At 38.0% G+C, this 144,179-nt stretch overlaps 2 protein-coding genes and 4 non-coding genes across 6 annotated transcripts; 2 read left to right on the top strand and 4 right to left on the bottom strand.

Moving 5' to 3' along the window:
* Nucleotides 1-17,287: 17,287 nt before the first annotated feature.
* LOC121993372 lies at nt 17,288-17,393 on the bottom strand. Its single transcript, XR_006115231.1, has one exon. It is a non-coding gene; the product is annotated as a small nucleolar RNA R71 (small nucleolar RNA).
* A 65,478-nt stretch (nt 17,394-82,871) lies between these two features.
* On the top strand, nt 82,872-84,521 carry LOC121990240 (anthranilate O-methyltransferase 2-like). Its single transcript, XM_042544414.1, has 5 exons — nt 82,872-83,006; nt 83,096-83,233; nt 83,327-83,599; nt 83,745-84,014; nt 84,115-84,521. The coding sequence occupies exons 1-5, from the start codon at nt 82,926-82,928 to the stop codon at nt 84,490-84,492; spliced, it is 1,140 nt and encodes a 379-aa protein (XP_042400348.1). The 5' UTR covers nt 82,872-82,925; the 3' UTR covers nt 84,493-84,521.
* Nucleotides 84,522-85,358: 837 nt separating this feature from the next.
* On the bottom strand, nt 85,359-85,514 carry LOC121993288. Its single transcript, XR_006115154.1, has one exon. It is a non-coding gene; the product is annotated as a U4 spliceosomal RNA (small nuclear RNA).
* An 8,517-nt stretch (nt 85,515-94,031) lies between these two features.
* On the top strand, nt 94,032-102,089 carry LOC121991056 (anthranilate O-methyltransferase 3-like). The gene is made up of 6 exons (XM_042545085.1): nt 94,032-94,243; nt 100,483-100,543; nt 100,633-100,770; nt 100,859-101,131; nt 101,340-101,367; nt 101,851-102,089. The coding sequence occupies exons 1-6, from the start codon at nt 94,032-94,034 to the stop codon at nt 102,087-102,089; spliced, it is 951 nt and encodes a 316-aa protein (XP_042401019.1).
* A 12,209-nt stretch (nt 102,090-114,298) lies between these two features.
* LOC121993290 lies at nt 114,299-114,455 on the bottom strand. Its single transcript, XR_006115156.1, has one exon. It is a non-coding gene; the product is annotated as a U4 spliceosomal RNA (small nuclear RNA).
* A 22,538-nt stretch (nt 114,456-136,993) lies between these two features.
* Nucleotides 136,994-137,149, bottom strand: LOC121993289. Its single transcript, XR_006115155.1, has one exon. It is a non-coding gene; the product is annotated as a U4 spliceosomal RNA (small nuclear RNA).
* Between the last annotated feature and the right edge of the window lie 7,030 nt (nt 137,150-144,179).

Here is a 144,179-nt window from a genome sequence, read left to right as displayed (position 1 = left end):
CATTTGGTATGATATCTTATTTGCTATAAACATGGTGAGTAAGAAATTACAATCAAAATCTATGTGCATGGACTCTGCCATGAAATAATTAGAAGGTGTAATATTATTTTTTGAAAAGTATAGGAATGATGGTTATGCTGCAAGTTTGACTATTGCTAAGAGTCTTGCATTAGATATGAATATAGAGCCAATATTTACAACAAAACGCCGTATTTTTAGAAAAAGACAATTTAATGAAAGAGAAGATGATGAAGTTTCACTATCATTAGAAGAGTCTTTTAGAATTGATTATTTTATTGTTATTGTGGACATGACAATTGCTTCTTTAAAATGTAGATTCGAGCAAATGAAAACTTTTGAAAATATATTTGGCTTTTTATTTGATTCAAAAACATTAAGAACTTTGAATGATGATGAATTAAGAAAATATTGTGTCAATTTAAAATCTACTCTAACTCATGACAACTCATCAGATGTTGAGTTAGATGATTTATTTACTGAATTAAAAATATTACAAACGACTTTACCAAATATGATAATGTCTGCAATTGATATTCTTGAATTTGTTCAAAGTGTAGATTGTTATCCAAATGTTGCAATTGCTTATAGAATTTTATTAACTATGCCTGTTACAGTAGCATCGACTGAAAGGAGTTTTTCAAAATTAAAATTATTAAAAACATATATGAGATCATCAATGTCTCAAGAAAGATTAAATGGATTGGCAATTTTATGTATTGAGAAAGATATCTTAGAAATTCTTGAAACTGATAATATTATAGAAGATTTTGCAAATAAAAATGCTAGAAGAAATTATTGTAGATAAATTATGTATTATTGGAAATTTAATTGGGGTCTCATTTTATTATTTCGCCCAGGGCCTCTTCAGTCGAAGGACCGGGGCTGCTTTTAGCAAGTAATTAGCTATCAACGGATTTGATATGTTTTTACCATGAGCCATTTACTGTGGACTAGAGATATCTTTTTGATGGATCTATTCACCTTCTTTAGGTTCTCTGGCAAAGCCTCAGCTATAAATGAATTTGGAACATCGTTACCATGAGTCATTTGCTACAAGCTAGATAGGGTGGATCTGTTCACCAAAACTATATATCCTCACTAAAAGTGCATACGCTCTCTTCACACACCTCACAATGTACTCTCTCTCTAACAAAATGTATGTTCTGACTCCTCATCTGCTCATGAGATAGACACTCATAGTAGATGTCTGCACAACTCCAAAGGATGGTCCATCCAAAGCTGGTGAAGCTCCATCCAAGCTAACGAGATGCTCCCCGAGAACACTCCATCCAAACCAACTCTCTCCCTTAGATGCCCATATATATATCCACTACAACATCCAGTGTCAACTCCATAGTCTCTATCTCCTCTACTTGAAGTGGTCTGCATGTATCTAAAGAATTCGAGTTTGCATGTGGTTGAAGAGGTATATCTCACTGGTCGCATCGCAATCCACCTCAGCGAAGTATAGTAGAGTGCCTCATATGAAGTTGGTGGTCCGTTCCTCATATGAATTCCTCCATATATAATTCCTTGTCTCTAATGACTCCGTCTTAGGTACCAAGCAAAGGATGTATTTTTTTTTAAATTTTTTTTTACCCGAGGGCAATTACTTGAGGCTAACGAAGTGCCAGCATAGAGTAATGTCTATAATTATATACAATGTATAATAAATAGATGTATGTTCTTTAGACACCTCTGTGAAGTACCAAAATGTCTAATCTGAAATAGGCTACTACCACCTAGGGAAACTACTTATGCCTATCCACATGATTGAACCGAGTAGGTGACCGAGGCATAGTAGATCGCTAAGACATGACAAAACTCCATGCATGTGCAAGATGCAAGCTCCCAATATCATCTAGGCTATGTTTGGTAGTCTGTAATCTACCTTGTAATGTAATCTAGATTACATTACAAAGTCGATTATTTTGTTTGGTTTGATTTAAAACTTGTAATGTAATGTAATCTGGATTACAAAAGGTAGTGAAGATTTGTAATCTGGATTACAAAGCAAATCCTATGTAATCCGATTACATTACGAGGTCATTGTTTCACCAAAGTTTAAATGCCGAATATACCCCTAGTCTGTTGTCGACCGCCGCCCGCCACCGGTCGCCGGTTGCCGCCGCCACCGGTCGCCGCCGCCGCCGGTCGCCGCCGCCGCCGGTCGCCGCCGGTTGCCGCATCCGCCGGCAGCCGGTAATCGGTCACCACCGCTGCTGCCAATTGCCGGTCGTCGATCGCCGGCCGCCGATCGCCGTCCGCCTCCGCCACCGTTGCCCGCTGGTTGTCGCCCGCCGTTGCTCGCCTGCCATCGCCCATCGCCGCCAATTGGCGAAGACGGTGGCCTGGTGCGGTGACCGACGGTGGCGGCGGCAGCTGGTTACCGATGGCTACCGCAAACTCCGGCAGAGGTGTGGCGACCGCCGATAGAGGTCACAGAATATTTTTGTCATTTTATAATAATATGAATTACATTCCTTATAAAAAATAATGGACACTAAACAAAAGAATATAATCACCTTTGTAATCAAAGATTACATACATTACATTACCAAACGTAGTAATGTAATCAAGATTACATTACATTACATTACAAATTTAATTACATTACAAGCTAGATTATATTACACCCAACCAAACATAGCCCTAGGGTTTTCTAAAGGTCTATCTATATGCATGCTCTCTATCAACTCAAAAATGCATGCTCTCTGTATGTGTTTGCTACCACTACCAAAATGTACACCCTCGCTCTCACTCATGGCACTACCAAAAATGCATGCCCTCACAATCCTAATTAGCCTATATATGTACAAAAATTCATCCTCCCAAAGGGATCTATGATGATGAGTGTGTAATAGGGCATTATAAAAAAAATGCAGACTGTCAAAATTCATCATTGCAGAAGTATCTGATTCAAATATACAACAAGCGTCTTGTAGACATGAATTTGCATCTTCCTGAAGACCAACTCCATATTAAATCATATCCCCTCTAACATAGTATAGCTCCTTACCTTGCAAACATGATGTACTAATACTAACATGGCAAGGTGACATGCCCTAGTCAAGGTAGAGGTCTCCTGGTATCGAAGTCTGAATATCCACAACATGTGCCGATATGTTGTCATCTCAAGTCACATCTACAGTCATGCTCTGACCCTCCACCAAAGTTGGCTGATTGGTTGAAGAACACATGATCTAGTGTCTCCTCCTCCCATTGGTAGAAATGCTCATCATCTATTCTCTATGTAATCCAGTACAACTCGTTCAGGAAGTCTCCCTTATGCTAATAGACATAAAGTGAAAGCATAGCTCGACTGAAGGTATTTCTACCACACTATCTTTACCCATGGTATCCTGGGCCTAGAATCTCTGAAATGGTCATGAGCCCTCTGGATACCTCCCTTCCTTTGACTAAACCATGCAACTAGGGTTTGTCTTGCGGCCTCTGAACTACCTGCCATGGCCAAAATACTATCTCTAATGCGTAGCACCATTTGAATGAGAGAGGAATTCGTGTGTCTGACTTTCCACTCCCATATTCCCACCTATTGTAAATATGCATGGTGTACCCATTGTATCCATAATGTGTCTTACTTGTCCTGTATATGCCATAGAACCTTAGTCAATAAAGTAAGGTTCCATCCAATAGCATTTCACACCCTGAATAACTGAGGCTATGAGATAAGCTTTCCCAGCATAAGATAGGGTGGTCTTTGGCCATGAAGTGATCCTATTAGTGAGAGAATCCATCAGTGTGTTGTATTCTAAGATCTTTAGTTTTTGAGAGGCTATAGGGATCCAAGGTATCTAAAAGGAATATCCCCTTCTTGAAACCTCATGATGGTAAAAATCCACTCTCGAATATGAGTGTCTATCCATACCATATAAATACTAGATTTAGCTAGGTTGACTATGAGTCCAACCATCTAAGAAAACTGTGATAGGAAGCCAACTTGCTCAGTAACTGAAGGCATATCTCCACAAGATAGGACATGTGCTATCCTTAGATGCTTGCATTTAGGGTGGAAATGAAAATATGATCTAATGTGCACCTTGCTAGTGAATGGGAAAGATACTCCATGCATATGCCAAATAAATATAGGGAGAGTGGATCCCCTATCCGAGTCCTCTATCACCTTTGAATAAGTTATGGATAATTCCATTTATCACTACAGAAAAATAGGTGGTGGTAATGCATTCTTTGATCCATGTGATGAAAATGGTAGGAAATTGTAATGCTATGAGGACATCTTGATGAAAACCCCAATGAACTAAATCAAAAGCCTTTTGTAGATCCACTTTCAGAATGCATCTCAGTGAAATTCGCTTTCTAGTATACTTTCACATCAATTCTTGAGCTAAGTGGATATTATCTATGATGATGCGGCCTTTAACAAAAGTTGTGTAAGTAGGATGCAGTAGGTGGCCTGTAACATCAACCAATCTACTACCAAGGAGTTTTGATAAAACCTTATAGAACATTGTGCAACAGAAGATAGGTATGCAATCTTGTACTTTGCTTGCATGAGCTATTTTTGGTACCAGAGCAATCAGTGTATGATTGCATGATTTGAGTAATTAACTATTTGAGAAGAAGCCCATGATGGCTATGGTGAAAACATGTTTGCCTGTATCCTATGCTTATTTGTAGAATTTTGAATTGTAGCATTTGGTCTAAGAGCCTTAAGGTCTCCTATGCCAAATAGGGTTCTCTTGATTTCCTCTTTAGTTGGAATTCTAGTTAGTTGGGCTTGTTGATCAGTTGAGAGTACTCTCCCAAATTGCATACATTCGGCTAGGAATGGGGCATGATCCACTTGTATCCCAAGTTGTGATTGAAAGTATCGCATGAATTCATGCACCACTTCCTCAGGTTTGGTGGTTGTTTCCCCATTGCTATTTTCTACAGCCATTATATCCCTTCTTTTGTTGTGTCTCTTCACTAAGGAGTGAAAGAAGAGGGTGTTTCTATCAACTTCCTTGAAATATGTTTGCATGGCACGTTGTTGGTAGAAGAGGAATTCAACCTGGGCAAGCAAATCAATTTCTTTCCTTGTTTCCTAATATTCCTCATCCGTACTTCCTTGAGCTAAGCCTCTTTTGTTGTATTTCCTCTAGGTGTAGCTGTGCTCTTTCTACTTTTTCTTGGATGTGTTTGTTGTTTTGGTGGTTGAGTTGCTGAAGTGGCCTCTTAAGCAAAGGAAGTTTCTACTTGAGCTTGTATTGGGATATGCTAGTTGTAATCCATGTGCTTGTATATTCCTAGTTATCCTGCACAAGTTGATTGAAATCTAGATGTGCCATCCTCATGTTGTAGAACTTGAAAGGCTTTGCTTGATGTTTTTGAATTTCGAAAAGGGAGACCATGTATGAGGCATGATCTGAGAAAACCATGGGAGCTCTGAATTCTGCAAACCTACTCCTGTCTTGCTCCAACTATAACTTATTTACCATGGCCCGATCAAGTTTGGATACTATGTGCCTGTTGGTCTAGGTAAATTGACACTCGGTAGAGTGTAGGTCTTCAACCCCAGCCATGAGTGCAAATTCTTAGAAATTAGCTATAGCATATGATGTGACATCCCTCCCTGCTTGTTTATCAACATAGGAAAGTAGGGATTTGAAATTTCCTATGATAAGCCAGGGTAGATCAATAGTTTCAACAATTTGATGTAGCCCTTTCCACATGGATTTCCTGCTTGTGATTGAGAGTTACCCATATACAAATGTCACTACATATGAGGCCCCTGTAACCTTCCAATTGTGTATGGTATGGATGCTATTCTTTCCGGTGTTCAATTTCTAGTGTGATGGTTTGGGAATCCACAATAATAACATTCTGCTTCTGGGGGTGTTATCTAACTATTGTTCTGAGTCCTATTGCTGAAATCTTGTGGTTTTCAATTTTTGATAATATTGTGTTGTTAGTTTAGTTTCCATGATACATAATACACTCAACCTTTGGTTCAAGAGGAGGTTATATAGTTACCTCTATTGGTACCCCAAGGTAGGTTTGATGTGATCAAACAAGTTAAGTTAGGCCCTGTCGTATTTAACCTTGTGTCTAAGTGTGCAAGAGTTTAGGAGCACAAGAAGTCAAGCAAAAGACACAGCTAGCGAGAAGGATGGCATGGGAGAGAGCCGACGGACTCGGTGCATTTGAAGGACGAGGTGCTGCAGAAGAGTACACAGGCGGACGAGAAGGAGGCGTGCAACATTTATGAGGGACGAGAAGCCGGAGCGGAAGGTTGCTCGAGAAGGCCGGAAGTTGAGTTCGGGTGAGCCCTATTTCGGATGGCCAAAATCACCCAAGCGAGCGGAACCGGAGCGGAAGACCCAGACCAAGGCGCGCAGCACCGGAGTGGAGGGCCCAAATCCGAAAAAGTCAACCCTATTTACTTTTAGGGTCCAGACGCCCGGAACCTCATTTTTATCCACTTCGACGTGGATATTGACCGTTGCATCAAGGATAGAATTCTATCCCACTTCAAGCGCCTGTAATGCTTCCAGGTGCCCCGACCAAGGCTATAAATACAGCCTTGGTCCAGAAGCTAGATAACAACAAAAATTACTGAGCAATACTTGTACACGCTTTCCTTTTTGTTTAGCTTCTTCATTTTTGTGCGTAAATTGCTGTAAAGAGGCTTCTTCGCCTGAAGAAGAATTTAATGTGTTTCACTTCCTTAGACTAACAACCACCCCGGTTGTAACCAAGTAAATTCCGGAGCCTCTTTCTTTTTAGTTCATTATTTGTTCTATGTTTATGCAAGTGTTTAATTAAGTTATAAGTCTAAGAAGGGTTCGTTTGTTTTGATCGGGCTATTCAACCCCCTTCTAGCCGGCCAATGGTCCTATCAAGTGGTATCAGAGCTAGGACGCTTCAGGAGGACTAACCGCCGATCGAATTACCAAATTAATGGTCGGACCAAGCATATACCCACCGAAGTTCAAGGGAGAGTTCACTAGCTGGAAAAAGAGAATACATGTATTCTTTAAAATCAACTTTAAATTACTTTTAATAATGAAGTTCGATTTTGTAGCACCCGAGGGTAGGGAAGAATACCAGTGGACAAAGAAGGTGTAGGCCGACTGCGTGGCAAACGACAAAGCAGAGCTCTATCTGCTGAGCATCCTTCCACCACAAGAAGTCAACCGGATCGGCACCTACAACTTAGCAAAGGAGCTTTGGGAGAAGTTCCTTGAGCTACACGAAGGGGCGTCCAAAGCCAAGCTCACGAGAAGGGACTTACTTCGCAACCAGCTCACCAACCTATGATTTGAAGAAGATGAAATGATTGCACACCTTCACTTGAGGATTACGGAGCTCATCACCAGACTTTCGAATCTCGGAGAAAAGGTAAGCAACTAAGATTCGCTAAGGTACGCTCTTAATACATTCCCTAGAAATACAAAATGGGCATCACCAGTAGAAGTCTGCTATATCTCTAAGGACTTAGAATTTATTATCTTAGATGAATTATTTTCAACTTTTGAAGTGCATGAATCGAGATGTGCAGGTACGAAGGAGTCGAAGCACAACATCACCTTCACGACAACAAGAGACGAACATGAGTTAGAATCCTCTCGACGACGATGAAATGATAATGATGGTAAGACGTTTTAGAAAGTTATTTAAATCAAGAAAAACTAACCATCCACAAGGTAGAAAGAAAAGGACAATCAGATGTTATCACTAGAATGAAGAAGGGCACGTTAAGGATAACTGCCCTAAGTTAAGGAACAAGGATAAGGACAAAGGAAAGAAGCATGTCCAAATGAACAAGTACAAGACTTTAAAGGTGATGTGGGATGACAGGTCATCCGAATCGGAAGTTAAGGCTTTCTCCGGACTTGCATTAATGGCAAGTCATCAAGAAGATGAACATGAAGCAAGCTTGTCCGAAATGAGCATCAAGAGCATCGATGAAGGGGAGCTACATTGAAAGAAAGAAGCAGTTCAGGGGGAGCTACGGATAACGAGATCGACAAGGAAAGTCAGGTACGATCTCTACCTCCCGATAAATTATTTAAATTTGTGAAATTATTAACCAAAGATTATTACAAACTTGAAAAAGAAATTAAGAAATTAAAGTTAATTCTAGCAAAATCTTATCCATTAGAAGATCTTGACAGAATAAAACTAGAAAATGATAATTTGCAACTAGAAATAAATAACTTGAGAAATAATACATGCACATATAGTACAAGTGTTAGAAAATATAACTTGAACTGGTATTTTAAATATCATAAAGGACAAATTAGAAACATTTCAAAAAAAAATGTCCCTAAGAAATTCCTAATTAACCCAGTTGGAAGGAACCTGTACTGGGTTCCAAAGTCTTGTCTTAATTAAAAGTTTAATTGGACTTAGGGCTTTCAGAGAGTACATTAGACGTTTAATTTCCTTACGAGACTTTGTCTAGAAAGTGGTTGTTACTCTAATAACCAAGAAGGCCTAGTGCTTCACCACAACCTGAAAGTCAAATATTGAAATAAAATGTTTAATTGACTAACTAATAGAGCATTAAAATTGAAATTAGATAATGCTTTAAATAGTTACTCAATTTTTTTTTGGAAAATTCACAAATTTTTCTCTACAAATTGGTTTAACTTAGAAAAATTTTTCATTTTTTTTAATCTGTTTAACTTAAAGTTTCTAAGTTATTTTATAAACTTTGCTTTACCAAAATTTATTTTACACGTTGTACAAAATTTTTTATCTTTAAACTTAGAAAATTTTCTGCTTGAAATTTTCTTACTTAGAAATTTTTTTTACTTAAAGTTTCTAAAATTATTGCAAAATCTTTTATATATCAAAATACTTGTCAGAATTTTTAAAAAGTTGATTAGTTTTTTCAAAATTATTTGAAAATCAGAATTACCATTAAAATTTTCTTGGTACCCTATTTTTTATGTGATCAAAGGGGGAGAAGAAAAAGATTAAGTCTAGGAGGAGGTAGATTGATAGATTAAAAAAAATTTCACTTTAATTGCCTTTATGTTTATGTTAGTTTACCCTAATTTAACTTGGTTTGCTCACATCAAAAAGGAGGAGATTATTGGTACCCCAAGATAGTTTTGATGTGATCAAACAAGTTAAGTTAGGTCTTGTTGTATTTAACATTGTGTCTAAGTGTACAGGAGTTTAGGAGCACAGGAAATCAAGCAAAAGATGCAGCTAGTGAGAATGATAGCATGGAAGAGAGCCAACGGGCTTGGTGCATCTGAGGGATGAAGTGTTGCGGAAGAGTACGCGGGCGGACGAGAAGGAGGTGCGCGGCGTTTCCAAGGGACGAGAAACCGGAGCTGAAGGTTGCTCGAGAAGGCCGAAAGTTGGGTTCGGGTGAGCCCTATTCTAGATGGCCGAAATCACCCAAGTGAGCGAAGCCGAAGCGGAAGACCCAGACCAAGGCGAGCATCACCGAAGCAGAGGGTCCGGACGGAAAAAAGTCAACCCTATTGACTTTTAGGGTTCGGGCACCCGAAACCTCATTTTTATCCACTTCGATGTGGATGTTGACCGTTGCGTCAATGATAGAATTCTATCCCACTTCAGGCGCCCGGAACACTTCTAGGCATCCTGACCAAGGCTATAAATACAACATTGGTCCAGAAGCTAGATAACAACAAGAATTACTGAGCAACACTTGTACATGCTTTTCTCTTTGTTTAGCTTCTTCATTTTTGTGCGTAAATTGCTATAAAGAGGCTTCTCTACCTGAAGGAGAATTTAATGCGTTTCACTTTCTTGGATTAACAACCTTCTTAGTTGTAATCAAGTAAATTCTGGAGCCTCTTCCTTTTTAGTTAATTGTTTGTTCTATGTTTATGCAAGTGTTTAATTAAGTTATAAGTCCGAGAAGGGTTCGTTTGTTTTGATTTTGTGCAGGACTATTCAACCTCCCTTCTAGTCAGCCAACGATCCTATCAAACTCTTTCTGTTAAGGCCTTTATTTAGGACTATGATTTTCCAAGGCCCTATCTTCATGTGGGCTTAGGCAGCAATTGTCGTCTAACTATGGTTTTGCCCACCCTCCTTTCTTGTTGCCTTTTATCCTCCAGAAACTATTCTTGTCCTTATTTCATTTTTTGTTTCACTATTTCATTATCTGTTCTAGTGTCTTCTTCATGCATTTCTGTGTCACTAGCTTGATTTATCTCTTGATCATTTTGAGAAGTTTCTCACCTATTTGATCTCAAGCCTTGAAACCACTCGGTGGCTGCTAGGCCCACAATAATTTGTCTGGGTTTTCTACTTCTTGAAACTCCTGATCTTCCTAGTTTTCAGGCTAATTATGTTCTTCAGTACTGTGAAATGGTATTTGCTTCCCTTTGCTTGCCTTAGACCTATTTTGAATCTTCGAGATTTCTCCTTCCTCTTTTCCTTCCTTCGTAATGACACAATCTGTAATTTTTGCTCCTTTCATGGTTGTGAGATTATTGTTATGATTAGTTTGAGCTCCAAATAACAACATAGCCAACCTCTCCTTAGCCCGGGGGATATATGAGAGGGATGTAGCTGAGGGTTCAAAATCAGCTTCCTTTTCTAGTGCCAGTTGAATCTGGTCTATAGCAATTTCTCCGTCTTCCTGATCATGCAGAGCAATTTGTTGGTTGCTGAATTGATCTGAATTGATCTGGGCTCTTGCTGCCATTGCTACTTTCTTCCTTTGGACTCTAGACCTAATTTGTATTTTACCTAGACTGCTATCCTAAATTCGATGACCTACATTTGTCGCTTTTGTGATATTTCTATCCTACCTGATACTATCTGTAGATTTAATTAGTAAATTAATTAGTATCAATTAAAATCAATTGGTATCAATCTATTTGATTTGATAGGATTTTAATTGATTGACAAAATATTTTAGTTTTGTATATTTAGTAGGAGGATATTTCTTTCATGATTTGTTGGGAATGATAGACCCATTGTATCTATTAAAGGGTATTATACTCTTTATTGAAATCAAGAGAGTGATTATTGGTCTCCAACTTTTTACATGGTATCAGAGCAAGGTTGATTCCTCCAATTTCTTCTGTCGGCTTCATCTTCCCTAACATGTAGGTCATTTCATTGAAGCCCAATTAATATGTCGAAGGATTCAAACACATCGTCAGGTTCATCCAGCAACACTGCGGTAGAAAAATCTTTTACATCAGTCACTTCTCTTTCAGGTAGTGATATTTCTTCTCTACAAATTACAACTCACAAGCTAAATGACCACAATTATCTACTATGGGCTCAATCTATAAAAATTATGATCGATATGCGACCAAGGCAAACTGGGCTACCTCACTAGTGATCCTCTTGCACCAAGCCACAAAGATGCATCATATAAAGTTTGGGTGGCTGAAAACTCAATAGTTCTTGCATGGCTCATAAACTCCATGGAGCTGAATATTAGCAAATGATATCTCTGATTCCAAATGACCAAAGAAGTGTGGGATGTCATTCGTCAGATGTACTCAGATATTGGAAATGCCTCTCAAATATTCAAACTCCGCTCCAAACTGAAGGATATAAAATAGGGAAGTAGTTTTGTGACTCAATACTTCTCGGAACTTCAGGATATTTGGCAAGAATTGGATCTATTCCTTGAAGATTCCTTAGTGTGTGCAGAATGAAATATCAAAAACAAGATAAATCTTGACAAAGTCTTCGATTTATTGACAGGCCTCAGTCGCAATCTTGATGATGTTTGTGGCTGTCTGGTTGCTCAGGAACCATTTCCTTCTATCGACAATGCCTTTGCTAAAGACAGATGTGAAGAGATGCGTAGGAAGGTCATGCTCTCTGATGTTTCACTTTCTCAACAATCTGCCCATGATGTTTCTGCTTTGGTTACTCATAGGATGCTATCTCAAGTTCCATGCACTAGCAAAAGGCCTTGGTGTAAACATTGTAAGCATCCAAGTCATACCAAAGAAAAGTGTTAGGAAATCCATGGTAAATTAGCAAATTCGCCTTGGTGTGAACATTGTAAGCATCCAGGTCATACAAAATAAAAGTGTTGGGAAATCCACGGCAAACCAGCAAATTGGCAATCCCAAAAGAAAATAGAGTCACATGGTTATCAAACCAAAATCACCCAAGAACAACCTAAAAATTCTGGCATTTCAGCTCCATTCACAAAGGAGCAAATTCAACAGATTGAACAATATTGTTGTCTTCTCTGGCAAGCCGCTCTCAACCCCTCCGCCAGCTCCATGAGCCAATCTAGAACATTCTATTCAGCACTTAGCTCAGCTTATATAGGTTCTTGGATTATTGATTCCGGAGCCTCCGACCATATGACAGGGAATTCTAGTTTATTTTCTTCCTATGCTCCCTATCCTAGTCACATATTTGCAAAAGTTACTAATGGGTTGATGAGTCCAGTTGTCAGTATCGATAATATTCGTCTATCTAAGGATATTATCCTCAAATCTGTCTTTCTTGTCCCTTCTCTCACATGCAACCTCATCTTTGTTAATAAATTCACTAATAACAATAATTGTGTTGCTAACTTTGTTTCTTTATCATGTCAATTTTAGGACCTACTATTAGGAAAGATGATTAGCAGTGCTAAAAGTCATAATGGATTATATTATCTTGAGGTTGCCACGTTTGAAGGTCTTTCACCTCAAGTGTCTAACATTGCTTCTATTTTTGTTTCAAGTCCTAGGGAAATAATGTTGTGGCATCATAGGTTAAGCTACCCTAGTTTTTCATATTTGAAAAGATTGATTCCTTCTCTATAGCATAATAAAAATCTTGGTGTTCTTGATTGTGAAATGTGTCACTTGGCTAAGCAACCTCGTACTATTTTTCTCTCTGAAACCGTATACACCTTCCACACCATTTTCACTAATCCATAGAGATATTTGGGGTCCTTCACCAATCGCCGCATCTCAAGGGAAAATATGGTTTCTAACCTTTATTAACGATCATATGCGGGTCACTTGGGTTTATCTCCTCCATAACAAATCTGATACAAGTCAAATATTCAAAAACTTCCACCAGATGATTCAAACCCAATTTCACACCAAAATTCAAACTCTTCACATGGACAATGATAAAGAATAATTCAATACCATTTTAGGTAGCTATCTTTCTAAAAATGGGATTCTCCACCAAAGCATTTGTGTCGATACCCCACAACCAATTGAAGTATCAGAAAGAAGAAATCGCCATTTATTGGAAGTAGCCCACGCTCTAATCTTCAACATGAATGCCCCAAAATACTTATGGAGGGATGTCATTCTCACCGCTACATACCTAATCAATCGCCTACCAAGTCGCACTCTCAGTTTTAAAACTCCACTATATGTCCTCATTCAAAGATACCCTCATGTGCCTACATCCAATAACCTTCCCTTAAAAACCTTTGGTTGTACAACATTTGTTCTTGTACATGACCATAACCAAAGTAAACTTGATCCAAAAGCTATCAAGGTTGTCTTTATTGGGTATTCACCAACACAAAAAGGTTATCGATGCTATTGTCCTCAAACTTGAAAAACATATACTTCTCATGATGTGCAATGCCTACAAGATACACCTTACTTCTCCTCAACTCCACTTCAGTGGGAGAATCGAGATGAAGCCTATCAAGATAATTCCCTTCTTCCAACACGCATACCTAATCCAATCCAGTCTAGCAATCACATTCTAGAACATCTTCTAGTACTGAAACAAGGGGAGAAGTGATACCAAAACAAGAATTATAGGTTTGCTCAAGATGAAAACATCAGGCTACTAAAGACATTGTGAACTCTAAACACGGTCAAGAAAATGAATTGGTAGAGGATCCTTAATCATGTACTATCTCCAATCTCAATATTCTAATAGCAATTAGGAAATCAACATCCCATTTCAAAATGTGTTTCATATTCCAATTTATATTCGTCATTTCATATATTTACCTTGAGTTTGTCCAGCATGAAAATTTCTAGGTCTGTTCAAGAGTCTTTGGCTATTCCTGAATGGAGAAAGGCTATTCTTGAGGAAATGCATGCTTTAAAGCTAAATAATACTTGTAGTTTGGTCGAATTACCACAAGGGAAAAATAAAGTTAGTTGCAAATGAATATTTATAGTGAAATATAAGTCAGATGGTTCAATTAAAAGATATAAAGCTCAACTTGTATCCAAGAGATTTACTCAAACCTATGGCATTGACTATATTGAGACATTTGCTCCTGTTGCCAAACTTCATACAGTTCGGATACTTCTATCATTGGCAACAAATCTTGATTGGCCACTACATCAACTTGACATAAAAAAATACATTCTTAAATGGTGAACTTGAAGAGGAAGTCCATATGAGTCAACCCCCATAATTTGAAGAAAGACTGGGAAATCAAACTATTTGCAAACTCAACAAGTCTATCTATGGTTTGAAACAGTCTCCACGTTCTTGGTTTGACAGATTCTCTAATGTTATCAAGAAACTTGGATATATGCAGGGACAAGCTGATCATACACTCTTTTTTAAACATTCTTACGAAGGAAAAATTACTGTTCTTATAGTGTATGATGATGATATCATAATTACTGGAAATGACAACAAGGAAATGAAGAATATTAAGATCATGAAGACAAAGGATTTTGAAGTTAAAGATCTCGGAGAACTGAAATACTTTTTGGGAATGGAAATTGGTAGGAGCAAAAATGGTATACCTGTTTCTCAAAGAAAGTACATTTTAGATCTATTGGAAGAAACCGGGACACTGGGGTGCAAGCCAAGCAATACACCACTAATATGCGTAGATTATATATACTTTTATGCATATATATTTTAACGTACATCTACTTATATTTCATTATCATAATCTATGTTTATTGCACCCTATTTTATTATAATGTCATATTTCTACTCCTTTTGATCAGAGATCTATTCTTTGCTTGTTTTGATTGATAGGACGCGATTTGGAGCAAAAACGATGCTTAAATGGAGTCTAGAGCTTCCAAAGTCTCTGGGTTGTGCAGAACTCACACGGGAATGCGAAAATTAAGTTTTTCCATCTTCTGGTCATGTGGAATCCACACGGCCATTTGGAGGCCATGTGGGTGTTGTGTGGAGGCCGTGTGGAATCTACATGGCTGTGTGAAGGCCATGTAGAATTTTTAGTACTGCAGACTGAAATTAAAATTGCCATAACGTTATGCTCGGTTGGAGTTATGGGCTGTTCTTTATATCAAAATGTAGATAACTTCAAGATCTAAAACTTTTCTAAAGACTTCAACCAGAAAAACCCCATCTTGATGGTCTAAAAGATGTTGCAATGAGACATAGCTATGTAGAGGTATGTTAGGGGTCATGCAAGGGTCAAGTCATGGTTGTGTGGACCACACGACCATGTCATATTCCCAGAGAAGAAGAATCCTTTGACCGTGTGGACCACATGAGCGTGTCACATTCCCAGAGAGTCTTTGGCCATGTGGACCACACGGCCGTGTCACATTCCCAGAGAAGAAGAAGGCTTGGGGCGTGTGAACCACACGACCGTGCCATCAGACCAGAGCCAAGGCAGCACATGGCCTTGTGGATTCACACAGCCGTGTCACGACTTGTTCAAGGGCTATGCAAAGTGCTATAAAAGAAGTTTTTCTCCCCTTTTCATGGATCTTTGGCTTGGGGCTCACCCGCATTCCTCGGAGAAGGGTTCTCCCTCTTGGGGGAACCCTAGTTCTTCTATCTTCACTGATCCGTCTACCTTTGGAGTGAGGATTGAATCCAAGAAGACCGGTGCTACATGGATAAGCTTTCTCTTCTCTTCTCTTTATATTTTGAATTGTAGATTGCTTTACTTCTTGTTTCTTGGTTGTATTCTCTTGTAATGGAGTATCTCTAGATCTAGGATGTAGGAAGTAACTATGATGTGATTATGGATGTATGAACTATGTATTTGGATATTTCCTTATTCAATGAAGTGTTATGTCATATTTTATTTGTGTTGTGCCTTCTATGTGTTTGATGAAGTGTGTGAATGGTGCAAGCCTCTAGATGTGGCTTGATTGTGGATCCCGTAGAAAGATACCATAGATCGTATGACCGAGGGACGCTAGTGATAGGCAGATCCCGCTAACGAACATCTGGGGTATCAACTTGAAAGGAGAAGCAATTCTCTACAAGAAGTAGGTAGTCATAGTCAATTGTAATCCTCATATCTATGTTTATTAAGTAGTGCATGTGTTCCTATGTTGTATGACCAAGGGACACTAGTGACAAGCAGATCCCGCTAACGGACATCATAGGAATCATTCCTATTTAATTGCAAGGGATGTTGATCTAACTACCCTGCCGATTGTCCACTACAGGGGATAGCTGGTAACTTTCTACATGTGCATAAGAATGGAGGTAAGGAGATGAATAATGCATAGGGTCATTAACTAGCATCATAGTGAATTCGAAATCCTAGTATCTATCCATCCCCAAATCCAACTCTCCCTCTTTCTCTATTCTTTACATTCTCTCTTTTCTTCTTTCTCTCTTTTCCAATTAACCTTCGATTGTCTAAATAGCTCACCGTGCAAAGTTAACTAGTGCTTAATCAACAATCCTTGTGGATTCGATATCTTTTGTATTATTGATGACATAACCGTGCACTTGCGGTGACGTAACAAGTTTTTGGCACAGTTATCAGGGACTATTTTCAATTAACATTAGCTGATTAACATATGAGTTATTCTATACTTGTTAATAGGTTTTTTTATTTATTTGCCTGTTTTTATTTCTACATTTACTTTTCTTGTTATTAGCTTTTAGTTCAATTTATTTTTTTTCTTCCCTTAATTTTTGCACTTTTCGTTCCTGCAATTTAAATTCTATATTTTTTTCTTGCCTTTAATTCTTCATTTTTATTTTTTCTCATAATATTTTTTAGATACCATGAGCACTAACATGTCATATAGGTCTTTAAGAGACTTTTCTATACCCATTTCTGCTAGATTTATGTCTCCCATTGTGCAACCTTATATTGAAGCAGAAAGTTTCCAATTAGACCCAGAGTTAATTGCTATGATACAAGGTCATAAATTTAGAGAAGAAGTATCATAAAGCCCTTATCTACACCGTGAGACATTTCTAAAGCTTTGTGATACGGTGAACTGTGAAGGAGTGTTAGTGGATGCAATTCAATTGATGGTATTTCCTTTCAGTATTAAGGATAAAGCAATGACTTGGTTATATTCGCTCTGCCCTCAAAGAATTACAAGTTGGGAATAATTGGAGCAACAATTTCTAAATCATTTTTTCCCTCCAAGCAGAACAGTGTATATGAGGAATTGCATTACAAATTTTGCTCAGGCAGATAGAGAGTCATTATTTGAAGCATGGGATAGATTCAAGAGTCTACAAAGATAGTGCCCTTATCATGGCTTGAAAAAATGGCTGACTCTGCATATATTCAATAGGAGAATTTCTTTCTCAAATAAGTATTTATTGGATTCATCAACTGGAGTTTCTTTTATGAACAAAAGTGTGGATGAAGCATATACATTAATTGATCAAATAACATTGAATCTCCAAGAATGGTCAAATAGAAGTTGGATGGAATTTTCCCCGAGAACTTCAGAAGTGCAAGCCATAAAAGCAAAAGAGCCTCCCAAACAAAATGCAGTTTAACCATTTAAAATTTAAGAAAATCACAAGTCGCACAATGAGGGGTTTAAACAGTTGGAGGCAAGGATTGATAGAATAGTTATAAAATGGTTCAAGCATGACCTCCCTCCTACACAGACAAGGTCTAGTGAATAGTGTAATGATATTAGGTTGAGAAGTGGCATGAATCATGAAGAACTTCTGGAAAAGGAATTGTATTGAATTGAGGAGAAGAATAATAGAAAACCACATAAACTCAGTTCCATTACTCCAGAAAGTGTCTACATGCCACAAGTACCTTTTCCTCAACGGTTGATCACACCATCACTAGACAAGCAAGTTGAACCTCAGCCACAAGCTCAACCTTTCCCAAAACCTCCACTAAGGGTTCTTTTTCCACAAAGGTTAGTGGGGGCCAACAAAGATAAAGATTTTGGTAAATTATATGATTCCAATACGGTTGAGTGCAGGTTTCTTGATGTGTATAAAGATGAGGAATCTTCATATGAGGAATGTAATGTTAATGCAGTGGTTAGCATGTTTTCAGATCCACCTCCTGGTTTTACAAGGCATTGTAATGATATTGAATTTTCAATTGATGAATGTGATGAGGTAGATCCACTTAAAACTGCAAGTGAAGTATTGATCCTCCTGTAATTGATTCTCCTGCTGAAGATTTTGATGTTGGAATGTTCTTCACAATATGTGATGATTTTATTGACATGAAAGGAAGTGTAGGGAGCTGTGTTGTGGAAGCAGCATCTCAAGAATCACCTCCTTTGTTCACACAAACCTTAGAGACTATGGAGCCATAAGAATTGAGCATGTTGTGGATCAATGTGTAGGGACTTATGTAGATATGGCAGAGCCCCAAGAATCCCCACCTTTAGTTGCACTTCCACCTGAGCCAAAGCCAGAACCAGTACTCAATTATGAAGAAGTCACATCCACATGTTTAGAACTTTCAGGTATCTCTCAGCAAAGCAAAGTATCACTAGTGATCTTTTAGAAAACTTCATAGAGGTTTCTGTCTTTGATTCTGTTGAATGTGATTTAATTTTTGATACATACTCAGTTCATTCTAATATGGTTCTAGTTCTATCTTATATAACATGCTTGTGGGAGGTATGTTTTTCTTTTGCATGTGCAGATTTCTCTTTGGCTAAAAATTGGAAACTTAGTCTGAACCGTCTTCGACCACCTGAAAGAACTTTAATGAAGACGAAGATGGAGAAAGCAATACTTTACTTTATATTTCCTCTAATGAAAGCTCCCTCCATAATAAGAGCTCTTGGTAAGAGGGTGTTGAAATATCTTACCCCTCCAAGAGCGAGATTTCGATAAGCCTAATAAGGGGTAGAGCAAATGACCTTAAACAAGCGTTTCTTGAGAGGCAACGCAAGTTCAATCTTATTTTCATTTTAGTTCTAGTTTCCTTCTAGTTCCTTTTTAGTTTCTTTATTAATAATAAATCATATCCTCTACTTAATTTTTCTTGTCTATCTTATTTTTGTAGAATTCAAAGTTGTGGAGGAATATGAGAATTTGATAGAGGAGTATCTTTGGAACGTCGACGTCTCAACCATTTGGAGCTTATCACTTGGTAACTTCTTTAACTTCAAATATCTCCTCTATATTTTATTTCTTGTTTTCATTGGGACAATGAAAAGTTTAAGTTGGGGAGATGGCTGGGTTTAGTTTAGTGTTTGTCATATTTCTTAGTTTTTGCACATTTCTTTTTGCATAATAAAATTTTACTAGTTGCATCATTCATCATATCATTATTGCTTGTTCCTTAATGCAAAATACTAGCACGTTTATTCTAGATTTTATGTGGTTTATGGGTTACTTATGGTGCTAGTATGTTTAGTAATCTATCCTTTTCTATCTATGATAGCATGAAGTGAGCAATGTTTTTACTATAAGAGTTTAAGTATTGGCCTTGTTTTAGGATCCCTTACACCTTACCTAGTTTTGATTGTAGATAACTCTGAAAATAGTCATAATTCATAGAACTTGATTAGTACTAGTGTTTCTATGGTGACTTCTCAAACTACATTTTGGTTACTGGATGAGGCTCGAATCATGTCAACTCATTTGAAAAAATCAAAATATCCAAACATTTGTATTTATTTGCATTTGTGTTAAAGTATTGCATCTTACAATCACTTAGGAAAAAATGATGATGAAAAAAATGAATGAATAAGGGATATAAAAAATAGTTAGCGCGAGTTGAAACTAGCAAGTTATCCCTTTGAGATCGAGTTAGGTTACTGGGGAAATAACTGTTATATTTCTCTTGATATCGAGCACACCTTTGAGACCATGGGTAGATTGTGGAGGATGAACCAAGTGTGTGGCAGGTAAGTGCTTATCGCCAGAAGCATAAGGAACATAGTTTTATGACGACTTGACAAGGCTTAGGGATTGATACTTGACAAATTTAGGTCATTATTGCACTGAGCAGGGAGAATTACTACTTAGGTCATACTCAAACAACTTTTGTATCTTGTTCACCAATGAAATCATTTGATAGGATTAGATTGACTTGCTAGATATTATGATGCACTATTTAACCACATGAGTTTAGATGCAGGTTTTGCTTGAGGACAAGCAAAGGTTTAAGTCTGGGGTGTGATGTGCGTAGATTATATACACTTTAATTTTATGTATACTTTAACGTACATCTACTTATATTTCATTAGCATAATCTATGTTTATTGCACCATATTTTATTATAATGTCATATTTCTACTCCTTTTGTTCGGAGATCTAGTATTTGCTTGTTTTGATTGATAGGACGCAATTTAGAGCAAAAAAGATGCTTAAATAGAGTCTAGAGCTTACAAAGTGCTTGGGCCGTGTGGAACTCACACGGGCATGCGAAAATCAAGTTTTTCTATGTTCTGGCCGTATGGAATCCACACGGCCGTGTGGGGGTCGTGTGGAGGCTGTGTGGAATCCACACGACCGTGTGAAGGTCGTGTGAAATTTTCAGCACTGCAGATTGAAACTAAAACGGCCATAACTTTGTGCTCAGTTAGAGTTACGGGCTATTCTTTATATCGAAATATAGAAAACTTCAAGATCTACAACTTTGCTAACTTCAACCAAAGAAAAACCCATCTTAATGGTCTAAAAGGTATTGCAATGAGACATAGCTATGCAAAGCCATGTCAAGGGTCATGAAAGGGTCAAGTCATGGTCGTTTGGACCACACGGCTGTGTCACATTCCTAGAGAAGAAGAAGCCTTTGGCCGTGTGGACTACATGGCCGTGTCACATTCCCAAAGAAAAAGCCTTTGGTCGTGTAGACAACACGATCGTGTCACATTCCCGGATAAGAAGAAGCCTTTGGCCTTGTGGACCACACGACCATGCCATCAGACCAGAGCTAAGGTAGCACATGGCCGTGTGGATTCACACGACCGTGTCATTGCCCGTGCAAGGTCTGTGCCAAGTGCTATAAAAGGGATTTTTCGCCACTTTTCATGGATCTTTGGCTTGGGGCTCGCCCCCATTCCTCGGAGAAGGGTTCTTCCTCTTGGGGGAACCCTAGTTCTTCCATCTTCGCCGATCCGTCCACCTCCGAAGCGAGGATTGCATCCATGAAGACCGGTGCTACGTGGATAAACTTTCTCTTCTCTTCTCCTTATATTTTGAGTTGTAGATTGTTTTACTTCTTGTTTCTTGGTTGTATTCTCTTATAATGGAGTAGATCTCTAGATCTAGGATGTAGGAAGTAGCTATGATGTGATTGTGGATGTATGAACTATGTATTTGGATATTTCCTTATTCAATGAAGTGTTATTTCATGTTCTATTTGTATTGTGCCTTCTATGTGTTTGATGAAGTGTGTGAATGGTGCAAACATGTAGATGTGGATTGATTGTGGATCCCGTAGAGGGATACCCTAGATTGTATGACCGAGGGATCCTAGTGACAAGCAGATCCCGCTAACGGACGTCTAGGGTATCAACTTGAAAAGAGAAGCAATTCTCTACAAGGAAGTAGGTAGTCATAGTCAATTGTAATCCTCATCTCTATGTTCATTAAGTAGTGCATGTGTTCCTATATTGTATGACCGAGTGACGCTAGAGACAGGCAGATCCTGCTAACAGACTTCATTTAATTGCAAGGGATGTTGATCTAACTACCCTGCCGGTTGTCCACTATAGGGCATAGCCGGTAACTTTCTACATGTGCATAAGAATAGAGGTAAGGAGATGAATGATGCATAGGGTCATTAACTAGCATCATAGTGAAACCAAAATCCTAGTATCTCTCCATCCCCAAATCCAACTCTCCCTCTTTCTCTACTCTTTACATTCTCTCTTTTCTTCTCTCTCTCTTTTCCAATTAACCTTCGATTGTCTAGATAACTCGTCGTGCAAAGTTAACTAGTGCTTAATCAACAGTCCCTGTGGGTTCGATATCTTTTGTATTACTAACGACGTAATCGTGCACTTACGGTGATGTAACAACCACTTGAGCAAGGAAATAAAGAAAGAATGTTTGAGGGAGATTTAGTGGACAAAGAAAGATATCAATGCCTTGTTGGGAAACTCATTTATCTCTCACACATTCGCCCTGATATTGCTTTTTCAATGAGTCTAGTAAGACAATATATGCATTCACCATGTCAAGGTCATCTCAACGCAGTCTATAGAATTCTCAAATATTTGAAACAAACTCCTGGGAGAGGGTTACTTTTTGCAAAGAGGGATGATCGAAGCGTGAGTGCTTACACTGATGTTGATTGGGCTGGATCAATGAAAGATCGAAAGTCTACCTCCGGATATTGTACGTTAGTTTGGGGGAATTTAATAACATAGCAAAGCAAAAAACAATCAGTTGTGGCAAGAAGCAGTGCAGAAGTAGAATATCAAGCTATGGCTCATGGAGTGTGTGAACTAATTTGGATTAATAGAGTTATGAAAGAGCTAAAAATAAATCTTGAAAACACTATGTAGTTGTTTTGTGACAATAAATCAACCATTAGCATAGCTCGTAATCCTGTTCATCATGATAGAACCAAATGTTGATGTTGATAGACATTTCATTAAGGAAAATTTTGAAGAAGGTAGTCTCAATGTTGAATACATCCCTACTTCTCATCAGCTGGCTGACTTACTCACAAAAGGACTATCAGAACGAACCCATGAATTTCTTATCAGCAAGCTTGGCCATATTAACATTTACAGTCAAGTTCGAGGGGGAGTGTAGATTTATTTAGTAAATGAATTAGTATCAATTAAAATCAATTGGTATCAATCTATTTAATCTGATAGGATTTTAATTGATTGATAGAATATTTTAGTTTTGTATATTTGATAGGATAATATTTCTTCCATGATTTGTTGGGATTGATAGACCCATTATATCTATAAAAGTGTATTCTACTCTTTATTGAAATTAAGAGAGTGATTATTGGTCTCCACCTTTCTACACTATCTTGCTGCAAGTCCTCTGGTTGCTGATAATGAATTCCTGAAGTATCCAGCAAGCCTATATTTGCAGAATTTTCTCAGGATGGGACTGCTTGACAATCCATAAATCTGAGCTCGGATCTTTGAAATCCAATCTGGTGGCCATTTGTTGCAACAAGGTCAGCTATCAGTGGCTGTTCAGAATCCTCAGAAGCAGCAACAGTGAGATCAAAAATTTCAGAGACTGCAGCTACATCATGGTTGCTATCTGATGCTCTATTTTCCTTGATGTTGGATAGCTTATAAGCTCTTGATCTAGTCTTAATGCCTACTCCTACTTGCTGATTAGCCTTTGGAGGTCCCCTGGTTGATACATCTGCCATCCCAATTTCTGGTTCTGAGCTTGATACAAATCCTGTGCTAGCCTTCAGTGATGACCCTGCAGCAGTAGTACCCTTCACTGGAGAAAGCAGTAGCTGGCTGTCTGTAACTATGGATACCAGAATGTAAGTGTTTCTGGTCCGTACTGTGCTCAGTTAGTTCAGTTTGTGATTTGATATCAGCACCATTATTTCCTTTGCAGCTGGTGAGGGAATGTAGATGTTTTTACTAGGTGTTGCATGATCCATAGCCCTGGTTGATGTAGTTGCCTACACATCCCCTGATACTAAGGATACCACAGAATCTGTAACTGTCTACAGTGCTGATTCATAGTGTTGCTGCAGGGACTGTTCATCAGTGATCAGGACTGGATATTGTAGTTCCCTAGCAATACTGATGTACTTCTGGGGGTAAGCACTGTCCACCTTTGCTAGGCCATCTAATTTGATCTTCTGTTTTTGACCTGCTGTCGTTGCCATTACTCATAGTGTATCTGAAATTGTGATTGCATCAGATTCCTTCTGCTGTGGATTATCTGCATCTGAGTTTCCTCCAGTTTGTGCTACGTTATTTGTTTCACCAAGCCCTGTGGTTTGCTGCTGGAGATCAATAGTGACTTGCCCTTGTGCTGACAGTGTTACTGAATTTGAAACTGGCCCAACTAGAACATTTCCTCAAACTGAAACGGAACTTGACTGCACTGAATTGGTTGTCTGGTCATGGGCTTTGATATGGCTTTGTTTGGTTGCCTGGTCAGGGGGTTTGGCCCTTGTTCGGCTATCTGATTTAGTCATCTGTCTTGGTGATGGAACTGGCTCAGGAAGCAACTGGGATAGTGTAATTGCCATTTCTGATAATTTGCCTGGAACAATGCTTGCGTCTGAAAACTTCTGTTTAGGAACTGCAACAGTGTTCTCCCTATCTGACAGTTTGCTATTAGTTTGAGGAAGCCAAGATATGTGCCCAGAAGGTGCATATACTTGTATTTCCTTTGTCTTTGAAGTGGAGATTGAACCTGCTAGAACAGTTTTCAGAAACCGAGTCTGTTACTGAAATCTGATTTTTACTTTCTTGCCAGTTTGTGTTAATTTGTGATTGGCCAGCTGGTTGTTGAGTCCATGTAGATGTACTAGGTTGCATTTCTTTTGGCTCTGAATTGGAATTTAAAGCAACTGTAACCGTGTTATTGTCTGAAGCTCAGACTGGTTGGTCTGGTTCTGGTGATTCTGTGCTGCATGTTTTTGAGGGTATATTTTTAGACTGATTTCTTCTCTCCTGACAGGTAGCTCGGGTTTCTGCTTGCCCAACTGACTTCTGAGAACTTTGCTGCTGTCCATTAGCGGCATTCCTTTTCTCTGAGATTGAAACAGGAACTAGAGTTTAGATCTGATAGTGCAGAAGCTGTACTACTTTATGAAACCGTTCCAGTTTGTGAGATTGTTTGAGCTGATACAGTGTTTCTTTGTTTTGCGTACAGGATGGCCCCCTTCCTGTGAGGATAGATTTGACTTCTTTGTTTTCCTTGCAACTGAGTCAAAAAGAAATAGTTGTATATGTAAATTCTAAGGTGTGTTTGGTTGAGAGTTTTTCTTGATAATTTTGATTATCGTTATCAATGAAAATTCTATTTGATTTAGATAATTAATAATTTTTGAGTAATATTTCATACTCAACACGTCAAAAAAAAGGACATATAATTCGGAATCGAAAAATCTCGAAAATCTGAGGTTTTTCTCGATTTCGAGGTTAACGAAATTTTTTTATCCAAAATACTCTCGAATAAGAGAATAATGTTATAAAAATGGGAAATGTAAAGTAAAAAATAAAAAAATAAAATTTTTTAAAAAAATTTAAAAATAAAAAAATATAAAAAAATTAAAAAAATAATTAAAAATGGAAAAAATAAAAAACATAAAAAAATAGAAAAATGTGAAAAAATTTAAAAAATTTTAAAACGTAAAAAAAAATAAAAAATATATATAAAAAAATAAAAAATAGAAAATAAACATAAAAAAATAAAAAATAGAAAATAAAATAAAAAATAAAAAAGGGCAAAAAATAAAAAAACGTAATTTTTTTTTAAAAAACTTTAAAAAATAAAAAACAAAAGAAATACAAAAATAAAAAACATATAAAAATAAAGAAAAATTTGAAAAAGAAAAAATTTAAAAATCGTAGAGTTTAAAATTATAATAATAATAATAATAATAATAATAATAGTTGGTTTTGTAACTAAAGGTAATATAGTAAAATATTAAATTAAGTTATTCATTAAAATCTTCAAACAAATAAATTTTTATTATATTATTTACGTTAAATCAAACAATATTTGGTTATATTTTATTCCTCATAATTAGTTATGTGATTACTTAGTAATCACATAATCAAAATTATATATGATAATTTGAGTCAAACACACTCTAAACACACTCTAAAAGTACTGATTTAGGGGCTAATTATCAGATTCAGGTCCTGAAACTGTCTCATGCAGGTTCATTAATTGAGTGTTGGCATTTTGTGAACTAGTTTGGTTCTGCTGCTGTACATTAGACATGTTAATTTGCATTGAGTGATTTGGCACAGTTGCCATTTCTGAAACTGTTGGTGCCAAAGTCGAAATGCACTGCCTTGAGAACTGATTGCTCCTCTTCCTGCTGCTCTTCCCTATTTGCCTGAGCTGAATGCTTTTTCAGTTGTGTGCTGCTGTCCAACAGAAGCAAGTGTCTTCTTTAATCCTGAATCTGAGATTGGATCTGCAATTGAGACCGAGACAGTTTGAACAGTGCAGCCCTTTGCATTCCACTTCTTTTTGTTTGCCTGACCAGGGGTTTTGAAATTTTGTTGCTGATCATTAGTATTGACCTCTACCTTCTTCATGATGCTAATCTGGTTATCCACGAGGGGGATATCAGGTTTCCAGCTGTTTTAGTATTTGATACCTTATACATTGCTGTTGATTGTTTCTTTTTTCCTTTTCTACTAGTGTGCAGTGATCGGTAACTAGTTCCCTGCACTGTCAGAATATCAGATTCCTGGTTGAGTTTCTGAAAATTCGATGGTTCAGTGATGGCTATCTCCTGATGAACTGCTTGATTTTCTACTGAGTATCCGTCAGGTTCTGTCAATCAGACAGAAGTGTTCAGTGCCAGTAATTTCCTTTACAGAAACAATTTTGTTGGCCATCTGCGACTTATCTCTCCCAACTGCATTATCATTTCCATTGGCGCAATTTGACGGGTAATGACCTAATTGCCGACATGATGAGCATAATTTCATAATGGACTCAAATCTTAACCTAAAATCAACATCTAGGCCATCAGGAAGGGTGATAGCAACGGTTGTAGACAATTGGTTTGTGATATCTATCTCCACTAACACTTATGCATGCAAAGTTAACCCGCTCTCTTGCCTTGGTGTATCTGTCCGTGAATAAGGGTGTGCCAACTTGAGAGGTCACCTCACTCAGCCCAGAGGTGGACTAGCAATCAATGGGGAGGTCATAAATTTGCATCCACAAGGGGATTTGGTTCTGTGCTTCATGTTGGAAAGTGAAAGGGGGGCATGACTTTGAGATACAATTGACAACCATAGGAAAAAGTTAAAATGGTGAGCGAGAATCTTGTGTGGTGTCTTAAATCTCGTGGTGAGCTCCTTGTGTTGCTTATTTGTCAGCATGGATAAAACATAGGAAAAAGTTGTAACCGCTCACAGTGATCTTCCGAAGAAATCGAAGAAGAACTGTCGGATGTTGCTGCTGTCAGAAGCACGATCATGGGTAACCGGAAAGTGCTTCAAGGTTCACGAGCCAAATCTTCAGCCTCTCGGACGTTCTCCTTTGCTCGACCAACACTGATCACCGTCGCCTCACCCCTTATGCTCTTGCCCATTTCTTCTCATGGTTTGGACGCACCATTTATAAGAAGATTGAGGAAGACGAAAGGGAAAGGACGCTCCTTCGTCTCCTTGGCGTTTGCAGCAAAGAGAGAAATGAAGGGGAAACGGTGCCCCTTTGTCTCATGCAATGCCCAACATCTCCCACTCGTCCAAGTCAATCCATAAGGTTATATGGTCATATAGACCATGTCAGTCACATAGACTACGAGGTGATCATGTTATAATGTCAAAGTCAAATATTAAGTGGTCACAAAGACCGATTAAGTCATATAGACTATTTGGCGATCAGGTCACGAAGACCAGAGCAAAATTAGTTAGTCACAAAGACCAAATAAGTCACATAGACTTTATGATGATCAAGTCATGAAGACCAGAGCATTAATTAGTCACAAAGATCATATAAGAACATTCATTCCATGCATTAGGGAAAATGGTTCGTGCAACAACAAATATACAGAACATTTATTGCTAAGAAGATTATTATACCTTACATAGTTGCTCTTTAGAACGAATCAGAGACATCAATGACTTGCCTTTACCCCAGATTAAATTATTTACTTCATTATTAATATCTCTAATCGCTCATATTGACTATATGTCAAGAGCATGTTCAACATCTCCAATTAAATAAATTATTCACAATTATATTTTATATACTGGACTAAAAATGTAACTGATACCAGTGAATAAATGTCACAGATATAAATCAATCTTAATCTTCCTTTTTAGCTAGAATCTATTCATTCTAATCAGTCGCTTTCCTAGTTACACTCCATAGACCGAATCATCTATAGTCAATAGGATACATAATAAAATAGCAGACACTGATTAGAACTTCAAGTAGACAGCTAAATAGTCACTTAGGGTAAGATTGAGATTAACTTATAATCTCAAGGGTCTCACATAGTAGAGAAGCAGGGATCTATTCTCCTACTACTCTTCCTGTCGCCAAAGCACATGTGGTATGAATCACATGCTATGATGTTATTCTCTTTACTAAAAAGAACGCATGTTTTTCTCAAAATTTAACATCGTACAGATTTTGATCTAGACATACCTAATGTCTAATCATGAATTCAACACATGAATTACAATCTGGCCTTAAGCAGATTCAGTAAATGGTGGGTGCATTTACTCTGATCATTACATAAATGATCTCATTTTAACACAATTATCAATGCGACCTTAACTTACGAGTATGTCTCTATTCATAGCTACCTAAGCTATCACATAAGCAACGGTCTTACCTCTATTCGTACTTAACAAATAGAGATGATTGTTCATGTGAGTGGACCAATCTCAATCTGCCAACATGCTTATCGAGACTTTTTATTCGAATATAACAAAGACATATACACTAATTAGATCATGACATTTTTCATTTATCAAAATGTCTTCACAATAAGTTACATTCTTCGAAGTCCCAAAGACTTCACATATCCATGAAATGACTCTTTAGTCAATGACTTAGTAAAAGGATCAGCAAGCATATTTCATGTAGGGATATACTCAAGAATTATCTTTTTATTGTCAACAATATCCCTTACAAAATTATACTTAATTTCTATATGTTTGCTTTTGCTGTGATATTTGGGATCCTTGGAAAAAGCTATTGCAGCTTGACTGTCACAGTACACTGTAACAGAACTCCCACTGTCCTCAACAATCTTCAGATGCTTCAGAAACCTTCTTAGCTAGACAGCCTCTTGCACAGCCACTACACAAGCCACATACTCAGCTTCCATTGTCGACAAGGCTACACAAGCCTGATTCTTGTTGTTCCATGAGATGGCACCACCATTCAGTAAGAAAACATAACCAGATGTGGATTTTCTGTCATCAAGGTCCCCTGCCCAATCTGTATCTGTGTAGCCACTTAGGCTCATATCTGATCCTTGGAAACAAAGGCAATGATTTGTTGTTCCTTTGAGATATTTGAATATCCTCTTCACCGCTTTCCAGTGTCTCGATCCTAGATTTGACTGGAAACGAGTAACTAAGCCAACAACATAGCTTATATCAGAATGAGTACATAACATAGTGTACATTAAACTACCAATAGTACTGGCATATGATTTTTTTTCTTCATTTCAGCCATTTCCTCAGGAGTCTTGGGATATATATTTTTGCTCAAAATATTACCTCTCGCTATAGGCGTCTGTTCAATGTTGCAATCTAACATATTGAAGTGTTGTATCATCTTAGTGATATAAGTTTCTTGAGATAGAACCAAAAGCCTTTTTGATCAATATATAATGATCTTCACTCCTAAGATGTACTCTGCTTCTCTCATATCTATTATATCAAATTGCAATGAAAGTCAAGATTTGACTATTAACATATCATCAACATATAATGATAAAATGATAAACTTTCCTTTTTTCTTTCTAAGGTAAACACAATGATCCTCTTTGATCATTTCGAAACCATAAGATAAAATGACTCCATTAATTCTCATGTTAAATTGTCTTAACGCTTGCTTTAGCCCATATATAGACTTCCTAAGTCTACATACTCTATTCTTTTGGCCTTCAGCAACATAATCTTCTGGTTGTACCATATAGATTTTTCGTCAAGATTACCATTAAGGGAAGCAGTTTTTACATCCATCTGATGTAATTTCATGTCAAATTGTACTACTATAGCTAGGATGACGCGTATTGACACAAACTTCACAACTGGAGAGAATGTCTCTTCAAAGTCAATACCCTCCATTTGGGTGTATCCTTTTGCAACTAATCGAGCTTTGTATCGATTAATCGATCCATTTTCTTTCCTCTTTATTTTGAGAATCCACTTATTCCCAATAGCCCTTCGGCCAAGAGAAAGATTGACTAAATCCTAAACTTGATTCTTTCTCATTAACTCCATTTCCTCATTCATTGCAATTTTTCATTTTTCTCTTACTGAGCTTCTCAATGTTTTCTCAACTGTTCGAGGTTCCTCATCATCAACTGGGAGAATCATCAATGCATCATTCTCAATATCAAACATTCTCTGAGGAATAATTTAATGACTAATTCTTCTTAGGTTAGACTGTTGAGAAACTGACTCATTCAGTGGCAAATTACTCCCACTAGGTTGACTAGATTCAGGCATCTCCTGATTTGTTGATAAAGAAACACTATCCTCCTCCTCTATCTCATATAGAGGAATTGTCTTATCAACTTCACCTCGTGTTGGGAACTCAGTTTCAAGAAATGTAGCATCTCTTGACTCTATTTCAGAGTTGGTTCCATCTTGTCGCTCACCAATAAAAACATAACCCTTAGAAGTCTCAGAATACCTTATAAAGATACACTTCTTACCTCTGGGTCCTAATTTTTCATGTTCGTGAGTCTTATCATGAACGTAGGCAGCTGACCCCCAAGATCTTAGATTACTCAAATTCGGCTTTCTACCTATCTAACGTTCATGTGGGTAGATGGAACTGATTTTGAAGGCACTTTATTAAGTATATAGGCCGCAACTAATAATGTATCTCCCCAATAGGAGATTGACAAATTAGTCTGTTTCATCATAGACCTAACCATTTCAAGAAGAGTCCTATTTCTTCTTTCAGCAACCTCATTTTGCTATGGAGTTCCAGGGATAATTAGCTGTCTAATAATCTCTTTCTCATTACATATTGTCTTGAATTGATCAGACAAATATTCACCTCCACGGTCAGTGCGCAAGGTTTTAACCTTACATTCCAATTGATTCTCAACTTCGTTCAAGTAACTAATAAAGCAATCTAATGCTTTAGATTTGTGAGAAATCAAATACACATGACCAAAACGTGTGTAGTCATCAATAAATGTAATAAAATAAGAACTCTCATTTCTAGCCTTCATATTCATTGGACCACAAATATCCAAATGAATTAAGTGTAATCGTGATTCAGCCCTAATAGCCTTATCAAATGGTTTCCTAGTCATCTTTCCAGCAAAACAATGCTCACATATGGACAAGTTATTCTTAGCATAAGTGCTTAAAAGGCCCTCCTTAGCTAATTTATTCATTCGTTCTTGTCCTATATGTCCTAATCTATCATGCCAAATTTTATCATTAACATCAGCATTACTAGTAAGAGCAATGTTTGAAAAACAACCATCATTATTATTTGGTTCCACATCAAGAATCATAAAATCATTTATTACATAATTATGCCCAATTAACACAGAGTTAATTCGAAGTTCCACACAATGGCTATAAAAATTTACACAATAACCTAAAGCAAGAAGACAAATAACGGAAACCATATTCCATTGAATCTCAGGAGCATACAGAACATCATGTAGAAACAAGGTGCGCCCACCACATAGGTTGAGCTTACAAGTGACAATTCCTTTAACTTCAATTCTTGCATTATTTCCTATATGTATCCATTTGTTGCCAGCTGGTATCCGACGGTACTCGCATATGTAGCTCGATCACGTGCTATGTGGTTTGTTGCTCCTGAATCTACAATCCACAAAGGATAAGAATTAGTTAACAACACTGTATTTGCAACATGATGCTCATGGAAAGAAGATAGAGATGGATCTAACTTTTTAGGCTCAGTACAATCCCAAGCAAAATGACCCTTCTTGCCACAGTTGAAGCAAGTCAACTTGCTCCTAAGTTTTTGTCCATATTTCTTTCCTTTCTTCTTGATTTGGTTTTTAACAGCAATAGCACTAGCCTCCTTTCATTTTCCCTTTCCTTTCTTAAACCATCTTTTCTTATTCTTGGAACCAGAACCTTTAGCTACAAAAGCTTGACTAAAAATCCTTGCGGATTCAATCCTCTCTGCCTCAAGTTCAACATGGCATGAGACATCGGTGAAAGTCTTGATACTTTCACTATGAGTCAGATTCTGTTTCATCATTTCCCAAGAATCAGGAAGGGAACGGATAACTACCTAAACCTGTTGTTCATCGGTCAGCACATGACCAGCAGTATTAAGCTCTCGAATCATATTACCCATCTCCCTAAGATGTTGAGCCATGGTAACATTCGAGTATTTTTTATAGATATGAAACTTAATTGTTAGCTGATGGAGCTTACTGAGACTTACTCCACTGTACTTTTCTCTAAGGGCTACCTAGATAGAATGAGCCGATGGTAATGGCTCATACTCAAATACCAGGTCATCTACCATTGAACTAATCAATATTCCCTTAGCAATAGAGTCCTTCCTTTTCCATGCCTTATAGGCATCAAGGTCACATCTGTGCTGTGCTGGAGAACCATTAGCTGGTTCTTCCATGAATTGATTTACAGTTATGATGTTGTCCTTCCTTTTCCATGAATTGATTTACACCTCAAAATCTAAAACCTTTTGTTCCTCAAGAACATATTGTATCTTGAGGTGCCAAATTTTGTAATTATCCCCATATAATTTTTCTCCCTTATTGAGTTCAATTATGATGTTTTTAGTTGTCATGATCTATATAAATAAACACATTATTTATTATTTCAGTGTAATTCATATATGTGCAATTAATTATTGACTCAGTGTAAATTAGAATTAGTTTACAAAATCAAGTGATAACTTTGTTTTCACTCATCATTTGTATGTTCTAATCTAATCAATATTGATCAATTATATTACACACATCTCATCTAATGAATGAATCATTATTAAAATGAACTAATCATTTTCATATGAACTAATCATATTCACATGAACTAATCATGAGCAAGTTAATTAATGCATAACATAACTTTTTATTTATCATAATTCTGTTCGTATATAACGATAGAAATTATTGCATTCCTCAAAAAACTAAATGAGATAATATTTTTCGTATATAACGACAGTAAACAGAACACTAATAAATTAGATAGACCAACACTGCTCCCACTAGGACAAATACTAGTGCAGCGACCAACATTATCCCTATTAACCTGGACTCATTTAGGATAATATAAGATGGGGCAACTTCAAGATTCTTCATCAGATCTATTTCTGGATCTTGCTCGAACATTTCCTGGTCCTCTTCAGACTCTTCAGGCTCTTCTTCACCCATATAGTGATGTAGTTCGTCACACAGTTCTGAATATATGACGCGTCCTTCATGACGTCCCCATACATAGTCTGTTATTACCCTAGGATACTTTGGCAATGAATGCATCAATGCACAGATCCTATAACTATCGAGGACTAGAAACTCTTCTTGCTCAAGTTTCCAGAATAGTCTATCAAGCCTTCTAACATGTCCATCGACTCCATAAGCAGACTTATACTCTATCTCCTGAATCTCCTCCCCAAGCTGGTTGCGCCGCACTTTGCGACGAGTCAATGTGGTAATCGTCCGAGTCATCTGAAAAATTGAATTTAAATAAGACAGTACAAAACTGACTAACCAGTATAAAACTAGTTTAATTCAATTTATACAGATATAGAACCATCATTATAAATCAAGAAAAACAAATCTTCATGATTTTTAGGAGTTTAAGTCGACTGACTGATTGGACCGATCGATCAGGAATTTGGATCTTAAGCTTAGTCTATTGTCCTCATTAGAACTAATCTAATTGGACAGGGATTTCTGACCTATATTCTATTATTGTTTAAGCTCATTTAAGTCAATCACAGACTCATTGATCAAATTCAGGTCCATTTGATCAATCCAATGTCCATTGGATTAAGTTTGATCCATTAGAACATATCTAATCTTTTTTATCAATTCTGACATAATAGAACTAATCCGGTCATATTTGATCAGTCCAACTTGTGTAATCAAAACAACTTTAATTAATTCAATAATAAACCGAACTAGTTTAAACCAACAAATAATTTGAACTAGATCTAGGTACGTATTATTGAATCAATCTAGTCTGCTTAAATCAACTAATAATTTAAGCCATACCTATATTTGATTGGACAAATTGGTCTCGTTCAATTTTTGACTAATTGAACCTCAAATTAATTAAATATGTATTTATTAATTAATAATACATTTTTCTATGTATTTAATTAATTAATAAATATATTCAATTAAATCTTAAACTACTGTTTATGCATGCAACGAATAGGATTTTCTTTTTATTGTGCTTCGTCAAAACGAAGCACTATTCATCGTGTTTTTGAATTGATTAAAAACTTTATTAAATCGATTAAATTGAATCGAATTGATTGATTTAATCAATTCAGAATTCAATTGATAAAAATATAGCTTCGTCATTTCAATCGATTGAGCTATTATTTGAATCAATTCAAGTTATCTTAATCGATTAGTTAATCGATTAAACTACTTCTTCTCATTTCTGTCACCGACCATGACATTCTTTTCTTCTGCCACGATGAACGAGGTTGTCATGATTGTCGGCCTCCCGACGTGGTCGCCGACACTCTCCGGCCATGGAAGCCGATAGCCAACAACGTCTCAGGGCTCGACAACTACGGCAGATAACGATCCAGTCGCAATCTTGCCTAGCGAAGGCGATCGAGAGATTTTCATTTCGACGAAGAGACCAGTTTCATGCTTAGGCATGACTCTAATACCATTGTTGCCTATTTGTCAACATGGATCAAATATAGGAAAAAATTGTAACTACTCACAGTGATCTCCCCAAGAAATCGAAGAAGAATCGCCGGACGTCGCTGTTGTCGGAAGCACGATCACGGGTAATCAGAAAGTGCTTCAAGGTTCATGAGCCAAATCCCCAGCCTCTCAGGCATTCTCCTTTACTCGACCAACACTGATCACTGTCGCCTCACCCCTTATGCTCTTGCCCATTTCTTCTCATGGCTTGGACGCACCATTTATAAGAAGATTGAGGAAGACGAAGGGGAAAGGACACCTCTTCATCTCCTTGGCGTTTGCAGCAAAGAGAGAAATGAAGCGGAAACGGTGCCCCTTCATCTCCTGCAACGCCCAACACCTTGGCCACCTTCCATCCATGGAATCTTAATAGGAAACCCCCAACCAAGCAGAAACCGACCATTTCTTCAATCGATTCTACGTCAGTTGTTGCCAGTACAGCTCTCCCATCCTATTTTTGTAGGGGTTTCAGGGCAGTTCCTTTAGCATATGTCCTATTCCTTTTGAATAGATCAGCCCATAGATGAGGTTGTACATTTGACTCTAATTGCGCCACTCTGCTACCTCCTTCCAATTGTGCCAGATCTCTGTGAGTGATTCAAATTTGGTAATCCTCCTGGTTGAGTTGCCCTTCCTACTTCCTGCACAGGTAGGATGCATCCAGCCCCACAAGGGGTGGCGGCTTGGTGACAAGCTATTTCTCCATCTGTATAATACTGCTTCCCTCTATCCAATGCTTGCTCGACATTAGTTTGCTTTGGCGCTGATGATGACGGGTCCAAAGTTACTATGACTTGTTGGCTTTGATGCTTTGTGTTACTGGGATCTCCAACCTTATCAAGATGGAGCATTTTTCATCCCCAACAGGGAGTAACCAGCCGCCTATGCAAGACCCCACGGGTCATCCGAGATAGTAAGTGGTGGCATGCTTACCACATGAGGTCGCAGGGTCGAACCGTAGGGCTATCGAGCCGTAAATCTCCGGATTTTGTGCAACTCACCCCACCACTACTTTCCTTCTCAACTGCCGTGATTTACCTCCCTCGTGATGGCCCGGGATCGGTGCGAACTTGTATCAGATGGAATTTTACACTCCATTGATTTTGCAGACCTAAACATTTGTGTTGAATGCATTAAGGGCAAACAGACCAAGAGAAAAAAAAAGAGGGTGCATATAGAGCTATAGAAGCCTTGGATTTGATACATACAGATGCTTGTGGACCATTTCCAACACTTTCTTGGAATGGTCAATAATATTTTATATCATTTATTGATGATTATTCTATATATGCATACATGTTTCTTATTTATGAAAAGGCTCAAACATTGAATGTTTACAAATTATTTACGATTAAAGTCGAGAATCAACTCGACAAAAGAATCAAGAAAGTTAGATCTGATCGTGATGATGAATACTATGGTAGATATGACGGTTCAGATGAACAACGTTCAATTCCTTTTACTCAATACCGAGAGGAGTGTGGAATCATCCCACAGTACACCATTTGAAGCTCACCAAGCATGAATGGTATAGTTGAATGATGAAATCAAACTCTTAAGGATATGGTAAGGAGTATGGTTAGTCATTCAACCTGACCAGATTCACTCTTGGGAGAAGCATTAAAGACATCAGCTTACATTCTAAATCGAGTACCCACTAAAGCAGTTACTAAAACACCTTTTGAGCTTTAGACAAGGCGAAAGCCAAGTCTCAAACATTTTCATATTTAGGAATGTCTAACTGAGGCTTGACCATATCAGCCACTTGAATAGAAACTAGACTCAAGAATAATAAGTAACTACTTTATTGGATATTTTGAGCGATCACGGAGCTATAAGTCTTATAATTCCAAAGTAAAGATCATCTTTGAGATGGGAACTGCAATGTTTTTTGAGGATATTGAGTTTAGGGGAAAGAATAAAGTAACAGACCTTGTCTTTGAGAAGGAATGTATTCCCATTGCTCTTCAAGAGGAAACAATTTATCTTCCTATGATTGCTTTTGATAATGATCAGGATTTTATTCCTGTCAGTAATCAGGATGCAATACAAGAATAACAAGATATTGTTAATCAACTCTCAGGAAAACAACCTCAAGTGTCTTTACGTAGATCCACTAGAGAAAGGTTGAGTATTATTTCGGATGATTACATAGTACTACTCCAAGAGCATGAGGAAAATGATGGTATGGCAAAGGATGATCTGATCAACTTTCATCAAGTCATGCAAGATTCAAATTCTCAAGAGTGGATCAAGGCAATGAATGAAAAGTATAAGTCAATGCAAGATAATAAGTTTTGGGAACTTGTCATATTACCAAAAGGAGTGAACCCCATTGGTTGTAAGTGGATTTTTTAAAACAAAATGTGATTCAAATGATAATGTGGAAAGGTATAAAGCATGTCTTGTAGCTAAAGGTTATATTCAAAAATATGGGATTGACTTTAAGGAGATGTTTTCTCCAGTTTCAACGAAGGACTCTTTAAGGACGATCATGGCACTTGTCACACACTTCGATATGGAACTCTATTAAATGGATGTCAAGACAGCTTTTTTCAATGGAGACATTGAGGAAACAATCTATATGGTGTAACCAAAATACTTTTCACCAGGAGATCCAAAGAGTATGGTTTGTAAACTTAAGAAGTCTATCTATGGGTTAAAATAAGCTTCTCGTCAATGGTACCACAAATTTCATCAAATAATCATCTCATTTGTTTTTAAGATAAACATGGTAGATGATTGTGTGCATTATAAGTTTAGTGGAAGTAAGTATATCTTCTTGGTTTTATATGTTGATGACATTTTGCTTACCACAAACGATATAGGTATGCTAAACAATGTCAAGAGAGTTCTATCTAGATATTTTAAAATGAAAGATCTTGATAATGCATTTTTGTACTAGGAATCTAAATACACCGAGATCATTCTCAAGGTATTCTTGGATTATTACAAAGGAATTATATCGATAAGGTGCTTAAAAGATTTAGCATGCAAGATTATAAATTAAACCAGGTAACACCCCAGTCACTAAAGAAGACAAATTTAGTCTTAAACAATGCTCTAAAGGAAGTCTTGAGACTCAAGAAACGCAAAAGATTCCCTATGCTTTAGCTATAGAAAGTATTATGTATGCTCAAGTTTGTACACATCTAGATATTACATACATTATTGGAGTGTTGAACAGATATTTAAGCAACACAGGATAGATCATTGGAAAGCAGTAAAGAGGTCAATGAGACAATTAAAGAGAATTAGTGATTGCATGCTCACATATAAGAGGTCGATACTCTTGTGATCATGGGATATACTACTCTGATTTTGTGGGATGCCAAGATAGTATGAAATCCACTTCAAGCTATGTTTTTCTATTGGTCGACGGAGCTATCTCTTAGAGAAGTGCCAAATAGGCATTGACAGCTTCTTCCACCATGGTAGCAAAGTTTATAGCATGTTATAAGGCATCTAATATGGAATGTGGCTGAAAAATTTATCTCTGGGTTGTGTATTTTGGGAAAGATTGAGAAACCACTGAAGTTATTTTGTGATAATAGATCAGTTGTCTTGCATTTTAATAATAATAGGAGTTCGACAAAATCGAAGCACATCGATATCAAGTTCCTTGTTGTGAAAAAAGAGAGTACAAAGTGGATAGATTTCGTTAGAACATATAGGCACAAACTCCATGATAGTATATCCTTTTATGAAGGGTTACCACCCAAAATCTTCTATGATCATACCACTTCTATGGATGTTATCAAATTTGGTGAAGTCTAGATCTAGTAGGAGTTTGTACTATATATGTTTGGTTATGTTATTGAAACTTATGTATTTAGAGATTTTCTAATCAGATATAAAATTCAATATTTACTTCATTACATTTTGTATAACTTAAGTTAAAGTTTTGATCTCACTTTGGTTAAGGAGGACTAGTTAAAAAATTGACAAGAATAGATCACCTTACATGTAATTTTCATGCCACACATTCATAATTAATTTATGTCATTTGATTATATTGATGTATGTAATCATTGATGGTTTAGTTGTGATAGATACAACAAACACTACATTGATCCTATGTCTATATAATTAATGGACGAGATTGTTAAGGAAGCACTATAACTGTGATGACAAAAGTTATGAGCGCACTAAAATTAATAATTTATAAGTTTGCACATATCGCTCAGTGGGAGATTATTAGAATTTTGGGGCTATAATTGTAATTGTAAATTTCTAATGTCATCATCTAAATAAGTCATAAATTAATGTGGTCAAATTTAGAATTAAAGATTGACTTAAGGGCTTAATTGTTATGAATATAATAATATGACTATCATATGCAATTTCTGATTTATAGAGGGGCCAAATTAGAAATAAGTAAACTTAGGCTTCTATAAATAAGGGTTATGGTCTCAATTTGTAAATAGATGATTTTATATTTTGTATCTCATCAGCAAAATTCTTTAGAGATTCATAAATCTACAAATTGAAGATCGTTCCCTAAATTTGACTGTAAAATATAGATTCTGGTACGCTTCTGTAATTCTAATTATTATGTTTATGATTTATTAAGAATTGAATAGAGTTCAGTATTTTGTGTTGAGACTTCTCAACCTATTTTTCCATCAGTCACCTCTAGGACTTAGTTGGTTCAAAGAATTGAATACTTAGATTATCACAAAAAAATAAATCCAACTAGAGGTCAAGAAAGTACAAGAACTTTTGAAGCACTGAAAGAGATTGCAAGGCAAAGAGATTGCTAAAGCACATGTTTTAAAGGAGTTTGATTGTTAATTGCAAGGGAATTTTTGGAGGAACTAAACCTTCATTTGGAACGAGAAGCAACGCTTGAGAAGCAAGCAAAGCAGGACTGCGAGCTCACTGACATGAGGCTACAAGAAGTGGAGTAAGGTATGGTTGGAAATGTGAATATAAATTGGAAAGATGGATGGAAATGGACTCTCATTTGCATGGAAGTTTAGTCCCACATTGAAGGATGAATAGTTGTGAGGTGGGTTTATATTGGATCAACACTTGAAGGTGTGAACATATATAATGAGAGGCTCTCTCTTATGCGTGTGTCCATAGGGATATAAATGCAAGGTTATTATTGCATTGAACCTAGATGACTTGTATTTGAGCATGACCTTAGTGTGTCAAATATTGTCACCCTAGTGAGGGACAAACTTTTGCCCAAGTAGACCAACCTATGTTTTGCCACCGAAATCCATTTTTGCTACATGTTCAAGTGCGTAATGGATACATTAATGATCAAATTTGAAATGGTTAACATTAATAGTGGATATATAACCACTCAAATAGAAACGACCGACCATTGATAGCTAGAGGCCAACATTTCAACTAAGTAAAGATAGTAAATGATTTTTATTCAGTCATTTAATACTACTAAGGGTTAGCACTCTTATACACTACAACATTTTTTATTTTTGGCAACGCCTCTCATTACAACGGCTTAAAAACCGTTCTCTTAAAGTACATTAGGCAACGGTTTTTAATAGTGTTGGTTTAATAAATTTTTTTAATATGCAACGATTAAAAACCGTTCTCTAAAATACATTTAGTAAAAAAAATTATACTAAATAGATTAGGCAACGGTTTTTAATATTTTTTTTAAAATATTGTTGCGCTACATTAGGCAACGGTTTAAACTACAATATTCTTTATTTTTTGCAACGCCTCTCATTGCAACAGTTTAAAAACCGTTCTTTTAAAATACATTAGGGAACGGTTTTTTTTTTAATTTTTTTGCAACGATTAAAAACCGTTCTCTTAAAATACATTAGGCAACGGTTTTTTTTTAAATTTTCTCCAATGATTAATAACTATTCTCTAAAATAAAATTTCTATTTTTATTTTCCTTTTCTAAAATAAACGTTACCCGCGCGCGTATTTCCCTACACATTTTTTTGTCCGACCTTTTCTTTTCCCTACTTTTTTTTTTCTTTTCCCTCCTAAAGTTTCCCTACCCGCGAGCACATTTCCTCCAACCATGCACCCTCCAAAAATTGCTTTCTACCCCGCCGGCACAAGCGTCGTCTCCCCCGGTTACACCAGTCCATGTTTATGTGGGCTCGCTTGGAGTAGCTGGTTAACAAACAGCAAGCCGACCGCTTGCACCATTCCTGAGACTTGATCGCATCCCTTACGACGGAGAGGACGAAGAGCAGATAGATTTCAGCGTTCCGATTGAGAAGGCAACGGGTGGCCTTGAAGCAGGTGCGAGGTCCGTAGATTATTTCAATTTTACTATTTGTTGATTGCAAATGTTGTGCGAGGTCTCAAGTTCAAGCCTCTGACTCTTCGACTCGAATGAGTTGGATAATTTTATTTGATGGTAAGGGATCTTGTGTTTAATTTATCGGACTCAATCATATGCTTGACTTGGGCTTCGGCCCAAATTCGTACATCGACGCGGCCTGATTTGGAACCTATAAGATCGAGCACCAAAAGCATGAATGGTTGCCCCTCTCTCTCACTCACTTGGTGTTTGAGGCGACGGTGAAGAATGGTGGTGCTCATCAACGACGGATTTGAACGATCATCGACGATCTCCTCCCTTGGAAGCACTAGCTTCCGATCGGGAATGACAAGATTTCGGCGGATCTGTTCGGCGTGGCAACCGCTACTGCTGTGCCTAACTCTTCTGATCGGTTTGGGGTGGGAAAAACAAGGGAAGTTCTCCGGAAGCTTCGTTTTCGTGTTTGTGTTCTTGTTCGTGATCATAGATCTGGTGTTTACTAACTTTTTCTTGCGTGGATCATACTTTAACTTCTCCAGGTTTGTGTTTTTGGGAGTTCTTTTCACGATTTTCGCTGGTTTTAGGGTTTACTGTCTTGCTGTTCTTTCGATCCTGTATCTTCTGATTCTCTCTCCTTCTTGTCGATTAAGGCGATGATGAGCTTGCCCATTGTATTTTCCCTGAACCGATGCTGCCTCTCCCTCTGCTCTGCTCTCTCTCTCTCTCTCTCTCTCTCTCTCTCGCTGTGTGCATATGTATATATTTCTGGAATAGGACGCGACATGGATGGCCTGTGTTTTTGGTAGGCAACCGTCGCTTTGATCGGAAAGTAGACAGTATCATGGGCGTGCCTGAGCCTCTTCTTTGCTGGAGAATCTCTTTTTAAACACGTTCGTTTCCTTTTCTTTTCCTTTTGGTTTTCTTCAATTTAGCCTTCCTTTTTTTTAACCTTTCATCTTCTCAACAATCTTCTTCTGCCTGCGAATGGTTCTCTAATGTTTTCATTGCTGATGATTCTTATGTTTTTTCCCTTTGGTGGAGAACAGCACAGTTTGAAAGTTCCTACAAAATGCATAACTCTCTTGTCAGGTGAGATGCTCATCCATATTACTTCTTTTGAATCCCCAAATGAGCAAAAGCGAACTTAGGACCTCGCAAATAGTAAAATTGATAGTAAAATTGAACAAATAGTAAAATTTTACTTCTTTTGTCCGTAGGTTCTTGGAAGATTAGTTCTTCCATAGTATTCTTTGTTTAATTTGGCTTGCTAAAAGTTGATTGGCATTATGATTCATAGCTATTGCCTTTGTAAACATCAGATGTCGATTCTTATGGTAGAAGCATTTGTATATTCCTCTTTTGTGACAAAAATTGGGAATTAAACCAATCTTGAGAGTTTCTAACTAACGTAAATTGTTGATAAACAGGAATCTTGGCATTGGAATAGTTGCGTAAAGCCCTCTTCAACGTCAGATGTTGTTTCTTATTTTTTTTGCTTAATACTTGATCCTCCGATTTCAGAAATGATTTTAAATCACAAGTGTATGAGGATTTGGTTTCTTTTCAAACTTTTCTTTATTACTTTAAGACATGATCCTTCAATCATAGAGATGATTTCTTTTTCCTCGGTACATAAAACATACAAATGCACATGAATTTTGTTTAATATGACAATGATAATATCCGTACTGCGTATGAAATGATCAGAAGGGTATGACAATTTTGTTTCTTCTTATATCGTACTTGTATGCTCAAGGCATGATCCTTCTGTATAAAGACAATTTGATCCTTCAGTATAGAGATGCTTCCTTGGTTGGCTCACTAGTTGTTTTCTTCAGTCTCATTTCCCTAAGTTCTCTGGAGACAATTTGATCCTTCAGTATATTATTTATCTTATAGTATCACCAGTCTCTTTGTTTACAGAAATTTGTTCTTAAGTCCAGTGCTTTTGTTCTTAATTTTTCATACATTGTCTCACTTGTTATGTTATTGTTTTAATCATTTTATGTGCTTTTGTTTTTTTTTCCTTTTTTAGAAAAATGAACAGGAGAATTGATATTGAACCTCATCAATTTCAAGTTAAGTCCAGTGCTGAATTGCTCAAACTGTATAAAGTAAAAGTAGAAGGTGCCAAGAATATGAAGAAAAACAAAGAATCTACTTCAAAGCAAGAGCCAAGGAAAAATTCTACGGCTGGAAGTGCAGTCCAAGAAGCTAGAAATACTCAAATACAACATCAAAAGAAAGACCAAAGGAAGCAGCCATTGACCACTACAAGTGCAATTCAAGAAGGTGCCAAAAATATGAAGAAAAACAAAGAATCTACTTCAAATCAAGAGCCAAGGAAAAATTCTACTGTTGCAAGTGTAGTCCAAGAAGCTAGCAATACTCAAATACAACATCAAAAGAAAGACCAAAGCAAGCAGCCATTAAGCACTACAAGTGCAGTTCAAGAAGTTAGAATGCAACAAGAAAAGTTAGAAGTAAGATCTACTTTGATGCAACATGGAAAGCAAGAACAGAGGAAGAAGCTATTAGCCATTGGAAGTGCAGTCCAAGTAGGAAGATCTACTCAAACACACCACAAAAAGCAAGACCAGATGAGGCAATCCTTATCCACTGGAAGTGAAGTCGAAGTTGGAGTATCTACTTTGTTAATTAGTATATTTGTTTGAGTATTATAATATTTTGTTTTGGATAACAACGTAATTAATTTTCTTCAATATGTATGTGGATGATTAATATATTTTGAGCATGTTTTTCTTTAATTGGTATAATTTTCTTCAATTGGTATATTTTCAGTATTAATTTTTTCTGTTGCTATCAACGACAACAGTTTTCCTCTGTTGTTATCAATAACAACGATTTTCTTGTGTTGCAATCAAAGGCCACGGTTTTTCCTGTGTTGCAATCAAAGGCAACGGTTTTTTCTGTTGCTATCATAGATAACGGTCATAAACCGTTGCCATAGAATGACTAAAAAACCGTTGGCTATATTCATCAAAGGCTACGGTTTTTTTTATAGTGTTGCGAATTATTAGTAAAACCGTTGCCTAAACAAAAGGCAACGGCTGACTATACCACAGTTTAAAAACCGTTGTCTAAAGAAAAGGCAACGGTTTTTATACTTTAGGCCACATTTTTTGGACGTTGCCATTGGTGAAAAATGTTGTAGTGATATAAGGAGGTCATGACTTTGAGCAGAAGAAGCAAATGTAGAATCACAAAAATTTATCCATCTTCATTCCCTTAATTTCTTTCACTCTATTATGCACTCCACTCGACAGTTCATCCCATGATAATATTCCAATACAAGCTCAGGTCACCACCACCAATCCATGATTGGTAGTGATCATGATCTGTCGTTTATCCTAGAAAATAGATGTCCATATTAATGTTGAAGAATCCTCTGAGGGGATGAATATATTTTAAGGAGACCTTTTTAAACACAGGCCTCGACATCCCAATTTCCCACTTAGTCTCGACCTCCCAACTAAATGCTTAGGCAACGACGATCCACTCAAACTCGAGTAGCTCAACACTCGGCAATTGGCCAATTTGGCACTTAGTAGCTCGACATTTGGCCAACTCAAGCACCTAGTAGCTTAGGCACTCAACAAGCTCAAGCACTTAATAGCTTTGGCACTCTGCGAATTTGGCACTATGCCAACTGAAGCACTTGACAATTTGGGCACTTTGTCATCTCAGCAACTCGACTAGTTATGGAACTTGGCCAGCTCTGGCACTAGGAAGATTAGTGCAGCTCAACCATATTAGGTGGCCATCCTTCCCAGGCAATGCATGTTGGAGCAATCGACCTTTGATCAAAATTGACTAGATTGACCAACCTTGAGCTAACTTGAGTTGAGTAACATGTCAAATCTATCAAGATTGACCAAGTACTTAATAATGGGGAAATCCAAGTGGGTCATGATTCACCAGACACTTGATGGTTAGAAGTCTAACAAGAAGTTGACAAGAGGCCGAAAGTTCAAGTGGGTTACGACGGACCGTACACTTAGTGGTCGAAAGTCTAATAAGGAGTCAGTATGATGTGAGAAGTCCAAATGAGTCATAGTAGACCAGACACTTAGTAGTTGACGAAGTCCAAATAAGTCATGGAGGATTAGATACATGATAATAAGGGAATTCCTAAGATGTCATGGAAGATTGAATGTTAGATGCGAGACAAGAAGTCCAAAAGAGGTCAAGGAGAACTTGTGTTTAACAATGGTAAAGTCTTGGAAGGTTAAGATTGATCGAATGTCAGGCATGAGATGAGAAGTCTCAATAGGTCAAGGTTGACTAGATTCTAAACAATGGGAGTCCAGGCAAGTAAAAGTTGATCGGATGTTGGGCAAAGAAAGTCTTGGTAGGTTAAGATCAATCAGATATCAACCAAGATGAGAATTTAGTTTGGTAAGGCTGAAATAGGAGTATTAGCCAATTGAGAGGATATATCAATTGATCAATGAACTCTAAATCTCAAAATTGAGTTTGAGGGGTTTTATAGGGTTTGTTACAGTAATTAGAATTGTTACAGTAATTAGGGTTGTTATAATAATCGGGTTTGCTACAATTTTAGGGTTTAGGATTTCCACTATAGTATGTTTTTCTACTGTATTAATTGATTGTTGACACTATTGGTGGGAATATAATCAAAGTCTCACATTAGAAATACATGGAAAAGATTATGAATTTAAAAGATAAAGATATCTCCATTAGTATAAAACCTTTTTGGTAGAACCTAAAAATAAATTCATGAGAACTTAGATCCAAAGTGTTGGTACCCCATAATAGTTTTGATGTGATTAACCAAGTCAGGTTAGGTCATGTCTATGTTTAACCCTTGTGTGTAAGTGTATTGGAGCTCAGGAACACAAGAAGTCGAGCGGAAGATGCAGCTAGCAAGAAGGATGACATGGGAAGGGAGCCGACGGGCTTAGTGCATCCGAGGGATGAGGTGCTGCAGAAGAGTACACTGGTAGATGAGAAGGACATGTGCAACGTTCGAGGGACAAGAAGCCGGAGCAGAAGCCTGCTTGAGGAGAAGACCTGGAAATGAGTTCGGGTGAGCCATATCCTAGATGGTCGTGATCACCCAGGCGATTGGAGCAGCAGAAGAGCAAAAAGATGACTGAAAATACTGCTGGAGGCACTTTCAAAGGGAGTTGAAGGTGCCTTCATGGGCCTCGCACCTTCACTGTGGAAGGCGCCTTCCATAGGTGGAAGGCGCATTCAATGAACAGTACGAAGGCGCCTTCCATCCCTATGGAAGGTGCTTTCAACCAGGCTGAGTTTAGCCGTTGCCAAAGGCTATAAAAAGACCCTTAGACCTAGGAAATAAGACAACAACTTCTGTATTCATTTTCTAGCTAGTTTCTGAGCTTCCAACGAGTGTAAGAAGCTTCTCCTCCTTCAAAAAAGGAGATCTTTAGTGCGTTTACGTGTCTTGGATTAACAACCTCCCTGGATGTAATCAAGTAACTCTTTTGGCCTCATTTTTTTTAGTTGTTATTTTATTCTGTTTATTTTTTTTTACTACAAATCTGAGTTAAAGGTCGAGGAAGGTTTTTCTTAAGGCCAACAAGTGATATCAGAGCCAAGTTCGCTTCAGCAAAACTAACCACCGAACGAAGCATATGAGATGGTCAGATCAAGCATCTACTCATCGAAGTTTGAGGGAGATTTCACCAACTGGAAGAAGAAGATTGATGTATTTTTTAAAACTAATTTCAATTTTCTTTTAATAATGGAATTTGATTTTGTAGCACTTGAAGGTAAAGAAAAATACCGCTGGATCAAAAAGGAACATGCCGATTTCGTGGCAAATGGTAAAGTAGAGTTCCATCTGCTAAGCATCTCACTGTCATAAGAAGTCAATCGGATCGGAGCCTACGCGTCTACAAAAGAGCTTTGGGAGAAATTTTTGGAACTACAAGAAGGAACCTCAGAGGCGAAACTCGTGAGATAGGATCTACTCAGAAACCAGATCAGCAACATCAAACTGGAAGAAAGAGAAACCGTTGCACACCTTCACTCAAGGATCAAGAAGCTCATCATTGGACTAACGAATCTCGGATAAAAGGTAAGTAACCGAGATTCACTAAGGTACGCTCTTAACGTATTTCCTAAAAATAATGAATGGGCATCATTAGTAGATGCTTATTAATTATATATCTAAGGATCTAGATTCAACTACTTTAGAAGAATTATTTTCAACTTTTGAAGTTCATAAATGAGATGTGCAGGTCCGAAGAAGGAGCATAACATTGCCTTAAAGGCAAAGGCGGACGAACAAGATTCAGAATCTTCTCTTAATGATATTGAAATAGCACTGATGGTATGTAAATTTAAAAAGTTATTTAAAATTAAAATATTTAATCAAGTGAAGGGTAGAAAAAGAAGGATAAGATGCTACCACTGTAATGAAGATGGGCATGTGAAAGATAACTGCTCTGAATTGAAAGAGAAGGACAAGAGCAAGAACAAGAAACTGACCCAAGAGAACAAGTACAAGAATATGAAGGTGATGTGGGATGAAACGTTATTCAAATTAGAAATTGAAGCCATCGAAAGACTTGCGATAGTGTCAAGTCACCAAGAAGAAGGAAACGAAGCAAGCTCATCCGAAATGAGCATTGAAAGCATTGATGAGGGGGAGCGACATCGGAAGAAAGCAGTACTTCAGGGGGAGCTTCAGATCACAAGATCGACAAGGTAAATCAGGTACGATCGCTTCCACTTAACAAATTATTTTAATTTATAAAATTATTAATAAAAAATTACTGTAAATTAGAAAAAGAAGCTAAGGAATTAAAATCAATACTAGCTGAATCTTGTCGATTAGAAGACTTTGATAAAGTTAACTGATATTGTCTGATAGTCGAGGTGAAGGAAATGGGGGACGTGGCACTCCGGTTGATCACTTGTCGACTCCTCGAGACCCTGCAACCACAGCTGCGTCAGTGCTGAGCCAGGGAAGGGGACCCTGGCGATGGCCCTCCGATGCTCAAGTCAGTCACCAGTGATGTGTGGAAGCAGAGCAAAGTAGCGAATAGTAGCAGCAATAGTAGATTATCGCATACCTCCGCTGAAGCTTGGACCTCCTTTATATAGGACTCCTGTAGCATGCGTGCATGCTTCTCAAGGCGTACACGTTTCTCAAAGTTTTTCCTGAAAAGATGTATTAGTAAAGTGTCCCTGACACAATATCTTAATGAGCTGAGCATATCTCCGAAGTGATAGTGGAAGCTTCCGCCATATGATCTTCTGTTTGAACCAGCCGGCGACCATGCCGCATATCAACGGCACATGTTCCCTAAAAGATAAATCCAACTAGCAGTGTCTTTTATTAGGCCGAACAGGATAGCCACTCGGCTCGGATGAGTGTGTTCTCTGGCCGAGCGGGGAGGTCGCTCGACCGGCGCTTCCACTGTCCTGAGAAAGCTACTCGGCTGCCCTTCTATTTCTTCATAGCTCTGTCATAAATCCGCTCTGTTCTTGTAGCTCTATATAAGGTCGAGCAAGGAAGCCACTTGCCATGCTCTTGCAGATACCTAATAGTCTTTCTGAGCGTCGGAAGCTCGGAACTTCGCCGAGCTGTTATGATTTTGGATTGGGTCTTCTTTATCCCGATTGAGCGAGCGTGCTACCTGATCGGCCAGTGGTGTGGGGGCATTTGACCACCTTGACTGGCTCCCACCATGGCACTGACCTCCATCATGGCAACGGGGTGGGGCCCTCCCCCCTGATCACCGCATCCTTAACATTGAGAATGAAAAATTACATAAAGAGATAGGAACTTTGAAAAATCACACATGCTCAACTATTCAACATAGTAAAAAATATAGTGGATAGAATTGGTACCTTAAATACAATAAGGGCCAAATTAGAAAATTTTTAAAGAAATACGTACCTTAGAGATTCCTAGTTAATTCAGTTAGAAGAAATCTATTTTGGATTCCAAAATCATATTTAGATTAATTGCTTTTTGACTTAAGGCTTTTATAGAAAATTAAATATTGAATTTCTTTAAGAGGCTTTGTTAAGAAAGTGGTTGTAATTCCAATATCCAAGAAGGCCTAGTGTCTCGTCACAGGCTGGAAGTCAATTATTGAAATAAGTATTTAATTGACTAACTGTTAAGCATTTAAAAGTTATAAAAAAAATTTTAATTTTCTGTTAAAAATATTAATTAAATATATATTTTTTTTAATTAATTCTTATCTTTTTAACAATTATAATTTTTTTCTTTTTTACTCTTAAAATTTTAAAAGTACCCCATTTTTAATGTGATCTAAAGGGGAAGTAGTAAGAGATTAAATTTAGGGGGGAGTAGTACAACAAATTATAAATTTTAATTTTTTGTACTTGTAAAATTTTTGTACTTGTAAAATTTTACTTGCAAAATTTTTATAACTATTTTTGTAAAATTTTACTTGCAAAATCTTTATAACTATTTTTTATTTATGGTTTACCCTAACTTAACTTGGGTTTGATTATATCAAAAAAGGAAAGATTGTTGGTACCCCATGGTAGTTTTGATGTGATCAACCAAGTCAGGTTAGGTCATGTTTGTGTTTAACCCTTGTGTGTAAGTGTGCAGGAGCTTAGGAACATAATAAGTCGAGCAGAAGACGTAGTTAGAGAGAAGGATGGCACGGGAAGGGAGCCGACGGGCTCGGTGCATCTGAGGGACGAGGTGCTATGGAATAGTACACCGATGGACGAGAAGGACGTGCATGATGTTCGAGGGATGAGAAGTTAGAGCGGAAGCCTGCTCGAGGAGAAGACTGGGAAATGAGTTCGGGTGAGCCCTATCCTAGATGGTCGTGATCACCCAAGCGGTCGGAGCAGCTAGAAGAGCAAAAAGAAGGCTAGAAATACTGCTGGAGGTGCCTTCAAAGGGAGTTGAAGGTGCCTCCGAGGTGCCTCCGCACCTTCACTAGAAGGTGTCATCCATGGTTGGAAGACGCCTTCGATGAACAGTACGAATGTGCCTTCCAGCCCTATGGAAGGCGCCTTCGACCAAGCTGAGTTTAGCCGTTGCCAAAGGATAAAGCTTTATCCTTTGGTGCCTCGCTGGAGGTGCCTTCTAGCCTATCGAAGGCGCCTTCCAGCCAAGGATAACTTTTCCCATGGGCTATAAAAAGACCCTTGGACCCGGGAAATAAGACAACAACTTCTGTATTAATTTCCTAGCTAGTTTCTGAGCTTCCAACGAGTGTAAAAGGTTTCTCTGCCTTCAAAGAAGGAGATCTTTAGTGCGTTTACTTGCCTTGGATTAACAACCTCCCCAGTTGTAACCAAGTAACTCTTTTGGCCTCATTTTTTTTAGTTGTTCATTTATTTTGTTTATTTTTTTACTACTAATCTGAGTTAAAAGTCGAAGAAGGTTTTTCTTAACAGCTAGTTCACCTCCCCTCCTTCCGGCCTACCTGGGCCAACACAAAGTAGATAATATTATACCATTATGGAGATATGTAAATTTTTTTAGTCCTAACAAATGGTATCAAAGTCATAGTCCAGATCATATGTCATATGGGGTGACCTTGAATAAAGTTGAGGGGAGGCTCAGAGCAAGTCAAGAGTGATCAGATGCCTGTTGGGAGGTCCGGAGTTGGTCAAGAGTGACCGAATGCTTACAGGGAGGACCGAAGTAGGTCAAAAGTGACCGGATCCTTGAGGGGAGGCCTAGAGTAGGCCAAAAGTGATTGGATAGGTGTGGACCATGAGAGTAATAATAGTCCTTTATTTGAGGGGAAGATTGTTAGGTATACAATCAAAGCCTTACATTGGAAAGATATAGAAAAGAGAATGAGTTTAAAAGATAAGGATATCTCTATTGGTATGAGCCCTTTTGGGTAGAACCCAAAAATAAAATATGAGGGTTTAGGCCGAAAATAGACAATATAACACCATTATGGAAATATATAAATTCTTTTAGTCCTAACAATTGTAGTAGCAAACAGAAGGTTTAAAAATTTGATGAGAACTCAAATGGCTGCTTATCAATTGATTAATAAGTTTGATCAATCGATTGATGATACTGTAGCAACGAATAGAGGTTTCAGAAATCGATTGAAAACTTGAGTGGTTGCTTATCAGTTGATTAATGAAGTGTAGCAGTTGACAGATAATGGTCAAATTGAGTTGGAAAAAGCTATGTTACAAGCATAATGATTAGATCGACTGATGGCACTGTAGTAGCAAACAGAGGTTTTAGAAATTGATTGAAAAGTTGAGTGGTTGCTTACCAGTTGATTAATGAAGTGTAACAGTCAACTGATAATGGTCAAATTGAGTTGGAAAAAGCTGTGCTACAAGCATAATGATCAGTTTCGATGGAGGCATCAATTGATCAGTAAGATTAGTGGACTGATAAGTAGATCAACTCGACTATAACCCCATAAAAGAGAATTTTGAAAAAGATTGAAGACACTGATTCTTGAGAGTTTGAGAACAAAGTGGTGTTGTATTCTAGGCCAACAAGAGAAATCCTAAAGCAGCTCTAACAATGAGTAAAAATAAAATTCTTGTAACGTAGTTTTCTTTCATTGCATTTATTTTTGTATCTTTATATTGCTTGTATTTGTTGCAAGAAAGAGGCTGTAAGACACTTTTATGCCTTGGAAGGTATCCAAGAAATAGAAAGTCTTAGTGGTGGTAGATATGTAGCAACCTTGGGAGGTTGCAAACTAAGTATATTGACCATGTTTGTATTATGTTGTCAATTGTATTTCAAGTTTCTATTACGCAATCTAATTGACACAAGAAGAGTTATTCATCTCCCTTTAGCTCACACCGTTCCTAACAACACATTCATCCAGCCTTCCCATTTTGAGTTCAGTAAGCCAAGGCTATCTCGGCAAATCAGATATGATAAAATATTTTATATTTAGTAATTTAAAATTTTGTAGTTTTTATTATTTTTGACAAATATCTCCAATAGAAATTAATTTACAGCCAATCAAGTGTTGCGTCCAAGGTTCAGCTAGACGTGGCCAACGAGAGGCACGTGAGCGCTGTTGTGCAGTTGAAGTATGTGAAGGAAGACTTTGAGTTTGACTCGATTCAAACCGCATATGCTTCGTTGCTTCGAGAACAAGACATCACGATTGAGAAAGCTATTACTTCGTTTGCCGCATTCAAAAAGATAAAGCACACTATTCAGAATCTGTCTCTCATTCCGGTTCAAACCCATATAACCAAGTCAAAGGATAACAGACCTATTAACTCAATTATGGATCCAGACCAAGTCCGATTTAGATCAGGTCCGAACTGGACTTGACCTGACGTCGGATCTGCTTACAACTGTGTTACTCTTTTCTCTTTGTCGGTAGGATTCTTAAGGTAGCCAAGAAGCATTAGTTTAATTCTAAGTAGACCCGGTCCCGGTCTGGGGTGGGGTCTGTTTAGGCAGGCAAAATGTATTAATTTAATTCTCAGTAGATCATCGACAAGTTTTGTGAGCCAAGATTTATTGTTCGCGTGGACTCTGTCTGTGCTTTAAGAAGCAACAGCTAGTATCAGTGTGCCATGGATAGGATAGGATAGGATAGGATGGGATGGAATGGAAGTGGTGGCAGGATATCAGTGAGCGTAGGATCCTTGCCGACATTACACTAACCAATGCGCCCGTCATGTTATTTACGGGAATTGATGAAAGACACACTTAACTTTAAAAATTATGTAAAAGACGCATCATAAGTAATTAAGAATAATTATTAACCTCAAAAAATCATAAAATATTTCTGAAAATATATAACAGTAAATAATTTTTCAAAAAAAAAACAATTTTAGAGAATTGAATTTTTAAAAAAATTTCATGTAAATTTTTTTTAATTAGATAAATAATTCATAGAAAATTCATCAACGTCAAAAAAATTTTAGGAAAATTTTCATAGATAGAAAAAAGTATAATGTTTTACAGAAAAATAAATTTCACAAAAATTAACACTGCAAGATATTTTTAAATCGAATAATATGAATTTTTGTTAAAAAATTTCATAGAAAAATAATACAACGATTAAAAAAATTAAAAAAAAATTTAGATGAATACTGAAATTCTCTTTCTTAGAAAAATTTTAATTTTAATTAATCTTTTAAACAGAAATTACACAAAACCATTTATTTGATAATTCTAAGCAAGAATATGAAATCAAAATAAAAGTAACACATGTATAACGATTTTTCAATTTAAGCATAATTTTGGAACTCAATATAGATTCCTTCCAAATGGGTCAATCAAAAATTTCTTTGAAATATGTTTTTGTGATAATCTTCTAACTTAGCCTTTATGAAATCTAATATGCCAATTAAATCCTTGATCATATTTAAAATTTCTATCATTAACATGTAGAAAATTTGAGCATGAATAATCTTTTTCTAACATTTCAATTTTATCTTTTAATTTTGTATTTTCATCTATTAGTTTTTTACATTCTTCTTTTAGGCATACATATTCTTTCTTTGACTTTATATACTTCGTTCCCTTCTTATATAATGATTTACTTAGCATTTGTACAATTTTAAATAATTACTCTAAAGGAAGCTTACTTACCTGACTTATCATATATTCGTCGATAGATGTTCCCCTTTCATTACTATTTTCTTTTGCAGTGTCTCCCCCTTCATTGATACTCACGATGCTCATTTTCGAGATGCTTTCAACGTCTTCGAGTAGGTGCTAGACAATTAGCATTGTTCTAGTAATCTCCTCAGATCCGGATGCTTTTGAAGACGAGTTGGTATCCATAACATAATCAAATTCTTCTTTCGTTAATTTTCATAGAGCTCCAAGAAATTTTTTCAAAGTTCTTTTGCACTTTGGTAGTTGTCGATTTTGTCGAGTTCTTGAATAGGAAGAACACTCAGTAGGTGGAACACGGCCTTACCATTTGCTATGAATTTGTCGCGTTGCTTCTGAGTCCAAAGATGCACCTCGAGTTCTTTTCCATCTTTACTTTTGGGGACATCAAAATCAAATTTCATAGAAAGCACTATATAAAAATCAGTTCAAAAAAATACCTCTATTTTTTATTTCCAGAATGAGAACTCCCCCTCAAACTTCGGTGGATAGATGCTTGGTCTAACCATCTCTTTTGCTTCAATCGGTGGTTAGTCCTCCTTAAGCGTCCTTGCTCTAATACCAGTTGTTGGTCCCTTGGCGGCTAGATAAAGGAGGGTGAATAGCCTACACAATAATAACGAACAAAAACCTTTCTCATTTTTTTATAACTTTATTAACTAACAATTGCATAAAAAGAAACTAATTAATTAAAGAAAGAAAAGAGACACAAAAGAAGTTACTTGGTTTGCAATCATAGGATTGCTAATCCAAGGAAGTTGAAAGCTCACTAATGTCTCCTTCAGGCGGAGAAGCCTCTTACAACAGTCAAATCTCACAACTACAAAGTTAAACTAAATTAGAATCGATTACAAGTGTTGTTTTAAGCTATTGGGATCACGACTGTATTTATAGCCCTGGTTAGGGTTCCTAGAAGGGATCTAAGCACATAGAGAGGGATAAAATTTTATCCCTGTCGCAACAGAATGTGCCACATCGTGTTTAGCTGAGAATTCAGGTTCACGCTCCCGGAGGGGTTCCGGGAGCCTAGACCCAAAAGTCAATCTTTTGTTGACTTTTTGGTTCGGGCCTTCCTCTCCGGTTCCACTCTCTTGGGTCCGGATCTTCCACTCTGGCTCTGCTTGCTTAGGTGATTTCAGCCATCTGAAATAGGGCTCATCCGAACCCATCTTCTGGCCTTCTTTAGCAATCTTCTGCTCCAACTTCTCGTCTCTCGGAAACACCACACGTCTCATTCTCGTCCGCCAGCATAATCTTCCACAGTGCCTCGTCCCTTGGATGCACCAAGCCTATCGACTCTCTCCCGTGTCATCCTTCTCACTAGCTGCATCTTTCGCTCTACTTTCTGTGCTCCTAAGTTCCTTCACTCTTAGACACATGGCATTAAAATATAACAGGACCTAACTTGACTTGGTTTGATCACATCAAAACTTCCACAGTGTACTTACACCATTAACATCGATTGTTCTAGCCATCAATAATACATCAAGATGCTTTCCTCTTAAATGTGCGACATCAATTCCAATCAGTTTGCGTATATAAGGCATAAATACTTTTTGACAAGTGCTAAAAGCCCAAAAATAGTGTTCGAACTTATTGTTACAATTTCTATGCAGTACCACATAAGTTTCAGGATTTTTGACTCTTAACTCTATTGGTGCAATATCCCTTAGGTCAAGGTTGACTGGTTTGACCAAGCTTGAGTCTTGGTCATAGTTTCGATGTTTGACAATACATGTAGACACATTGACAATGCAGGTGCAGTTGTTCATATGGGGAGATTCTGATCAGGGACTCATCAGTGTGAATGAAGAAGAGTCAAGTAGGTATACCTGACTGGAAGGAAACCCTGGTGAGTGAAGCCAGGTGAAAGTCCTAGTGAGTGAAGCTAGGCAGATGGAAATCCTGGTGAGTGAAGCCAGGTGAAAGTCCTAGTGAGTGAAGCTAGGCAGTATGGAAGTCCTGGTGAGTGAAGCCAGGCAGAAGGAAAATCCTGGTGAGTGAAGCCAGGTGAAAGTCCTAGTGAGTGAAGCTAGGCAGATTGAAAACTCTAGTGAGTGAAGCTAGGTGAAAGTCCAAGTAGGTCAAGAGAGTGACCGGAAAGTCCAAGTGGGTCAAAGGGATTGACCGGACACTTGGTGAGGGAGTCCTAGCAGGTCAAGGGAGTGACTAGATGCTAGGCATGATGTACCAATATGTTAAGGTTGACCGGATGTTGGTTTGGGAGGTTTGGGACTTGGTTTTGGGCAAAAACCAAGTGCTGGATCGATCAATGGATCGATCCAGGCTCTAGATCGATTAGTGGATCGATCCAGACCTTTCCCAGTGAACAGAAAGCCTCTGGATTGATCAGTGGATCGATCCAGAGGTCTCAATCGATCAGTGGATCGATTGGGATGCTGCTGCTTCGCGCGATAAGCGCTGGATCGATCCGTGGATCGATCCAAAGCCTCCCCGATCAATTGAGAAAAATCGAATCGATCGGGATCCGACCGTTGAGTCGTATTTGAGCCGCAGGCGAGCGTTGTCTTCGGCACTTCTTTACTGATTCATTCCAGATTCATCACAGCTCCTCCCCAGCACTCTCTAAGCTCCTCACCGCCAGTTCTTGAAGGTTCTTGGAGGTTCATCCAATTCAAGAGGCGAGTTGCAACGAGAAGAAGAAGAAACTAGGGTTTTTACTGCATCTCTTGTAAGCTTTTGCTTATTCTTTACTACCCTTTCTTCTACTTGTATTGAGAGTCTTGTAGGGCTTCTCCGCCTTCGGTAGTTACCGAAAAGGAGTGTTTATTAGTGGAGGTGTGTGTGTGTGCGTGGATCCTTGGACTAGTCACCTCTTGTAAGATGGATACCAAGTAAAATCCTATTGTTAGCATTGTTGTAGTTTGTTTCTTTGTATTCCGCTGCGCATCACTTTGAAGAAACAAGCAACGAAGCACGACGAGCACACGCGAAGCTATTCACCCCCCCCCCCCTCTATCTACTTTTCGGTCCTAACAAGTGGTATCAGAGCAAGGTTGCTCTTCACCGGAATCACCGCCGGAAGGGGCAAACATAACAAGCAAAGCTAGAGGGTGAAGAAGTTGGAGCAAATTCATCAAAGTCAAAGAATTCAAGAAGCTCAACTTCAAGATGCAATTCCAAGATGGACTTGGATTTGATACAAGGGTGGCTCCATCATACACTTCCACGAGCTTCGATTCTTGGAAATCAAGAATCGAAAATTTTCTTATGATGGAGATAGAGCAATGGTTTGCTCTTATGGAAGGCTTCAAGGCTCCAACAAACTCCAAGGGCAAGCTTCTCAAGAAAAGCAAATGGAGCTCGGAGCAAGTCCAAAGGTGCGAGGCCAATGACAAAGTGACCAAGCTTTTGGTAAATTTATTGTAACACCCCTAGAAAGTCTAGATAAAGTAAGGGCAATGAGAGTACGAATGTAATGAAAAGAATGTGTAGATAGTCTACGTTGAATGTTACGATGGGAAGGATTTAGATGATTAAAAACTTTATGAAAGAAAATAAAGTTGAGAATATAAAGTTCTATACATGATTTATAATGCAAGGAATTAATGTAAACAAAAGAAATATGAGATATTATATATGCATGTATGAAATATTTATGCATAATGCATATACATGAATTATTTTGTACAAAAATATGTTAGGAGAAGGATTTGATCCTTGGTTCTCTTGTGGATGCATGCATGTGTTAACCAAGTGTGATAGGAGTGAATATTGTAAGAGGAGAGATGGGAATTATAATTAAAGGAAAGAAAGGAGAGAAATTAAGAGAAAGAAAAGAGAGAAACTCAAGAAGCATTTCTCTAGCATATTCTTTCTCATTAAGAGGAGAAGTAAATGAGGAGGATGAATCAAGTCAAGTTTTCCTCCCTCACTTTAGTATAAATAGGCATGGAGGGGACTTCATCCTCAACTCACTCTCCTCCTCTCCTCCATTTGTGCCGAGCACTCTCCCCCCCTCTTTCCTCTTGTTGCCGAGAGCAACAACTCTCCCCCTTCTTTCTTTCTTTTTGTTGCCGAGCAACACAAGAGGAAGAAGCCTCCTCTTCTTCCTCCTCCTCTCCACCAAAAGACCTAGCCACTTCTTCCTCCATTGGTGCCGAGCAAAGAAAGCAAGGAAGAAAGGTCCACAAGCAAGTTCTCAACTCTAGGAAACTTAAGCAAAGAAGGTAAGCTTCCCCTCACCTGCGGTACAAGGCTTTCATGTGATTTTCGGATTCTTTTTCTATGCCTTGAAGGAAAGTTTTCCCCTATGTTTTTATACATATATGGTGCATGATCAGAGGTGTATGTAACCCTAGAATTTCAATCAAAAATATTGTAAATAGGTTAGGAAAATTATAGTCTAACCAAACTAGTGCAAGGTTCCCTCTATGAAATGCTAGGGACCTTCCTATGGTTTTCTTGCTTGGAAGTTGATTGGAACCAAAAGAACCCCACTCTCATGTTTCGGCCAAGAAAGAATTTAGGGTTAGGAGGACCTTGAATTTAAAATAACTATGCTTATATGATATAAAGTTCTTAAGAGTTGTATGCTTGTATGTTGAAAGAAACTCATGAACCTTACTCTTAATATTTCGGCCATGGTAAGGTGATGGTTTAGAGAAGCTTAAACAAAATTCTAATATGCTCAATGACCTCTGTGATATTATGTTATGAAAGATGATTAATGCTCTCATGTTTAATTGGAATGTAGAAAATTAGTTACATGATTTATGACATGTAAGATCACAAGAGTCCTAGCTTGTTTATGATCCAACTTTGTGTATGATGTTCTTAGTAAATCTTGCTATGAAATTTACTTAGGTTTCCCATGCTTTAGGCCACTTAAAGGAAGTTTATATTCTATGAATTTCGGCCAAGTAAGGTTTAAAGGACCTAGAGGCCTTGGAAATGAAACCTAAGGGGTTAAAAGTACTTCTTATGAAAACTTGATAAAGAGAATATGTGATACCTGTTTGTATGACCTAAATGAATCATTATGTGTTCGGCCATGAAGGGATAGATGCCCTAGAAACCCTAGAACAAAAATTAAATATGTCTATGCCATGCTGTATGAAAATGATATGATAATAAGTTAGAATGCATGATTGCTTTAGTTACGAAATGATATGCATAATGAAGTTATATTATGAAATATGTCATGATGTGTTATAGCATAGAAAATGCTATACATAATGAAAAGAAATGAAGTTATGTTATGATATGTGATAGCATAGAAAATGCTATACATAATGAAAAGAAATGAAAAGAATAAATGCATGAAAGATTGTTAAGGACATAATATGATAGTTATGCATGATAAGTTATTTTTATGGTTTGTACCAAGGGTGGGCTCCGTAAACGCCCCGGTGGAGTAAGACTCGGGCCTCGTCAGTAATGGGCCTTTGAGCGCCCTAGGTCGATGGAGTAAGACTCGGGCCTAGTATGTATGCATGGTAGGGCTCAAGACTTGCTACCTTGGACCTACGCATTATGAATGTGGTACAAACCGGGATCCCAAATGATGATGATATTAATTTCAAGTACTATTAAGTATAAGTTTTCAAATTCACGATGCATTGCCTACATTCATATGTGCTTGAATTATATGATGATATGATATAATGTCATGTGATATTATGATATGAATATGATGCCCTTGTATGTCTTATGCTTGTGATTTATTTGTTTTATGATATGATATTCATGCTTCTATGAAATGATATGTGAATAAGAAATATGCATGATATGTTTGAATAGAATGATATGTTATGTTATGATTAGTTGAGACGATGATATGTTGATCCATTCTTGATATACGATGATTCTCGATTTTAGTGAGTAGGAAAGGAACTTACTGAGCCATAAGTGCTCATAGCTTACTTTTCTTGTACCGCAGATAAAAGAGAAAGCTGGATGAACAACGGAGCAGCAGGAGGAGCAGATAGTGATGTGTGTGGTGGTGGCTCGGCTAGGATGATTCGGACAAATTAATATTTTTAGTTATAAGTTCAATATATGCACATTTGAACAAATCAGAATATGTGATATTATGCTTAATAAATTAAATTCTTTAAATTTTTTATTCTTCCGCTGTTATAGTAAAACATGTACGTAAGTAGTATAAGAACGTAGCGCCGCCTTTGGTTGGGTAAGAAGGGCGGGCGTTACATTTATTGCCAAGCACCATCTTTTGCAAAATTGGAGAATTTGAAGATGCAAAGGATTTATGGAGCAAATTGGCCAAGCTTCATGAAGAGATCCCCTCCACTGTACAAGAGCAAGAAGTATCCAGAGAGGGTGACTCTTTGGAGCAAGACCAAGAGGAGGACTCCGAGGTTGAGAGATGCTCAACCTCCGAAGAAGAAGTCCAAGAAGAAGCTTCATCCTCAAGGGAATGCATCGAAGGGAACAAGGAGGGAGCATACTCCTTGTTTCATATTCAAGATGATGAAGCCTCCACCTCTAGGATTGAGGGGGAGCGATCCTTGGTGACGCCGGATCAAGAAGAAGGAGAAGCCTCTACATCCGGGTCAAGAGACGAAGAGGAGGAAGAAGATTCTACCTCCACAAGTCAAGAAAAATCAAGTGGAGGGGAATCAAGGTCCGATCAAGAGGAAGCTTCCACCTCCGGATCCAAAGGAAAAGATGCCACCCCTACAAGCAAAGGTATAAATATTTCAATTAATAATAAAAATCATATTATATGCTTTGAATGTAGGGAACATGGGCACTACAAAAGCAAGTGCCCTAAATTGGCCAAGAAGAAGGGCCAAGTGGCACCTAAGGGCAAGGAGAAGCCAAAGGAGACCATCCCCGGAACAAAGAAGAGCAAGGAGCACATTGTGTGTTTCTCTTGCAATCAAAAGGGGCATTACCGGAGTCAATGCCCTAAGGGGAAGAAGATGGTCAAGGCTCAAGGAGGAAGCTCAAGTCAAGGGGGAGCCTCTAAGGTAAAAAGGAAGGTAACTTTTATTGAGCCTACCCCTTTACATTATGATAAAAAGCATGATAGTTCTAACTTATATCATTTTAATGCTATTTACCATGAAAATAGGAAGCATGATAGCGTTAAGGAAAAACATATAGCTTTTCATGCTAAAACCACTACACCTAGGGCTAGGAATGTAGGTAAAAGTCTAGGCAAAAACTCAAAGGATTTTAGTTACATGCCCAAGAACAAAAAAGCTCATGGACCAAAACCTAAGGATTTAATGATAGAAAATCAAGTCTTGAGGTCAAGACTTGATAAAATTGAAAAGACCCTAAAAAGAATGGAAAATATCCTACAAGGGCAAAATGAGCAATACCTAGGGCTAGGAAAATCAAAGCCATCCAATGGTCATAGAGGATTGGGATACAAACCAAAGGCTAAGAAGGATGTGCCCTCGTACCATAGAGTTCCATATAGTTATGGAACAAACCCTAGGTCCAGTGGTCAAGCCAAGAATACTAGGGAAGTCATCCCTAAGAGTATTTTTGCGATAAATGTGACTAAGACTTCTAAGAAGTCTAAGAAAGTCACTAACAAGGTCACAAGGGAGGCTATCCCTAGAGTTGACCTAGAAAATGTGACCAAGGCTTCTAAGAAGCCCAACAAGGTCACTAGGAAGGTATCTAGGGAAGTAATCCCTAGTGAGTACCTAGAGCATCCAAGGAGCACCAATAGGTGTTGGGTTCCTAGGAGCAACTTCTCTACCCCATAGATGGGTTAGAGAGTGTTAACTCCGATTAGAAGGGTAGTTAACCCAACTTTGAGGAAATTGACACTCAAGGAGCATTTTCAAGGTTTTTGCTAACCTTTGAAAATGAAATGAAATGATTATTTACTCTTGGAAAGAGTAAAATGTGCTATAAAGGAAGAAATTTGAGATGACTTTAAATGACACAAGAAATCAAGTGTTAAGAAATACCAAATTGGGACTTTGGTATTGTCTTAGGAATTTAAGGCAAATCTAAGCCTTAATTTAAAGTGATTACTCTTATGGGAAAATGAAATATGCCAACATTTGAGGAATGTTTTAAATTTTTAATTGGCATAATTAATTCAAGAGATTAAAGAAATGTCAAGTTGGGTTTTGGCATTTTCTTAAGGAAATTGGGCAATCTAGGGTTTATGCTTAAGGATTAGCTAAGGGTTAAGGATACTTAGATAGATAATCTAGGTATATTTTAATTATGCTAAATCTTGCCATGTTTGGTTGCCCATTATATGCCATGACATCATGTTTTATTTGTGCATTCATGACTTATTATGAAAAATTCAAAAATACCATGTCATGACATTCATACATCATGTAGTTATAGGATATTTTCTTTTGAAAAATTAGTTCCTTTTGATGTATGCCATAACATAATCATGCATTAAGTTTAATTCCTTGTAATTAAGGACAAATGGCATTTAACAACACTTATTAACAAGTGACATCCTAGGTGGATGTCTAATATCTCTAAAATGCCTAGATAGATATGCATGATCCCTAGAATAGGGCAAAACCAAAATCTCACATCTCACAAGGACTATAAGGTGACTTGTATGTGTTTTAGTGCACATTAGATACAAGTGAGATGTTAGGAAGATGAATAAAACTCAAGATGTTGATTTAGTGCATTCTTTTGAGTTTTAGAGTCATCAAAACACATAGTTATGTGTTTTCCCATCATTGGGAAAGCTAATGTACAAGTCATGTGCATTAAGCCCAAGGAACATGGTGGGATATTGGTTTTGAAAATGTTTTCAAAATGATTTTGGAAAACCTTGGTGAAGGCTATCTTTTGATAGTAATCACCATTGAATAGTTAGACACAAACTTGAAGAAAACACTAAAGTTTTTGTAAGTTTTCAAGTTTGTGTCAATCTTTGAAAATATGAAGTATTTTCATAGAAAACTATTTTTCCTTGATAGTATATGCCCTAAATATTGCCTACACGAAATTTCATGATTTTTGGATTTTTGTAGAATTTTTTAGGGGTTTCTGAAGTTGGCTGATTTTGAAATTCAGCAACTATCAGAGCTCCGATCGATCCATGGATCGATTGGAGTGCCTAAATCGATCCATGGATCGATTCAGAAGGCAAGTCTCCCGCGAGCAGAAGCTCGCTGGATCGATTAGTCGATCGATCCAAGAAGTCTGAATCGATCAGTGGATCGATTCAGAAAGGTTCAATCGATTGGAACCTAACTCCAATCGATCCAAGTTGCTGATTTTGACTGGGAAAGCCTGATTTCAGCATCTTTAAACCTATTTTAGTCTAGGTAACCATTCCAAACTCCCTCAAAATACATTTGTATACATAAAAAGGGTGTTTTCATGTTGAAAACAAGGATGGATTGGTTAAGGAAGACTATATTGAAGTCTAGGGTGAGGTTTGTTTCAAATTTTGAATATTTGAATCTCAAAGCTTCTAAATTTGGGTTTCCTAAAGGATTAGGGATACCAAGTCATTGTTGGTGCAATGACAGAAGTTACCACCATGTCTTTAAGGGGAGGGACTCTTTAAAGGTATGAAAATTATTTTTCATGAACCTTGGAAGGTGGTTAACCTTCCGTTAAGTGGATAATGCTCAAGGATGGGCATTTGCCTACATTGAGGAAGAATGTAGGGTTAAGGATAAATGAAGGGTATGGGACCTTCATTTGGGTCATTAGACCATGTTAATGCTCCAGAGCGAGCATTATTTGAAAATGAAGGGAATGGGTCCTTCATTATCGTGTTGGTCACAACGAGTGAAGTTGTGAACAACGATGAGCAACTCTTCAGGGGGAGAGTTTTCAACAATGGGGCATTTGTTGAAGTGTACCCAAAATTGAGGCACGGGTTGATGTGTGCTCAAAGATGGGTTGATGTGTGCCAATAGGGGGAGAATGTGTGGTTTAAGTTAGGCCTTCATTACCTATGGGGGAGGTCATAGGGGGAGAATGAAGGGAACCAACATTCATACTTTGGCATGAATGGAGTTAAGGCTATGAGATTAGCTTAACTCAGAATGGTCCAAACTTAAAGGTATTGTCAAACATCAAAAAGGGGGAGATTGTTGGTGCAATATCCCTTAGGTCATTGTTGACTGGTTTGACCAAGCTTGAGTCTTGGTCATAGTTTCGATGTTTGACAATACATGTAGACACATGGACAATGCAGGTGCAGTTATTCATATGGGGAGATTCTGATCAGGGACTGATCAGTGTGAATGAAGAAGAGTCAAGTAGGTATACCTGACTGGAAGGAAACCCTGGTGAGTGAAGCCAGGTGAAAGTCCTAGTGAGTGAAGCTAGGTAGATGGAAATCCTGGTGAGTGAAGCCAGGTGAAAGTCCTAGTGAGTGAAGCTAGGCAGTATGGAAGTCCTGGTGAGTGAAGCCAGGCGGAAGGAAAATCCTGGTGAGTGAAGCCAGGTGAAAGTCCTAGTGAGTGAAGCTAGGCAGATTGAAAACCCTAGTGAGTGAAGCTAGGTGAAAGTCCAAGTAGGTCAAGAGAGTGACCGGAAAGTCCAAGTGGGTCAAAGGGATTGACCGGACACTTGGTGAGGGAGTCCTAGCAGGTCAAGGGAGTGACTAGATGCTAGGCATGACGTACCAATATGTTAAGGTTGACCGGATGTTGGTTTGGGAGGTTTGGGACTTGGTTTTGGGCAAAAACCAAGTGCTGGATCGATCAATGGATCGATCCAGGCTCTGGATCGATTAGTGGATCGATCCAGACCTTTCCCAGCGAACAGAAAGCCTCTGGATCGATCAGTGGATCGATCCAGAGGTCTCAATCGATCAGTGGATCGATTGGGACGCTGCTGCTTCGCGCGATAAGCGCTGGATCGATCCGTGGATCGATCCAGGCATTTTTCCAGAGCACAGAGGCACTCTGGATCAATCCGTGGATCGATCCAAAGCCTCCCCGATCGATTGAGAAAAATCGAATCGATCGGGATCCGACCGTTGAGTCGTATTTGAGCCGCAGGCGAGCGTTGTCTTCGGCACTTCTTTACCAATTCATTCCAGATTCATCACAGCTCCTCCCCGGCACTCTCTAAGCTCCTCACCGCCAGTTCTTGAAGGTTCTTGGAGGTTCATCCAATTCAAGAGGCGAGTTGCAACGAGAAGAAGAAGAAACTAGGGTTTTTACTGCATCTCTTGTAAGCTTTTGCTTATTCTTTACTACCCTTTCTTCTACTTGTATTGAGAGTCTTGTAGGGCTTCTCCGCCTTCGGTAGTTACCGAAAAGGAGTGTTTATTAGTGGAGGTGTGTGCGTGGATCCTTGGACTAGTCACCTCTTGTGAGGTGGATACCAAGTAAAATCCTATTGTTAGCATTGTTGTAGTTTGTTTCTTTGTATTCCGCTGCGCATCACTTTGAAGAAACAAGTAACGAAGCACGACGAGCACATGCGAAGCTATTCACCCCCCTCTAGCTACTTTTTGGTCCTAACAAACTCACACAAATATAATGGAAGATCTTTATTTGCCTGATCATAATCTCTAACGACCTTCTTTATCTCTTTCTCTTGGGCTATGTATGTTTTTTTGTATGATATGGTCACACCAATCCTAGCTTTTATATCTGATATAATTATACTTGGTTTATATTGTTCGTTAGAAACAAATTTCTCTTCAATAAAAGATGCTACAAATGAGGAAGAGCATGCATGATGATCAACAATTTCTCTAATGGTGCCACATTAGTGTTCCTTTACATATTTTATAACAGTGAACTCCATATTTTCCCAGCCAACTACTCTCCATGTACATAGTTAAGTGAAATAGACTACTTTAATTTTATTTATTAGGGTGTCAACTGAGTTTTATCTCATACGTTTAGTCATGACATGCTTCACAAGTACATTCTTGAACTCTTGTCGAGACGGAAAAACCTATCCAACAAAATATTCATTCTCATCTGTTGTCTCTCCAATTGTCCTTTGTAGCAATCGAGAATTCATAATATATAGATCATCAGCTATTAGGAACTCCTCTATATCAGTGTACTGCTCTGAGGAGAATTCATATTGTTTAATCTACATATCATCAGCTAAGAATTCTTATATATCTGTATTGCATTGTAATTCCTCTACAATCCGGATATGATACTCTTACTCCTCACTCCAAGTAGGCTCAAAGTATTCAACAAGTATCATACAAGGATTCGAAAACTCATCTTCTAAGTTACTTGCTTCTTATTTTAGATCAAAGGTGAAATTATTTGTATTTCTATTGTGTTCCCCACACCAGTATACCTAGAAGAAGATGGAATATTAGCTCCAGATATTTCTACTACATTAGCTCCCTATCCATAGCAGAATTTCCATCAAGCATATTATATATCTCAAAGAGAATTTCTGCAGCAATCTAATTGTCCCTGAAAAATAAACTACAAACTAAGTTAGTAAAGTTACAATATTAGAATTAAGTAGTATTATAATTCAAAAAGCAAGCAATAATAGATATGGTATACATACTAGATTTTTTTTAATTGATCAATGGATTTTAACTTAAACCAACTGATAGACTTAGGTTATTTGGATTTCTACAAACTTAGAATTGTTGGTACCCCAAGGTAGTTTTGATGTGATCAAACAAGTTAGTTAGGTCCTGTTGTGTTTAACCCTATGTCTAAGTGTGCAGGAACTTAGGAGCATAGGACGTCAAGCAAAAGATGAAGCTAGCGAGAAGGACGGCACGGGAGAGAGCCAACGGGCTCGGTGCATCTGAGGGATAAGGTGTTGCGGAAGAGTACATGAGCGGACGAGAAGGAGGCGCGCATCGTTTCCTAGGGATGAGAAATCGAAGCGGAAGCTTGCTCGAGAAGGCCGGAAGTTGGGTTCGGGTGAGCCCTATTCCAAATGGCCGAAATCACCCAAACGAACGGAGCCGGAGTGGAAGATCCGGACCGATGCGAACGAAACTGAAGAAGGATGCTAAGACCAAAAATTAGCAAATGGCTGATTTTTGGCCCCGGGGCGCCCAGACCAGTCCGAGGCACCCGGACCAGGTTAGGGCGCTCAGACTAGTCTGGGGCGCCCGGAGCAAGTCAGGGTGCCCGGACCAGTCCGGGGTGCCTGGAACCATTTCGAGTGCCTAGAACTGTTTAACTGTTACATCGGCGATAGAATTCTATTCCATTCTAGGCGCCTGGAACCCTTCCAAGTGCCCCAAGCAGGGCTATATAAACACTCCTGCTCCCAAAAGCTAAATAGAACAAGAAACTGTGAAACAACACTTGTACGCTTTTAGTTTTCTATTTAGCTATCTGTTTCTATGCTGTCATTGATGTAAAGGGACTTCTCCACCTGAAGGAGAAATTAATGTGCTTTACTTCCTTGGATTAACAGTCTCCCCGGTTGTAACCAAGTAAATTCTCGGTGCCTCTGTCTTTTAGTTTCTTTATTATACTTATGCAAGTGTTAGATTTATAAAGCTGTAAATCCGAGAAAGGTCTTTTTGTTTTATTTTTGTGCAGTGGCTATTCACCTCCCCCCCTCTAACTGACCGCCAAGGGTCCTAACAAGTGGTATCACAGACAGGACACTTTAGGAGGACTTACCACCGAACGAAGGACACGAGATGGCCGGACCAAACATCTAGCCACCAAAGTTCGAGGGGGAGTTTGCGAGATGGAAAAAAAAAAGAATGGAGAGATTTTTCAAAATATATTTTGATTTATTATTAATAATGAAATTTGGTTTTGAAGCACTCGAGGGTAAGGAAAAGTGTTAATGGATGAAAAAGGAACAAACCGACTTCGTGGCAAACGACAAGGCAGAGTTTCATCTACTGAGTGTCCTACCACCACAAGAAATCAACCGGATCGGGGTTTATGAGTCTACCAAGGAGTTCAGGGAAAAATTCCTAGAACTTTATGAAGGAACCTTAGAGGCAAAACTTGCGAGATGGGACTTACTTCTCAATTAGATCAACAACCTCCGATTAGAAGAAGACGAAACTATATAACATTTTCACTCGAGGATCAAGGAGTTCATCACTGGACTTTCGAATCTCGGAGAAAAGGTAAGCAACCGGGATTCACTAAGGTACCATAATTACCACAAGAGACAAATTAAGAAAATTTCTTAGAAATATATTCCTAAAAGATTTTTAATCAACCCAGTTGGAAGGAACCTATATTGGGTTCCAAAATCATTCTTAGATTAAAACTTTAAAGTTAGGGCTTTCAGAGAATAGATTAAATGTTTGATTTACTTAAGAGGCTTTGTCTAGAAATTGGTTGTTGCTCCAATAACCAAGAAGACCTAGTTCTCACCACAGCCTGAAGCAAATTAATGAAATAAAATATTTAATTTACTAATTAATAAAGTATTTAATTGTAATTAATGCTTTAAATAGTTACTCAAACATTTTTTTTACTTAGAAATTTTTTTTTGCAAAACTCAAAGTTTCTAAAATTATTTACGTTGCAAATTTTGTAAGTGTTATCAAAATTATTTTCAAATTTTTTCAAAGTTTTCAAAAAATTGATAAGTTTTTCAAAATTATTAGAAAATCAGAGTTTTTTTTTAACTAAAAACTTTTTTATTTTTGAAAAGTTACCCATAGATTATTTTTGGTACCCCATTTTTTATGTGATCAAAGGGGGAGAAGGGAAGATTAAGCCTAGAGGAGGTAGCTTAATTTTCTTAATTTTTGCACTTTATTGCAAAATTTATTGCTTTTACTTTATGTTGGTTTACCCTAACTTAACTTGGATTGCTCACATCAAAAAGGAGAAGATTGTTGGTACCCCAAGGTAGTTTTGATGTGATCAAACAAGTTAAGTTAAGTTCTGTTGTGTTTAATCCTATGTCTAAGTATGTAGGAACTTAGGAACACTAGACGTTGAGCAAAAGACGCAGCTAACAAGAAGGACGGCACGGGAGAGAGTCGACGGGCTCAGTGCATCTGAAGGATGAGGTGCTGTGAAAGAGTATACGGGCGGACGAGAAGGAGGCGCGTGGTATTTCTGAGGGTCGAGAAGCTAGAGCAAAAGCTTGCTCGAGAAGGCCGAAAGTTTGGATCAAGTGAGCCTTATTCCGGATGGCCAAAATTACCCAAGCGAGCGGAGCCGGAGCGGAAGACCTGGACCGATGCGAGTGGAACAGAAGAAGGAGGTCGGGACCAAAAATCAGCAAAGGGCTGATTTTTTGCCCTGGGGCGTCCGGACCAGTCCAAGGCGCCTAGAGCAGGTCAGGGCACCCGGACCAGTCCTGGGTGCCCGGAACCATTTCAGGTGGTCGGAACCCGATTCTTAGCCATTTCGATATGGCGTTTGACCATTCTGTCGGGGATAGAATTTTATCCCATTCTAGGCGCTTGGAACCCTTCCAAGCGCCCCGAGCAGGGCTATATAAATAGCCTTGCTCCCAAAAGCTAAATAGAACAAGAAACTGTGAAACAACACTTGTACACTTTTAGTTTTCTGTTTAGCTCTCTAATTCTGTGCTATCATTGTTGTAAAGAGGCTTTTCCACTTGAAGGAGAAATTAGTGCACTTTACTTCCTTGGATTAACAATCTCCCTGATTATAACCAAATAAATTCTCGGTGCCTCTCTATCTTTTAGTTTCTTTACTATACTTATGCAAGTGTTAGATTTATAAAGCTGTAAATCCGAGAAAGGTATTTTTGTTTTGTTTTTATGCAGAGGCTATTTACCCCCTCTAGCCGGCCGCCAAGGGTCCTAATAGGAATCACTAGGAAGGGTTGAGTGAGGAGAAGGTAGATATTGTTAGAGTGTATACTGAAAGCCTAAGCTTTTGTAAACATTTATTTTGAATAAAGAATCACATTTGGTCAAATTATCTATATTTGTTTGTAGTTGTTCAATTAATTTATATTGTAGATAACATAGTATGTGGTGTCACATGCAGAAGATGATGTTATCAGTACCTTATAAATTATAAACAGTAGCTCACGACCAAAATGGAAAGGAACAAACCATTGGAAGGTCGTAGTGTAATTAGGAATTAGTTTATCTTAACTATATAATTACACTAGTACACTTAGAGTGTATTGAGTAGGACCATTAGAGGTCGTTTCTTTTATACTGACTTTATAAAGGGACAAAGACCTCAGTTATTATGGAAGTGTGTGCTCTTAATCCTAATATAATAACAAGCACATATATTTGATATTTATTTCTTTAATTTATCAATGGGTGAGATTTAGTTCGATGAATCAATAAGCTCGATAAGTTGGGAAATGATATCACTTATCGTGTGTGTTGTTGATTATAGAAGGAAACTGTGTCCTAGAGATACTAGGTTGATAATGTCCCCAAGAGGAGCTCATAAGGATTGTCATGTTAAGCCCTGCAGGTGGACTTAGTCCGACATGATAATAAGGTTGAGTGGTACTACTCTTGGACTAAGATATTAATTAAATGAGTTGTCAGTAATTCACTTAATTAGTGGACATTCAATATCTTAAACACAGGGAGACTAACACACTCATAATTAGAAGGAGCCCAAAAAAAATGTAATTTGGGATTGGTGCGGTAGTTCAATAATAGTTCTCTAGTGGAATGAATTATTATTGATAAAATTAAGTTGTGTGTTCGGGGCGAACACGGGATGCATAATTTTATCGGGAGACCAAAACCAATTCCTCCTCTCGGTCCCTATCGTAGCCTCTTATTTATAGAGTACTATACCCACCTATACCCACCTTCATACCCATGATAAGGGGGCCGGCCAAGCTAGCTTGTGGTTCAAGCTAGGGCCGGCCAAGCCTTGATTCATGGGTGGCCGGCCCTAGCTTGAACCTAAGCTTAGGTGGTCGGCCCCCATTAAATTAAAAAGAATTTTAATTTTTAATTTTTATTATGTAGAAGATATAATTTATTAAAAAGAATTAAAATTAAAATATCTCTCTTAAAAGGATCTACAAAAGATTAAAGAAAGAGATTAGATCTCTTTCCTTATTTGTAGATTGGAAAGATATTTTATTTTTTCTCTTTGAAAATTATTCACATGTTGAAAAATTAAAATTATAGAAATTTCTTTTTATCAACCGTGAAGGGATTTTAAAGGAAAATTTTATTTTTTTAAAAATTTCCGGAAACAAATTAGGAAGCTTTATTTTGTTGATTGAAACTCTCCTAATTTATCTATTTGAGGTGGTCGGCCATGATTAATTGATTAATAAATTTTATTTAATTTTTCTTAATTAATTGTTGTCAAGGAAAGTTAAGAAAATTTTATTATAAATAAATTTCCTTATTTGCCAAAGCCAAGGAATATAAAAGAAGGGGTGAGGGTGCCTTCATGGGTGACAACCTCTATTATTTTCTCCCTTTTTTCCTTGGTGTTGTGACCGGCCATCCTCTCTCCCTCTCTTCCTCTTTGTGGTGGCAAAATTCTTCATCTCCCTTGGAGCTCTTGTGGTGGCCGGATACTACTTGGAGAAGAAGAAGAAGAAGGAGAGAAAGCTTGCATCCCTTGGAGTTTGGTTGGGGTTTTTCTTCTTCCTTGGTGAAGCTTGTGTTTTGGCCGAACCTAGCTAGGAGGAGAAGAAGGTGTTTTGGTTGTTTCTCATCTCGGAAGATCGTTGCCCACACAACGTCCGAGGTTAGAAGAGGAATACAGTAGAAGATCAAGAGGTCTTTCTAAAAGGTATAACTAGTAATTTTTCCTTTCCGCATCATACTAGTTATTTTTGGAAATAATACCAAATACAAGAGGCTTACTATTCTAGTATTTCGAATTTATTTTCGATGTAGTGTTCTTATGTTTTCTTCTTTTCCTTGTGATTTGATTGTTCCTTTCGGTTAACCTAAAGTTATTTTAGGAAATTAAATATTAGCTTTCCTTAAAAGGTTTTGTCTAGTCGGTGGTGGTTGTTCCCATATCCAAGAAGGCCATGTGCCTCGCCACGTCAGTACTGAGAACCAATTATGGAAATTAATATTTAATGGAATTAATAACTTAGGTGATTTGGATCGAATGTGTTAAGTTCCGCAGGAGATCCAAGTCTAAACCTAAAAGAACAAATAGATTAAGTTTTGGATCAAACGTGTTAAGTTCCGCAAGCGATCCAAAATTTAATTTAAAAGAACACATGGTAGCTAGGAAAAGGTTCAGACCTTTGTACAAAATTTTTGTACAGTGGAACCTCCAGGTTTTCCAAGTAGCAACCAACAATTGGTATCAGAGATAGGGTGTGTATTTGGTAATAGTTTAATTATGCACATGTCATACATAATTTAGGCAGGATAATAGTAGGATGTGCTAACTTTGTGGATGCAGGATCCAACTATTATGGCTTATAGTTTTATGTATGTGATTGGACCCTTGGACATGTCAAGGGCATTTATATGTGTATGCATGATTGTATTATAAAATACAGCAGGAGCTGTATTTAGTTTTATTATGATTTTATTTTTGATTTAGATACATGTACATTCCTTTTATGGAATATAGGATCAAAATTATAAAATTCTATTTATGTCGCGGATCGAATCTTGCAAAGCGTGGAACCTTCTGAGGACCAGAGACGCAGCGGAACAAGGAACAAGATGGATGTGTCAGCTAGACCCGGTGGCGGTGGCCAAATATGACAGCAGCTTGGGATGACAACACACGGAGGACAACTATAGATAAAAGACATAATAGTTAAAAATTAGATTTTCTATTTATTGCTTTTATTTTGTGCTGTGTGTGCATGTTAGTATACATGTTTAGTAGGCTAGCATAGTTAAAATTCCTCATTTATAAATAACTAAGTGGGAGAGGGATTTTTAAGTAAATCCCATGGTCTCCATTACTGGTTTGTAAGTGATGCAAACAAGCTTGCGCGTTGGCTCTGAGTGCCTTCCTCCATATCGGATGAGATTGTTTGTGGATCACTAGAACAGACTTCCATTTTGGATGACTATAGGAAGTTAATTAAGAGCGTGTGATCTTCCCCATCGGAAGGGGCATAATCTTATTAATGGACTTAGTGTCAAGTAATGGTATACACTTAGGCACATCTAATAGTATCCTCCCCATCGGAGTCACAGCTATTATTTGTGTGACCAAAAAACACCAACTATTAATTTTATTTGTCAAAAAGTTAGGTTGACAAGATAATAAAATTAATGGGTTAAAACCCTCCTTTTACAAATGTTGAATTTGTATACGTCCACACTATCGTAGCATACAAAATTCACGGTGTTTTGAGGTGTTGGTTAATTTAAAATAGTATTGTTTGAGGAATCAATATTATTCTAAATTTAGAGTTCTGACCAAAAGTTATTTGTGATTCTTAGGATGACTTTCAACCCACTGTCCATCATACTTCAACAGAATAGACTTACTGGACCTAATTACATAGATTGGAAAAGGAACCTGGACATTGTTCTTACTGCTGAAAGCTATAAATTTGTACTGACTGAGCCTTGCCCTGAAGCACCTACTGGTGAATCTACCCAAGAGGAGATTGAATATCATAGGAAATGGGTAAAAGCAGATGAGATGGCGCGGTGTTACATTTTGGCTTCAATGTCAAATGTATTGCAACATCAGCATCAAGATTTACCAACAGCTTATGATATTATGAACAATCTCAAGGAACTCTTTGGTCATCAGGATAGGGCTTCTAGGCAAGAAGCCATGAGAAAGATAATGACAGCCACCATGCAAGAGGGTACTCCTGTGAGGGATCATATCCTAAAGATGATGGCTTATCTGAACGAAATACAGATCCTTGGAGGAGAAATTGATGGGGAAACCCAGATCGATATGATCCTCCAAACGCTACCTAGAAGTTTTGAGCAGTTCCGCCTGAACTATAATATGAATAAGAGGATATATTCATTAGCGGAACTACTGACAGAACTTCAAGTAGCAAAAGGATTATTTCGTCATAATTCTCAAATTCACTATGCTGAAAATGGTTCTACTTCTAAACCGAGAGGAAAGAAGAAGAAGAAACAAGCTGGCTCAGCAAAGAAAGTGAATAAATCTCAGAGTACAGGATTTAAAGCTGGAGTGAAGAAGCCGAAGGGCAAGTGCTTCATCTGCAAGCAGTCAGGACATTGGAAGGCGGACTGTCCTCATAGGAACCAAAACAAAGGTATATCTCATGCTCTAGTTGTTGAAACATGTTTAGCGGTGTTATCTACCAGCACCTGGTGTGTAGATACGGAAGCCACTGATCATGTCTGCAATTCCTTGCAGGGATTCCAGGAAACCCGACGACTATCTGAAGGAGAGATTACCGTCTACATGGGCAATGCTACTAAGGTGGCAGCTGTTGCAGTGGGAGATGTCTACTTATCTTTTAGTAGAAATAGAAATTTAGTTTTAAGAAATTATCTTTATGTACCCAGTTTTAGAAAGAATTTAATTTCAATTTCTAAACTGTTTTTAGATGGATATTCAGTTTCTTTTAGTAACGATGTAGTTATTAAGAGAAATAAAGTGATTATCTGTTCTGGTGCATTAGTTGGCAATTTGTATACTTTAAATCCAATTTCTCTCACAAAGCAAAACATGAAAATTTATAACTCATCTTCTAACTCAAATAAGAGAAAAGAACCTTCGGAAATGAACCAAGCATATCTTTGGCATCTAAGGCTTGGTCATATTAACTTAAGTAGGATTCAGAGGCTTATAGCCGATGGACTTTTGGGTTCATTAGAGTTAGAAAATTTTCCAACTTGTGAATCTTGCTTGGAAGGTAAAATGACCAAGAGGTCGTTTAAGGCCAAGAGGTATAGAGCCAAAGAAGTGTTAGAATTGGTTCATTCTGATTTGTGTGGTCCTATGTCTGTCCAGGCAAGAGGTGATTTTGAATATTTTGTCTCTTTTATAGATGATTATTCAAGATACGGATACATTTACCTAATGCACCGCAAGTCCGAGTGCTTTGATAAGTTCAAAGAATACAAAGCTGATGTGGAGAAACGACTAGGTAAAAGTATCAAAACACTACGGTCTGATCGTGGTGGCGAATACCTCTTAGGAGAGTTTAGGAATTACTTATCAGAGGTCGGGATTCAATCCCAATTGTCTGCACCTGGAATTCTTTCTTTAATCTTTTGTAGATCCTTTTAAGAGAGATATTTTAATTTTAATTCTCTTTAATAAATTATATCTTCCACATAATAAAAATTAAAAATTAAAATTCTTTTTAATTTAATGGGGGCCGGCCACCTAAGCTTGGGTTCAAGCTAGGGCTGGCCACCCATGAATCAAGGCTTGGCCGGCCCTAGCTTGAACCACAAGCTAGCTTGGCCGACCCCCTTATCATGGGTATGAAGGTGGGTATAGGTGGGTATAGTACTCTATAAATAAGAGGCTAGATAGGGACCGAGAGGAGGAATTGATTTTGGTCTCCCGATAAAATTAAGCATCCCGTGTTCGCCCCGAACACACAACTTAATTTTATCAATAATAATTCATTCCACTAGAGAACTATTATTGAACTACCGCACCAATCCAAATTACATTTTTTTTGGGCTCCTTCTAATTATGAGTGTGTTAGTCTCCCTGTGTTTAAGATATTGAATGTCCACTAATTAAGTGAGTTACTGACAACTCATTTAATTAATATCTTAGTCCAAGAGTAGTACCACTCAACCTTATCATCACGTCGGACTAAGTCCACCTGCAGGGTTTAACATGACAATCCTTATGAGCTCCTCTTGGGGACATTATCAACCTAGTATCTCTAGGACACAGTTTCCTTCTATAATTAACAACACACACTATAAGTGATATCATTTCCCAACTTATCGAGCTTATTGATTCATCGAACTAAATCTCACCCATTGATAAATTAAAGAAATAAATATCAAATATATGTGCTTGTTATTATATTAGGATTAAGAGCACACACTTCCATAATAACTGAGGTCTTTGTTTCTTTATAAAGTCAGTATAAAATAAACGACCTCTAATGGTCCTACTCAATACACTCTAAGTGTACTAGTGTAATTATATAGTTAAGATAAACTAATTCCAAACTACACTACGACCTTCCAATGGTTTGTTCCTTTCCATTTTGGTCGTGAGCTACTGTTTATAATTTATAAGGTACTGATAACATCATCTTCTGCATGTGACACCACATACTATGTTATCTACAATATAAATTAATTGAACAACTACAAACAAATGTTGATAATTTGACCAAATGTGATTCTTTATTCAAAATAAATGTTTACAAAAGCTTAGGCTTTCAGTATACACTCTAACAATATCCCACTTATACTAATGACTAAGTTGCCATATCTTCTGCCATACATCTGATTCCCATTCCCTCCACATGTCGATCGAAAGCTTTCGCCGGAAGGGCCTTAGTGAAAGGATCTGCCAGGTTATCCGCTGATGTAATCTTGGCGATGACAACTTTTCCTCGCTTCACGATATCTCGTATCAGGTGGTACTTGCGCTCTATGTGTTTACTTGCCTTATGGGCTCGTGGTTCCTTCGAGTTTGCAACTGCACCGCTATTATCACAATAAATTGTGATGATTTTGGGCAAACCAGGAATCACATCTAAGTCCATTAGAAAGTTCCTGAGCCATACTGCTTCTTTAGCTGCCTCAGAGGCTGCTACATACTCAGCTTCCATGGTTGAGTCCGAAACGCATTTCTGCTTAACACTCCTCCATGAAATGGTTCCACCTCCTAAAGTAAACACATAGCCTGATGTAGACTTACTGTTGTCCCTATCTGATTGGAAATCTAAATCTGTGTAACCCACAGGGAGCAAATCGTCTGCTTGGTAAACTAGCATATAATCTCTAGTCCTTCTCAGGTACTTTAATATATGCTTTACCGCAGTCCAATGTCCTTGTCCAGGGTTACTCTGATATCTGCTAACCATGCCCACGGCAAAACAGATATCAGGTCTCGTACATAGCATTGTATACATTAGGCTTCCTACAGCCGAAGCATAAGGAACTGCTTTCATGTCCTCTATCTCCTTTGATATCTTCGGAGACATCTCTTTAGATAGAGCTACTCCATGCCTAAAAGGTAAGAAACCTTTCTTGGAATCCTGCATGCTAAAACGAGCAAGGACTGTATCTATATATGAAGCTTGGGACAGACACAACATTCTTTTCTTGCGATCCCTTATTACTTTGATCCTAAGAATGTGTGCACAATCTCCTAAGTCCTTCATATCAAATTGTTTGGACAATCATACCCTTACGTCCGATAATATCTTGACATTGTTGCCAATTAACAAAATATCATCTACGTATAGTACAAGAAATACCACCACATTTCTGTTACATTTCTTGTATACACAAGACTCATCCGAACACTGAATAAATCTATATGACTGGATTACTTCATTAAACCGGATGTTCCAAGATCTTGAAGCTTGCTTCAGTCCATAAATAGACTGATTGAGCTTGCACACTAGATGCTCTTTGCCTTTTTTAATAAACCTTTCTGGTTGCTTCATATGGATGTTCTCTTCAAGACTTCCATTAAGGAAAGCTGTCTTGACATCCATTTGCCAAATCTCATAATCCATATGAGCAGCAATGGATAAGAGTATCCGGATAGACTTAAGCATAGCTACCGGTGAAAAAGTCTCATCATAGTCGATTCCCTCTTTCTGAGTATACCCTTTCGCAACAAGCCTAGCTTTAAAGGTTTCTATCTTCCCGTCTGTCCCTCTTTTCCTTTTGTAGATCCACTTGCATCCAACGGCTTTTACACCATCAGGTGGTTCTACAAGCTCCCAGACCTTATTAGAGTACATAGACTCTATTTCAGAATTCATTGTCTTTTGCCAAGATGCTGCATCTATATCTTGGAGTTCTTCGTCATATGTCCGGGGATCAGGTTCATGTTTACCCGGGATCAAGTCCGAAGACTCTCCCAAAAACATGAATCTCTCAGGCTGCCTTACAACCCTCCCACTACGACGAGGCACTGTTTGAGGTGGCCGGCCATGATTAATTGATTAAGAAATTTTATTTAATTTTTCTTAATTAATTGTTGTCAAGGAAAGTTAAGGAAATTTTATTATAAATAAATTTCCTTATTTGCCAAAGCCAAGGAATATAAAAGAAGGGGTGGGGGTGCCTTCATAGGTGACAACCTCTATTATTTTCTCCCTCTTTTCCTTGGTGTTGTGACCGGTCATCCTCTCTCCCTCTCTTCCTCTTTGTGGTGGCAAAATTCTTCATCTCCCTTGGAGCTCTTGTGGTGGCCGGATACTACTTGGAGAAGAAGAAGAAGAAGAAGGAGAGAAAGCTTGCATCCCTTGGAGTTTGGTTGGGGTTTTTCTTCTTCCTTGGTGAATCTTGTGTTTTGGCCGAACCTAGCTAGGAGGAGAAGAAGGTGTTTTGGTGGTTTCTCATCTCGGAAGATCGTTGCCCACACAACGTCCGAGGTTAGAAGAGGAATACGGTAGAAGATCAAGAGGTCTTTCTAAAAGGTATAACTAATAATTTTTCCTTTCCGCATCATACTAGTTATTTTTGGAAATAATACCAAATACAAGAGGCTTACGATTCTAGTATTTCGAATTTATTTTCGATGTAGTGTTCTTATGTTTTCTTCTTTTCCTTGTGATTTGATTGTTCCTTTCGGTTAACCTAAAGTTATTTTAGGAAATTAAATATTAGCTTTCCTTAAAAGGTTTTGTCTAGTCGGTGGTGGTTGTTCCCATATCCAAGAAGGCCATGTGCCTCGCCACGTCAGTACTGGGAACCAATTATGAAAATTAATATTTAATGAAATTAATAACTTAGGTGATTTGGATCGAATGTGTTAAGTTCCGCAAGAGATCCAAGTCTAAACCTAAAAGAACAAATAGATTAAGTTTTGGATCAAACGTGTTAAGTTCTGCAGGCGATCCAAAATTTAATTTAAAAGAACACATGGTAGCTAGGAAAAGTTTCAAACCTTTGTACAAAATTTTTGTACAATGGAACCTCCAGGTTTTCCAAGTAGCAACCAACAGATATGGTATCAAAATTTGATTCTGATCAAGGAATAAAGTGAGCCAGATATCAAGATATGAGTATTACATTGGGTCTGATATAATCCCATATCAGGTTACATAGGCATGCGTAGTCTACAGATACCTGGTCAATGTTCTAATTGAAACTTATTGTAACATTGGAGCATCTCCAAAGAGCCCTAAATATGCAATAGAAGGCACCGTTAGGCTTCATGCATCCTCATAAACCACCAAACTTGGAAGGGGTTAATCGGACTTGTTTAGGTCCACGGTGGATTTTGACCGAATCTCATTGATGGACCTAGACTATTTGGATTTCTACAAACATAGAATCACTAGAAAGGGTTAAGCAAGGAGAAAGTAGACATAGTATCAAACCTTGGTTCTGATCAAGAAACAATGTGGGTCTAGTCTTGGGAGATCAGCACTAATAAGGGCCTAGTATGATCTCATATTAGGCCCAAGGTAGGCCTAGTATGTTGGATACTAGAACTATGATCTAGCTAAACTTTAGCATCACAGTAGAGCACCTCTGAAGAGCCCTAAATAAGTAATGGAGGGCATCATATTGTTGGTATTGTTCCATAAATCTCCCCCACACAGTGATGGACAACATAAATACCATTTGTGTATATTGTATATTTTCACATTACAGACCAATTTTACAAATAGTAGCAAATATGATACATATATCACTAAAACTTTATCTATCTTCTTCTACTAAATTCATCCCTCATGGCGTAGTACAGATGGTGGCCGCATAGAATCTCTAGTCTAATGGCTAGGGTTCGATTCTCAGAAATTGACGACCTGGGGTTTAAAATAAAAAATTAATTATTCTATCAAAAAAAATTATATAAAAACTATTAAAAATTTTAAAACACTCATTTTAAAAAAAATGATCTCTTAAATTTATTTATTCATTTTAAATTTCAAAATTTTAATAATTTTTAAAAAATTAAAGTAATGTGTGTGTATTAATAGTTAAGTACAAGAAAAAAAAAATCAAAATAAAAAAAAACCTTGGTGTTAGTTTGGTGAAAACATGTTCATTTTGGTGCTCTTTTTGTCAAAATATCACCACATAGTATTGATTTCAAGAAACAATTATTTCTTTAAAGCATTACTATCTTGGTATTAATTTCTTTAAAGCATCACCCATGTTGATCTCGTCAAAGCATCACAATGTTGGTGTTATTTTCATCAAAGTATCACCACTTTTGTGTTGATTTCTTCACAATATCACCATCTTGGTATTGATTTTGTCAAAATATCACCATCTTGGTATTGTTTTTCAAAGCATCGCGACTTTGGTATTGATTTCGTCAAAGCATCATGAGTGCTGATTTCGTTAAAGTATCACCACTTTGGTGTTGATTTCTTCAAAGCATTACCACCTTGGTAATCCAAAGATGGAATATCAAGATATTTGATTCAATAGATTCTTTTCACTCTCCTAAGTCTTGTTGGTGCAGTAGGAATGTTCAAATTGCTAGGAGGGGTGGATAGTGACCTGCAAATTAAAAACTAAAAATTCGCTTGCTAAAGGCATAGCAAGGACGCATACAAGCTATAAAAATAAAACAAACATAAAAAAATAAGAGACTTGATTGTTTAATTACTTGGTTTACAATCCATGGGTTGCTAGCCCAAGACTGTGAATGTCTACTATCAGGGGCGTAGCCAGGATTTTCGATTAGGAGGGGCAATTTTCAAAAATTCATGAAACGAGGAAGGAATAACTTATAACTCTTGGAAGATCATTGATTTTGAGAAAAATAGAGAAGATAAAATAGATGGGAAGAAGTAAAAGAAAGGAGAACTTTACTTTCTTTGTTAGCAACCTTGACTAGTTTTGGTGAGCTCAGGAATAACACAAAGAGAGCAAGGTAAGATAAGACATGACTATTTTGCCGTGCTAATAAAATCCTAAAAAAATACTAGAAGAGGAAGAAGATAGGGAGGTTGATGGTTGCAATTGATCTTGTTGCTAGAAGAGGGCAGCAACTGGTGTTACATTTCTTGCTTGCTGGAGAAGAGAAATGAGAAGAAAAAAGCTTTTGTGCTTTAGAAGAGGAGAGGAAAAAATTGTAGGTTTTCTAATGTTGGAGAAGAGAAGGAGAAGAAGCAAACGAGGAAGAAGAGGGGAAAAATAAAAGAAGAGAATGGGCGAAGGGGTGGCATACGGTACAGTTAGGATGTAACATGTATAGGGAGAAGAAGGAGAGAAAAAAATGAAAGATTTCGTCCAAAATATCCTAATTCTTTTTAAATCATTTGAACTCGTTTAAATATTAAACTTGGTTCGGTCATAACTCAACTTCAAATCAATTCTAATTTGAACCAACATAATACTTATCTCCATATCTACTCGTTGAATTTAGTTCAAACTTGATTTAATTTTAATTTAGCTTCCTTACTTTGTTCCCTACGATTTAGTTCATCCATTTATTATTATATATTTTATTTTTAAAATTTAATACTTAACATTTCAAATCGTAATATTTCCTCGTAGAAGTGGTACCAATGGATAATTTAGATCATGAACTTTCCAAATATGTGATCAATTTTAATTTTCGACATTGAATGATGATGAATTAACTACTCAAAGTGATTATATATATATATATATATATATGGGCGGTCGCACCCCCTCTTCTTAAGGTGGCTATGCCCCTGTCTACTATGAGTAGACCCTTATAGTAATTGAATGCAAGAATAACAATTATAAGAACAAAAAAATATAATGTGGTTCGAGTGTGTTATTCTTCAACTGAGCTCCTCGTTTTCTTTTATAGCCACTACTCAAGATACTAACATGGCATGTTCAATCGACTGAAAAGCTAATGTGCAAGTTACTCTCATCCACTTAACGGTGTTTGATTTGACTGTTTGTTGACATGGCGAGCTAACATGAAAAATAAGGCTCATCTACTCAACAATCATTTGATGACATGGCAGATAGACTCGTTGATCCTCTCCCAATCGTTTACTTTTGGTCGACCGAAAATGCTTTTTCAGTTGCTCAAAAATGATTTTCTGGTCGTCAAATTTCTCTAAGCCTTGCGAATGCTTCCTTCTATCTTCTTGTCCCTTGGATGTCGAAGTACTTTTCCGTAGCTTATCATCTTTCAGATGTATCGAACCCGTTCGCTCCTTTTCTATGTCATCCTTCTTCTTTTTTTTGTCTTATGCTAAAGTTTGCCGTCTTCAATGCTCCTCATCCTTTTCAATTCCTCACACACAAGCAAAACATAACTTACTAGTTTGATTACACATCAAAACAGCAGTTCAGACCACTTAGGGTTCTAACAAGTCTCACCATGCTATAAACTCAACTCTATAGTTTAGAGAAATTGTTTTAAAAATCAATCCTTTTTTTTAAAACAATATCATATATATTTGAATTTAAACATCTTTTAATTTACTCTCGGACAACACCCATAGCTTCCTTGCACCATTTCATTCTCATTTCTTCTCTCCACTTGCCTGTCATCGGATGGGTCACATGTGCCATCATCAGAGCTATGCGGCATTGAGGTTGGCCGAACAGGAGGAAAAAAAAAACTTTACCAATCAGAACACATGCAGGTTGACTGCGGCATCAAGAACAAATAACAATATATGGACAACACCATCTTATTGTCAATAGCAACTACAAAGGTATTTCTGCACCATTGTATCATTCTTTAGGCCTTCTTCATATAGAATGAACTAATAATATAATTAATTTGTAGAAATATTGTTAAAGAGCAATTTAGAAATACCAACTTGAGATGGATCCTCCTTTTTTAACTCAGTTAGCCATATTGTTAAAGGGCAATATTATATTGTTAAAAGGCATTTCACACACAAATCCACATTTAAATGTTTTTTTAATGTATTCAGAGCATCTACTTTGTCCTTTTTTGAAAAAAAAAAATAAAGTCAACAAACCACAATATAATCAACAATTGAGATCAAACTTTGCTTGTTCTAACAGTTCAAAGAGAAAGATTAATCCAAAACGAGAACTCGTTGTATATATGTTGAAGATATATACAATGGTCCATCTAGTTGATTTTATAACAATAAATTACAAGACAAGACTCACATGTTCCTTCTCTTTTTTCATAACGTGCTGGTCCATACTCCATTATTATAAGTGAAATGCATAACACGCGTATATAAATATTGACAAATTATGGCATCATCATTATCACAATGACGTATAGGATGACATGATCTATTTTATATATATATATATAACCCTCCATCGCTCCATGTACTTTACTGCCATGCTTTCTAAACCTCACATCTAATACCTCATTAAACGCCAGGCCTTCAGAGAGAGGGAGAGAGAGATGGGTTTCAAGGTGGAGCAAGTTCTTCACATGGTCAGGGGCGCCGGCGAAACTAGTTACGCCACCAACTCAAGGCTCCAAGTCGATCAATGCAATTATATATGGAGTTTATTTTCTTTTAATTTATTGTCCTTGTAAGTAAATTTAGATTGCTAAGTATGATTGCTCAGGAGAAAGCGATCTATCGAACGAAGCCCATATTGGCGAACGCCATCGAAGAAGTGTATAAGGAGTTGGTCCCTGAGCATATGGTCATTGTCGATCTCGGTTGCTCTTCTGGTCCCAACACCTTCATTGTGGTCTCTCAGGTATGTAAGTCATTGCTCCTTGAGCAAATGGCTGTTGTTGATCTTAGTTGCTCTGACCATGGTCCTAACATGTTCCTTGTGGTCTCTGATCAGGTACTCAACATCATTGTTGAACTCCGTCGTATGATGGAGATGAAGAAGCCGTTGGAGGTGCAATTCTTTCTGAACGACCTCCCAGGGAATGACTTCAACTATGTCTTCCAATCCCTACATAAGTTCAAGAAGAAAGTGGAGGAGGAGACTAAGGGGGAGTTGCTAGTGCCGTATTATGTGGTCGGAGTGCCAGGATCATTCTATGGAAGGCTTTTTCCTCGTGCGAGTGTCCATTTCTTTCATTCTTCCTACTCTCTAATGTGGCTCTCGCAAGTACTTATTTAATCTCTCTAATAGTATAGTATCATGCAAAAGGCCTGTCAATTAGTTTCCTAGTTGAAATATATATATTTTTTAAATGATTTTTTATATTAAATTATATTATTAGTCAACTAATATTATAATTTGAATCTGTTAGGTACCCAAAGAACTAGAAAATGAGCAAGGTGTTCCATTGAATAAAGGAAATATCTATTGGACAGAGACGACGCCACAAGTAGAAAAAGCATACAGAGAGCAATATCAAAAAGATTTTTTGACATTCCTTAGGTCACGATATACGGAATTGAACATTGGAGGTGGGATGGTGCTGACGTTTCTAGGAAGAAGAAAGAGAACTCCTGGGCACGGTGACTTATGTCATCTTTATGGACTACTTGCTGAAGCTCTTAATTCCATGGTCTTAGAGGTTAATACTTAACTAGTATAATTCATTTTAATCAAATAAATCAATTTAAATATATAAAGATGATTATGTAACTAATGTCATTTTTTCTATATGAATTTAGGGAATCTTACTAGAAGAAAAGGTTGACACTTTTAATTTGCCACTTTATGGACCTTTTCTTGAAGATGTGAAATCAATGATACATCACGAAGGGTTGTTCAATTTGGATCGAGTAGAGATCTTTGAATCAAGTTGGGACCCATTTGATGATGATTCACAAGATCATTCTTTTAATTTTGCTCTACCAAACTACACAAAAAGTGCAAAAAATGTGGCGGATTGTATTCGTGCAGTGTTAGAACCGTTGATTGTGCATCAGTTCGGGGATGTCATACTTGATGATTTATTCACACGATACACACATAATGTTTCTAAGCACCTTATCAAGGAGAAAGCCAACCACACCATTTTAGTCTTTGCCTTGAAAAAATGTATTTGACAAGGAAAATTTAGTATTCTTATTCTCAAGTCAGTTTTCATGTGAATTTTAGTTAATATTTATATTTTTATGAAAATTTTAATTTGATTTCAAATTGTATATAAAACAATTTTAGTTTGATTTTGATTTAAATGTTTCAAATTGAAATTTTAAGATTAGTTTCTAAAGGTTACCTTCACAAAAAGACCTAAAAAGTCTTTATCCAGTGGAATGAAATAAAGGGCCGTTGGATCAAACTAAATAGAAATCTGAGTCATTGATCTACTAGTGATCCAATAACTATGAAGGAGGCCTTCAACTTCTTATATGAAGAGGTCTTTCACAAAGAAACTCTTGAAGACTCCATTCAAAAAGATCTAATGCAAATTCATTTGGAACTAGGAGCTAGACCATCATACAAAATTTTAAGTCGCTTCTTTCGTGGTTTAGGTTCAAAAGTTTAAAGCTTATGGTTCATGATAAATGAATTGATCGAACATCCTAGAAAGTTTTGGGCTAGACACATGAAGCCGTCATAGAACAAAGCCGAGATACAATGAGTGAATGAAAGAGTTGCCACTCCCCTATGATTTGTAACTCCTCTCAATATTACATTATCTTGACATGAGTAATTATAAATTCCACTTTGACATCTCATATAATACTTTAGCTCTGTGGTCTTCCATTAGTAGTAGACTAATGAAATTTTCATTATTTTTTTTTTCTAGTATTCTTTTGACATCATCATGGCAGGCTTTAGCTCTATTGAGGGGCATTTTGAATAGTTTATTCCCAAAAAACATAACCAAATGAACACTAATTAATTAACATACAAAAAACCTACATACTCAAAGAATTAATTAAAAAATTTAAAACTAGAGTTATAGGGTTTTCCCCTTTTTTAGAGGGAGCCCTTCCAAAAATTCTCAATGGCATGAGTTAAACCCAAGCCAAAGAGGGGGTTTGGAAATAGTTTTCAACTAGCAATTGTCGCGCCTCGGTTATAACCTCACTAGCTGCGACATTGCCCCAAGCGCAAAGATGATTTAAATAATTAAAATAGTTCTCCTTTTATACTACTATGGTATTATTGCCTACGTCGAAATTCTAGGTGTGGGACTATCTTTGAGTGTATTTGGATTTCTAATCTCTGTCTTGCATTAGAGAGAAGAGTGATGTAATCCCAAACAGAGCCGTTGGGATGGAAGAAGCATCTCCCCAAATGGTGGAACACTGTTGTTTTCTTCAAGAAGAGTAGAGCGAGCTCTCTTTCTTACTCCGGGATGAGGAGTGACATTGATGTGAAGTATTGATTCGATCTCATCAACAATTCGAACCCACAGAGCAACCATTGTGCCTCCTCGCAGTAGAAGACCTTGTTGAAGTGGAGGGGATGGAGATAGAAAGATGACGCGCTGTAAGGAGAGAGAAATGTTGGTGACCCTATCATTGTTGAGCCATGTCTTTGAGCAAATCACCATACTTTTTTAACGGTCTCGAAGGTCTAGTCGTACTTGCGTATTTTATAGGAAGATAAGGAAAGAGTAGAGTTATGGTGAATTAAGGTATGTATATGATACTATATTATGCACCTTAAAACTTTCATATTGACATAATTGTCAAATATCATTTCTTCTTGAAACTTTTGCATAACCAAGTCAATAGGCAAAGAAGGAGTGTGATTAAAGACTCGATAATTTTCTCCTCAAATTTGCATCATTTATCTGATCAGACAATAGCAAGCTAAGTCACTCGACAAAATACTTAGGATACGTTTGGTTGGAGATTATTCTGGATAATCTTGATTATCAACAAAAATCCTATTTGATTTAGGTAATTGATAATTCCTGAGTAATATTCCATGCTCGACACGTTAACAAAAGGAGCATGCAAGTAGGAATCGGAAAACTGAGATTTTTCTTAATTCCGGGGTTAACGAATTTTTTTACCCAGAATACCCTCATATAAGAGAAAAATGTGACAAAAAAGAAAAACATAAAGAAAAAACAGAAAAATTTAAAAAATAAAAATTTAAAATTTAAAAAAAAAATCATAAAAATAATAACAACAATAACAACCAAGCCTTTTCCCACTAGGTGGAGTCAGCTACATGAATCCTTTTACGCCATTGAGCTCTATTTCCTATTATATCATCATTTATATTTAAATAAATTTTATCTTGTTTTATTGTTGCTAACCAAGTTTTTTTTTGTCTTCCTCTTCCTCATTTGATATGCATATTTATCATAGTTTCACATCGCCTAACTGGAATATTTATTGGTCGTCTAAGTACATGTCCGTACCATCTTAAACGTGTCTCTCGGAGTTTATCCTCAATAGATGCAACTCCGACTTTCTCTCTAATGTTCTCATTCCTTATTTTGTCCATCTTCGTATGTCCACACATCCACATTAACATCCTCCTCTGCAACTCTCATCTTATGCTCATGTGTTCGAGTCATAGCCCAACATTCAACTCCATATAACAGAGCAGGTCTAACAGCGATTTTATAGAACTTACCTTTAAATTTAAGAGGTACTTTACGGTCACATAAAACACCCAACGCTCCCCTCTATTTCACTCATCCTGCTTGTATTCTATGTAAGACGTCTCTCTCAATCCCTCCATCATTTTGTAAAAATGATCCTAAATATTTAAATCTCTCGGTTCCGGGCAACTCATCCTCTCCTATCTTAACAATTGTTTCATTACTTCTAATATTGTTAAACTTAAATTCTATATATTCTGTCTTTAATCTACTAAGCTTAAAACCTTTTTCTTCTAGTGTCTCCCTCCAAGATTCTAGCTTAGCATTTACTCCTTCACGTGTCTCATCTACCAAAAATAATAAAAAATAATAAAAAAATTGTAGCTTAAACCCTAAACCCATAAAAATAATAATAAAAATAAAAAATTGTAAAAAACTTAAAAAATAGAAAAACATTAAAAAAATAGAAAAAACATAAAAAATGATTAAAAAAAATAAAAACTTTTAAAAAGTAAAAAATAATAAAAACGTTAAAAAAACATAAGAAATAAAAAAATAGAAAAAATGTAAAAAAAATAAAAAATTTTAAAAAAAACAAAAAACGTAAAAAAAAATTAAAAAACTTTAAAAATAAAAAAATAAAAAAAACGTAAATAATAAAATAATAATAATAAATAAATAAAAAGTAAAAAATGAAAAAAAAAAATAAAAAAACATCAAAAAAAAAATAAACAAAATAAAAAAATAAAAAATATATATATAAATAAAGAAAAACATGAAAAATAAAAAGTAAAAAAACGTAAAGTTAAATATAGTTGATTTTATAACTGAGGGTAATATAGTAAAATATTAAACTACGTTATTCATTAAAATCTTTAAACAAATAAATTTTAGTTGCATCACTTACATTGAACCAAACAATATTTGGTTATAGTTTATTTCTCATAATCTTGATTATGTGATTATCTGATAATTGCATAATAAAAATTATACATGATAATTTGAATCAAATACATTCTAATAGTTGCGAGTATGTAGTTGTCTTTACTATGAATTATACTGTCTAACATTTCAAAGACAAAGAGGAAGATTTATCCAAAACTCGTTGTATATATGCTGAAAATCTATACAATGGTCCATCTAGTTGATTAGATAGCAATAAATTACAAGACAAGAGTACTCACATGTTGTTGGTTGCTACTCGGAAAACCTAGAGGTTCCACTGTACAAAAATTTTGTACAAAGGTCTGAACCTTTTCCTAGCTACCATGTGTTCTTTTAAATTAAATTTTGGATCGCCTGTGGAACTTAACACGTTTGATCCAAAACTTAATCTATTCGTTCTTTTAGGTTTTGACTTGGGTCTCCTGCGGAACTTAACACGTTCGACCCAAATCACCTTAAGTTATTAATTCCATTAAATATTAATTTGCATAATTGGTTCCCAGTACTGACGTGGCGAGGCACATGGCCTTCTTGGATATGGGAGCAACCACCACCGACTAGACAAAACCTTTTATGGAAAGCTAATATTTAATTTCCTAAAATAACTTTAGGTTAACCGAAAAGAACAATCAAATCACAAGGGAAAGAAAAACAAAAGAACACTATATCGAAAATAAATTCGAAACTCTAGAATCGTATGCCTCTTGTATTTAGTATTATTTCCAAAAATAACTAGTATGATACGGAAACAAAAATTACTAGTTATACCTTTTAGAAAGACCTCTTGATCTTCTACCGTATTCCTCTTCTAACCTCGGACGTTGTGTGGGCAACGATCTTCCGAGATGAGAACCACCAAGCACCTTCTTCTTCCTTACAAGTTTCGGCCATCAAAACTTCTCCTAGGATGAAGAGGTTCGGCCACCACAACCATACTCCAAGGGATGCTAGAAAAGAGGCTTCTTTTCTCTCCTTCTTCTCCTTCTTAGATCCGGCCACCAAAGCTATCTCCACCATGAGAAGGTTTCGGCCACACAAAGGAGAGGAGAGGAAAGAAAGGGCCGGCCACACCCAAGGAGAAAAGAGAGGAAAAATAGAATAGAGTCGTTAGCCTTGAAGCCTCCTCTACCCCCTCTTTTATAATCCTTGGTCTTGGCAAATAAGGAAAATTTAATAAAAACTTCCTTAATTCTTTTGCCATTGAAAAGGAAAATTTATTTAATTAAAATAATTTTCTCTTTTCAAATTATAATGGTCGGCCACTCTTCTCCCCAAAACAAGGAGAGTTTTAATTAAAACAAAAAAATTAAAACTTCCTAATTTATTTCTAGAAATTTATAAAAAATTTTCCAATAATTTTAATCCCTTCATGATTGGTTAATAAAAAGAATTTTATAAATTAAAATCTTTCTTTTAAACATGTGGATAATTTCCAAAAAGGAAAGTTATCTCTAAAAATTAAAATCTCCTTTCAATCTACAAATAAGTAAAGATATTAAATCTTTTCTTAATCTTTTGTAGAAACTAATAAAAGAGAATTTTTAATTTTTAAACTTTCTTTTAAATCATGAATATAATTAAAAGGAAAGTTTTTACCAAAATTAAAATCAACCTTTTAATCTACAAATAAGGAAAGAGATTTTAACTCTTCTCTTAATCTTTTGTAGAATCTTATAAAAGGAAGGATTTAAATTTTTAAACTCTCTTTTAAATTATATTTTCCACATAAGAAAAATTTTAAAATTAAAATTCCTTTTTATTTTAATAGGGACGGCCACATGAATTCACCCATGAACATACCCATGGCCGGCCCTAGCTTGGTCTCCAAGCTAGCTTGGCCGACCCCTATAGGATGGGTAAGAAGGTGGGTATAGGTGGGTATAGTACTCTATAATTAAGAGGCTACGATAGGGACCGAGAGGAGGAATTAGTTTTGGTCTCCCAATAAAATTAAGCATCCCGTGCTTGAACACACAACTTAATTTTATCAATAATAATTCATTCCACTAGAGAACTATTATTGAACTACCGCACCAATCCCAAATTACATTTTGGGCTCCTTCTTATTATGAGTGTGTTAGTCTCCCTGTGTTTAAGATAACAAATGTCCACTAATTAAGTAAGTTACTGACAACTCGCTTAATTAATATCTAGCTCCAAGAGTAGTACCACTCAACTTCATCGTCATGTCGGACTAAGTCCACCTGCAGGGTTTAACATGACAATCCTTATGAGCTCCTCTTGGGGACAATCTCAACCTAGATCACTAGGACATAGTTTCCTTCTATAATCAACAACACACACTATAAGTGATATCATTTCCCAACTTATCGGGCTTATTGATTTATCGAACTAAATCTCACCCATTGATAAATTAAAGAAATAAATATCAAATATATGTGCTTGTTATTATATTAGGATTAAGAGCACACACTTCCATAATAACTGAGGTCTTTGTTCCTTCATAAAGTCAGTATAAAAAGAACGACCTCAAATGATCCTACTCAATACACTCTAAGTGTACTAGTGTAATTATATAGTTAAGATAAACTAATACCTAATTACACTACGACCTTCCAATGGTTTGTTCCTTTCCATCTTGGTCGTGAGCTACTGTTTATAATTTATAAGGAACCGATAACATGATCTTCTGTGTGTGACACCACACACCATGTTATCTACAATATAAATTAATTGAGCAACTACATCTATCATAAATGTAGACATTTGACCAATGTGATTCTTATTTCTAGATAAATGTTTATACCAAAAGCTAGGCTTTTAGTATACACTCTAACACATGTTACTTCTTTTTTTTTCATAACGTGCTGGTCCATACTGCATTATTATAAGTGAAATGCATAACACGCGTATATAAATATTGATAAATTATGACATCATCATTGTCACAATGACATATAAGATGACATGATATATCTTCCCTTTGATTTATATATATATATATATATATATATATATATATATATATATATATATAGATAAAAGGCCTCTATAACCCTCCATCGCTCCATGCAGCTCCGGTCCTTCGTTCGGGGTGGAAAAAAAAGGTTCAAAATAAATTTGGGTCCAACTAATCAAGGCCCCAATTACATGTCTAAAAGGATAAAAGTAAAAGATAATATCAAAAGATTCTGAAATATGAATTTGGGCCCAACTATTCAAGGCCCCAATTACATGTCAATAATACATAATGCTAAAAAAAAATTTAGCCCTCTCAAATTATGGGTCTAGGGTCATCGTCCAATGTCGCCCTCCTCCAGGGCCGACCCTGGCTCCATGTACTCTACTGCCATGCTTTCTAAACCTCACATCTAATACCTCATTAAACGCCAGGCCTCTGTATGCAGTGGCGGATCTAGGGGGGAGCGGGGGTGTGCTTGAGCACCCCCTTGCTCCCGAAAAATTCCACCAGTATGTTGCAGTTCGAGGGTTAGCGAGAAGGAAAACAAGCTCCAGCTCCCTTTTTTGAACACCCTCTTCCTTTTTTTGTTTGGATCCGCCACTGTCTATATATATATATACCCTCCATCGCTCCGTATACTCTACTGCCATGCTTTCTAAGCCTCACATCTAATTAGGGCTGTAAATGAACCAAGCGTTCGTGAACAAGCTTGGTCTTCGGCTTGGTAAGAGCTTGTTTATGTTCGTTCAATATACATTAGATTAATTAAACAAACAAGCTTGAACAGCTCGTTAAGCTAAACAAACAAGCTTGAACACATATGTGTTCAGCTCGTTAACGTTCGTGAACAATGTTCACGAACAATATTATTAATAAAATTCTTTTCAATATGCTAAATAAATAATAATATAAAATAAATAAATTTAAATTATCAATCTTAATAACAAATCAAACAATTAAAAGTTTCAAACAATCAAACAAGCTTGAATTGAGAGCTTGATAACATATAAACGAACCAAGCTCAAACCAAGCTCAAGCCAAGCTCGAACCAAGCTCAAGCCAAACTCGAATTGAGAGCTTGATAACATCTAAACGAACCAAGCTCAAGCCAAGCTTCAAACAAGCTCAAGCTCATAAAAAATAAACCAAGCCAAGCTTGAACACTCATTTCAAAAGCTTGGTTCATTTTAAGCTCGGCTCGGCTTGGCTCGGTTATCTTATCAAACAAGCTTGAACACCCTAAAGCTTGGCTCGGCTCGGCTTGTTTACAGCCCTACATCTAATACCTCATTAAATGCCAGGCCTTCACAGAGAGGGAGAGAGAGATGGATTTCAAGGTGGAGCAAGTTCTTCACATGATCGGTGAGAAATGGGAAAGTGGGAAATGTGAAAACATGGTTCATGTTCTCCACTACTCATAATGGAAAAGACCATTATGCTCCTGAGTTATTTCCCTATGTAAAGGAGAGCGTCCAAGGATCATTCAAGAAAAACAATGAAGAAGAAAACGAAGGCAACGAGAGCTAGAGAAGGGCATCTAAGGTGATGGGATTTGGTTCGTAGAATCGTGGAAGACTTTCCAATCCTGTGATCGTTCTTCCGACAGCGAGTTTCATTATTGCCGATTACATATCTGCGGGAGATCGCTGTAAATTTTTACTACTTTAATTTGTCGTCTTTCATGCATTTAGAATAATCAACATTGGTATCAGAGCCCATGTTAATTCTAAATGCATGATAAATCCCTAAACTCTTACCTCTTTGTTGAATCAAAATTATGATTTGGTTCTGTTCGTTTTTGCTGGGTGAAATCATGACTGAGTCGTGATCAGTGATTATTATCGCTACCCTGAACAGAGTTTATCTCCGTCTAATTTTGCCATAGCCGAGTAAGAGATTGTGATTGTGTTGCGATCTGCCACAATCCCCAATGGCCGACGCCGTAAAACCTCGAGGGAATACTTACGGAGTTAGTCTCCGATCGTGGCCAGCGAAATGCTCATGGTCACCTCTCGTTGCAACCCGCGTTCGTCACGGGAAAGGTGGCGTCCATAGCGTACACGGCGTGCACAACATTCATGGTGTGCGCGGCATGCGTGCAGGAGATCATGGTTAAGAAAGTGGTGTCAGCGGTAAAAAAAACGTGGAAGCAGAAATTGTAAATTAGGGTTCACGACAGAAAATGTTTTTTTTTTAATTTTAATGCATGCGGTAAAGAATGACATGGAATGCTTGGTTAAAAACGTTTCATGTTTTTTCTAATTAAATTCGATGCATGCAATGCTAATTTTATTTTGCCAATGTTTATGTAGCATTAATTTTATTTGCATTTGTCTACATGCATTTAATATTAATGTTAATATTTCATTAATTTTATTTGCATGTGTTAATTAATTAAAAATTGAGTTTAATTAATTCATCATTTATGATAATGGTCTAGAGCAATTTTGATTCACTTAGATCCGATTTAGATTTAAATTATTAGTTAGTTTAATCGAACCAATTTGATCCAAACATGAATCAATTTGGGTTAAATAATTGGGTTTGGACTAAATATGATCAAATGACCAGATGGGTCAAATTTGATCAAATGATTAGATTTATTCTAATCAATCAGACTTAAATCAATGAATATTGGTTTAATCAAATGGACCTGAGTTTGATCAATAAGTTTGAAATTGGTAGAAATGAACTTAGATCAAACAGTAACAAAACATAGGTACAAAAATCCATGTCCAATTAGATTAGTTCTAATTAAGGACATTGGACTAAGTTTAAGATCTAGATTCCTATTCAACCGATCCGATGGGACAGTCGACTTAAATTCCTGAAAATCGAGAAGATTTATTTTTCTTAATTTATTATGTTGGTAATATGCCTGTATAAATTGAAATAAACCGATTTTGTACTGGTTAGTCAGTTTTGTACTGACTTATTTAATTTTAATTTTTCAGATGGCTAGTCGTGATTTACGACAACATGAGTTTTGGGAGGAGATTAAGGAGCTTGATTTTGACTCGGTTCTAGGACTCAGATGACTTATTGGTCAGCTCGATCGGTTGTTCTAGAAACTCGAGCGAGAAGTGTTTCCAGTCGAAGACATACACAGAAGATCGGTTCTAGTCTATTCACTGTCGAAAAATCTCAAACAGATATCATTCCAACTATGGGATGATTATGATGGGAACATCTCATATTCAGAGATGTGCAGACAATTACTTCATTTTTATTGGGAACCTGAAGATCCAAAGGAGGATCCAGATGAATCTGAAGAGGATTCAGAAGATCCTGAAGAATCAGAACATGATCTCGAAGAGTGTGTGGAGGATCCAATAGAGAATCTTGAAGCTATCCTGCCTGAGATTACCCCAAATGAATTCAGGCTGAAAGGGATAATATTGACCACTATACTAGTGTATGTTCTAGTGGGGGTGGTAGTAGCCTATCTAGTTTACTAGAGTTCTGTTATTATTATTGTCGTTATGTATGAATAATATTTATTCTATTTTCATTCATGTAGTTAGTTATATGTTAACATTATGCAGCACAATTTTATGTTAATGATATATTCATTTATTTATGTTGTTTACTTGACATGATGCATGATTAGTTCATGATATATTAAATGATTAGTTCATTTAATTAAAGAATTCATGATATTAAAAATGATCAGTTCATTTGTTGGGATGTATGTAATAGAATTGATTAATATTAATTTGATTGGTCATACGAATGATGAGTGAAAATATAGTTGTCACTTGATTTTGTAAACCAACTCAAAGTAATATTGAGTAAATCATAAATTACATGCAAATGATTTACATTGAATACTAATAATGAGTTTATTTATGATAGATTACGGCAATCAAAAACATAATAGATGAACTCAACAAAGGTGAAAAACTTAATGAGGATAACTATAATATCTGACACCTCATGATACAGTATGCACTTGAGGAACAAGAAGTTCTAGAGACTGTAAATCATGTTATGGAAGAACTTGTATATGGTCTTACTGCACAACACAGACGAGATCTTGATGCCTATAAGGTATGGAAGAAAAAGGACTCCACTGCAAAGGGCATATTGATTAGTTCAATGGTAGACGACCTAGCTTTTGAGTATGAGTTATATCTTATGGCTCATGCAGTCTAGGCAGTCCTTAAAGAAAAATACAGTGGAATAAGTCTGAGCAAGCTTCGACAGCTGATAATCAAGTTTGACAGCTACAAAAAGCGTCTGAATGTATCAATGGTTCAACACCTCAAGGAGATGTCAAACATGATTCGGGAGCTTAAAATTGTTGGTCATGAGTTGACTGATGAACAACAGGTTCAAGCAGTTATTCGTTCACTTCCAGATTCTTGGGCAGCCCTTAAAGAAAAATACAATGGAATAAGTCTGAGTAAGCTTCGACAGCTGACAATCAAGTTTGACAGATACAAAAAGCGTCCGAATATATCAATGGTTCAACACCTCAGGGAGATGTCGAACATGATTCGAGAGCTTAAAACTGCTGGTCATGAGTTGACTGATGAACAACAGATTCAAGTAGTTATTCGTTCACTTCCAGATTCTTGAGAGACCATGAAGCAAACCCTAACTCACAGTGAGTGTATCAAAACTTTCATTGATGTCTCACGCCATGTAAAATTGGAGACGGAGAGAGTTGAATCTGCAAGGATTTCTAGACAAGTTTTTGTGGCTATAGGTTATGCTGGATCATTTGGATCCAAGAAAAAGAAGTGGTTCAAGAAAGGGAAGGGAAAGAAGAGGCAAGCTGCTGTTGTGGAACAGGGCCCAATCAAGAAGATAGTAAAGAAGACTAGAAAGAAACCTAAAAACAAGTTGACTTATTTTAATTGCGGCAAGAAGGGTCACTTCGCTCAGGAGTGCATTGAACCGAAAAAGATAAATCCAAGTGTGCCTTCTTTTCAAGAGCATTTTGTTGCTAGTTCAGTGTTGTTAGTTGATTCTTATCCTTTGTGGATTATAGATTCGGAAGCAACCAACCATGTAGCTCAGGAACAAGTTACATTTGTTGAGTACCATCGGGTACCAGCTGGCAACAAGTGGATCTATGTGGGAAACAATGGAATAGTTGAAGTCAAAGGAGTCGGCACTTGCAAACTCAACCTCCGTGGTGGTAGAGCTTGATATCCTGTATGCTCCTGAAATTCGACGGAATCTTGTTTCCATTACATATTTTCTTGATTTAGGGTATTGTATTAATTTTTACAGTTGATGTGTTGAACTTAAGATTGACTCAGTGTCAATCGGACATGGTTTTTTAACAAATGGTTTTATGGGTTTTGATATAGAACCAGATGTCAATTATGCTATTAATGGTTGTTTTTCAAACATTTTTCTAACTAGTGATGTAGATATAACTGATGAGGTTTGGCATGCTAGATTAGGACACATAGGATAAGAACGTATGAATCGGTTGGCTAGAGAGGGTCTATTGGGCACTCGGGCTAAGATTCAATTGTCTATATGTGAGCATTGTCTTACTGGAAAAGCAACTAGGAAACCATTTGGTAAGGCTATTAGATCTGAATCAACATTGCAGTTAATTCATTCAAATATTTGTGGTCCAATGAATGTGAAGGCTAGACATGAAGCTTCCTATTTCATTACATTTATTGATGATTTCTCTAGGTTCGGTCATGTGTGTTTGATTTCTCATAAATCTGAAGCATTAGATTGCTTCATTCATTATATGAACGAAGTTGAAAATCAAACGGAACGTAAAGTTAAGACTTTACGCACTGACCGTGAAGGGGAGTATTTGTCTGATATGTTCAAGATAATATGTAATTATAGAGGGATTATTAGACAGCTGACAATCCCTGGAACTCCATAGTAAAATGGGGTAGCTGAAAGAAGAAATAGGACTTTTCTTGAAATGGTTAGGTCTATGATGGCGCAAGCTAATTTGTCAATCTCCTATTGGGGAGATGTATTATTAACTGCAGCCTATATACTTAACAAAGTGCCTTCAAAGTTAGTTCCATCTACCCCATATGAATGTTGGACAGGCAGAAAACCAGATTTGGGTAATCTGAGACTCTGTGGGTCAGCTGCTTATATTCATGATAGTTCTCAAAAGTATGAAAAACTAGGGTCTAGTGGTAAGAAATGTATCTTTATAAAATATCATGAGACATCCAAAGGTTATGTTTTTATAGGTGAGCAACTAGATGGAACCATCTCCGAAATATATTCGAGAGATACGACTTTTCTCGAAACAGAGTTCCCAATCAGAGGTGATGTTCATAAAAATGTTCCTCTATTTGAGAAGGATAAGATATTATCAACAAGAGAAGTGTCAAAAGGAACACCTGAGTCTAGTCAACTAAGTGGGAATGATATGTCGAGTCATGAGTTGACTTCTCAACAGCTCAACTTACGGAGAAGTGTTCGTAAGATCAAACCTAAGAAGAGGTTTGATATTGAGAATGAGGCATTGATTACACTTCCAATTGACGACGACGAACCTCAATCCATTGAGGAAGCATTGGGATGTCGAGTTAAAGAAAAATGGAAAGCTATAATGGTTGAAGAGATGAAGTCCATGATTCAAAATCATGTTTGGGGCTTAGTTGATCTTCCTCCGGGCCAAAGGGCTATTGGGAATAAGTGGATTCTCAAGATAAAGAGGAAAGCAAATGGATCAATTAACAGATACAAAGCTCGTTTAGTTGCAAAAGGATATACCCAAATGGAGGGTGTTGACTTTAAAGAGACATTTTCTCCCGTAGTGAAATTTGTGTCAATACGAGTTATTTTGGCTTTTGTGGCACATTATGACTTCGAATTACATCAAATGGATATAAAAACTTCTTTCCTTAACGGTGATCATGACAAAGAAATCTATATGGTTCAACTAGAAGGTTTCATTGCTAAAGACCAACAGCAGAAAGTATGTAAACTTAGAAAGTCTATATATGGGCTAAAACAAGCGTCAAGACAATGGAACATAAGATTTAACGAAGTCGTTTTATCTTATGGTTTCGAGATGATCAATGAGGATCATTGTATTTTCCTAAAAAGGGAAAAAGGAAAGTATGTCATTTTCTCATTATATGTTGATGATATGCTGATAGCTAGAAATGACATAGGATATGTGAATGAAGTCAAGAAGTGGTTGTCATCATAATTTGATACAACAGATATGAGAGAAGCTGAATACATCTTAGAAGTAAAGATCATAAGAGATCGTCCTAAAAGACTTTTGGGTCTGTCACAAGAGTCTTATATAAATAAGATGTTACATCATTTCAGCATGTCTAATTGCAACATAGAACACACACCTATTGTGAAAGGTACTGTGTTGAGCAAGAGCACGTGTCCTAAAACTCCAAAGGAAATAGCTGAGATGAATAAAAAGTCATATGGCAATGCTATTGGTAGTTTGATGTACACTATGTTGTGTACACGTCCCGATATCAGCTATGTTGTGGGCTTGGTCAGTCGCTTCCAGTCAAACCCAGGACTGAGACACTGGAAGGCGGTAAAAAGGATATTCAGATATCTGAAGGTGACAATAGATTATTGTCTCTATTTTCAAGGATCAGATATGAGTCTGAAAGGCTATTCAGATGCAGATTGGGCTGGAGACCTGGATGATAGAAAATCCACATCAGGCTATGTATTCTTGCTGAATGGTGGCGTCATCTCTTGGAACAGCAAGAAACAAGCTTGTATAGCTTTGTTGACTATGGAAGCTAAATATGTGGCATGTTCAGCGGCTGTGCAAGAAGCAGTCTGGTTGAGAAGATTTCTGAAGCATCTGAAAATTGCTGAGGATAGTGGGAGTCCAGTAACTGTCTATTGTGATAGTCAAGCGGCAATAGCTTTTTCTAAGGATCTCAAATATCATAGCAAAGGCAAGTATATAGAAATTAAATATAATTTTATGATTAATATTGTGGCTAAAAGAAAAGTAATTCTTGAATATGTCCCTACACGTGCTATGTTTGTAGATCCTTTTACTAAGCTAATGACTAAAGAGTCATTTAAAGAACATGTAAAGTCTTTGGGACTTCGTAGAATGTAACAATATTGAAATAACAATCAGACTTTGTGTTATGATTGTGTCATTTGTCATAATTTATTCAGTGTATATATTGTATTTGTTACATTCATATAATATCTCGGTGAGCATGTTGGCAAGTGGATATTGGTCCACTCACATGGACAATCATACCTGTTTGTTAAGTACAAATAGGGGTAAGACCATTACTTATGAAATAGCTTATGTAGCTGAAATTAGAGACACATCCATGAGTTGAGGTCGGCTTGATAATTGTGTCAAGATGAGATTATTTATGTGTTAATAATGATCGAAGTAAATGAACCCACCATTTACTGAACCTGTTGAAGGCGAGATTATAATTCATATGTTGAATTCAGGATTAGACATTAGGTATGTTTAGATCAAAATGTATACAATGTTAAAATTGAGAAAAAAATATGCGCTCTTTTTAGTAAAGAGAATAACATCGTAATATATGATTCATACCATATATGCTATTGCGACAATAAAGGTAGTAGGAGAATTGATCTCTGTTTCTCTACTATGTGAGACCTCTGAGATTATAAGTTAATTTCAATTTTTTGTCTTATTGACTATTTAGCTGTTTACTTGAAATTTTAATCAGTGTCTGCTACTTTAGCGTGTATCCTATAGCTATGGATGATTCGGTCTATGGAGCATAACTAGGAAAGCGACTGATTAAAATAAATAGATTCTAGCTAAAAAGGAAGATTAAATATATTTACATCTTTTGATGTTATTCACTGGTCGACCCATTTTTGTTATGTATAGAAATGAATGTGAATATTGGATATGGAACATGCTCTTGACATAATGGTCATTATAAGGGATTAGAGATGTTCATATTGATGTAAATGAAAATTATTTAATCTGGGTAAATAGCAAGACATGGATATCTCCAAGATAATGGTTGTGTGTCACTTGAAGATTGGATGGATCCTGGATAAAGGCTATGTGCCACCAGGAAAGAGGCTATGTGCCATGAAGAGTGAGTCTATAATTTATTTGAGCAGCTAAGTAAAGTGTAACAACTTTCTTAGCATTGATCGCTCAAAGAGCGGCTAAGTAAACGTGTAATAATCTTCTTAGCAACTATCGCTCAGTGTGTTTGCTGTCACACGAATCATTTTCTCTAAGTATGGATTGGATGTTCTCATATAGTCTATGTGACCAAACTCTCTAATAGTCTATGTGACTTATTAAGTCTTTGTGACTTATCTGAATGAACTAGTCTTAGTGGCTTACCTTGGATGAGTGGGAGATGTAGGAAATGGGAAAGTGGGAAACGTGAAAACATGGCCCACGTTCCCTACTACTCATAATGGAAAAGTTCATTATGCCCCTGCGTTATTTCCCTATATAAAGGGGAGCGTCCAAGGATCATTCAAGAAAAACAACGAAGAAGAAAACGAAGGCAACGAGAGCTAGAGAATGACATCTGAGGCGGTGGGATTTGATTCGTGGAATCATGGAGGGCTTTCCGATCCTATGATCGCTGTTTCGACAACAAGTTTCGTCATTGCCGATTGTAGATCTGCGAGAGATCACTGTAAGTTTTTACTGCTTTAATTTGTCATCTTTCATGCATTTAGAATAATCAACATGATCAGGGGCGCCGGTGAAACTAGTTACGCCACCAACTCAAGGCTCCAAGTCGATCAATGCGATTATATATGGAGTTTTTTTTCTTTTAATTTATTGTCCTTGTAAGTAGATTTAGATTGCTAAGTATCATTGCTTAGGAGAAAGCGATCTATCGAACGAAGCCCGTATCGACGAACGCCATCGAAGAAGTGTATAAGAAGTTGCTCCCTGAGCATATGGTCATTGTCGATCTCGGTTGCTCTTCTGGTCCCAACACCTTCATTGTGGTCTCTCAGGTATGTAAGGCATTGCTCCTTGAGCAAATGGCTGTTGTTGATCTTAGTTGCTCTTGCTCCTAACATGTTCCTTGTGGTCTCTGATCAGGTACTCAACATCATTATTGAACTCCGTCGTATGATGGAGATGAATAAGCCGTTGGATGTGCAATTCTTGTTGAACGACCTCCTAGGGAATGACTTCAACTATGTCTTCCAATCACTACATAAGTTCAAGAAAAAAGTGGAGGAGGAGACTAAGGGAGAGTTGCTGGTGCCGTATTATGTGGTCGGAGTGCCAAGATCATTCTATGGAAGGCTTTTTCCTCGTGCGAGTGTCCATTTCTTTTATTCTTCCTACTCTCTAATGTGGCTCTCGCAAGTACTTAATCTCTCTAATCTCTCTAATAGTATAGTATCATGCAAAAAGGCCTGTCAATTAGTTAATCTCTCTAATCTCTCTAATAGTATAGTATCATGCAAAAAGGCTTGTCAATTAGTTTCCTAGTTGAAAAATATATATTTTTTAAATGATTTTTTATATTGAATTATATTATTAGTCAACTAACATTATAATTTGAATCTGTTAGGTACCTAAAGAACTAGAAAATGAGCAAGGTGTTCCATTGAATAAAGGAAATATTATTGGACAGAGACGACGCCACAAGTAGAAAAAGCATACAGAGAGCAATATAAAAAAGACTTTTTGACATTCCTTAGGTCACGATATACGGAATTGAACATGGGTGGTGGGAGTGGGATGGTGCTGACATTTCTAGGAAGAAGAAAGAGAACTCCTGGGCACGGTGACTTATGCCATCTTTATGGACTACTTGCTGAAGCTCTTAATTCCATGGTCTTAGAGGTTAATACTTAACTAGTATAATTCATTTTAATCAAATAAATCAATTTAAATATATAAAGATGATTATGTAACTAATGCCATTTTTTCTATATGAATTTAGGGAATCTTACCAGAAGAAAAGGTTGACACCTTTAATTTGCCGCTTTATGGACCTTTTCTTGAAGATGTGAAATCAATGATCCATCACGAAGGGTTGTTCAATTTGGATCGAGTAGAGATCTTTGAATCAAATTGAGACCCATTTGATGATTCACAAGATCATTCTTTTAATTTTGCTCTACCAAACTACACAAAAAGTGCAAAAAATGTGGCGGATTGTATTCGTGCAGTGTTAGAACCGTTGATTGTGCATCAGTTCGGGGATGTCATACTTGATGATTTATTCACACGATACACACATAATGTTTCTAAGCACCTTATCAAGGAGAAATCCAACCATACCATTTTAGTCTTTGCCTTGAAAAAATGTATTTGACAAGGAAAATTTAATATTCTTATTCTCAAGTCAGTTTTCATTTGAATTTTAGTTAATATTTATATTTTTATGAAAATTTTAATTTGATTTCAAATTGTATATAAAACAATTTTAGTTTGATTTTGATTCAAATGTTTCAAATTGAAATTTTAAGATTAGTTTCTAAAGGTTACCTTCACAAAAATGTTAGTTAGAGCCCTAGAGTCAATCATTTGATGATTGTTGTATGGACTCGTTGTATCATATTCTTATATATATATAAAGACATTTGTTTATGGTTATTATGCTTACTTGTATTGGTGTCAAATAACTAAGTATAATAACGTCCTTGAGTAGAAGATTCTTACCTATATCAATCGGTTAGTTGAATCGATAGTGAGATGATATAGGGAACACTACTCTTAATCATTCCTAGTCAAGTATTAGCATTCAAGGACAATGTTAATGCGACGAGACTAGCATGTAAGTCAACTCGATGACTTGATCTTACAAGTCATGGATATGGAGATATCAAGTTGACACATGGGTATGTATTGGAGAATGTATACTGAATGACCCGCCATGAGAAAGTATCATGGATCGTTATATGAGTGTCATATACTTTCTCATGTGGCTATTAGTATGACTATTAGTCCTTGGACCTGAAGTCACCATGGTTCCCTACATAAGGAGTTGCATACTTTGGCTTCGTTAAACGTCACCCGTAACTGGGTGGACTATAAAGGCGATTACTGGGTATGTAACAAATTATGCGGAGGGATGTGAGTGATGTAGATGGGATCTATCCCTCCTATATGACGGGAGTGACATCGATATTCTTGATAGAGTGAGACCACTAAGTGCATGGTCATGCCCAAATGAGTAAATATGAGATGTTGAGCTCATTTGATTGAGTGAGTCTACTTGGAGTTCAAGATTTAGATTGATTAGAGGATGACATGGTCTATGCCTCACGTTGATCAATCTAGATGTCAAGGATAGAAGGACACTTGTCATATATCGTGAAGAATTACAATTAGTAGTCACAAGGTGATGTTGGATCTCAACATTCTTATAACTTGGGTAGTAATGATGTGTTGCTAGATACCGCTCATTACTTATGCTTCTAAATGAGTTTAGGAGCATTGTCAATGTTATAAGAACCTATAGGGCCACACACAAAGGGCAAATTAGATGGAGATTAGGTTCATTTGATGAACCTAAAGAATTAGGTCCATGTGATGAACCAAATTGGATTAAGAGTAATCCAAATTAGGCTAATTGAGTTGGACTCAATTTGGTTCATGTGTTAGATGAGTCTAATTTGGACTTAGACTCATTGAGTCAATTTAATTCAATGAATAGAGATTCATTAAATTAAAATTGACTTGAACCAATGGTTAGATTTGATCAACCATGGGAGAGAAGTGGTCAAATTTGACTTGACTTGAGAGGAAGATGAAGGGTCAAGTTTGACTTGACCATTTGCCACCTCATTGGTGAGTTGGCAAAGAGTGGGCCAATGATGATGCTCCACATCATCATGATTGCTTAAGTAGGATGTCACCTCATGGGAGTTACCAAGAGTTGTGACTCTTGGTATTCCATGAAGGTTATTAACCTCATTCATGTGGTCGGCCACTCATTCATGGGGTGAGTTTCATTTCTTTTGTGTAACTCTCATCTTCTTCCTCAAGCTCTCTCTTCTTTCCCTCTCCTCCACCTTGGCCGAACCTTTCAAAGGTGCTAGCACACCTTTTGTTTGGTTTCTTCATCTCTTGCTTGTGTGGATACACATAGAGGAGTATCTACTTTGATACTCTTGAGATCCGGCGAACCTTGGATGAGCGGGATTAGCGAAGGGCATCGCATCAAGGGTAAAGCTCTTCTCCTTTGTAGATCTAGTTTAGATCTAGGCTAGAAACTCGTACTCGAAGTTTTACGTAAATTTTATTTCTTCGCACGGATTCGGTGGCAGGGTTTCGGGGTTTCCGCAATGCAAAAAGTGATTTTTGCGGTCCGAAAATCCTAACAAAAAAGACCTAAAAAGTCTTTTTATCCAGTGGAATGAAATAAAGGGTCGTTGGATCAAACTAAATAGAAATCTGAGTCATTGATCTACTAGTGATCCAATAACTATGAAGGAGGCCTTCAACTTCTTATATGAAGAGGTCTTTCACAAAGAAACTCTTGAAGACTCCATTCAAAAAGATCTAATGCAAATTCATTTGGAACTAGGAGCTAGACCATCATACAAAATTTTAAGTCGCTTCTTTCGTGGTTTAGGTCCAAAAGTTTAAAGCTTATGGTTCATAATAAATGAATTGATCGAACATCCTAGAAAGTTTTGGGCTATACACATGAAGCCATCATAGAACAAAGCCGAGATACAATGAGTGAATGAAAGAGTTGCCACTCCCCTATGATTTGTAACTCCTCTCAATATAACATTATCTTGACATGAGTAATTATAAAATCCACTTTGACATCTCATAATACTTTAGCTCTGTGGTCTTCCATTAGATATTTTGCGACGATTTTTATCGTCGCTAATAATATTTTTTCGTCGCTAATAAATATTCGAGACGATAAAATTTCGTCGCTAGAGTCGTCGTTATAAGCTTGTCGTAAATATATATTAGTGACGAAATATGTTTAATTCGTCGCTATTGTTTTTGCGACGTTAAACTATTGTCGCTAAAGTAAATTATTTCGCCGGAAACTATTTAGCGACGATTTAATGAATATCGTTGCTATTGTTATTGTTAACGACGAATTTATTTATTACGTCGCTAAAATATTCGTTACGATTTATATATATTCGTTGCTAAAAACTACGTCCCCAGTTTCGATGTTTTCGGAATACAGTCAGGTTAGTGACGATTTTATGTTATTTCGTCGCTAATCTTTAACATTAACGAGGAAATCAGATAAAATCGTCACGAATCTTTACCATTAGCGACGAATTTATGCAAATTTCGTCGCTAATCTTTACCATTAGCGACGAATTTTGCATAAATTCGTCGCTAATGTTAAAGATTAGCGACGAAATAACATAAAATCGTCGCTAATATCTGGTTTAAGAAAATACAGATTCTCATTTACATCCTCTGTACAGATTCACAACTATAACAACAAATTCACAAATACTCTAACATTTAACTCATACTTCAACACAAATATAATAACAATATTCACAATCCAAATTCAAAACATATTCACAACCAACAATCCAACCAAGTTCACAACCAAAAATCCAAACAAGATCAAAACAATTCTAGAACATCTTGTTTCTATACAAAAGTCTACAACATCAAAGCCTAAGATGGAGGAGGAGGAGGTGGAGCTGAAGATGAATCCTGGATCAAGGAATCTAATGCTCCAGGTGCCAATCGGTTAAGTATTTGTTCAAACATATTTTGTCTTGATTTAATTGATGCTAACTCATCTTGGGTGTTTGCTAGCTGAATTTTGGTGTTCGCTAACTCATCTTGGGTCGATTCAAGTCTTTCACGCAATGCAGCATTAGTTGATCTGGATGAGGATGCAGCATCTGAAGAAGTAGACATAACTGACTTCGGCCCACTTCCAAGTCCTCTGATGTATCTAGACCGAGTACCGAGAACCTAATATAAAATTTTGAAGATAATAAAACATATGATATGATATGATGATATATTGAGCATGTGGATAAGAGTTAAACTCAACAGTAAATAACAACCAAATCAGATATTTATCAATCAAAATTATATGCTGAGTGTAGAAGCAAAGAAGCATATCAACAAATGTTTATCAATCAAAAATATATCATCCATACGCAGGCATACTGATATTCCTAGTTTAAATTAGATACTGGTTTGCCTAGGATAAGCTGAGTGCAGACTCTCATGTGAGTCATTTACCAATGTGGAAACATTAGATGGTCTAGTTAATTAGAAGTACATGTAGCTAGGACGAAGTGCTCCAATTCATGTGCTAGTTAATTTTACAAGTCAACCAAGCAATGAAATAGGAAAAAGAGGTGGTGGTTCAATTATTCTTCTCCATCTTCACCTACTAGCAAATCCGCAGTTCTTGATATAAGCCACTTAGTTTTAACCATTAATAGTTTGAACTAAAACAAATTGTAGTAGCTTTTGGACAAGCATGAATGTGAACATCATGACGAAAATAGGAAAACCACCTTTATTCATGATACACAATGATTGCCCGTGTAGATGAATCAGAGACATGATTAGCACTGCTGCACTCATGAATCAAGGCTTTGGTAAATTTATATCAAATATTGTAAGGAGAAAAAATTTTCTTCAAATTAATTAGCCTAAGCATATAGGCAACATATGCTCAAGAAATGCAATTTACATTTTTCTTTTTGAGGAAGCATAAGTTGACATTGTTCATTAGAAAAATGAATGGGTCAAGACAGTTAACAATCAAATATGAAAAAGTATAATGATGGGAGAGTCATAAGCTTACTAGGCTGAGAAAAATAATGTAGAGAAAAAAAAAATCATAATGCAAAAGTTTCATGTGCCACAAGAGGTATTAGTTATTAGAGACTCCAAACCTTGTTGTGCACTACAAAAATGATACGACACTAAAAAAAGAAGTAATCCATCAATGATTGTAAAGAAGGCAGAAGATCAAATCTAACAACAAGACAGGATATGTATAGCAAGCAAACAAGATAATCAAACAAAACAAGAATGTGGCAAGCTGTGTACTCCAAGTTTGTAGATTTGTCCTTGTGAACATGAATCTAAATGTTAAGAGAAAGCATTTAACAACAAAAATGTATGTATAATGACGGTAAGACAGATTTAGAAGTTTTATGCATTATTTTAAAATGTGTTTCATGTGGCCACATGCAATGCTTTACCAGACTGCATATTACTGCTTATTCAACTGCAGTCACAGATTGCCTTAATCAATTAACTCAGCTGGAAAAAAAAATATTTTTAATCCATAGAGATATTCAGCTAAATGTATCGGCAGTTATTAAATAATATTCTCACGGACCTGGCCACAAACTGTATCTGCAATTTGGACTACATCGATGTCATCTTCTGGATTTTGTGATAGAATACACTCATCACGTAGTCTCACCATATCATCCTAGAAAAGGTAAATATGTTAAAAATAGTGTAAAAAATAATTATGCACGGTTAAGAACAAATTCACTAAATAAGATCATAATATACATATGCAGTTTTTGCTGTGTCCCCAATCCACCCTTTCTTCGAGCTATAATGAGTTTCATTAAAGACAGTAATCCGATCTTTTCTTTGTAACTGATCGGTCTAAAAACAATAATGCGTTAATATTTTAATCAACAAATAGTATAAGATAATTATAAAATTAATACTTACACCATCGTAACTGTACTGAATGAATGATTTAGAACCTCCGCGACGGTTATATGGGAGTTTTCCTCGATTTTCGACATTTATTGCAGATCGTTTCTACAACACAAATTTTTGTATAAACAAAACAATAGTTATAGAACAAATAGTTAAATTTTTATATAAATAAGACGTTTGTTATAGAATGAGTTACCTGAAATGCCTCAGATTCAAATAGAGTACACATGTAGTCCCAATCATCTTGAGTCTCACAAAACTCAATCGGAATATGTTGTCGACGCTCAGCAGGAGGAAGGTGTGATAGCTTCTTATAATGGTTATGCATTTTAGATCTATTGTCTCTATATCGTGCACTCATCAATCGGTCGGTCTCCTTCATGACCGACGATGAACCCTCCTGAAAACTTATATCAAAAGCAGCCTGAAAAAAATAAATTTATTTTGCACATGGTTAGTAATAAAGGAGTGGTTATAAATATGTTGAATTACTTATACTTACTGATATTCGATCGTATATCATCCTTTTATTCTCAGCGGGGATGTGCTTCCAGCTCTTAGCTTGTAAGGGAGCAAACTTCTTTACTAAGAGATCTAATTCGATCATAAATGAAGCTGCATTAGGGCCAATGGGATGCCCATCGCTCTGACGGAAAGTAACGAGCAATCTACCCCGATCACTTATCTGGCGTCGTAGCCGATCAGAATGTGTGCCACGTGTCTCCCTACGTATCGGCCGACCTGTAAATGTAATAGTATTAACAATTAACAGATGAAATATTTAAATAAAATTTTTGTAAATTAAATACAAAACAACTAACCACTGGAAGAACTATCATCTATAGGTGTCTCCAAAACTGGTAAATGCTCAATCCTCTTAGGCGGCATGGCTGTCACATATTCATCATATATAGATTAACAAATATGCATCAACATATATAGACATCTACAAGTAATGAATTAAAAAAAAAAAGAAAAACATATATACCATGTTCATAAAAATTAATCACCACTATCATCTGAAAGAGAAAATTGATCATCTGTGTTACTATAAATTTCAGTATCTTCATCTTCATCGTTAAGAAAACTTTGAGTATCCCTAGCAAGCTCCACTTGTGCATTTGACATATTTATATGTTGATGCTCAACATCTAATCTACAAAGTTGGGATATCTCTAATTCTTCACCAACTACTAAAGTTGCTTCATTAGAAGAATTATCTTGGTTAGTGTCAATATTGAAATTATTTCTGGATTCAATTTCTTCTGATACTTCATCAACTTCAGTTACTTCGTATATTTCTCGGTGTTGAACCTTCTGCACTACCATCCAATGGCCTCCATGCTTTATATCATTTAAATAATAAACTTGGTTTGCTTGGTTGGCCAAAATGAATGGGTCATCAGCGTACCATGTTTTAGAAGTGTCAATAGATAACAGACCAAACTCTTCAACTATTGATTTTTTTTTTCGGATTACATTGGAACCATTCGCACCAAAATAATTGTACTTTATATCTGAAAGAGTAAAATAGTTGAACAACATCCTTCAACACTCCAAAAAAATCTAAATTGTCCCCGTCATCTGAGTAGTTCTGCGAGCATCACGAGATCTTGTATGATATCGAATACCATTTACAATGCATGCATCATACAATTGAACTTCAAGATCAGGTCCCATTACTAAATAATATAACTCATTTGTGATTTCTGAATTTGTTAAATTCTTTAACTTTATCATTCTATCCCTAAACCATTGTGAGAAATCTCGCTCATGGTATTGGAGAAGTTGATTTGAATGAACTTTATGTGACAGAAGTTGTAGATGTTCACTGTAGAAAAAAATAATTATTTTACAATTGTATAATGAAGTATAAACAATAAAATTACATAATGTAAAAACTTACTTTCTATATTGGTCAACTTACTTACAATTGTTGAGAATATACCAATTTGCTTTCTTATACAAAGTCAAAGGCAATTTCAGATTATGTGGATTGCCAAATACTCTTGTTTGTTGTGAGAAAACACTTAAATTGCACGTTACTGGTTGAACATCTTGGTTTCGTTCTGGCCTACTAAATCTTGTCTCAATTTGACTCATATATAAGGAATTGAAAGTCAATGCCTCATTTACAATATACCCTTCTGCAATAGATCCTTCAGGCCTTGCTTTATTACGAACATACTTTTTTAGTCTGCCCAAATATCGTTCAAAAGGATACATCCATCGTAAAGAAACAGGTCCAGCTAACATCGCTTCACGAGTTAATGAACTGCCAAATGAACCATAATGTCAAAAAATGCTGGACGAAATATTTGTTCCATCTTACATAATATGAAGATTATTTCCTCCTCCATTTTACATAAGTCCGCTAAGTGTAAAGATCTTGCAGTTAGCTTTTTGAAAAAATCATATAACTCAATTAGTGTACCGCATATGTCTTTTGGAAAGAATTTCCGTACGGCCACTGGAAGTATTCTTTGCAACAAAACATGACAATCATGTGATTTTAGTCCATGTAACTTTCCATCATTTGCATTCACATTTCTAGATATATTAGCAGCATATCCATCAGGAAACTTCACGGATTTTAAAAATTGACAAAATTCACGTCTTTCTTCTAATGTCAATGTGTAACTTGCATATGGTTTACTAAATTTGTCTCCAACTTTCTTTTAATGCAATTCACTTCTAATTCCCATATCCTACAAGTCTAACCTTGCTTTAAATGTATCCTTTGACTTTCCATCTATATTAAATAATGTGCCAACCAAAGCGTCGCAGATGTTTTTTTTTATGTGCATCACATCTAAATTGTGTCTCAACTTTAAATCTGGTCAATACTTTAACTCAAAAAATATAAACTTTTTTACCCAATTGGTTTCATCCAAAGATCGCTGTCGCTTTTTACTTAATGTAGGATCCTTACTGAATGTCACTTGGGGTAATGCATTTAACTGTGCTAAAATCCCATAACCATTAAGTCTTCGTGGTGGTCCTTCTTGTTCAACCTTTCCATTGAAATTCTTATTTCTACGCCATGGGTGTTGCACATTCAAGAATCGGCGGTGGCATGTATAGCATATTTTACTCCGTAATCTTTGGGATTTAGTTTCATCAAGACATACTGGACATGCTTTATAACCCTTTGTGCTCCATCCAAATATTGTTCCATATGCTGGAAAGTCATGAATGGTCCACATCACAGCAGCATGTAATTGAAAAACTTGTTCAGTAATGCATCATATGTTTCCACCCCATCATCTCATAGCTCCTTCAGTTCGTTGATCAAAGGTCGTAAGTACACATCTATCTCTTTCCCAGGTGATTTAGGACCAGGAATTAAAAGAGACATTATCAAATATGATGGCTTCATCATTTTCCATGGTGGTAAATTATAATTTACAAGTATAACAGGCCACATACTATAAGCATTTGACATGTTTCCAAATGAATTAAAACCATCAGTAGCCAACCCTAAGCGAATATTTCGTGGATCACTGGCAAATATTTCATGTGATGTGTCAAAATCTTTCCATGATTCACTATCTACTGGATGCCTTAATACACCATCTGTTTCAACCCGTTTTTCTTTATGCCATCTCATATCTTTTGCTGTATGTTTGGCAATAAACAACCGCTTAAGTCTGGCCTTCAAAGGAAAATATCGAAGAATTTTCTGAGCATTCTTTTTCTTATTCATCCCATCATACTTGTATCTGGGCTCCTTGCACACTGGGCATATATCTTTATTCTCGTGCTCACCCCAAAATAATATACAATCATTCTTACATGCATGTATCTTCTCATATGTCAATCCTAACTCTTTTAACATTTTTTTTTGCTTCATAATGAGAGTTTAGAATCGCATTTGGTTTTGGAAATGCCTCTTGCAATAACTGAAGTAACATATCAAAAGATTTATTGCTCCACCCATTTAACACCTTCACATGCATTAACTTGACCAAAAAACTGAATGCAGAAAAATTAGTACAATTGTGATACAACTCTTTTTGTGCTTCTTCAAACATTGAGGTATAACTTCCTCTAATATCATCTGCATTAATATCATCTGATTGAGGTCCACTGGTATTGATATTTTCTGCATTTCTTAAATCAGTAAACATATCTTCAAAATCATCTTCTTGATCATGTTCCTCTTCATTGACAATATTTATATTAATAGATGATGTAGTAGCTTCTCCGTGAAAGTTCCAAACTTTGTATAATTTATCAAATCCCCACCTATAAAGATGTCCTCGAACATAATCCAACTCATATTTAAACAAATTGCCACCTTTGACATGGACAACGAATTTTAGATAAATTCAAACTTATCATATAATTCGCTGCCACCTTTAAAAACTGATTTAGTCCATTTATATATTCAGGCTCAATCTGATTCTCAATCATTATCCAACTTTTATCCATATTTATAACCTGATTAATAATATAAAAAATCATATTATTCAATAAAATAATCCTAAAATTAATTAATAGCATCAAAAGAACCCTAAAATTATCATCTAAGCATTAAAATATTACAATTATAAACAAGGAAGGCAAGATTTGACACAAAGCTAAGATTAATTTTAATTACCAAGCTAAGATTTGACACAAACATGAGGAGTGGACGGGGATAACAAAAATGTAGGCAAGAGATCACCAAGCACATAAAGATGAATAAAAATGAAAAAAATTCTTCCATTATCTTCTCCTAAAGCTTTTCGTGAATGTGTTCGTTTAGTTAGTGTTTTAGGTGTCTCTACTTTGATGTAGCAGTGCACAAGGGAAAGCAAGCATTCGGTGTCACTCTGAATACTGAATAAATTGTATAAAATAAACTTAAATGATGTTGAATCACAGCTCCTAGATAATTTCTAGTTTTTTTTGGAGACGCAAAGAATACAGTTTAAGCACTCAGACAATTTCTAGTTCTTTTGAAGATATATATACGATAATCCTTAGCAAATGATCTTCTGTTAGGAGCTATTTTAGATTGTTAATGATGCATATTTCTCTTCTGTGCAGTGTCTCATAGGATCGTCTCCATAAAGGGATATGTAGACACTTGAAATCTTTAGAGCTGATTGGTGATGATGAAGTTAATTGTTTGAAAAGTGTAGCTGATGGAAAATAATAAGAGTTGTCAAACATCATTCTAAGAATCCTGGATGTGTGAACTAAGGAATAATAATAATGTATAGGGAGTAATAATATTAACAATCACTCACTGCCAAAATAACATCCCAATTTGCAATAGTATTATTGATCTATTTTTAAAAATAGACATACAAGAAAGATATAGAGGGCTTTCATGAATACTGTTTAAACTTCCTGGAGAAGTTTAATCATTTTTGTAAAATTTTAAAATTAATATATATGAAATGATTTAACTGCACAAAATTCTGGTTACAACTTTAGCACATAATATACGCCTAAATCTGCATCTAGTCATTTAAAGCTTATAGCTGAGTAAAGGGCAACCTCTCTTGGAGTCATGATCTCATCTTTCACAGGAAATACAACCTATGTGATTGCTAGTGTAGGATCTTTTACTTGTATCATAACGTGAAGGTAATATCTATGGCTTCTTTCTATGCCTTTCTGGTTCTTGCAGTTTCAATCGTGACTGGAAAAAAATAGAAGCATTTGTTGGCTCAAAGACAGTTATCCAAGTAATTTAGATGACAATTTTGTGGGAGTAATGTAGTTAAATGTGTTGATCAATTATTAGATCTAAAAAAATGTATATGCTACTAGTAAATTAATGTTAAGCTTGAAAATGTTACAATGCAGCATAGATAGCTTGAATACATTGTTGAGTGTGGATGTATTAAGTTCTATGTTGGGCCAAAAATGAGAACAAGAATCAGCACTTTAAAAAAATTGACATTATCTTCTACGAAATTAATGCTCACTTCTACGAAATTAACATTATCTTCTATACTATGTACTCCTTCTGTGAAACCAAATGAACCGAGATGTTTCATGTCTATTATGTACTTTTGAATCAAATCAAAAACTAAAGGAACAAGAAGCAGAACAGTACAGGTTTGAATGAAACACATTCGTGGAAAGAACTGATATGAAGCACGTTCAAGAGGAAGGAGGGAAGAGTCACTCGCAGGAAGGAAGAGACAAGGCGTTCGGTGTAGCGTTGGGGGAGTCTCGCCGGAGGAGGGAGGGAGGGCGCAGGAATGAGGGAGGAAGAATCGCGGAATCGAGTGCCTCGGGAGGAAGAAAGGTCGGTGGAGTCACGCCGGAGGAAGGAGGCCGCAGGAATAAGCGAGGAAAAATCGCGTGCGTCGGGAGAAAGAAGAAGGTTGGGCAGATTTAGGGTTTAAAACGGATATTAGCGGTGAAATTTACAATTTCGTCGCAAACATTTATCATTTGCGGCGAAAAAACCAATTTTCGTCGCTAAGTTTTTAGCGACGATTTAATTCGCCGCTAGAATCGTCGTAAACTTTTTTAAAAAAAAAAAACAATTGGCGACGAACGGTACTTACTTTCGTTGCAAACATTTTAGCGGCGAATTAATTCGCCGCTAGTTTCGTCGCAAAAATATATTTTTTAAAAAATGAAAAAAAGTTTGCGTCGATACTATATTTAGTCGCAAATATCGTTATTTAACTACGATATTATATTTCGTCGCTATTTTCTTAAATTTTTGTAGTGGTAGTAAACTAATGAAATTTTTTTGACATCATCATGGCAGGCTTTTAGCTCTATGGAGGGGCATTTTGGATAGTTTATTAGGATTTATTCCCAAAAATATAACCAAATGAACATTAATTAATTAACATACAAAAAAAAACTACATATTCAAAGAATTAATTAAAAATTTAAAAACTAGAGTTATAGGGTTTTCGCCTTTTTTAGATGAAGCCCTTCCAGAAATTCTCAATGGCGCTGGGCCGAACCCAGGCCAAAGAGGGGGTTTGGAAATAGTTTTCAACCAGCAATTGTCGCGCCTCGGTTATAACCTCACTAGCTGCGACATTGCCCCAAGCGCAAAGATAAGTTATACAATTAAAATACTTTCCATTTTATACTACTATGGCATTATTGCCTACGTCGAAATTCTAGATGTGGGACTATCTTTGAGTGTATTTGGATTTCTAATCTCTGTTTCGCATTAGAGAGAAGAGTGATGTAATCCCAAACAGAGCCGTTGGGATGGAAGAAGCATCTCCCCAAATGGTGGAACAGTGTTTTCTTCAAGAAGAGTACAGCGAGCTCTCTTTCTTACTCCGGGATGAGGAGTGACATTGATGTGAAGTATTGATTCGATCTCATCAACAATTCGAACCCACAGAGCAACCATTGTGCCTCCTCGCAGTAGAAGACCTTGTTGAAGTGGAGGGGATGGAGATAGAAAGATGACGCGCTGTAAGGAGAGAGAAATGTTGGTGACCCTATCATTGTTGAGCCATGTCTTTGAGCAAATCACCATAACTTTTAACGGTCTCGAAGGTCTAGTCGTACTTGCGTATTTTATAGGAAGATAAGGAAAAGTAGAGTTATGGTGAATTAAGGTATGTATATGATACTAAATTTACTATAGATTATGCACCTTAAAACTTTCATATTGACATAGTTGTCAAATATCATTTCTTCTTGAAACTTTTGCATAACCAAGTCAATAGGCAAAGGAGTGTGATTAAAGACTCTATAATTTTCTCCTCAAATTTGCATCATTTATCGGATCAGACAATAGCAAGCTAAGTCAGTCGACAAAATACTTAGGGTACGTTTGGTTGGGGATTATTCTAGATAATCTTGGTTATCAACAAAAATCCTGTTTGATTTAGATAATTGATAATTCCTGAGTAATATTTCATGTCCGACACGTTAACAAAAGGAGAATGCAAGTAGGAATCAAAAAACTGAGGTTTTTCTTAATTCCGGGGTTAACGAATTTTTTTACCCAGAATACCCTCATATAAGAGAAAAATATGACAAAAAAGGAAAACATAAAGAAAAATAGAAAAAATTTAAAAAAAAATTTAAAAAAAAAACATTAAAAAACCCATAAAATAATAACAACAACAATAACCAAGCCTTTTCCCACTAGATGGGGTCAGCTATATGAATCCTTTTACGCCATTGAGCTCTATTTCCTATTATATCATCATTTATATTTAAATAAATTTTATCTTGTTTTTTTTTTTCTTGCTAACCAAGTCTTTTTTTGGTCTTCCTCTTCCTCATTTGATATGCATGTTTATCATAGTTTCACATCGCCTAACTGGAGCATTTATTGGTCGTCTAAGTACATATCCGTACCATCTTAAATGTGTCTCTGGGAGTCTATTCTCAATATATGCAACTCCGACTTTCTCTCTAATGTTCTCATTCCTTATTTTGTCCATCTTCGTATGTCCACACATCCACCTTAAATCTTTGTAACTCTCATCTTATGCTCATGTGTTCGAGTCATAGCCCAACATTCAGCTCCATATAACATAACAGGTCTAATAGTGGTTTTATAGAACTTACCTTTAAGTTTAAGAGGTACTTTACGGTCACATAAAACACCCGACGCTCCCCTCCATTTCACTCATCCTGCTTGTATTCTATGTAAGAAATCTCTCTCAATCCCTCCATCATTTTGTAAAAATGATCCTAAATATTTAAATCTCTCGGTTTCGGGCACCTCGTCCTCTCCTATATTAACAATTGTTTCATTACTTCTAATATTGCTAAACTTAACTTCTATATATTCTGTCTTTAATCTACTAAGCTTAAAACTTTTCTCTTCTAGTGTTTCCCTCCAAGATACTGCCATGCTCCATGTACTGCCATGCTTTCTAAGCCTCACATCTAATACCTCATTAAACGTCAGGCCTTCACAGAGAGGGAGAGAGATGGATTTCAAGTTGAGCAAGTTCTTCACATGATCGGTGAGAAATGGGAAAGTGGGAAATGTGAAAACATAGCCCATGTTTCCCACTACTCATAATGGAAAAGATCATTATGCTCCTGAGTTATTTCTCTATATAAAGGGGAGCGTCCAAGGATCATTCAAGAAAAATAATGAAGAAGAAAACGAAGGCGACGAGAGCTAGAGAAGGGCATCTGAGGCGATGGGATTTGATTCGTAGAATCGTGGAGGGCTTTCCGATTCTGTGATCGTTCTTTCGACAGCGAATTTCGCCATTGCCGATTATATATCTGCGAGAGATCGTTGTAAATTTTTACTGCTTTAATTTGTCGTCTTTCATGCATTTAGAATAATCAATATTGGTATCGAGCCCAAGTTAATTCTAAATGCATGATAAATCCCTAAACCCTTACCTCTTCGTTGAATCAAAATTATGATTTGGTTCTATTCATTTTTGCTGGGTGAAATCATGACTGAGTCGTGATCAACGATTATTATCGCTACCCTGAACGGAGTTTATCTCCGTCTAATTTTGCCATAGCCGAGTAAGAGATCGTGATTGTATCGCGATCTGCCACAATCCCCAATGACCGACGCCGTAAAACCTCGAGGGAACACTTACGGAGTTAGTCTCCGATCATGACCAACAAAGTGCTCATGACCACTTCTCGTTGCAACCCACGTTCGTCCCGAGAAAGGTGGAGAGCACAACGTACATGGCGTGCACAACATCCACGGTGTGCGCGGCATGCGTGCAGGAGATCATGGTTAAGAAAGTGGTGTCAGCGGTAAAAAAAAACGTGGAAGCAGAAATTGTAAATTAGGGTTCACGACAGAAAATGTTTTTTTTTTATTTTAATGCATGCGGTAAAGAATGACATGGAATGCTTGCTTAAAAACGTTTCATGTTTTTTCTAATTAAATTCGATGCATGCAATGCTAATTTTATTTTGCCAATGTTTATGTAGCATTAATATATTTGCATTTGTCTACATGCATTTAATATTAATGTTAATGTTTCATTAATTTTATTTGCATGTGTTAATTAATTGAAAATTGAGTTCAATTAATTCATCATTTATGATAATAATTTAAAGCAATTTTGATCCATTTAGATCCTGTTCAGATTTAAATCAGTAGTTAGTTTAATCGAACCAATTTGATCTAAATCAGAATCAATTTGGGTTAATTAATTGGATTTGGACCAAATATGATCAAATGATCAGATGGGTCAAATTTGATCAAATGATTAGATTTATTCTAATCAATCAGACTTAAATCAATGAATATTAGTTTAATCAAATGGACCTGAGTTTGATCAATAATTTTAAAATTGATAGAAATGGACTTAGATCAAACAGTAACAAAACATAGGTACAAAAATCCATGTCCAATTAGATTAGTTCTAATTAAGGACATTGGACTAAGTTTAGGATCTAGATTCCTATTCAACCGATCCGATGGGCCAGTCGACTTAGATTCCTGAAAATCGAGAAGATTTATTTTTCTTGATTTATTATGTTGGTACTATGCCTGTATAAATTGAAATAAACCAGTTTTGTACTGGTTAGTCAGTTTTGTACTGACTTATTTAATTTTAATTTTTCAGATGGCTAGTCGTGATTTACGACAACATGAGCTTCGGGAGGAGATTAAGGAGCTTAATTTTGACTCGGTTCTAGGACTCGGATGGTTTATTGGTCGGCTCGATCGGTTGTTCTAGAAACTCGAGCGAGAAGAGTTTCCAGTCCAAGACACACACAGAAGATGGGTTCTAGTCTATTCACTGCCGAAAAATCTCAAACAGATAGCATTCCAACTATGGGATGATTATGATGGGAACATCTCGTATTCAGAGATGTGCAAACAATTACTTCATTTTTATTGGGGACCTGAAGATCCAAAGGAGGATCTAGATGAATCTGAAGAGGATTCAGAAGATCCTGAAGAATCAGAACAGGATCTGGAAGAGTGTGTGGAGGATCCAATAGAGAATCTTGAAGCTGTCCTGCCTGAGATTACCCCAAATGAGTTCAGGCTGAAAGGGATAATATTGACCACTACACTAGTGTTTGTCCTAGTGGGGGTGGTAGTAGCCTATCTAGTTCACTAGAGTTCTGTTATTATTATTGTCGTTATGTATGAACAATATTTATTCTATTTTCATTCATGTAGTTAGTTATATGTTAACATTATGCAGCATAATTTTATGTTAATGATATGTTCATTTATTTATGTTGTTTACTTGACATGATGCATGATTAGTTCATGATATATTAAATGATTAGTTCATTTAATTAAAAATGATCAATTCATTTGTTGGGAGGATGTATGTAATAGAATTGATTAATATTAATTTGATTGGTCATACGAATGATGAGTGAAAATATAGTTGTCACTTGATTTTGTAAACCAACTCAAAGTAATATTGAGTCAATCATAAATTGAATGCATATGATTTACATTGAATACTAAATAATGTGTTTATTTATGATAGATTACGGCAATTAAAAACATAATAGCTGAACTCAACAAAGGGAAAAACTTAATGAGGATAACTATAAGATTTGGCACCTCAGGATACAGTATGCACTTGAGGAACAAGAAGTTCTAGAGACTGTAAATCATGTTATGGAAGAACCTGTATATGGTCCTACTGCACAACACAGACGAGATCTTGATGCCTATAAGGTATGGAAGAAAAAAGACTCCACTACAAAGGGCATATTGATTAGTTCAATGGTAGACAGCCTAGCTTTTGAGTATGAGTTATATCTTATGGCTCATGCAGTCTGGACAGTCCTTAAAGAAAAATACAGTGGAATAAGTCTAAGCAAGCTTTGACAGCTGACAATCAAGTTTGACAGCTACAAAAAGCATCCGAATGTATCAATGGTTCAACACCTCAAGGAGATGTCGAACATGATTCGGGAGCTTAAAATTGTTGGCCATGAGTTGACTGATGAACAACAGGTTCAAGCAGTTATTCGTTCACTTCCAGATTTTTGGGTAGCCCTTAAAGAAAAATACAATGGAATAAGTCTGAGCAAGCTTTGACAGCTGACAATCAAGTTTGACAGATACAAAAAGCGTCCGAATATATCAATGGTTCAACACCTCAGGGAGATGTCGAACATGATTCGGGAGCTTAAAACTGCTGGTCATGAGTTGACTGATGAACAACGGATTCAAGCAGTTATTCGTTCACTTCCAGATTCTTGGGAGACCATGAAGCAGACCCTAACTCACAGTGAGTGTATCAAAACTTTCATTGACGTCTCACGCCATGTAGAATTGGAGACGGAGAGAGTTGAATCCGCAATGATTTCTAGACAAGTCTATGTGACTATAGGTTATGTTGGATCATCTGGATCTAAGAAAAAGAAGTGGTTCAAGAAAGGGAAGGGAAAGAAGAGCGAAGTTGCTGCTGTGGGACAGGGCCCAATCAAGAAGATAGTAAAGAAGACTAGAAAGAAACCTAAAAACAAGTTGACTTGTTTTAATTGTGGCAAGAAGGGTCACTTCGCTCAGGAGTGCATTGAACCGAAAAAAGTAAATCCAAGTGTGTTTTATTTTCAAGAGCATTTTGTTGCTAGTTCAGTGTTGTTAGTTGATTCTTATCCTTTGTGGATTATAAATTCGGGAGCAACCAACCATGTAGCTCAGGAACGAGTTACATTTGTTGAGTATCATCGGGTACCAGCTGGCAACAAGTGGATCTATGTGGGAAATAATGCAAGAGTTGAAGTCAAAGGAGTCGGCACTTGCAAACTCAACCTCCGTGATGTCCTGTATGCTCCTGAAATTCGACGGAATCTTGTTTCCATTACATGTTTTCTTGATTTAGGGTATTGTATTAATTTTTACAGTTGATGTGTTGAACTTAAGATTGACTCAGTGTCAATTAGACATGATTTTTTAACAAATGGTTTTATGGTTCTTGATATAGAACCAGATGTCAATATGCTATTGATGGTTGTTTTTCAAACATTGTTCTAACTAGTGATGTAGATATAACTGATGAGGTTTGGCATGCTAGATTAGGACACATAGGATAAGAACGCATGAATCGGTTGGCTAGAGAGGGTCTATTGGGCACTCGAGCTAAGATTCTATTGTCTATATGTGAGTATTGTCTTGCTGGAAAAGCAACTAGGAAACCATTTGGTAAGGCTATTAGATCTGAATCAACATTGCAGTTAATTCATTTGGATATTTGTGGTCCAATGAATGTGAAAGCTAGAAATGAAGCTTCCTATTTCATTACATTTATTGATGATTTCTCTAGGTTTGGTCATGTGTATTTGATTTCTCACAAATCTGAAGCATTAGATTGCTTCATTCGTTATATGAATGAAGTTGAGAATCAAACGAAACGTAAAGTTAAAACTTTACGCACTGACCATGGAGGGGAGTATTTGTCTGATATGTTCAAGATAATATATTGATCCTGTCCGAAAGCTGAATCAATGGACGCTGGGCACGTGGCGCTCTCCGGGTCGCTGACGTAGATCGTCGACTGATCGTACGAACCTCCGACGAACTTGCACAGAAGTCAGGCCGGGAAGGGGTTCCCGGCAGCAACCCTCCGACGCTCAAGTCAGGCAAGCTAACAGTGAAGAAGTGGCTGCAAAAATTGTAGAACGCGTATCTCCGGCGAAGTATAAGGCTCCTTATATAGAGCGGTGAAAGAGCTCATGCACACTTACCGAGGCAAATACGTGTCCTTAGCCCATACCTCGGTATGTGTTTGTCAGAAAGCTTACCTGACACCATACTGCTACAGTCCAGGCACGTCTTCGATGGGACAGCAGAACACCTTGTCGCCAGATTTGGAGTATGGCCTAGTCATAAGACTTGACAGCTGTCATAAGATGTTCCTTGTCCTTCTCTCCTTACTCTATGCCGGGGCGTCTGGTCGGCCGGCACTCATCTCTCGTCCAACCGGCCGGCACTCATCTCCCGTCCGGCCAGCCGGCACTCATCTCACGTCCGGTCGGCACTCACATCACGTCCGGCCCTCCATATGCATCGGTATGCTGGGGAGATCCTCGGTAAGGTGCTATGTGGGGACTGCTAGCAGTATGTTACCTTATGTCTACGGCCGAACATGACTTCCGCTCGGCCCTTCGTTACTGTTCAATCGAGCGTCGGAACCCCGACTCCTGTCGGGGCGCCTTTTGCCTTCGGTTATTCACCGGTCGGCCGGCCGGGAGGTCGGCCCATCCTTCTCCGGTCGGCCGACCGGTCCGCCCTTCTCCGGTCGGCTACCTGGCCCTTTGACTTCCATGTGGCGTTGATCCCTCAAAATGGGGGTCCCCTGTTCTAATCGCCGGATCACTTGCCTCCCCCTCAAGTCTAGTCGAAGGAGGCGAAGTCCGACTGACTGGACTACCGATCTGACTGAGTAACGGCCGCTACATTAGTCCGCTCGGCCAGGCTTAGGGATGCTCATTCGTTCGGCGGTGTCTTGTCCGTGCCTTGGATTCCCTTGGAATCCATGCCGAATCCTCTCCCCTACAACTAATCACGTGCGCTGCGCGCGGTAAGAGGCGCTCATTAAATGTGGCCCGTGTCCTGCTAACACGTGGCGATCTCGCTTCTGTCAATGTATGGTGGTGGCGTTACGTCCGATGGGACAGCCGTCGTTTAAAATGAGCGGTTGGATGATCGCCTCGTTCTTCACGACCTGAATCGGACGGCTGAGGCCGTTCGAGGCTAACGCTATAAATCTCGCGACCTCTTCTCTCCGCCGCATTCTTGCTTCGTCGACCTTCGACTTCCCGCTGTTCTTTCTGCTCCGGCGACCTCGTGTCTCAGCTCCCCGACGACCCCGAGGCCCCTTTCGATCATCCCTTTTGCTCGTAAGCCTTCCTTCTCCTCGTTCCCTCCCTCTTATTTTTTTTGTTAGCTGTCCCCTTCAGTTTGCCACCTTTTCTTTCTTGTTCGAACCCTTCTTTTTGTCTCGAATTCTTTACTGTGTTTCGACCATAACTAGCACTTCTCAGCCAACCACCGGCGCTCCTGGTCTTTGGTACACGACCATGGAGAGCCGGTTTGACGAGGAGGACGCGCTGCGCCTCGCTCGGACCTATGAAATCCCTGCCGACCACCACATAGTATTAGCCACTCCCGCCGACCGGCCTCATGAACCGCCACCCGGCACTGTCCTCTTTTTTCGAGATCAATTTTTAGTCGGGCTACGCTTTCCTCCACATAAGTTTTTCTTACAAGTGTGCAATTATTTTCGCATCCCGCTCGGCCAACTAGTTCCGAACACCATTAGGTTGCTGAGCGGGGTGGTAGTCCTCTTTAAATTAAACAACATCCAATTAGACCCCAAAGTGTTCCACTACTTCTACTACCCTAAGCAAGCCGAGTGGGGTACTTTTGTTTTCCAATCTAGGATAGGTTTCGTCCTTTTTGATAATATGCCGAGCTCCAACAAATACTGGAAGGAGCATTTTTTCTATATGCGCTTTCCCGAGCCATCGGCCTTCCAAATCAAGTGGCAGACGGCGATGCCAGCGCAACCGGAGCTCGGCAAGTTTAGGGGTGATCCGGCCTACCTTCATGCAGCCGACCGGCTGGTCGGCCAGCGCTACCACATCAACAAGCTGCTCCTTCCGGGAGTGATGTATATATTCGGCTTGTCTTCTATTCCCGCCGATCTGCCTTGCAGCATGAGTAAGCTCCCCTATCATCCTCTTTCTTTTGTTCTAACTGATTTATTCTTTGTTTCTGCAGCCAAAGTTATGTGGCGCGCAAAGGCTACCGAGCGGCTGAAACTATGAGCCGCTAAGATCGAGGCGGCCAAGAATAGGGAGATCGCCGAGCGGAGCTTGGACTCAACTGGTCCGGCCAGCGGAGAGGGTGAGGGAACTCAGAGTGTCCCCGAAGCCTTAGATTCTTCTGCCTCTCCCGGCGAGGCTGCGGGCGATATAGAGCCTTCTACTCAAGTCGGGGTAGAGGGTCGTTCGGCTGACGAAGCCCCCCTAGCAACTCGGAAGCGCAGACGGCCAGAACCAGCCTCTTAACCAACTCCATCTGATGAACCGCAGTCCGAGCGGGGCGATGAAGCTCCAGTGCTGTCCGGGACAGTCTCTATAGAGAGTACCCCCACGCCGCGTGGCTCTCCAAGGGCTACCTCTGAGGTGCCGCCCGCCAGTCCTCCGCGAACCATGCGTCGCCTTAGGCGATTGGGCGACCTTCCTTCCCCAAGTGGTGAGCCGTCCGGTAAAGCAGCTGCGCCCCAGGGTGATCCGAGCGGCCCGAGATTGATAAAAACTGTCCTGCGCCTTCCGTCGGAGGAATATATGGCGGCTGCTAATCGGCCAGTGGTCCCCGAGCAGCAGATCACCCTCACGGGTCGTCTTGCCAAAGCCTGGGAGGATGCTCGGCTCCGAATTGCAATGATGACTCCCGGTCAGCTAGGCGACAACAATCTACAACAGGCGACCGGGGTATGTTCTTTGTCATGTTAGTTATTTGGATTTAGTTTCTAACTTGCTCCTATCCGTTTGCAGAATTGGGTGGAGCAGATTGCAATCAGCAATCGCCTAGCCGAACTGGAGGACGAGCTGAAAAAGCTCAAAGCCGCGGGAGATAGCAGACAGTCAACGGCCGCTCTGGAGAAGGCAAAAAAGCTGCTGGAAGCCTAACGGGGTAAGTCTTCCGGCTTGTCGAGCGAAGTGGCTCGACTCGAGGCTTTGGTCAAGCAGCGGGACAAAGAGATAAAGACCGCGACCACCCGGAAGCGCCAAGCCATCGACGACATGGATATGATGAAGGTAGAGAACCGGGGGCTAGTGCAGCGAGTGAAGGAATTAGACGCCTTGCTCAAGACTGAACGGGAGGGCCGCTCGGCCGACCAGGTTAAAGCGAAAGGGGCTTTGCAGGATCTCCAGGCGGCCCTTGACGCTTCCGGAGCCACTCTTAAAGAATATCAAGATGGGGAGCCCGGTCGGTTGGCGGAAGCGCGCAAAGCATTCGTCCACTCGGACGAATTTGGCAAAAGTTCAGCGACAAACTGTCCTTAACTTTCAAAGAGGCGATCAAAGTGGCAGTTGAATATCTGAAGAGCAAGGGCCACATACCAACCGAGCTGGCGATTCCCCCCGAAGATCTGGCGGCCATGATGGGCTCCATCCCCGACTCTCTCTTTAACTTTGATGATAGTGAATGAGGGGTTTATGTAATTTCTCTAAGTGTGCAATCTTTTGTATGCTTGCCGTTCGGGGCGAATATTATAAATTTTGTCTGTCCGCCGCTCGGCTTAAGTGGATTGTCTCCTTTTGTTATTTGTTTGTTCGACCAGCATCCCATCTTTACTTTCATCTCGGTCACAGTTTTCTCGCGTCCCAAGTACATTTTATAAAGGAGCCGCTCGGACCCACGCTTTCTTTATTCTAGCCTTATCGGCGGGCCCGATCAGAGGTCGGCCTTTACAACCGAGCAGGACCTTACAGAAAGTTATCCGTCCGGAGGATTTATAGATTCATGTTGCTCGCCTTTTAACGTCGAATTTTACCATCAACGCCTGACGACCTTCCGCTCGGAGGGTTTATAGACGCCGGCTCGTCTCTCGATTTTTAACGTCGGAGCTCGACGGTCTTCCGCTCGGAGAGTTTATAGACGCCGACGCGTCTCTCGATTTTTAACGTCGGAGCTCGACGGTCTTCCGCTCGGAGGGTTTATAGACGCCGGCTCGTCTCTCGATTTTTAACGTCGGAGCTCGACGGTCTTCCGCTCGGAGGGTTTATAGACGCCGGCTCGTCTCTCGATTTTTAACGTCGGAGCTCGACGGTCTTCCACTCGGAGGGTTTATAAATGCCGGCTCATCTCTCGATTTTTAACGTCGGAGCTCGACGGTCTTCCACTCGGAGGGTTTATAGACGCCGGCTCATCTCTCGATTTATAACGTCGGAGCTCGACGGTCTTCCGCTCGGAGGGTTTATAGACGCCGGCTCGGCTCTCGATTTTTAACGTCGGAGCTCGACGGTCTTCCTTCGGAGGTTTATAGACGCCGGCTCGTCTCGATTTTTAACGCGTCGGAGCTCGACGGTCTTCCGCTCGGAGAGTTTATAGACGCCGGCTCGTCTCTCGATTTTTAACGTCGGAGCTTGACGGTCTTCCGCTCGGAGGGTTTATAGACGCCGGCTCGTCTCTCGATTTTTAACGTCGGAGCTCGACGGCCTTCCGCTCGGAGAGTTTATAGACACCGGCTCGTCTCTCGATTTTTAACGTCAGAGCTCGACGGTCTTCCGCTCGGAGGTTTTATAGACGTCGGCTCGTTTCTCGATTTTTAATGTCGGAGCTCGACGACCTTCCGCTCGGAGGGTTTATAGATGCCGGCTCGTCGCTCGATTTTTAACGTCGGAGCTCGACGGTCTTCCGCTCGGAGGGTTTATAGACGCCGGCTCGTCTCTCGATTTTTAACGTCGGAGCTCGACGGCCTTAAAGGCTAACTTTGACACAGCCGCTCGGCGAACACATTAGCCATCCTTTAAATCATTTTTGCTTCCTGCATTACAAGGACATGGGCGACTAGAATATACACAAAAATGAGTTACATCAGTGCACCTTTCACCCAGCTCGATAAGGCTGGAGATGATCCGCGCTCCAAGGTCGGTCTAGCTGGCGCCCATCTTCATCCTCCAAATAATAAGCGCCCGAGCGGAGCTTTTCGATAACCTTGAAGGGGCCCGCCCAAGGAGCTTCAAGCTTGCCAACGTCGCCGACCGGCTTGACTTTCTTCCAGACAAGGTCGCCGACCTGGAATGATCTGGGTATTACGCGCCGGTTGTAGTTTTGCTTCATCCGTTGACGGTACGCCGTCAGCCAGACGGACGCCTTGGCTCGCTCCTCATCAACCAAATCCAGCTCTATGTTCCTCCACTCGGCGTTTCCCTCATCATAATTCTGGATCCGGACGGACTCGATGCCGACTTCGACAGGAATCACCGCTTCGCCGCCGTATACCAGATGGAAAGGCATGACGCCCGTTCCTTCCTTTGGAGTCGTTCGGATGGCCCATAGGATGCCCGACACTTCATCCACCCAACTTCCTCCCAAATGGTCGAGCCGAGCACGCAGAATGCCAAGAATTTCCCGATTGGCTACTTCAGCTTGACCATTGCTTTGGGGGTATGCCACGGACGTGAAGTGTTGCTCAATGCCATAACTTTTGTACCAATCTTCGAGCAACTTTCCAGTGAATTGTCGTCCGTTGTCGGAAACAAGTCGGCGAGGGATGCCGAACCGACAGATAATGTGCTGTCAGATAAACTTCTTGACCATCTGTTCGGTAATCTTGGCTAGCGGCTCTGCCTCCACCCATTTGGAAAAGTAATCAACTGCCACAAGTAAAAATTTCCGCTGCCCGGTCGCCATAGGAAACGGACCTACGATATCCATTCCCCACTGGTCGAACGGACAGGACACAGTAGCTGCTCTCATTTCTTCCGCCGGTCGGTGTGAGAAGTTATGATACCTTTGGCAAGAAAGGCACGTCGACACGGTCCGAGCGGCGTCTGCTTGTAAGGTTGGCCAGAAGTATCCGGCCAGCAGGATCTTCTTAGCCAGCGATCGTCCGCCCGGATGCCCTCCGCATGATCCTTGATGTACTTCTTGGAGGATGTACGCCGAGTCTTCCGAGCTCACGCATTTCAACAGCGGGCGAGAGAAGGCCTTCTTGTATAATTGATCTCAAATGAGTGTGAACCAGCCGGCTCTTCTCCTTAACAACTGGGCTTCATTCTGATCGGACGGTGTGGCACCTGAGCGTAAAAACTCCATGATGGGTGTCCTCCAGTCGCTCGGAAACGTGAGGCCCTCCATCCGGTCGACGTGCGCCACCAAAGATACTTGTTCAATTGGCTGCTGGATGGCGACCGGCGTTATTGAGCTCGCGAGTTTGGCTAACTCATCGGCCGCTTGATTCTCTGCTCGGGGTATCTTTTGGATAATAACCTCTCTGAAGTCGGCTTTGAGTTTTTCAAAGGCTTCGGCATAGAGTTTGAGCCGAGCGTTGTTAATCTCAAAAGTACCTGAGAGCTGCTGGGCGGCCAACTGAGAGTCTGAATGCAGCATCACCCGTCCAGCCCCTACATGCCGGGCGGCCTGTAAGCCGGCGATAAGGGCTTCATGCTTTGCCTCATTATTCGTAGCTCTATAATCAAGCCGGACGGATAGATACATCTTCTCTTCTTGGGGAGACAGCAATAATATACCAAAGCGAAAGCCAGTTTCTCGAGCCCAGTGTAGCGAGATTCAGCGTCTTTTAAAATATGACTCAGAAAATATACAAGCTCTTCTCCGCTCGCCCTTACTAGTGCCGAGCCGATGGCTTGCTCAGTTGAAGATAAGTAGATACAAAGTGGCTCACCCGCAGCTGGCTTGGCTAATACCGGAAGAGAATTCAAATATGTCTGCAGATCTTTGAACGCCCGATCGCATTCTTCGTCCCAGTGAAACTTGGTGGCTTTACGCAAGATTTTGAAGAATGGTAAGCTCCAGTCGGCGGTTTTGGAGATGAACCTGGACAGAGCAGTTATCCGACCGGTCAAGCGCTGCACCTCCCTCAGATTTCTTGGAGGCGGCATATCTTGTAGAGCTTTCACCTGCTGGGATTTGCTTCGATACCGCGCTCGGTCACTATGTAACCCAAGAAACGTCCTCCTTTTGCTCCGAACAGGCACTTCTGAGGGTTTAGCTTGACTCCATATTTTCGTAGCGTTCGGAAAGTTTCCTCCATGTCTTCGAAGAGATCGGCCGCTCGGACGGACTTGATGAGAATGTCGTCCACGTATACTTCCAGATTTCGCCCGATCTGCTCTTTGAATACTTTGTTCATCAAGCGCTGATAAGTGGCTCCCGCGTTTTTTAGTCCGAACGGCATTACATTATAGCAGTAGGTGCCTGTAACAAAGCTGACTTTTTCTTGATCTTCTGGGGCGAGCGGCACTTGATGATATCCTTGGTAAGCGTCGAGCATACATATCAACTCGCAGCTAGCTGTGGAGTCCACCAATTGATCGATCCGAGGTAGAGGATAAAAGTCTTTCGGGCAAGCTTTGTTGAGATCCCGAAAATCTATGCATACTCTTCACTTGTTGCCCGGCTTGGAGACCAATACTACGTTTGCTAGCCAGCTCAGGAACTGAACCTCGCGTATATGGTCGGCCTCCAGAAGCTTCTCAACCTCCGCCCGGATGTTGGTGTTCTGTTCAGCGCTGAAATCCCTTTTTCTCTGCTTCACCGGCCGAGCGTCCGGTCGGACATGTAGCTCGTGCTGTGCTATGCTCGGCGAAATTCCGGGCAGCTCGTGCTTCAACCAGACGAAGACATCGCAGTTTCTCTGGAGGCATTTGATCACTTCCTGTTTCCGGCTTTCCTCCAGATCGGCCGCAACGAACGTTGTGGCCTCCGATCGGGTCGGGTGAATCTGCACTTCCTCTTTTTCTTCATAAACTAAAGTGGGAGGCTTTTCAGTTATAGCGTTCACCTCGATCCGTGGCGACTTCCGAGCGGAATTTGCTTCTGATCGGACCATCTCGACGTAGCATCGCCGAGCTGCTAGTTGATCTCCCCGTACTTCTCCCACTTTGTCCTCAACGGGGAACTTGATCTTCTGGTGGAAGGTGGAGACGACCGCTCGGAACTCGCTGAGCGCCGGTCGTCCCAAAATGACGTTGTATGACGAGGGAGAGTCGACCACCACGAAGTTTGCTGTCCGCGTCCTCCTAAGCGGCTCTTCTCCCAGCGAGATAGCCAGTCGGATCTATTCGACCGGCAGGACTTCATTGACCGTAAACCCATAGAGGGGGGTTGTCATGGGCAGGAGCTCGGCTCGATCAATTTGTAGTTGATCGAACGCCTTTTTGAATATAATGTTGACCGAGCTTCCGTGTCAATAAAAACGCGGTGAATAATATAATTAGCTATTACCGCTTTGATGAGCAGAGCGTCGTCATGGGGCACTTCAACTCCTTCCAAGTCCCCGGGCCCGAAACTGATTTCGGGTCCGCTCGCCCGCTCTTGGCTGCAGCCGACTGGACGCTCGCCTTCCTTGCTCGGTTGGAGTCTCCTCCGGTCGGCCCACCAGCTATGATGTTGATCTCGCCCCGGGAAGTGTTGTTTCTATTCTCTTCCTCCCGGGTGGACGGTCTGGGTTGTTCCCTAGACATTCGGGGATTGTCTTCACGTCTCTGTGTATGCTGCCGCTCAGGAGTTTGCCTTTGCCGCCTATCGGGTATTGTCCGCTCGGCTTCACGGGGCCTCTGTCGCCTGTCAGACGATGGTGATCTGCGGCCGCCACTCCGAGGAAAGGGATGAGCAATCAAGGGAAGACTCCAACAATCTCGGGTGTTATGCGTGTCCGTGCAATGGAATGAGCAGAACATGGGAGTTCATTTCTTCTTTGTCCTGGGCCGCTCGGCTGCTACTTCTTGGACATGAGGTCTTGGATGAGAACGAATTGCTTCGGCCCGTGGTCCTCTGGGCGGCTGATTAGCAGTATGCGGCTTCCGCTCGGCATGGGGAGTCCGTTTAGTGGGAGTTTCTTTTCTTCGGGCTGCTTGGGCTTCTTCCACGTTAATGTATTCGTTGGCTCGGTATAGCATATGATCGTAGTCCCGGGGTGGCTTCCGGATGAGCAAGCGGAAGAAATCCCCGTCCACGAGGCCTTGTGTAAACGCATTCATCATTGTCTCTAAGGTGGCCGTTGGAATGTCCATAGCCACCTGGTTGAACCGCTGGATATAGGCTCGGAGCGATTCCCTGGGCTCTTGTTTGATGGCGAATAGGCTAACACTCGTCTTCTGGTAGCACCGACTGCTGGTGAACTGGTGGAGGAAGGTCGTATGGAAGTCTTTGAAGCTTGTGATAGATCCGTCTGGCAACCTCTGAAACCACCGTTGAGCCGATCCAGAGAGGGTGGTCAGAAAAACTCGACACTTCACCCCATCTGTATATTGGTGAAGGGTAGCCGTATTGTCAAATTTACCCAAGTGATCGTCCGGGTCGGTGGTTCCATTGTATTCACCGATCGCCGGGGGCACATAGTGGTTTGGCAGAGGTTTCTTCAAGATGGCCTCTGAGAACTGACGATTGACCCACTCGGGCGAAGCGTCCGCTCGGGGGGCTTTACCTTTTCTGTTATCCCGCATTGGTACTTCATCTGACGAAGAGCCTCTATCGCGATTAGCTGCTGCGGCTTCAGGAGGAGTGCGGAAGAGAGCTCGATGGAAGAGAACTGTGGCCTGTGGTACTTCCACTCGACCACCTGATGCTGATGTGGCTTGCTGCTCAGGCCGCTTGGCTGGTGCCTTCTGTTTTTGTTCCACAAGCTTAGTGGCCCTTAACTCGATCAGAGCGTCGAGTTCCTCCGTGGAAAGCGTCACCGTGTGCTGTCGTCCAGCCTCGTCCATTGCTTCCGTTCGGATGCAGGAGCGTTCCCACAGACGACGCCAAATTGATCCTGTCCGAAAGCTGAATCAACGGATGCTCTCCGGGTCGCTGACGTAGATCGTCGACTGATCGTACGAACCTCCGACGAACCTGCACAGAAGTCAGGCCGGGAAGGGGTTCCCGGCGGCAACCCTCCGACGCTCAAGTCAGGCAAGGTAACAGTGAAGAAGTGGCTGCAAAAATTGTAGAACGTGTACCTCCGGCGAAGTATAAGGCTCCTTATATAGAGCGGTGAAAGAGCTCATGCACACCTACCGAGGCAAATACGTGTCCTTAGCCCATACCTCGGTATGTGTTTGTCAGAAAGCTTACCTGACACCATACTGCTACAGTCCAGGCACGTCTTCAATGGGACAACAGTACACCTTGCCGCCAGATTTGGAGTAGGCCTAGTCATAGGACTTGACAGCTGTCATAAGATGTTCCTTGTCCTTCTCTCCTTACTCTATGCCGGGGCGTCCGGCCAGCCGACACTCATCTCCCGTCCGGCCGGCCAGCACTCATCTCACGTCCGGCCGACCGGCACTCACATCACGTCCGACCCTCCATATGCATCGGTATGCTGGGGAGATCCTCGGTAAGGTGCTATGTGGGGACTACTAGCAGTATGTTACCTTATGTCTACGGTCGAGCATGACTTCCTCTCGGCCCTTCATTACTGTTCAATCGAGCGTCGGAACCCCGACTCCTGTCGGGGCACCTTTTGCCTTCGGTTATTCACCGGACGGCCGCCCGGGAGGTCGGCCCATCTTTCTCCGGTCGGCCGACCGGTCCGCCCTTCTCCGGTCGGCCACCTGGCCCTTTGACTTCCACATGATGTTGACCCCTCAAAATGGGGGTCCCCTGTTCTAACCGTCGGATCATATATAATTATAGAGGGATTATTAGACAGCTGACAATCCCTGGAACTCCATAGCAAAATGGGGTAGCTGAAAGAAGAAATAGGACTTTTCTTGAAATGGTTAGGTCTATGATGGCGCAAGCTAATTTGTCAATCTCCTATTGGGGAGATGTATTATTAACTGCAGCCTATATACTTAACAAAGTGCCTTCAAAGTTAGTTCCATCTACCTCATATGAATGTTGGACAGGCAGAAAACTAGATTTGGGTAATCTGAGACCCTGTGGGTCAGCTGCTTATATTCATGATAGTTCTCACAAGTATGAAAAACTAGGGTCTAGTGGTAAGAAATGTATCTTTATAAGATATCATGAGACATCCAAAGGTTATGTTTTTATAGGTGAGCAACTAGATGGAACCATCTCCGAAATAGATTCGAGAGATACGACTTTTCTCGAAACAGAGTTCCCAATCAAAGGTGATGTTGATAAAAATGTTCCTCTATTTGAGAAGGATAAGATATTATCAACAAGAGAAGTGTCAAAAGGAACACCTGAGTCTAGTCAACTAAGTGGGAATGATATGTCGAGTCATGAGTTGACTTCTCAACAGCTCAACTTACGGAGAAGTGTTCGTAAGATCAAACCTAAGAAGAGGTTTGATATTGAGAATGAGGCATTGATTACACTTCCAATTGACGACGACGAACCTCAATCCATTGAGGAAGCATTGGGATGTCGAGTTAAAGAAAAATAGAAAGCTATAATGGTTGAAGAGATGAAGTCCATGATTCAAAATCATGTTTGGGACTTAGTCGATCTTCCTCCGGCCAAAGGGCTATTGGGAATAAGTGGATTCTCAAGATAAAGAGGAAAGCAAATGGATCAATTAACAGATACAAAGCTCGTTTAGTTGCAAAAGGATATACCCAAATGGAGGGTGTTGACTTTAAAGAGACATTTTCTCCCGTAGTGAAATTTGTGTCAATACGAGTTATTTTGGCCTTTGTGGCACATTATGACTTCGAATTACATCAAATGGATATAAAAACTTCTTTCCTTAACGGTGATCATGACAAAGAAATCTATATGGTTCAACTAGAAGGTTTCATTGCTAAAGACCAAGAGCAGAAAGTATGTAAACTTAGAAAATCTATATATGGGCTAAAACAAGCGTCAAGACAATGGAACATAAGATTTAACGAAGTCGTTTTATCTTATGGTTTCGAGATGATCAATGAGGATCATTGTATTTTCCTAAAAAGGGAAAAAGGAAAGTATGTCATTTTATCATTATATGTTGATGATATACTGATAGCTGGAAATGACATAGGATATGTGAATTAAGTCAAGAAGTGGTTGTCATCACAATTTGATACAATAGATATGGGAGAAGCTGAATACATCTTAGGAGTAAAGATCATAACAGATCGTCCTAAAAGACTTTTGGGTCTGTCACAAGAGTCTTATATAAATAAGATGTTACATCATTTCAGCATGTCTAATTGCAACATAGAACACACACCTATTGTGAAAGGTACTGTGTTAAGCAAGAGCATGTGTCCTAAAACTCCAGAGGAAATAGCTGAGATGAATAAAAGTCATATGTCAATGCTATTGGTAGTTTGATGTACACTATGTTGTGTACACGTCCCGATATCAGCTATGTTGTGGGCTTGGTCAGTCGCTTCTAGTCAAACCCAGGACTAAGACACTGGAAGGCGGTAAAAAGGATATTCAGATATCTAAAGGCGACAACAGATTATTGTCTCTATTTTCAAGGATCATATATGAGTCTGAAAGGTTATTCAGATGCAGATTGGGCTGGAGACCTGGATGATAGAAAATCCACATCAGGCTATGTATTCTTGCTGAATGGTGGTGTCATCTCTTGGAACAGCAAGAAACTAGCTTGTATAGCTTTGTCGACTATGGAAGCTAAATATGTGGCATGTTCAGCGGCTGTGCAAGAAGCAGTCTGGTTGAGAAGATTTCTGAAGCATCTGAAAATTGCTGAGGATAGTGGGAGTCCAGTAACTGTCTATTGTGATAGTCAAGCGGCAATAGCTTTTTCTAAGGATCTCAAATATCATAGCAAAGGCAAGTATATAGAAATTAAATATAATTTTGTGATTGATATTGTGGCTAAAAGAAAAGTAATTCTTGAATATGTCCCTACACGTGCTATGTTTGTAGATCCTTTTACTAAGCTAATGACTAAAGAGTCATTTAAAGAACATGTAAAGTCTTTGGGACTTCGTAGAATGTAACAATATTGAAATAACAATCAGACTTTATGTTATGATTGTGTCATTTGCCATAATTTATTCAGTGTATATATTGTATTTGTTACATTCATATAATATCTCGGTGAGCATGTTGGCAAGTGGATATTGGTCCACTCACATGGACAATCATACCTGTTTGTTAAGTACAAATAGGGGTAAGACCATTACTTATGAAATAGCTTATGTAGCTGAAATTAGAGACACATCCATGAGTTGAGGTCGGCTTGATAATTGTGTCAAGATGAGATTATTTATGTGTTAATAATGATCGAAGTAAATGAACCCACCATTTACTGAACCTGTTGAAGGCGAGATTATAATTCATATGTTGAATTCAGGATTAGACATTAGATATGTCTAGATCAAAATCTATACGATGTTAAAATTGAGAAAAAAACATGCGCTCTTTTTAGTAAAGAGAATAACATCGTAATATATGATTCATACCATATATGCTATTGCGACAATAAAGGTAGTAGGAGAATGGATCCCTGTTTCTCTACTATGTGAGACCTTTGAGATTGTAAGTTAATCTCAATTTTTTGTCTTATTGACTATTTAGCTGTTTACTTGAAATTTTAGTCAGTGTCTGCTACTTTAGTGTGTATCCTATGGCTATGGATAATTCGGTCTATGGAGCATAACTAGGAAAGCGACTAATTAAAATAAATAGATTCTAGCTAAAAAAGAATATTAAATATATTTACATCTTTTGATGTTATTCACTGGTCGGCCCATTTTTGTTATGTATAGAAATGAATGTGAATATTGGATATGGAACATGCTCTTGACATAATGGTCATTATAAGGGATTAGAGATGTTCATATTGATGTAAATGAAAATTATTTAATCTGGGTAAATAGCAAGACATGGATATCTCCAAGATAATGGGTGTGTGCCATTTGAAGATTGGATGGATCCTGGATAAAGGTTATGTGCCACCAGGAAAGAAGCTATGTGCCATGAAGAGTGAGTCTCTAATTTATTTGAGCAGCTAAGTAAAGTGTAACAACTTTCTTAGCATTGATCGCTCAAAGAGTGGCTAAGTAAAGGTGTAATAATCTTCTTAGCAACTATCACTCAGTGTGCTTGCTGTCGCACGAATCATTTTCTCTAAGTATGGATTGGAGGGTGAAAGGCGGAGCTCAATACAACAACTCTGAATTGACGATCTGCTCTCCTGCGCTCCTGCGACGTTGCGACGCTACTCCAACAAAGCTCCGTTCTTTTCTTATTGCTTTATATTTGTCGGTATTTTATTTCTAACTTTTCTATACTTAATTCTTGTAATCAATTATTCGAATTGCTAATGGATTGCCCAACGAAAGCACTCGACGAGTGTGGGCCTTGGAGTAGGAGTCGACACAAGCTCCGAACCAAGTAAAAAGAACCTATGTTACTCTTGTTCCTTTTTATTTTACTTTTCCACTACGTTTACTTTGTTCGAAAGTTTTATCGATATTCTACCTCTTAATTCCATATCTTAACGGTTAATACCTAACTAGTATAATTCATTTTAATCAAATAAATCAATTTAAATATATAAAGATGATTATATAACTAATGCCATTTTTTTATATGAATTTAGGGAATCAGAAGAAAAGGTTGACACCTTTAATTTGCCGCTTTATGGACCTTTTCTTGAAGATGTGAAATCAATGATCCATCACGAAGGGTTGTTCAATTTGGATCGAGTAGAGATCTTTGAATCAAGTTGGGATCCATTTGATGATTCGCAAGATCATTCTTTTAATTTTGCTCTACCAAACTACACAAAAAGTACAAAAAATGTGGCGGATTGTATTCGTGCAGTATTAGAACCGTTGATTGTGCATCAGTTCAAGGATGTCATACTTGATGATTTATTCACACGATACACACATAATGTTTCTAAGCACCTTATCAAGGAGAAAGCCAACCACACCATTTTAGTCTTTGCCTTGAAAAATGTATTTGACAAGGAAAATTTAGGGTGTGTTTGGTTTGCGCATTTTATATTTTCATTTTTTGGAAAATGCATATTTTCTAGAAAATAGAAAATGACTTTTAGACATTCTCAATTTTTTCAGAAAATACTATCTAATTTTTTAGAAAACATACATAGAAAATGCAAACCAAACACCATTTTTTAAAAACGTATATTTTTCAAAAAATAAAAATGGAAAACGCACGAATCAAACGCACCCTTAGTATTCTTATTCTCAAGTCAGTTTTCATGTGAATTTTAGTTAATATTTATATTTTTATGAAAATTTTAATTTGATTTCAAATTGTATATAAAACAATTTTAGTTTGATTTTGATTTAAATGTTTCAAATTGAAATTTTAAGATTAGTTTCTAAAGGTTACCTTCACAAAAAGACCTAAAAGGTCTTTTTATCCAGTTGAATGAAATAAAGGGCCGTTGGATCAAACTAAATAGAAATCTGAGTCATTGATCTACTAGTGATCCAATAACTATGAAGGAGGCCTTCAACTTCTTATATGAAGAGGTCTTTCACAAAGAAGTTCTCTTGGAGACTCCCTTCAAAAAGTTCTAATGCAAATTCATTTGGATCTAGGAGCTAGACCATCATACAGAATTTTAGGTCGCTTCTTTCGTGGTTTAGGTCCAAAAGTTTAAAGCTGATGGTTCAGAATAAATGAATTGATCGAACATCCTAGAAAGTTTTGGGCTATCCTACACATGAAGCCATCATAGAACAAAGCCGAGATACAATGAGTGAATGAAAGAGTTGCCACTCCCCTATGATTTGTAACTCCTCTAAATATTACATTATCTTGACATGAGTAATTATAAATTCCACTTTGACATCTCATATAATACTTTAGCTCTGTGGTCTTCCATTAGTAGTAGACTAATGAAATTTTCACTATTCTTTTTTTTTTCTAGTATTCTTTTGACATCATCATGGCAGGCTTTAGCTCTTTGGAAGGATATTGGAAGGGTATTTTGGATAACTTATTTAGGATTTATTCACAAGAAATTAACTAAATGAACATTTATTAATTAACATACAAAAAAATCTACATACTCAAAGAATTAATTAAAAATATTAAAACTAGAGTTATAGGGTTTTCCCCTTTTTTAGAGGGAGCCCTTCCAAAAATTCTCAATGGCATGAGTTAAACCCAAGCCAAAGAGGGGGTTTGGAAATAGTTTTCAACCAGCAATTGTCGCGCCTCGGTTATAACCTCACTAGCTGCGACATTGCCCCAAGCGCAAAGATGAGTTATACAATTAAAATAATTTCCATTTTATACTACTATGGCATTATTGCCTACGTCGAAATTCTAGATGTGGGACTATCTTTGAGTGTATTTGGATTTCTAATCTCTGCTTCGCATTAGAGAGAAGAGTGATGTAATCCCAAACAGAGCCGTTGGGATGGAAGAAGCATCTCCCCAAATGGTGGAACACTGTTGTTTTCTTCAAGAAGAGTAGAGCCAGCTCTCTTTCTTACTCCGGGATGAGAAGTGACATTGATGTGAAGTATTGGACATGTGGGTCATCCGAGTTGGTATGTGGCGGATGTTGTCACAATGAGATCGCAGGGTCAATCTTCGGGGCAACTGGGAAATAAATCTCCTATCCTCGTATTACACCATGTCCGTCACATGATCGCTCGGATGCTACGATTTATCTCTCTCATGATGGCCTTGAGTCCGGTACGATGAGAACATTGGGGGTGAACATTTCGTCTTTTGCCACAATTGATGTGAAGTATTGATTCGATCTCATCAACAATTCGAACCCACAGAGCAACCATTGTGCCTCCTCGCAGTAGAAGACCTCGTTGAAGTCGTCGTTGAAGTGGAGGAGATGGAGATAGAAAGATGACGCGCTGTAAGGAGAGAGAAATGTTGGTGACCCTATCATTGTTGAGCCATGTCTTTGAGCAAATCACCATACTTTTTTAACGGTCTCGAAGGTCTAGTCGTACTTGCATATTTTGTAGGAAGATAAGGAAAGAGTGGAGTTATGGTGAATCAAGGTATGTATATGATACGTAAATTTACTATATATTATTGTGGCACCTTAAAACTTTCATATTGACATAATTGTTAATTGTCAAATATCACTTCTTGAAACTTTTGCATAACCAAGTCAATAGGCAAATTAAAGACTCGATAATATTCTCCTCAAATTTGCATCCTTTATCTAATCAGACAATAGTGTAAAGATAATCAATGAGATAATAAAATAAATTTCTTAATTGATTTTTGAGATATATAATATAGAGAGGCATTACAACTTGATCAATTGACAAAATAATAAAAGAAAATTAGTTAACTGATTTATTCTAATAATTACTATATCCTAATCTTGGTTTGTTGATCAATAATTCTCTTTTATCCTCCCCTACAGACCCGACAAATTCAACGGGAAATCTCTAACATTGAGTTTGCTTGCTAGATTGTTGAAACGTTTTTTGGATAATGACTTAGTAATGATATCAGCAATTTGATTATCCGTAAAAATATAAGAAATCAATAATTGTTCAGTCGCCACGCGCTCTCGAACAAAATGAAATTCAATTTTCACATGTTTTGTACGAGTATGAAAAATTAGATTTACTGTGAGATATGTTGCTCCAATATTATCACACCAAATTTTTGCTACAAAATTTGATATACTTCTTCACAATGGAATATAAAGTCTAGTTCCACGCACTCCCTCCATGAATGTTGTGGGCTCTAAATAGGCATTTCATCTTAAGCATCGAGCTAATGGTTCTCTTAAACGGCACAAAACTCGACTTGTAGCCAAAGGATTTAGTCAACAACCGAATGTTGACTTCAATGACACTTTTAGCCCAGTTATCAAAATTACATCTGTCAGACTATTATTATCGATAGTTGTTAGTTCTAATTGGCTTGTACGATAATTAGACATTTCAAATGTGTTTCTCCATGGTCATCTTGAGGAAACTATATTTATGGAGCTACCACCTTGGTTCATTCATCCACAATTTTAATCTCATATTTGCCAACTCAAGAAATCTTTATATGGTCTTCGACAAGTCCCTTATGTTGGAACCCCAAGGTGTTTTGATGTGATCAAACAAGCTAAGTTAGGTCCTGCGTTTGTTTAACCCTTGTGTCTAAGTGTGCAGGAGCTTAGGAACACAGGAAGTCGAGCGGAAGACGCGCCTAGCGAGAAGGACGGCACGGGGAGAGAGCCGACGGACTCGGTGCGTCCGAGGGACGAGGTGACCGCGGAAGAGTACACCGGTGGACGAGAAGAACGTGCGCGGCGTTCGAGGGACGAGAAACCAGGAAGGAAGGCTGCTCGAGGAGAAGGCCGGAACATGGGTTCGGGTGAGCCCTATTCCGGAAGGCCGAGATCACCCAAGCAAACGGAGCCGGAGCGAACAGACCCGGACCGAGATGAGCTGGATCGAGACGAGCTGAACAGGAGTCGAAAAGTCAACTTATGTTGACCTTAGGGCTCCGGGCGCCCGGAACCATTCCGGGCGCCCGGAACCGACCGGGGCGCCCGGAATCGACTTTTCAACAGGATCGAGTTTTGACTCGATCCAACCGTTGGGGGATAAAATTTATCCCCCCCCAGGGCGCCCGGAACCCTTCCAGGCGCCCGGACCAAGACTATAAATATAGCCTTGGTCCAGAAGCTTGAAAACAATTAATCAAGAACAACTACTTGTAATCCAGTGCTTTCATTTGTGTTATTTCTTTCTGTGCTTTCAACGCTGTAAGAGGCTACTCCGCCCAAGGGAGAATCAATTAGTGCGCCTTCTTTGCCTTGGATTAGCAATCCTCTGATTGCAAACCAAGTAATTCCTCTGTGTCTATTTTCTGTTTTAATTAGTCTCTGCCTTTTTAATTACAAGTTCTTTTAAGTTAGTTGAATATCTGAGAAGGGTTTTTTGGTTTTATTTTGTAGGGCAATTCACCCCTCCCCTCTTGCCGGCCTCCAAAGGGACCAACAAGTGGTATCAGAGCCGAGTACGCTTCAGGAGGACTAACCGTCGATCGAAGCAACAAGATGGCCCGACCAAGCATCGTCCCACCAAAATTCGAAGGGAACTTCGCAGACTGGAAGCGTCGTATGGAGGTATTCCTAAAAACAGATTTTGAAATTCGGTTTATCATGAAATATGGTTTTGTAGCTCCAATAGATAAAGATGGAAAAGAAAAAGAAGAGAGCGATTGGACAAAGAAGAAGCAGAATGAGTCGGTAGCAAACAGCCGTGCGGAACATCACCTGCTGAGCGTGTTACCGCCTCAAGAGGTCAACCGCATCGGAAACTATTTATCTGCTAAAGAACTTTGGGAGAAGTTCTTGGAACTCCACGAAGGCACGTCCGAAGCGAAGCTCGCTAGAAGGGACATCCTCCGCAACAAACTGATGAACATCCGTCTGGAGAAAGGTGAGAAAGTAGCTGGTCTACATGCGAAGGTAAAAGAACTAGTTACTTGTCTCGAAAACCTTGGTGAAACGGTAACAAACCGGGACACTATACGCTACGCGCTCAACGCGTTTCCAAGAACTCCGGAGTGGACATCAATCGTCGACGCCTACTACATCTCAAAAGACCTAGAGGTAAGTACTTTAGAAGAGTTGTTTTCTACTCTTGAATGGCATGAAACCAGGTGTGCAGGAACGACAAAGGATACAACCCAGACTATGGCGCTGAACGCAACCCAGAAGGATGAACTCGAGTCAGACTCCGAAGACGATCAAGAAGCATACATGGTAAGAAATTTAAAAAAAAAAATTAGATCTAATAAATTTAAAATGCAGAATAAAAAGAATCAAGGTAGAAGAAAGGTACGGTGCTACCAGTGTCAGAAGGAGGGACACCTAAGGGAAGACTGCCCAGAACTCAAGAAGGTCAAAATGAAGACACCTAAGAAACACAACCTAAAAGCAACTTGGGATGACACTTCTTCATCTGAATCAGAAGCTCAAGAATATGCGGGGATTGCACTGATGGCAAGCCACGAAGGACAAAGCATATCAGAACCCAGCATCGATGAAGGGGGAGCGACGTCAGATGGAAGTAGCGAAGCAAGGGGAGATTCAGGCTTCAAGTCCGATATGGTAAGTGAGGTATGCCTCTTACCCCCTGATCAACTTTATTCTGGCATTAAGGCAATGATGAAATCCATGTATAAATTAGAAAATGAAAATATCAAATTAAAAAATGAAATTTTGGAAACAAAAAGAATTTTAGCAAAATCATGTCTTATAGAGGATTTTGATAAATTGAAAATTGAAAATGAAAAACTAAAAGAAGAAATAGAAAGATTGAAAAAATATAAAAGTTCAAATATTTCTACTTTTAGAAATTATAGAGGTTTAAATTGGTATTATAGATTTCATCAAAGTCAAATTAGAAATATATCAAAAATCTATGTACCTAGGAAATACTTGGTTAACCCTGTAGATAGGAATCTCTACTGGGTTCCAAAAACCTGTTTAATCTAAAATTAGACTTAGCATTTTCGGCAAGGAAATTAAATGACTAATTTCATTATGAGGCTTTGTCTAAGGAAGTGGTTGTTGCTCCAATAACCAAGAAGGCCTAGTACCTCGCCACGACCTGGAAGCCAAGTATCGAAATGAAAAGTTTAATTGACTAACTGAAAAAGTATTAATTTAATTTACCTAATGCTTTAAAAAGAGTTATTCAATTTGTGTTAGAAAATATTTAAAATAAATTTATAAATAAAAAAAAGAATTTCTTTTTGGAAAATAATTTTTTTAATTGACTTAGAAAATTTCTGAAAATTATTGACTTAGATATTTTTTAACTTAGGAATTTTTCTATGAATATTGTCTTAGACATTTTTCTTTGAAAATTGCCTTAGAAATCTTTTATGAAAAATAACTTAAAATTTTTTCTGTATATTAACTTAGAATTTTTTTTAAAAGTTAACTTAGAATCTTTTTTTATGATAATTTTACCTTATCATTTTTTCTTAAAATTGACTTAAATTGTTTAATTAGAAAACTTTTTTTGGGAATGTTGAGATAAGTTTCAAACTTAAATTTTTTTTTTATAAACACTTGTGACTGTTTTTATCTGAAAAATATTTTTTTGAACGAAAAATTCTGAAAAGTGTTTGAATTTACCTTAGACTTGTTTATCACCCCAATTTTTATGTGATCAAAGGAGGAGAAGTATGTTAAGTCTAGGGGGAGATACTATAATTTTTCAATTGAAAAATATTTGGATTTATTGGAAAATAAATCGTTTTTATTGCATATGGTTACCCTAACTTAACTTGGGTTGCTCACATCAAAAAGGGGGAAATTGTTGGAACCCCAAGGTGTTTTGATGTGATCAAACAAGCTAAGTTAGGTCCTGCGTTTGTTTAACCCTTGTGTCTAAGTGTGCAGGAGCTTAGGAACACAGGAAGTCGAGCGGAAGACGCGGCTAGTGAGAAGGACGGCACGGGGAGAGAGCCGATGGGCTCGGTGCGTCCGAGGGACGAGGTGACCGCGGAAGAGTACACCGGTGGACGAGAAGAACGTGCGCGGCGTTAGAGGGACGAGAAACCGTGAAGGAAGGCTGCTCGAGGAGAAGGCCGGAACATGGGTTCGGGTGAGCCCTATTCCGGAAGGCCGAGATCACCCAAGCAAACAGAGCCGGAGCTAACAGACCCGGACCGAGATGAGCTAGATTGAGACGAGCTAAACCTGAGTCGAAAAGTCAACTTATGTTGACCTTAGGGCTCCGGGCGCCCGGAACCATTCCGGGCGCCCGGAACCCTTCCGGGCGCCCGAAATTGACTTTTCAACATGATCGAGTTTTGACTCGATCCAACCGTTGGGGGATAAAATTTATCCCCCCCAGGGCGCCCGGACCAAGACTATAAATATAGCCTTGGTCCAGAAGCTTGAAAACAATTAATCAAGAACAACTACTTGTAATCCAGTGCTTTCATTTGTGTTATTTCTTTCTGTGCTTTCAACGCTGTAAGAGGCTACTCCGCCCAGAGGAGAATCAATTAGTGCGCCTTCTTTGCCTTGGATTAGCAATCCTTTGATTGCAAATCAAGTAATTCCTCTATGTCTATTTTCTGTTTTAATTAGTCTCTGCCTTTTTAATTACAAGTTCTTTTAAGTTAGTTGAATATCCGAGAAGGGTTTTTTGGTTTTATTTTGTAGGGCAATTCACCCCTCCCCTCTTACCGGCCTCCAAAGGGACCAACACCTTGTGCATAGTTTCATCTACTAATAGGACTATAACGACCAATATTTATATTTTCGGTCGTTAAATAACAACCGAAATATAAATAGCGGTCGTTAAATAACGACGGAAATATAAATATCGGTCATTAAATAACGACCGAAATATAAATATCGGTCGTTAAATAACGATAAATAGCGACCGATATTTATATTTCGATCGTTATTTAGTGGCCAAGATTTAATTATCAGTCGGTTCAAATTTCCTTTACCGATTGCAATTAGCGACTGAATTTATATTTCGGTCGTTAATCCTGGAAAAAAAACAACAGCTCCTATTTTATTCATTGTATCCTATTTACAACAAAATACTACACAAATAATACAACCAATATCATACACGATACAAACACATCCAACTTCACAATCAACCATGACAACACTAACATTATCATAAACTTTAACATCAACCAATATTACAAATATATACACACAATAGAAATGTCAAACCATAAAGTGTCAACCAAATAAAATCCAGTTAATACAAACCAAATCCAGTTACATAGACATGCAAATCAAATCTGGTTAATACAAACCAAATCCAGTTGATACAAAACAAAAGCAATAAAGTAGACGATATCTAGACATTGATGATAAACATGTCAACGTGCTCAAAAATAAAATAACAACCTTCTTTATCCAATCCTGCATCAAATAAAATACAATATATTATTAATTAAAACAAAAATAGGAAGAGATGTTTAACAAAAATATGGATCATGGAATACATGTTGCATATATATAGAGATTAACTCTTACTTGCAATATATATGCACTTGATATGAGTCAAGTTAACTCTAAATCTAAAACTCTTTAAGAATTTTTTTAATAACGGGATCTAAAATTTGAATAGAAGTTTACCGGTAGTGAAGAGGACAGAGAAGTTCAGATGGACGATACGTCGCTTTACATCTCATTTTGCTGCTGGAGTGATGGTAAATCTACAAAAAATCACAAATTAAAATTTATATTGGAATCAAGGTAAATGGCATGTTAAAAAAACACTAGTGCAACGATCCTTACTAGATCAGGCCCAG

This window comes from Zingiber officinale, chromosome 6B, assembly GCF_018446385.1.
Source record: "Zingiber officinale cultivar Zhangliang chromosome 6B, Zo_v1.1, whole genome shotgun sequence".
In the NCBI taxonomy this organism is placed as follows: domain Eukaryota; kingdom Viridiplantae; phylum Streptophyta; class Magnoliopsida; order Zingiberales; family Zingiberaceae; genus Zingiber; species Zingiber officinale.
This window is presented reverse-complemented; position numbering and strand designations above follow the sequence as displayed.

Coding starts and splice junctions, on each gene's coding strand:
- LOC121990240 (XM_042544414.1), top strand. CDS start 82,926: ATGGGTTTCAAGGTGGAGCAAGTTCTTCACATGGTCAGGGGCGCCGGC. Junction 83,234..83,326: donor CCTTCATTGTGGTCTCTCAG/GTATGTAAGTCA, acceptor GTCTCTGATCAG/GTACTCAACATCATTGTTGA. Junction 83,600..83,744: donor CTCTAATGTGGCTCTCGCAA/GTACTTATTTAA, acceptor TGAATCTGTTAG/GTACCCAAAGAACTAGAAAA.
- LOC121991056 (XM_042545085.1), top strand. CDS start 94,032: ATGTGCAGACAATTACTTCATTTTTATTGGGAACCTGAAGATCCAAAG. Junction 94,244..100,482: donor ATATTGACCACTATACTAGT/GTATGTTCTAGT, acceptor TCATGCATTTAG/AATAATCAACATGATCAGGG. Junction 101,132..101,339: donor CTCTAATGTGGCTCTCGCAA/GTACTTAATCTC, acceptor TGAATCTGTTAG/GTACCTAAAGAACTAGAAAA.